Here is a 144,179-nt window from a genome sequence, read left to right as displayed (position 1 = left end):
ATGTATTTGGGGGACGGGGTTCATTTGTCCCGGGTGGGGAATGAGTTACTCATAGGAGACTTCGTAGCCTGGTTAAGGAATTTACAGCATGACCTTTAGGTAGGAGTTTTTTGTGGGGGGTCCGGATAGCCGGTCAACTATCCGGCCTGTGGCGGTAAGGTCATGATCGGTGAGCAGTAATTTGAAGATCCCTATGAGGGGGCGTCACCCATTACGGATGGGAGCGCTCGGGGGAGGTGGCCAATTGGCCCCTCAACGGGGAGGCGGTCCCGTCTAAGGAGAGGCCGCCGGAAGGAAAGGAAAGGTGGTCAAGGCCCCTTCCTGGATAGGAGGGGCTACGGCCCCTCCTGGGGAATTTCCCGGGGCCAGGACATCTGCGACGGCAGATGGGTAAGTTGTGTGGGGTGCGGGAGGGGGTTTACGCTACCTTTTAGACACCTCACACGAGTCCTCGAACGACCGTTAAATGGCGTCGAGTTTATTGGGGCCCCCGTCAAGTACAAAGGGAAATTGGTAGATGCACTTGAGGTACGCCACTGTGCGGTCGCTCCTCTCACAAGTGAGGGGGGTATTTCTGGTTTAGGGATCTGACACCGGTTACGACCTTGCCGTTGGCCCTTAACGTTAGGATGTACAATTTCAAGTCAAATGTTTTGTAGGATGTTAGTTCGGCTAGGAGAACCTTTGTATTAGAGATCTGTTAAGGTTAGCCAAACATCGTAATGTGGAAATGAAATTGTACATAATATGAAACTGTTATTTTAATGTTTTTATTTTGTTTCATATTTTAATAAATACGGCCGGGAAGGGTAACTCCCTTCCCGCCTTCCAAAAGTTCAAGAACTGTTTCCGGTTTCCCAATTCTTGGGGATTGTGTTGAGAGGGGGTGGCGGGTATCTCAGCCATATGGAAAGGGGCGACCATTCGGTCCCCCCGAACGTATGGTTGAGTACCACGATCCCCCCGGGAAGCCATCTTGGGCGGGAGGCGAGTCTCGGCTGGTATGCCCGAAGCGGCGTAGCCGGGGCGCGCCTTTTTCCCGCCCTAGAGTGGGCTGTCCTAGACACTGACGCGGCCGGCCACGCCCTCGGGGGCAGGCGGGGGCGGGTTTACGCCCGCCCTGAAGACGGATAAAAGGAGCGGAAGCCAAGAAGGCATCCTCTCGTTCCTGTGCTCTGAAGCTGCACCTCCCCGCTGCACGTGAGCTCGAGACGGAACGAAGAGCCAATTTTGACCCACCCACCAGCCCCTGAGGACAGCAAGTCATTGTGAATACAGTTTTGATATGGTATCTCTGTTGTTTTTTCTGTTTTCTTACAGGTTGTGATGATGGTCGTAAAATTTAAGATGCAATAAAGAATGGTTATTTTCAGTATGTTTTGCAAATAAAGTAATTTTGAACGAGGATTGATCAGTATTTACGCTTGGTAATAAGTTATGTTTGCTTTGTAATCTTAGTAAGTTAGGTAGAATTGTCGTATTTATTTTGGTCGGGCGGTAAGGTCATGATCGGTGAGCAGTAATTTGAAGATCCCTATGAGGGGGCGTCACCCATTACGGATGGGAGCGCTCGGGGGAGGTGGCCAATTGGCCCCTCAACGGGGAGGCGGTCCCGTCTAAGGAGAGGCCGCCGGAAGGAAAGGAAAGGTGGTCAAGGCCCCTTCCTGGATAGGAGGGGCTACGGCCCCTCCTGGGGAATTTCCCGGGGCCAGGACATCTGCGACGGCAGATGGGTAAGTTGTGTGGGGTGCGGGAGGGGGTTTACGCTACCTTTTAGACACCTCACACGAGTCCTCGAACGACCGTTAAATGGCGTCGAGTTTATTGGGGCCCCCGTCAAGTACAAAGGGAAATTGGTAGATGCACTTGAGGTACGCCTCTGTGCGGTCGCTCCTCTCACAAGTGAGGGGGGTATTTCTGGTTTAGGGATCTGACACCGGTTACGACCTTGCCGTTGGCCCTTAACGTTAGGATGTACAATTTCAAGTCAAATGTTTTGTAGGATGTTAGTTCGGCTAGGAGAACCTTTGTATTAGAGATCTGTTAAGGTTAGCCAAACATCGTAATGTGGAAATGAAATTGTACATAATATGAAACTGTTATTTTAATGTTTTTATTTTGTTTCATATTTTAATAAATACAGCCGGGAAGGGTAACTCCCTTCCCGCCTTCCAAAAGTTCAAGAACTGTTTCCGGTTTCCCAATTCTTGGGGATTGTGTTGAGAGGGGGTGGCGGGTATCTCAGCCATATGGATTTCGGCTGGAATTTCTTTCTACAGGATATTTATGAAGATATGGCTTTATCATCAGAACTACAGGCCAGATTAATGTTACCCAATACCAAAGCGATTAAATATGAACTTCTTTGTAACACACTGCTTAACACCTTTCCAAATATCCTTCCACAAATTAAGGGCATCATTAGGATGGCGGTCCTACTTTGTCTGCCCGCCATCCTGACGTAAAAAGACACTGCCTGCCATAAGTGCGGCTGTCCCGTGGGGGTGATAAGGATACGCCCGCTTTACTGGCTGGCGCATCCTGCATTTTCAACATTGCGGTGGGCGGTGCTTTTAGCACTGCCCTTCGTAATGCCAAAAATGCTTCTTGTACAGTTGCATGCACATCGGGGCATGTTGTGTATGCAAATGCAGGGGGTACCATAGGTACCCCCCATGTGCACCCCCACACCCCAAAATTCCTGGAGGCCCGCAACGGGCCCCCAACTTCAAAATCTGCATGCCTTTTGTGGCGGCAATGCCTGCATCCTGATATGGATGGCAGTGTATAGTGGACACCACCACCATATTAAACCCTTTTCCGCCCGGTTGACCAGGCGGAAAAGTGGCGGACGGTCTTCCCGTCCACTGGGGTACCCCACCATACTAATATGGTGGGGGGAAATGGGTGGTGGGTGGAGAAGAATGTAGGGCGGATCGCCACCCCCATGCCGGCAGTGGCGATCCGCCCTGCATCCTGATGGGCCCCTAAGACTCCAGATTCAGTAAGTTGTATTAAAGCTTTTTCTGCTTCCAAACATACTGTCTCTAAATTTAATAAGCAATTTCATTTTGCAAATGCTACTAACTTTATCTTTTTATCCTCTTTTTGGTATGCAGAACTTTCCCTGAATCTTTTGTTATAAGATTGGAGACAAATATGGGTCATCAATATTTCAGGATGGTTTCCTGTATCATTATCCCAAACCAACGCTTTTATTATGTTCAATTGTCTATGGACTCCCTATACATTATTTAAGTCTAAACTTATAGACTCACCACTTTGTTGGAATTGCAAATGTTATGATGGTACTATGAAACATTTGCTGTTTGAATGTAATATAATAGCTCGATCGTGGAAAAATATTTGGGATATTGTTGTTAAAATACTTCCTATTTCTGAGTCTCTCACTTACAACATACTTATTGGTAAACCTTACGTACTATCATCTACCCTATTGGAACCTCAGTCTAAACTTTTTTATCTCCTTATCTCTATTACTCTTAAATCCATTACTTCCAATTGGACATCATCGGAAACAATATCAATCCATACATGGTGGTCATATGTCATTTTTATTAGATCTGGTGCTCAATTATCTTCCAGGGGACTATTAAAAAATACATCGTCTTTTCAACCGTTATGGAAACCAATTCAGGTTTATATTAAAACGTGTTTACAAAATATTTAATAACACTATTTGCTTCTGTTAACAATTTTGTATAATTTCTGTTTTGAGGAGTAGCCTTGTTTGTTCCTTTATCTAACATTTATAATGTTACTGTTTATATGACAATAGAAAACATTTGGTATATGGATACTGTTAAGATAATATTTTAATGTTAGTACTATTTTATTATACATATATACACTGTATCTTTTTTTGTTCGTCATGTTTACAAAAAATCCTATTAAAATATTTTGAACACAAAAAAAATGTTGTAACACGCACCCTTAAAAAGGGAAAAAGTGTGCAAAAGAAGCATTGTTCCCAGATTAACTGATGAGTAGCCCTTAAGTGCTTCTCTCTAATGTGCATTATTTCCATTGTGAAAAGCATTTGTCAGATAATGAATGCGATGATTTAGAGGGTTATTTACTTAGACCACTGTCAATGAAGTTGCCACCCCATTCGGTTGAAAAATCTATGTGAAAAGGATGACTTTTTTACCCAAACACCAGACTCTGACTTTTTGTGTTTTCCAAAAACACATCTCTGAAGGGTGGGGTGGCTTTGGGGGATGTGAGAGGGTCACTGGAAGGGGGTAGGGGCCGAAGAGTGGTAGAATAGAAAAAAGGAAACACCCTAGATATGCTAAGAACCGTATTCAAGGGGTTGGGGTGAATTAGAACAATTTCCCTACCTAGGACAGCTCTGGTGCACATAGCATTCTCCATTGTAAGGCATGAAAAAAGTTGGAAGCGATAACTTTGGAGGGATAGCCCTAAATTGGTGGCCTCATCTGATCTGTCATTCAAGTTGGTGGTTACTCAGACAAATGACTTGTCTGACAGCAGGACTGGCAGCCGCTGTCTTGTCGACAAAGCTAAAAGCATCTGCATGTTAAATGACCCAAAGGACAAGCGAGGTTGGATGGAGAATCATCCAATTTTTAGCCATATCTCCAATAGAACTACCTCTAAAATCAGCCGCACACACATTCTCTGTTATTTCAGAAGGAAAGTGATCAACATCTTGAGTTAGCAGGTCAGTGTTTTCCTGTTACAGTCTTTGCCAGCCCATCTGATTGCCTGAAGGGTTTCACTTTCTTGAGAAGCTTTAGGTTGTATGGTTTCACTAATCATGTCATGGTTAAAGTTGAAGGGTTTTGCCACTGCTGCAAAACTGCAAAATGTTAGGAGATGCCAAGATCTGAGGTAAGGGAATCATTGATTATTGTGGTCACTATCAGAAAAACAATGTATATCCTAAAAATGCCTTCTAGAAATCTAAAGTCAAGTTTACTTTCCCAAGGGCTTCACATCTCTAATTTGTTTACTGCCTTACTTCTGACTTTTTGCTATAATGTCCAAGAAAAGAGAGTTACCCAGGTTAAGCCAAAAGGGACCTGGTTACATACCACAGCTACAAATTGAAAATTCCCTTTTGTGTTATTCACAACTACTATAATATTTAGACTATAATCAGTCTGCACTGAACCAAAAAATAAAATACTTAATTTCACCAATATAGCACAGCGTAAAAGAACCTTATATTCTCGTCATTTTATTATTTGCAGACTGATTATAGTCTAAATATTCTAGTAGTAGTGAATAACACAAAAGGGAATTTTTATTTTAATTTTCAACTGTTTTGCTAAAATGGCCTGTACAAAGAAGAGAGTACTTTCATAGGCAGAATGAGAACTCCACCAGAAGGTGACATTCAGTGCATAAGTTCCATATGCATATCAATTAATTTGTAATTATTTATAATTATAAGTATACAGTATAAGTAAAATGCATTGTCCATCCATCACTTTCTCATGGATTATCATTGATTAAAAAAGACAGCAACTGAACCACTGTTCCTTTTAAAGTGCGCACGCACCTCTTCTAACGTGAGAGCGCAATGCCGTGTGTGGAGTGCGCACACATCCAGGACATCCAGGGAGAGAGTCGTGCCGCTGCTTTAAAAAAGCGAGCAGCTCAAAAAACAGGCACTTCCTGAATGCGGTGTGCCGGAGGAAGAGTCGGAGTGCGGGTAAGGCTGCCTTTGGGGCTTTGGGGCTTGGGGGCTTGCGGGCTTGCAGGCTTGTGGGCTTGTGGCTGTTGGCTGTTTGTGAGCTTTTTTTTAAGTATTCATGTTGTCTGCAGCCTGCAAATGTCAATGGCAGCGCAGCTGCTCGCATGACTGATGTAAAATATCCCATGACTGGATCAGACCTCACCGACGCTGATGGCAGACTGAATCTGACCTTGGAGACCACCGGAATGTTCCTCAGCAGCCCAGAACACATGCAGCTGAGCCAGAATGTTTTAAACTTACTGTGCTCTTTAGTTAGTAAAGCGCGGCTGCAATAGAGTGTGGGCTTTTGTTTAATGATTCATTTTAATCACGGCTGCAGGCAACATGGATACTTAAAAAAAAGCTCACAATCTGCCCAGCACCGCGCTTTACTAACAAAAGAGTACAGCAAGTTTAAAAACACAGCTTGCATTTTCAATGAGTTCTGGAAGCAAATGCCCTGTTTTTAAACTTGTTGTACTCTTTTCTTAGTAAAGCGAGCGTAGCTGCCAAGGTTTCAGATTGCTTATGTGTGACATTTTCATAATTTCAATGTACTTATGATGCCTAGCATTCGATGGCTAAGAGTGACACTTTCTTGTGAACAAAATCAAAGCAATGAAGATGAGGGTAATATATAAAAATCAGAAATATCACTGGCTAAACATCATTGGGCAGGTATTGCATCACACTATCTGATGCACTGAAGTGGGTAATTGACTTCCCGCCATTCGAGATTCACCTCTGCAATATTTCCGTGTGAGTAATCGAATGTTCTCGCAGTACAGCAGTCTCTGCCTTTTTGACTACGTGTTAGTTCAGATTCATCTATCGTTTTCCAGTATTTTGACCTTATTTCTATAAACAGCACTTCAGTTCCATCTGGAGAAGATAGGCAGCATGAATTTGTATCTGAATTACATGAAAAAGAAGAAATAGTAAAGGTCTGCGGTCTGCCAATATGGAGCTACTTGGGCAAAGGCACGCATTTCTTGAACTATTTTCTAAGGCAAAACAAGATCAAAGCATCTATTTTAGTATTTGAGGAACTCCCTTGAATAGGCCGCCTTACTGTGCCTTGTTCTGTGTTTTGTTTAAACATATCTGCAAGTAAAACATTATTGAAGGTTATTCCTCTTGATGACAATTTTTTAATTGAAGGCTGAATTTTTAGATTTGTATTTACTGTTCAAAAACACCCTTAAGTTCTTACAATCAAAAGCTATTTTACTCTTCCGCTCGGGTGGTCTGTCGCAGGTTTTCTGCCATTGCAATGAATGGAAATGCAGCTCTTTAATAGTTAATAGCTCACTGTTTTATATTAGGATTCAAACTTATAAACTGCAAGTAACAACAGTGGATGTCTGACAGGAGTAGTAATGCACTGACCTATTTACATTGCATGTAATTTGTGATCTGCATGGTTCACCAGCTTCTTTTCATCAAGCATTTTAACCTCCTCGGCTACTTAATGATGAATCAACTTCCACTAGACAAAACTCAGATTTCTCTGCATCAGCTCCATCAATCTTCAGAGTTATATTGACATTTGAAAATTGCTAGAAAGTCTTTATCATATTTTTTGCACACTACTGCATCATCTTCAGGTGTGATCTTTTGAGGGCTTGTGTGCTGCTAATTCCTCCTTTTGAATTTCCTTGTTCACCCACCTCAACCATTTGCACAGTTTGAATGCCAGGAAAAAGCTGCATCACAGAAAGTGTAACACAAAATACAGATTTATAAACCACTTTAAGACAATGGGTGCTAATAATGAAGCACATGGGCACACGCCTGCTTGTCCTAAACCAGAATCCCAGGAAATTATTTGATCCCTTTTCCTATTAGGGTCTCTAGACCGGCCCTATTCATAGTTTGTAATTCTTCGAACTTTTTCTGACGATCTTGTCTTCAATTGCAGGTTTCCAGTCTGTAAGGTATTTGGGTTTGAGTAATCAGGTGCGAGTACCCACAAAGACAAGGTAATTCTGTTGACGTTCCTCGTAAGATTGGGGGTTTCTGGGTAAATAGATTCACAACCTGCACCCCTTTTCTTTTTCAGGTTTGTGAGACCGTACTACAAATACAATTGCTGAGGGAGATGTGAGTATTTGGAGAGTAGCTAGCTTCATTTCAGACACTGGTAAGTGTTGTGTTTAAATCGAGAGATTAGAAGTAATATGTTAAAGTAGTCTTACAGTTCTTGGGAGGATAATTGTTGTATTTGCCTTACAGAGAGCTTCCAATCCCAGTCCAGAGGCGGGCCAGTGTCCAGAAGCCAGTCTCTCTTGTTTTGTCTTCCACTTCACTTTTCCCCCAGGGCTAACTCCAGCGGATTCTCGATTGTCACTGGTTTTGGTCTGTGGGATCTGGGGTAAGATCTTCTGTTCCTGAGGGGGCCGCTCCAGTGTATCCTTTTCTGACACCATTAAACATTGCGGCGATCGCAGCTGCCAGCAGCACCACTGCGATGTTAAAAAGAGCATGTCCTGCATCTCACTGCACTGCGTGGCAGGCACTGCACAGTGGCTGCCACTTGGCACAGGGAAATGCACCCACAACCCCATAACACATTTGGGGCCCGCAATGGGCCCCCGGAACATGTCTCTGCATGCCTTTCCATGGCGGTTCCACCACCGCGGAAAGGCTGGCTACTGCTGGCATCATAATCATGCCTGCGGTGTTTGGCCCTGATCTGCAACAATAGTAGCGGTCTAGCTCTGCATGCCAGGCAAACGGGCGGACTGCAACCGGTGGAAAAGTGGCAGGCGGAAAATCACACCACTGCGATAACGAATGCGATGCTAATCGGACCAGCGGTTTTCCAGGGTTCGATCGTGGGCCGGCGGTGGCCACTGCCGGCCCAGCGTCGGCTATCCACCTGCCATCCTAATAGACCCCATAGTCTAACACCAGCCTGGCCTGAGATTCTTTTCAGAGACCTCCGGGTATTGGTGTTTGAGGGTGTTGGAGCAGCACTCACATTTCCCTCCTCTTGTGAATATCTGGAAGCCTGGGGGAGGTGGATGTCATCACTTAGAACATGGTTCTCCAAAGTCAGTGCCTGGAGGGTCGAATCCATGCCAGATGTTTAGCATATCCACATTTCGATAAATGTAGTTTACTTTAAAAATCTGGCATGGATCTGTCATTCCAGAACCAACTTTGGAGAACCCTGACTAAGATCACATGGTACAGGACAAAGGGGCATATTTACTAGAAACTGGCAGAGCGAGGTGTTATGCTACAATTGCTAACGCCGCTCTCCATCAGTTTCAAAATGCAGGGATGCGCTGTATTTGCAAAAATACGGTGCACCCCTGCATTTCCCCAAGTGCTGGCACTAAAAAAGCTGCTTAGCGCCAGCACAGGGACCCTTGCGTCATGTTGCAAGGGTGCCTGCACTGCAGGGGAGATTTTCTACGTGCAGGAAGGCCACCTTCCTGCACATAAACAATCTTTAAAGGCGATTTTCTGTTCCTATGTGTGCTGCAGAATGCAGCACACATGGAAAGAGTAAAATACAGGGCGAAAATAAACATTTCTTCTCATATCGCCTGGTTAAGTCCAGGTATTACCTGCCAATATTTTTTGTGCTGCTCCATACCTTGTAAATATGGGGCAATGTAAAAAAAGCAATAGGTGTTGCAGCGGCACACCCACTGCAACACCCATTCACCCCTTTCACGCTAAGTGCTTTGTGATTCGGGGCATTATTTACAAGGCGGCAATAAGCCACGTTAAGTGTCTTAACACACCTTGTAAATAAGGCAAAAGACTTAATGCCACCAGAACATCGCAAAAAGTGAGGTTCTGGTGACGTTAGCTTCCTGTAAATATGCCCCCAAAATGTTTTACTGCGTCATTTTGTCACAGCAGTTAAAAAGCAAAATTAATTGTTATCACTGATTCAACGTCAGAGCAGTGAACCATTCCTATGGAACCCATATGTAACAGTATAATATTCAATAAGAATTGAAAATTGTGTCCATATGCTCTTTATCTGTCCTGATATTACCAACATTATGAGAAAAGCCCCTTTGTTCACTTTTCTTACAACAACATGCAAGTTCTATCCCAAGCATGAGATATGGTTTACCGTTTTTACTGCACAATTTAGATTTTTCACAGCCTGCTGGGCAGAAAATCTGGATTTTATTAAGGACACGGAGGCTAATATTATGCAAATCTCCTTTATTACCACAGCTCAGCAGCAATAATGGAATAGAACTTTGTGAACATTCTAAAGAGAAGACTAGTGCCTCTCTGACCAGGCATCTTCCTTCTTGTCAGGCTGCGAAGAAAGATGATCAACGTGAGGAAAAGATTAAGGAAACAGGATTCCAACGAATAAACTTTCAGCATCAGAATTCCAACAAATAAAATTTCAGCTTCTGAACCAGTAGATTTTAATCTGAAAAAAGGAGAATACATTACCGAGATATTGTTCAAACAAAAAGGGTGGGTTACAAATCATATTAAAAATAGAGGCGGGATAATATTAGCCTCCGTGTCCTTAATAAAATCCAGATTTTCTGCCCAGCAGGCTGTGAAAAATCTAAATTTTATGGCACGACATGGAGGCCATATTATGCAAGTTCAAAGTGCATTAAGAACATTATCAATCACATTAGAGATTGGTCTAAAGTAGCAAGATCTAAACATAGTATCATTAGACCAGTCTGCCGCCTTAAGAATTTCTTGTAAACCACCACCAAGAAAATAGGCTTTAGAAGCAGAAGCGCCCCTAAGGGAATGCGCTCCAAAAATAGAGGTGTTCACACCACTTTCGCACATAACTCCTTTCACCCATCTGGCTAGAGTTGGAGAAGAAACTCCTTTATGGGGAGATCTAAAGGAAATCAATAATTGAGTTTCATTTGATCTTAGATTAGCAGTCTTCCTCTCATACTCTTTCAGACATTTAACCACGCAGAGTCTTTCATTCTGAGGAAAGAAGGGGTAGAAAATAGAGGAAGATAAAGTTTTAGTTCTTCTCTTAAGATAGAAACATACACCCTCTGGTTGAAAGGATCTGCTAGAAATATCTAGAGCTTTGACATCGGAGGTTCTTCTGAAAGATACCAGACATAATAAAACAGTAAGTTTGAAAGAGATACGTTTTAAAGAAAGGGAAGAGTTCTCCCCCCAGGATGATAAGGTCCGGAGTACCAGTGTTACGTCCCAAAGGGCGGTATATTTAGCGGTTGGAGGGTTAATGACGCTCATGCTTCTCATGATTTTTTTAGTGAGTAAATTCTGTCCAACGGAGAGACCATCAATGAGAGAATGGCCTGCAGAAATTGCAGATCTATAGACATTAACGGTTCTATAAGAGAGTCCTGAAGTAAAAAGTTCAGAAAGGTAGTTGATAACATAAACTAGATCAACTGAAACGGGATCGTGACTTCGTTGAAGACACCAGCGAACCCATTTGCTCCATGCCAGTCGATATGCCTTTCTTGTACCTTGAGCCCACGACTCAGAAATGAGTCTGAAAGCATTTGGCGAAAGCCCAGGGATTTGCCATTGTCTCCTGAAATCCTCCAGGCCGTCAGAGTTAGAAGACCCTGATCCACGAGGGGATGGACGTCTCCCTCTGGACCCAAGAGCATTTCCCTGAAAGGGGGTATTAGAATTGGAAAGTCTATGCACATTTCCAGAATGACTGGAAACCAGGCTTGGGACCTCCAAAGAGGAGCTATTACAGTTATGATGTCGTGGTAGCGTCGAGCATGAAGGAGAAGCCGAGGGAGTAAAGCAAACGGCGGGAAGGCATAAGGTCTCAGACCTCTCCAATCTTGTAGGAAGGCATCTACATTCTGAGCTTGAGGGTCCGGTCTCCAACTGAAGAATTCCTTCAGTTGTGTGTTTAGACGATCTGCAAAAAGGTCTGTCTTGTATGGACCTCATATTGATTGAATGGCCAAAAAGATCTGTCTGTCTAATCTCCAGTTGCTCGAATCTCTGAAATTCCTGGAGTACCAGTCTGCGACACTGTTGTTCAGGCCCGGGATATGTTCCGCTATAACCGAAATACCTTTGTTCAAGCAATATTCCCAAAAGCTCTTGGCAAGGTCTGTTAGGCCCTTGGAATGTGGACCGCCCAGTTTGTTGACATAGCGGACTGCCGAAACATTGTCCATGTGTAATGTTACACAGCATTTCGCTGTTTTGGGTGTAAAACAACGAATTGCAAATGAACCTGCCAGTAATTCTAAGCAGTTGATATGCAATCTCTTCTCTTGAGTGGTCCAACGACCGCCTGTGGAGTATTTCCCACATCTCGCTCCCCATCCTTCTAAGCTCGCATCTGATTCTATTATCAGATCCGGTTTTTCCCCGAAGATGGCTCTGCCATTCCATGCTTCCGCATTCCTGAGCCACCAAAGCAGTTCCGTCTTTGATTCCTGATTCAAAGAAATCATGTGGGAATATGAATGGTTCGATCTTAGGGCGCTCGCTTTTAGTCTTTGGAGTGCCCGATAATGGTGGGGTCCCGGGAAGATAGCTTGGATTGTCGAAGAAAGGAGGCCAACGATTCTCGCTAGTACTCTCAGAGGGAAGGTCTTCTTCGCGAGAGCCTTCCTCAACTCTTTCCTTACTTTCCTGACTTTTTCGGAGGGTAATTTCAGTTCCGCTTTGAGAGTGTCTACCGTAAAGCCTAGGAATTTTGTTTGTTGTTCGGGAATAGTACAAGATTTCTTGGTATTTATGATGAAACCCAGATGTTCCAGGACCTGAATTGCAAGGTTTGTGTGGAGAGATGCAGTCTCTTTCGATTGGGCCATTATAAGGATGTCGTCTAGGTATATGATCAGTCTCACCCCTCTCTGCCTGAGCCAGGCGGTTACAGGGCGTAACACCTTGGTGAAACACCAAGGGGCGGACGACAGACCGAATGGGAGACTGCAGAATTGGTTAAGTTTTCCCAGCCAAGTGAATTGAAGGAATTTTTGGTGGGGTTCCCAGATGGGAATTGTTAAGTAGGCGTCTTTCAGGTCTAACCTCGTGAGCCAGTCCCCTTTTCTCAAAATATCCCTTAGGAGGTGAATGCCCTCCATTTTGAAATGTTGGTAAACTACCCAACGATTTAAATCTTTTAGGTTTATTACTGGCCTCTGTTCCTTGTTTTTCTTCTCCACTAGAAAAACATTTCTGAGGAAACCTTGTGTTTGCTTCTCGACCATTGCCCCTTTTTGTAGTAGGTCTTGTACTTCTTTGGAGACTAGGTCTTGGTCTTTGAGGGAGAAGGTAATCTTGCGAGGGAGGCGAGATTGAAAGGGAACGCCTAAAAGGTCTATTTTGTAACCCTATACTGTATCTAAAACCCAATTGTCTTGTGTTACTAAGTTCCAATTCCCAGCGAATTGGCGTAGTCTCCCTCCCACCTTTGGAGGGATATCTGAATGGTCTTTGAAGGTTCTTACCTGAGGAAAAGGAACGTTGTCTCCGTTCGCCTCTGAAGGTGCGTCCTCGGTTCCTCTGTCTCTGCGGGAAGAATTGGGATCCATAGTTGTTGGAGCCATAGTTGCTGGAGAATCTCCCTCCACGGGTGTTAAAGGGTCTAGAAGATTGAATTCCCGGGCCCGGGCGAAACGACCCCGTATTCTCCCGGCCCTGGCAAAAACTCTATTGTTGAATACTTTTTTAATTTCCTTCTGGGATCTTTGGATCGAACTGAAGGCGCTCACATACTTAGCCATTTCTTTAATGAAATCCTCACCAAAGAGGAGACCTTGTGAGTCGGGACCTCCGTCTTTTTTGGCTAATTCAATGAGTTTAGGATCTATTTTAAGTAAGACTCCTTTTCTCCTTTCGGTGGAGATGGCAGTATTAGCATTGCCAACAAGGCATATTGCTCTTTGCACCCATTCTCGTAGTTCTTTGACGTCGATTTGGTTATTCCCTACGTACGCAGATTCTGTCATCTCAAATATTTTAGCAAGAGGTCCTATTACATCCAGAAGGCGATCTTGACAAGATTTAAGTCCTTTATCCAGACCTTTCCTAGGATCTCTGTTATTTTTGGATATAAAAGCCACGACCTTAGGGTCTAACTCTGGGGTCATTGCGACCTTATTTGGTAGGGATGGGCGTGGGCATTCAGATCTGAGTCTAGACCTCACTTCTTGGGGTATTTCTCTTCTGAGCCAGAATGAAAAGTAGTCAACGATATGTTGCGAGGGGGTCCATTCTGGGGAGAGTGGGTGCTTAATTAGGAGGGGATCAAACATTTCTTCCCCGAAGGGGTCTAGAGGCATACTGTTAGAGGCTGAGGCCTTAGAAGCCCCTTCTAAGCTTCCGCTTCGTTTAGCATTGTCATCCTCCACATCTGTATTAAATCCTGATGAGCACGATAGCTCAATCTCTTCCCCACAGCTTTCGTCGCTGTCGATGTGGGTAGGAAGTTCTGGGCCTATACCATGCCCATCTGGGGTGCCCGAGGCACCAATCTGGTCAGCGCCCCTAGGGCCTGTAGGAGTAGAGCTCTTCAGCTTTTTTGCGCCTTTTTTGGACTGAGTTGGGATAATGGCCCTTTTTTGTTACTTTTAGATATCCCATTAGCTTTACTGGTAGAGGGTAGATTGGGAAGGGAGTCCAATTTTTTGTTAATAGCGTCGTCAATTGAGCTTAGGGCTTTTTCTAGAGCCTTATTGACGAGTTCCTCTAGTTTTTGGTCGAGAGATGGTGATGTAGACATTGTTATGCCTCTGATAATAGGTCGCCTCTCTGTTTAGTAAGTATACTTTTCCCCTCTTTTTTTTTTTTATGGCTTTAAATGATAGGGAAAGGTGAGCTAGTTAATCGGTAAAATTACCGATTAAAAAACGCGAAGTCGAGGAGTGAAAACAGCTGATTTCGAGGAAATGACCGTTCGTGTGCCTGACGCCGATAGAAATGGTTGTCAGGTATACAAAATGGTTGCTACGCACGCAGCGACGTGCGTGGTGCCCGTTGGGGTGCTTTGCTCTAAGGCACCGCGTCAGTCATGTGCGCGGAGAAGGGTGAACGGAGGAGATGGAGCGGGGGAAGCCGCGAGCAAAGGTGAGAGCAGCGCGAGCAGCGCTAACCGGCGTGGGAAGTAATTGTTTAAAGAAAGAAACTGAACGGCAGCGCGAGGGTGTCCGCGCAAGGTGATATCGATAGCTTGCATAGCGCAAGGGCATATCGGTAGCTCAGATAGTGAAAGAAAATAATCCACGAAGTAAATACATCGTAAGGGCGATTTAAAACAGGGGATAATTTAGACAGGGAAGAGAGAAGCCTCGAGATCGAGGCCATAAACAAGTTGAAAAAACAGAGTCACTGCTGATAGAAAAGGAAACAAATTATGCCCACAAAAAGATAAACAGCCTTATCAATATCATACATGGCAATATTATATCAGTCTTCAGACATACAAGCATTCAGTATATATTCTAAATAAGGTTAAATCAGGTTATAGTACTAAGCTTGGAGAGATAGTACTTATCTTTCTGAGCAGCAGCAACAAAGAAGGAAGATGCCTGGTCAGAGAGGGACTAGTCTTCTCTTTAGAATGTTCACAAAGTTCTATTCCATTATTGCTGCTGAGCTGTGGTAATAAAGGAGATTTGCATAATATGGCCTCCGTGTCGTGCCATAAAATTTGCTACCGGGGGCACCTATCATCTTCCAGACTCAGAGTTATTGTTTGCACATATTTTTTTCCTTTCAAATGACCCCCGTGTTGCCCCTCAATGTCTCAAAATGAATTTTGGGTAGCAAAAGGAAAATCAATTACAGTATATAAAGATCATTGTTAAAGCCTTATGAGATTGGTTATTGTAAGAACTCCTTTGATTGTTTTGAAGCAAGTATGTAGGAGTGCACGGTTGCAATTTAGAAAGTAACATTGTCTGTATATATTCAATGTTAGCCTTTCAAATCTTCTATAGGTACTTGTGGAATGCATTAATGCTGTTATCAAAGAAAGTGCTAATTGCTTTTCCGTAAGTTAGATGATGTGACATCAAGGTCCCTCGCAGGCCAGATCACCTGATCAGTGAGATGCAAGTCACCCAACAGTGCTTCACAACATTTTCATGTGCGAAGGGCATAATGAAATGCTGCAGTTAATCATGAAATGTAAGTGAACATATCTGTTAATTGGGAGAGGGGGTATTTGTTGGAGCATGTCAAGGCCTCTACCGATCATCAAAAAACATGCTTCAGAGATGCACACAACTCAAAATAGGTACATAAATGCACTACTAGTAGCCGTACAGGGATATTTTAGACAAACATCCATTAAATGTAAATAACTACCCATCCTGTCAGAAGTCTCAGACCACCGTATGTAGATTAGAACTCCTAATTGAAAAGAATAGGGACCCAGCCATTACCTTGGGAATAGAGCAATACACATCTGACGGTCATGACAAGTAAAGTCATATGAATAAACCCACACCTTATGCTCTTCCCCTTATGCAACATGACCTTTTAGAGTAAGACATCAGCATCAGGTGGTTTAGATGTGAGATTCGTTTTTTTTTAAAGTCATTAACAGTTTATATATTTTGGATTTGGGAAGCATGTTCTTTTGTTATCATTACATTTTTACAATGTGATTTGCAGGGATGCTGCAATCTATATATTTAATGAACATTTTCACTTTATTTTTTATTTTTCAATATTTTGAATATTTTTACATTGTTATTTATATGAGTGTATGGAATCTGTAATGAAATGTGGCTGTTTTTCTATTATTTCTATTAACATGTTTTTGGTGATTAGCTTTGTGCTGCTGGTGCTATTCTACCTGATTCACTTGCAGTATTGTGAGTGGTCATGTGTAGTGAGTGGTTTACACCAAGGCTTTCTGAACCTTTTTGAGCAGATATGAGTGTAATCTTCTGTAGGAGTTTTTATGTATTTACATATCCCTTTCTTTGTCCTGCCTAAATTTCAACTTTCATTCTCCCACTTTTTAGTAGATATATTTCCCAATTTGGTGGCACCCCCCTTGTCACTTCCACATTTGCACGTAAAATACATTATGTCTGCATACTTTTGTGCACACTCGGAACTTTGCACATTAGAGAAAGGACAACAACTAGGCTTAAATCCATGCCTGTACCTTTCTGAAATGCATGTTTGAATATGTGAAGTAGTAATAGGTCCAACCTAATGCCTTTTTGTTTTGCCCCTTTCTCTTTCAGGCCACCAAAAACAAGGTGGTGCATGGAATGCTTGAATTAACCTCAGCCACTCGCAACCACTCAGTCTGCATCCCAATCCATTGTTTTTTCTGCACTATGCATCCTCAGTTTTGACCCACCCATATGCAAAAGTGTCTTGACACTGCTCCTATGGGAACAGTACCACCCAAACCTCCAGGCCAGGTCCTCCTTGAAGTGGAACACAAGCAACCCAGGACCAGTCAGCTCATTAGGGCTCATCAGCCAGGTATAGCTTAGGTCCAGGGGCACAGTGAGCACAGGCTCCACATCTGGGCATAAATTCACTCTTAGGGAATCAAAATCAAGGGGATCGATGGAGTGCTTGAATTAATCTTAGCCACAAGAAATCGCTTGGGCTGCAACACAATCCATTGTTTTTTGCCCACCATTCAAAACTGGTAAAAGTGGCTGGGTAACATGGGCAAGGAGCTGCTTTTGCCTCTCATGAAACATATACTATTGTGAGGGAAAGGATAGTTGAAACTGCATATTTTTTCACAAAAATTACGTAAAGTAGTACACAATGTGGTTTCTCTTACCTCACATAACTTACATACGTGTTGGTATAACAATTGTTCAATTGTCATGCAACTCACCAGAGTGCAGTGAGCAGAGAACATTTATCAGCTTTGGTTCTAACATTTCCACAAAATACTTTCTGCACAAAAGAGTATTCAGTAGGTGAAAAGTACATGAAATTGAAGATGTAAACTTTCACATTTGTTGCATGTTTCATAAGGTTAGCAAGCCTAAGAAAAGTCTTATTTAATTTTAGAGTGACCCCCGGAAACCAGATATAATGTTAATTCTTTATACATTTTTGACTGTTTATTAAGCAAAGGTTTTTAAAAAAGAACAATTTATCTCGCACAAAAGCAGTAAACTGACCAAAGATGACCAAAAGAAAATATGCTAAAGTTGAGATGGGATGTATTTTTTTTCTCTTCCTAATATGTAACAAGGGGAAAAAGTCAAACATTGACGTGAGACAATTGTCATCTGGTTGTCAAAGCATATCAGTGTTCTGAGTGAGATGGTGTTTTTTCTGATACAATATTAGCTCATCTCCATAGACCATCTCATAGGCCACCTTACTTTACTTTACTCCTCCTATTTCAAAATGCTTGTGCCCAGATTAATTTAGAAGCCGACTGGACAACAGCAGAGTACCACGATTCTGCCTAGACAGCAACAATCACTATTTTTTCCAGATATTTGACGTTGCTTCTTTCCCTGCTGAGTGCCGTGCTGCCAGCCCCAGGATGGTAGTTAAAACGTGGTAATGTCCCTTTCGTGTCAGAAAACGCTGTTAGCTTTGAAATACCGACAGAGCCACAATAAATGTCAATCATCCACCATACATCAGTTTATATTTTCTTTACTGGTATGGGTCTATAGATTCCAGCAAACTTGCCAGTTCATGCCAAAGTAAATGGATCTAGAAGCAGCAAGTATGTGCTGTAGAGAGCAGTTCACTAGCGTCTCCAATGTGTGCAGTGTTGCAGAGTCAAGATATGCACAAAGTCTGCACTCTAATGATGGCTGAGTATATGGGACAAGCTTTATTCTCTGCTGACAATTACAGTACCCCTACGCTCGTAATGTCTGTGTAAACTCATATGTATATTCCTTTTCCAAGTTATTCTTATTTGGCATGATATTTTTATTATCTAGAGTTTTCTCTAAACGACCATGAAAGCACTTATTCATTCGATGAAAACTTGGGACTATAAGTATATTGCCCTGCTAAGCTGCAGTGTGTGGGCGTTTACATTTATCAGGTATCAAAATACAGATCAACCACTGTACAAAGATTTACTATAAAAATGTAATGAGAGACGCACAAGCGCGCAATGGAAATAAGCTCCGGCTCACCCGTCCATACGACGAGGTTAATTAATCTGAAATTACAGGATTTAGGCATCTCCGGCTATTAGCACCTCCAGGCCCGGCTCCAGGAATTTTTATTAGGATGGGCCAATGGTGCATTCGGGTGGGCCACTGACTTATTCGCGGCTGGCAGACTCACGGGGGGAGGGAGACGGGGGAGAGGGAGCAGGGGGGGGTCACGCGGGGGAGTTTAATTTAATAATATATATTTTTTTTAAATGTAGCTTACCGGTCCCACGTCTTCTCGGCTCCTGCCCAGGATGCAAGCAGCCAGGCTCCCTCCCCAATGGTGCATAATTCCAGTGGCACTGGTTATATCAATACACCCCAGTAGGCAGCAGTTAATGACTGTGCTGTCTGAACAAATAAACTATGGCGTAAACATTTTCAATTTCGCTGGTTTTGATTGAAAGGGCTTTATTTTTTTTCCAAGGAAGGAGTACATGATCAAACATTTGGTCTCTCAGAAAAACCATAACAGTTTCTGGGGTGGCCCTCCTTTGACTGGGGTAACTTAAAAGTTGTACTGTGGTGGCACTAGGGCCCAGGAAACTCGCTGGCAAGGGCATCTGCTGACAAAGCCTATACATTAAATGCCACATCTCAAAGAGACAGGTAAGGTGGAGGTTGGTTTCTGGTTAAATTCTGAGTTTGAGATGGGAGGTTGGTAGAGCAGTGAGGAAGCCTTGCCTGGCCAGAATGAGTTGGAGTCGGGCCAGCCATCCACTGCGAGGAGGGAGGGAGCAAAACCCTGTTTATTGCCCCATCACGTCCTGTTTCAAGGGGAGTGAAAATTCTGGCCCTCAGTAGCAGCATCTCCCATGGTGAGGCCTCACTGTCATACCCTAAGGCAGTGGTCTTCAAGCTTTTTTGCACGGAGCCCCCCAAAGCAAAATGTTTTGAAGTCGGAGACCCCTGCAAAACTTTATTCCAAGGATCGGGAAACAGGAGAGACAGGGCTGAGCGCAAAGGCAGAGCTTTTAATATCATATCATGGATACCTTTTTGTAGCTCATAATCCACAGTAAATGTGAAATATATGATAGGGAAAATCATGAAACAATAACAGAAATTGACAAAAAATCTGTTCTCTCCATAATTTGGTTCTTTTGATCCCCTCGCACTCCTGGGCCCCAATGGATTTGCACTTTCAGCCCTCTACCTCCTCTGCCTCTTTCACAACTTACCGACCATGGCTATCACTCCAATCTTAAAACAGGTTATCTATCCCTTTTTTGGTTTTACGTAGAGAGGACCCGGCCCAAGGGCATTGGGAAACTTTAAATACGTTTTTATTTTAGGCACTGGACTATTAAGTGATTTGAGTTTAGCTGACAGGAGGACCTGAATTAGGTTCCCAAGTAGGAAGCTCTTGCCATTAGGACACAACTCCTCCCTTTTAGAAATAATGAGCTCCAACGTGCTGCCCCACCTTTTCGCAGTAAAGGTGCTCTCATCTCTCTGTGAAACGCCATTCGCAAAGCTTAACTGGTCACCTTTCTTTTGCTTTTTGCTATATTAGGGTATTAAACCAGCATTAATGAGGTGAAATCAATGCCCAGATAGTTTTTACCAAATGTAAAAATGACAAAGTAACAAAGTAGATGCATGACAAAATGTTCTGTATAACCCCACAACATTTTCCTTTTCTTGCCACATAATTTAGTCAACTCTGCCACATGATTTGGTCCTCCCCCACTGCATAATTCCAGTGACCCTGGCTTTAATAGGCCTCTCATGATACTGGACCCTATGCAACTGGTTATGCAACACACATAAAAGCAGCCGAGGAGCTGATATATGCTTTATGTGATGCCAGAGTGCTTTTTACCACAGGCATGGAACGTGTAGCTCTATAAATACACTAGTTACAATTGCCCACTGTGAAAACCAGGATTTAAATCGGCGACTTTCTGGTCAGACACAGAAATCTGCAGTGAATGCTTTAGATAATGTAGGTTTATAACGTAAGAGAGTATATTTCCTAAAATTCGTTTAATTTGTTTTGTTTTTTCATTTACTGTGTGTGTGCGTTTTTTATATATGCAATTATATGAAGATAAAAAAATTACATAGTTATTAGCATACTTTGTTTAACCTTCAGCCCCGTCGACCTACTCACTGACAGTGCCCCAGGAAACACTCAGGATTACAGGTGCAAACTTTTTATGCTGTTTAACTTCTGCATATAAAAGAAGACAGCCTGTGAACTCACTAGATAAATGTCAACCCTTCCAGGCCATCTTCATTTTCAATTCCTTCCTTGCAGACACAGTTGTGCCCCTTTGGGAATGCAGCCACGGGCCCCTAGGGAGGTGCGCACCACCGTTTGAAGACATGTGCCCTAAGGCCAGGGCCGGAGCTCCCACCACGTGCTGTGACTGCTGGCTTTGGCCCATTGTCATTCTATATGAGGCAATGGGCCGCGATAATCTGTGCTGGGCTGTGCAGAGGCTGCAGCAGCCTCTTGACTTCGGATCAGGAGAGCCAGTCTGAGCACTGGTGGGGGGAAAGAACGGCTCACATCAATCCTCGGGCCAAGGCTCATGTTTGGGTGGGCCAGGCTCATGTTTGAGTGGGCCTGGCCCACCCGGCCCACCCTCTAGAACTGGGCCTGAGCACCTGTTACCTTCTCTAAGGAGAGCATTTCTCCAGCTTTTCCGGCGACCTTGGCGATTTCTGGATCACCTCCAGCTGCAGTATCTTCTCCAGTAAGGCTCTCTTCAGCTTGCTCCGAGGTTCCTGTCAGGAAGGCGGAGTTCTATACCAAGAGAGGGTGCGGCTTTGGTCTTGGTTTTGTCCCACAGTTAGTTTTAGCTGCTTGGTTTCCTCCACACCTAGGGTCATATTATCAAGGGTGGCAATAGGGAATTTTCCGCTAAGCGGCAATAATTCTATTGCCCTATTAGCAAGCTGTCGCTAACAGCAGTTAGCGACAGCTTTTAGGTGATGGCGAGCGGTTTGGGGCCCGCTTTGCATGTTAGCGATATTTATCGCTAATGACATGTAAAGTGGGCATACAGTCGCTAAAATAGTTATCGCCTATTAGCAAGGCAGGCGTAGCGATGGAAATGTTCGCGCTAAGCGCGAATATCTCCAAATACTAACACCTGTCCAGACCAGTTCTTAGCCATGTTATCCAATGGGTGGTGGATAACATGGCTAAGAGCATTTCGTCGCTAATGTGTGAATATCGCTGTATTCTCAATGATATTCACGCATTTTGCCGGAAAATTTATCGCTTTGGAGATAAATGTTGCTAATAGCACGTTATCTCAGCGATAAATTCCAGCCTAAAAATGCCTATTTAGCGTTAAATATCACTACTTGTTGGTAATATGCCCCCTAGTTTTAGCTGCTGCACTGGTTTGAATTGCTTATCTTTCATTCTATTGTAATTTTGACAACTTTTGCCTGGGTTTCTTTAGTTTTTTGAGAATCGAAAATAAGTTTACCGCAAATAAGCGTAAACAAACAGTTTCTCTTCCACCTTTGATGTCAAAAATGGTTGATTCATCTGAACCTTCTCTTAATACTATGCTGGAGGAATTAAAGGCAGTTAGATCAAACACTGACAATATTACCATGGAAATTAAAAATTTACGGAAAGACATGGCCAGTCTTTCAATAAAGGTTGCAGATAAGGAGATCAAGCTCCATGACGTTATAACCAAAACAAATCAGATTCTGCCAATGATTACAAAAATCCCCTTCATAAGTACCAGACTGCTTGAGTTAGAGAACAGGAATAGGAAATATAACTTATGTATTTTTAATTTGCCTGAAGACATTGAAGGGAATGATTGCAAGTGATATTTAGAGAATCTGCTACCTAATTTTGTGAATATGAAGTTTTCAGAAAAGTTTGAGATAGATTAAGCACATCATATTCCATCTAACCGTAAATCAGAACAAACTAAACCCAGGCAAGTCATCATCAAATTTTTACGCCATCATCACCTCGTCCTTATCAGGAAGGCAGCTTGTGAGATTACTTCTCTTCCAGTTAATGGCTTAAAGATTTTCATCCATCACGACTTCGCCAAGGAAATGGTTGCAATGCGAAGAGATTTTGCAGTGTTATGACCACGACTGAGAGACTCTGGCTTCAAATATGGACTCTTCAATCCATCCACAATGCATATTTGGAAAGGCAACATCTCCAAATCCTTTCATTGACCGGAAGAGCTTCAAGCTTTCCTAGACAACCACTCTTCTCTGTCAAAGGATTCACATGACTCTCCAACCTCTAGTTACTCTATTAGTGCTACTACTTATGCTTTATTACTACTGTGATAACTCATAGGTATGTTAGATATCCAACTAGTAATACTCCTGCTATTATTATGATAGTCCTTTTAGTACGGATCTACCACCTTCCTCCTTTATCTCTTCTTAGATGCACGTGCGTGTCTCTTCTTTGTATATGTATATTTCACTAATTGGTTTATATATTTGTCTTTTTATTTTTATGTCCTCCATGTCCATTGACTACTTCTCTGATCTCTCATACTACTCCTGTTGTGAATTGTCATTGTTAGACCTGGCATCATTGGCGTAGGTCTCCCTTTCCCTCTACCCTTCCTTTCTTGTATGTTGGCTGAATGTAGACATTTTGGGCACCGTGCCACTGCTAATCAGTGCCACTGCGCGAATGCTCCCTGTATATAAAATGACTGTGTGAATAAGGATAACCCTAATGCCTACATCTGTGTAACCTGTTCGCTAAGGATTACTTTCTATCACCCTAAGCGGACCTAGAAACCTCTAGTTTGATATGCTTATGCTCAGGATATTGCGGTCCACCCTTTAATAAGGACCATTAAGAGAATATAAAAAGGTTTGAAATGCTTTTTCCTGAAAATGCGGTAGTTTCTTGCCTAAAGCTTTACTGCTGGCTTTTGCGAGTGTGTGTATTGGTCGTCTGGTTTTGGAGCAACAGGGTCAGCTGGGTCAGACCTGGCTGGAGAGAGAGATCGGTATTTAGAGCGTGCAGAGGGGTGACTCTTTGATCCGAGCAGGGTCTTGCCTGGCAAGGTGAATGATGGCTCCACCTCCCACTGGGTGTCTGATAGCAGATGCCCTCATTCTGAAAGGGCAGGATGTCACCTCGTAAACCAAGTGCTTAACGACCCCACCAAACTGGTTCTGACTGGAGTCAGTGATATGCGACCTTAGAGAACAAAGACTTTTTAGGTATAAAATGCTGTGCTGGAACTGTGGCCAGGGGTGTTCCTTCGGGATGTCAAGAGGAAACTCTGTCCGAGTGAACAGTGGAAAGGACTTTGAAACTTTCACCAAGCTTGCCGAAGAAACTACCCAAGGGCCTAAATCGAGAGTGCCTCCTGCAGAAGTCTCAGGGACATTAGACTTCACCCCGTCAGCTGTCTGATTTCCTGTGCGAGGAATTCTCCTTGCAGGTGAGGCCTCCATCGAGTAATCCGGAGCATCTAGTCCTACTGTGAGGACTGCGGACTATGACCCCTTTTGAATCCTTTGCTAACCCTGTGCTGGTTGCTGCAGCCAAGAGAGAGTTGCCACTGCTGAGAGACCGCCTAACTCTGAACTTTTGAATTCTTTGCTAAACCTGTGCGGGCCGCTGCAGCCAAGAGAGAGTTGCCGCCGCTGAGAGCCCGCCTAACTCTGAACCTTTTGCTAAACCTGTGTGGGCCGCTGCAGCTAAGAGAGAGCTGCTCCCGCTGAGAGCCTGCCAGAATCTGCACCTTCGAGTCCTCCACTGAACCTGGGTGGACCGTTGCAACTAAGAGAGAGCTTTAGCCACTGAGCGTCCACCATTGTGCCAGCCGGGCCGAGACCATCCCCTGTCGCTTGGGCCGCCACCGCCAAGAGGGAGCTGTAGCCACTGGGTGCCCACACCCCTTGGCTACTTAGCATCATAGTGATTTGCTCTGCAGGCCGCTGCAGCCAAGAGAGAGCTGTAGAAGCTGAGTTCCTGCACCCTTTGCTACTTTGCATCACTGTGATTTGCCCCGTGGGCTGCCCCAGCCAAGAGAGAGGTGTAGCAACTGAGTTCCCGCACCCCTGCTACTTTGCATCATTGTGATTTGCCCCATGGGCCGCTGCAGCCAAGAGAGAGCTGTAGCCGTTGAGCGTTCGCACCCTTTGCTACTTTGCCTCATTGTGATTTGTCTCGGGGGTTGCTGCAGTTAAGAGAGGGCTGTGGTTGCTGAGCACCCGCACCTGTGGCAACTTTGCATCCTTGGATTTGTCCTGTGGTCCGCCACATCTGAAGGAGAGCTGCTGCAGTAGTGCACCCGCTCCTTGTCACCCTTGTTGGGGATTGTCCCTACCGTTCTGTGGGCAGCCGCAGCTAATAGAGTGCTGCTGCTGCTGTGAGCCCACCACGGAGCTGCATGATGATAGTCATCACCACCACCTGCCCGGGCAGCCGCCTGCTTGTTCCGCTAAGCACCCGCCTGTCCCAAGTGCCCGAATCATTGTGGGTGCACGCTACAGACCTCAGCCCCTAAGACTTGTGGCCGCTGGGAGTCCACCTGTCACAGTCTTCGCTTCTTCAAGAAGCTGCGTGCTGGGTCCCCTCTCCACAACAGGTATCTGGTGTGCACCGGGTCACGTAGGCTGCGGCCTTGAACTCAGTCAGTGTCACACTTTAGTGAATACGCTAATGTCTACGGGTTGACGTGAATTGTAACTGTTGAAACATTTTGAGAATTTTGAGTTGAACTGTTAGATAAAGATATTATTTTTCTATACCCACCTGAGTTGTGTCCTTTTGTGGCATCATTACTGCCTTATTGTTGGTGGTCATAAACGCTTCACACAGTGCCTCTGAGATCGGCCTAACTGCTCGTGCTACATTGCCACAGGGTTGAGCAGTTGTTGTCAAAGGGGGTGGCCCACTTGCCCTGAGTTAGGAAGGAGAGTCCCTATTTGGATAATGCCACCAGCCATGGCCTACTAGAGACCCCCATTTCTAACATTGGTGGCAGTGGTGGGATCAGGAGTTGCCTTAATGATCCACGTACAATAACTGGTAAACACCACTGGTGAGTGTAGACCAAGCGCAGCCACAAAACATTTTTCATTGGTTGGTTGGTTGTCTTAGTGGTGACTTGTTGATAGCAGCCTTGAGTACTGCTAGTAGAGGAAAGCAAACGTCCACTGCTTCAGAGGATCTCACCTTTGAGGAGGAAAGATTAGATACCTATACTGCCAGACAGCTGAAGTTATTTTGCCAGCAATTTTCAGTCCCCGTGAAAGGTCTCTCCAGGAAGGAGGAGTACCAGAAGGCACTGAAGGCCTGGTGGGAAGCGAGAGAGTCCGCTGGGGATAAGGAAGAGAATACTGGAGGGCAGCCAGATTATGTAGTACAGGGGGGGAGATAGAACCCTCCAATCCAGGTACTAGTGTATCCCAAAGGATCCTGACCCCAGAAGACCTGGAGGACAGGGAGAGAGATAGGAGGCATAGTTTGGAGATTGCTAAATTGGAAGGTCAGAAGGACCTTGAGAGTAAGAAGTTAGACATTGAGAAGAATCGATTGTCAATTGAACTTGAGAAAATGAAAATGGAGCATGAGAGAATGTTGAGGCAGATAGAGATCAGGGTGGGAATTATCCCGGTCTGCCCCTCTGGTGGCAGCATACCTTTAGTAACTCCTGAGAGTAGAGTTTATATTCCTAAAGATGTCATTAAGGATTTTCACAAGAGTGAGGATATTGGGCAATGGTTTACCGCATATGAGATAGCAATAATGTCCCACCGGGTCGCTGAGAAGGATTGGGGAGCGGGGTTGTGGGGATGCTTTGTGAGTGATGGTAGGGATACCCAGTTGGACCTGCCTGAGGAAAGCAGGATGGTGTATGCCCATATGAACATAGCTTTGATGACCCGTTATGGTTTGACCCCAAAAATGCACAGGCAGAGGTTTAGAACCTGTAAGAAGTTAGAGGGAACGACATGGGTTAAACATGTGTCTTATTTCTGCATAGCAATGGATCGCTGGGTGAAAGGGAGCAAGGTGGAAACTTTTGAACAGTTGTACGATTTGTTTGCATGGGAGCATTTTTCTAGTAACTGTTTCCTAGAGCTACGCCAGCACCTGATTGATAGCAAGCTGACTAACCCTAGAATTCTTGCTGAGGAGGCGGACTGCTGGGGGGCACCTGGGTCCACAAAGGTTTTGTGAGAGACTTCGACAGAGGTGGGCGGGGTCCCGAGCAGAGAAATGGGGGGACAAGGGTAAGCTGAGGGAGTTTCAGAAAGGGCCCTAAAGTAATTCCCCAGGGAACCAAGCAGTGGTGTCCTAGCCTCGCCTTGAGGAGAAGCCAGTGTCGCCAACAGGTAGGCCTGTTCAGAGGGGGTTACTTACTTGTTTCAAGTGTGGTCAAATGGGCCACCCGTATTATGATCCCCAGAGGGGCCCCAATGCCGCCCTTTTGCACCACCCATGTGCACCATTCCGCCAGATTGCCAGTGTAGCTCGGGGAAAGCAGATGAAGGTCCAAGGTGGGTGGGATCCCATAGAGTTGACCCTTGTCTCGCTAGGAGACTTAGAGAAGGTCCCTAACCCTACACTGCCTAATAACACTAAGAAGTGCCAGCAGTGGGTGACCATCAATGGCCATAGGTTGGGGGCTCTAAGGGACACAGGAGCTAGTGTGACTGCTGTCAGCTCCCGGTTGGTGTCCAAAGAGCAGATTTTCCCCCATGCGATATGTCCCGTAGTGTCAGCATACAACTCAAAGAGTCAGTGTGAGGTGGCTCAGGTTCCCTTCGAGTGGGGGGTTCTAAGGAACTCTTCATGTGGCTGTAAGGCCCTCCATGCCTGTAGACGGTCTGTTGGGCAATGATCTAGAGAACTCCCTATGGGCTACGGTGGAGAGAAAGTCTCATTTAGAAATGTTGGGCCTTCCTGAGTGGGCGTGTGCAACCACTAGGTCCATGGCAGCTCAGAAGGGTGTCCAGGAGGGCCTGGAGACTGAAATTATGGCCCAGGCCCTGGCCTTGAAGAAAAAGGATAGGGGGCATGGGAAACTGGCCCCTTTGGTTTCCATGTTCCCAGAAGGAGCAGACCTTGAGGGGGATGTCCTGGAACCTACAGGGGAACAGGTAGCTGAACAGAGGGACCTACCAGAGCTGACCCATTGGCAGCAGGAAGGGGGGCCCTTCAGGGAGGAACCTGCCCTTCTCTTGAGGGAGTGCGGTGACAGGCCGCCGCCCAGGCAGCAGGTGATCAGGGATCTATTGGGAGAATGACCTCCTTTACAGCGAGCCTAAGGTTGCTGAGCCTGGGTGAGCCCGAGTGCTGGTGGTACTCCAGCGCTTCAGGTCTTTCCTAATGGGGTTGGCTCATGATGTGCCATTGGCCGGACATCTGGGGCAGACCAAGACCTTTGAGCGTCTCGTCACCCACTTCTATTGGCCCCAGATGAGCCGGAATTCAGATGCCCGCTGCAGAACGTGTGAGACTTGCCAGGCAAGTGGGAAGATTGGGGGGAAAATTAAAGCCCCCCTACAGCCCTTCACGTTTGTGAGTACCCCATTCGAGAGAGTAGGCATTGATATTGTGGGGCCTCTGGATCCCAAGACAGCCGTAGGAAACAGGTTCATCCTGGTCTTGGTGGACCATGCCATCCGGTACCCAGAGGCCATCTCGCTCAAGACAGTGATGGCCCCAGTGGTGGGACGGGCACTGATGGGGATTTTCTACCGCATGGGATTCCCAAAAGAGGTGGTGTCCGATAGGGGAACTAATTTGCTGAAGTTGCTGTGGGAGGATTGTGGGATAATGTATAAGTTCACCACTCCCTGCCACCCCCAGGGGAATGGGCTGGTTGAGTAATTCAACCTGACCCTTAAGGGCATGATTATAGGCCTGGGTGAGCCCATGAGGCGTAAGTGGGATGTCCTCTTGCCATGCCTGTTGTATGCCTACCGTGAGGTAACACAGAAGTCCTTAGGGTTCAGTCAGTTCCTTTGAGCTGCTCTATGGGTACCCAGTCAAAGGGCCTCTGAGTCTTGTCAAGGAAGGCTGGGAGCAATCACCCAGGAAACCTCACCAGGATGTGTTTAGTTACATGTGGCCTTCTGAAACCAGACTCTGTGTTTCAGGAAACTTGCCAAGGCAAACCCTGGAAGCCAGCCAGGAAGAGCTGAAACGCTGGCACAATCAGAATGACAATGATCGAGTTTCAGCCTGGACAAAAGGTTTGGGTCATGGCCTCAGTGGAGCCTTGTGCGCTCCAGGATAAATGGACTGGCCCCTTTGAGGTGGTGGAGCGCAAAAGTCCTGTTACCTACATGGTGAACATGCAGTCTCCCAGGAACCCCTTCGGGTCCTACATGTTAATCGCCTGAAGCCCCTCTTTGAGAAGTCTGAAGTGGGCATGCTCATGGGAACAGATGCTGGGATGGAGGAGGAGAATGAGCCCCGTCCTGACCTCCTGTGTGAATGCGAGGGACATGGGTCAGTAGAGGGTGTGGTCCTCTCCCCCAAACTGACTCCTGAGCAGCAGGGTGATTGTCATCAACTATTGGGCCAATTCAGTGATCTGTTCTCCCTGGTGCCTAGTGTCACTGATTGGTGTGTCCATGATATGGACACCGGGGACAGTCCTCCCGTTAGGCATAAGGCTAACAGACTGACTGACCAGGTAAGGGCCTACATTAAGTCCTTTTGTGATGTTATTACTACCTTATTGTATGTGGTCGTAAACGCTTCACACACTGCCTCTGAGATAGGCCTAACTGCTCGTGCTACGTTACCACAGGGTTGAGCAGGGGTGGTCAAAGGGGGTGGCCCACTTGCCCTGACTTAGGGAGAAGGGTCCTTATTTGGTTAATGGCACCAGCCATGGCCAACAAGAGACCCCTATTTCTAACAGTCATTCTTCCACTCTTTCTCTATTCTCCTTCTTTTTCACCTCATAATCTGTGAGTTCTTCTCCTAAAGTTAAAGTTGTTTCACTGATTGTCGAAGGTTTACGTCATCCAGTTAAAAGATTATAGATTTTGGACTATTTACATAGGCAAAAAGCTAATATTTGTTTTCTACAAGAAACACACATTGATGACACCATTTAACATACAGGCAAAAGAAGTGGGTTGGCCAGATTGTTTCCTCCCCTGCGCAAGGTAAAAAGAATGGCGTGGCTATTCTTTTTTCAAAAACTCTTCAGCTGCAAGTTCTTGACAAAAAATCTGATTCAGATGGCAGATTTCTTTTGGTCAAAGTTAAAATTGGAGATTCGATTTTACACCTAATTAATATCTATGGACCAACAGCAGATTACCCTCATTTTTGGTCTCGTATTACTTCTGAGATTCTTCTACTTGGGAAAGTTTCCTTAATTTTGGAGGTCAATTTTTATTTGATTAATGACCCCATTTTAGATAGACTATCTCCCACCAAATATACTCCTAAATCGTTTAATTCCCTCAGAACGTTACTTAAAAGCACTAAATTGGTTGACATCTGAAGATTACATTTCCCCACCCAGAAAGAATTCACATTTTCTCCAATCCCTCACGTTTAGATTATTTGTTGGTCTCTAGAGACTTAGTGAAAACTATAACTCAACCTACTATTGACCATGCCATCATTTTGCTTCACTTACAAACAGCGAATTTGTCAGTCTCTCATTCTCGTTGGTGTTGATGTTGTTCTTCATGAGGCTCATAAAGATACCACTTTAAAAGCTATTCATGAATAGTTTTTATATAACCTCAATGATGTTACCTCTCCTATTGTGATAATGGGATGCTTTTAAAGCTAATTTAAGAGGAATTGTTATTTCTATAATGGCACATCAAAATAAATTGCTTAATACCAAATTGTTACACCTAGAAATACTGATTGCAAAATGTGAACAACTGTTTATATCTTCACAGAATATTGATTTTAAAACCAAATTGCAAAAAATTAGATATGAGTATAATTCCATGTTGAGTAAAAGAGCTGGCATACCGATTGCCAACCAGAAAGCTAAATTTGCTTTTAATGCCAACAAGTCAGGAAAACTCTTAGATAATTATCTCCGTATCAAGCTAGTTAGAAATAAAATTAATGCTATCCATAGACACAATGGTACTGTTGTTGTATCTATGCGAGAGATTATAGATGAATTTCTTAAATTTTACTCCACAATGTATAGTTACCCGAACCTTCTTGATCCTCAATTTATTGACAATTTTGTAATCTATTCTAATTTACCTCAACTTTCCCAGTCTGAGAAAAACAAATTAGACAATCCTATCATGTCAGATTAACTTTTATTTGCTATTTAATCACTTAAACCCCAAAAATCTCCTGGCCCTGATGGTATTCTTGCAGAATTTTATAAAACCTTTGCTGACACTCTCATGCCTCACCTACATCATCTGTTCACTACATTTGCTCAATCTGGTTTGCTTGGTGACTCTTTTATGGAGGTGTTATTTAAAGTTTTATCTAAACCAGATAAATACCATACCAAAGTTTCAAATTATCGTCTTATTTCTCTGATCAACCAGGATTGTAAAATGTTTGCAAAAATTCTTGCCACCAGATTAGCTCGAGTTTTGCCATCCCTTATTCATATAGATTAATCTGTATTTATGTCAAAACGTTAATCCGTCAATAACACAAGACTGATTTTTCATATTATTGGTAAGGCCTCTAACCTCACCTCTCCTGCTGGCTTACTAGCTTTAGACGCGGAGAAAGCGTTCCATAAGATTCACTGTCAATTTCTCTTTTGAACAATTTTTTCTTTTAATTTTAGTAATAACTTTACAAAAATGATATCAACTTTATATGGCTTCCCTTCTGCCCGCCTCTTTATTAAAGGTCAATTTTCAAATCCCTTTTCTCTTTATAGAGGAACCCGGCAAGGTTACCCATTGTCACCTCTTCTTTTTTGTTTGGTAATCAAACCTTTTCTTTCCCTCATTCAAAATTCTGTTGATATTAAAGGAAATATGTTAGTGGATGTTAACCTCAAAACATCAGCCTATGCAGATGATGTCCTATTATATATTAGCAATCTGGCCATATCTCTACCGGCAGTTTTAGATGTCATAGGCAAATATTCTACTATTTCTGGTTATACCTTGAATACTCATAAAACATAATTTTTTGCCTGAACGTGCACTGTACACCCTCAGTATTGGAGAATGCTAATATTATTTGGCAAAAAGAGAAAATTAAATATTTAGGTATATTCTTTTCACTTCCTTTAAAGCACTCTGTTACTCTTAACTGTGACTCTTTATTTCCCAAAATTACAGAAAAAATTGTCAATGGTCCACCTTACACTTATAATGGTGGGGGAAACTTGAAACCGTTAAAATGGTATTAGCCCCAATTATTTTCTATACCTTGTCTATGATCCCTATACAATTGCCCCTCTCTGTCTACCAAAAAATTTGATAAGCTTATTTCGACATTTATATGTAATCTTATTGATTTCTCTAAACTTAAACTGTCTCAACTGAGTGGAGGATTTGGTATGCCTGATATTTTCAAATATCATAAAGCATTATTTTAAAACACGGTTCACTTTGGTTGTTGTGCCTGGCCCATAACTATTCCCTAAAATGGTTAATGATCAAGCGCAATTTAGTATCACCATTTCCTCTCCTAAAGCACTTTTGTCCATATCTAATTTAAATAAACTTTTTAAATTCTCCCCATTAATGCATCCACTAAACTGATTATTAATGCTTTTGATGCATCCTTTTCATCACGTATTTCAGATTCTACTATGATCTCCCTTTGGCATAATCCTGCATTAAAATTTAATCATACAAACACATTCTGGAAATTATGGATTTCGGCTGGAATTTCTTTCTCCAGGATATTTATGAAGATATGGCTTTATCATCCTTCTCAGAACTACAGGCCAGATTAATGTTACCCAATACCAAAGCGATTAAATATGAACTTCTTTGTAACACACTGCTTAACACCTTTCCAAATATCCTTCCACAAATTAAGGGCATCTTTAGGATGGCGGTCGTACTTTGTCTGTCTGCCATCCTGACGTAAAAAGACACTGCCTGCCATAAGTGCGGCCGTCCCGTGGGGGTGATTAGGATACGCCCGCTTTACTGGCGGGCGCATCCTGCATTTTCAACATTGCGGTGGGCGGTGCTTTTAGCACTGTCCTTCGTAATGCCAAAAATGCTTCTTGTACAGTTGCATGCACATCGGGGCAGGCACTGTGTAGTGCCTGCCATGTTGTGTATGCAAATGCAGGGGGTACCATAGGCACCCCCCATGTGCACCCCCACACCCCAAAATTCCCGGAGGCCTGCAACGGGCCCCCAACTTCAAAATCTGCATGCCTTTTGGGGTGGCAATGCCTGCATCCTGATATGGATGGCAGTGTCTAGTGGACACTGCCACCATATTAAACCCTTTTCCGCCCGGTCGACCAGGCGGAAAAGCAGCGGACGGTCTTCCCGTCCACTGGGGTACCCCCGCCATAATAATATGGTGGGGGGAAATGGGTGGTGGGTGGGGAAGAATGTAGGGCGGATTGCCACCGCCATGCCGGCAGTGGCGATCCGCCCTACATCCTGATGGGCCCCTAAGACTCCAGATTCAGTAAGTTGTATTAAAACTTTTTCTGCTTCCAAACATACTGTCTCTAAATTTAATAAGCAATTTCATTTTGCAAATGCTACTAACTTTATCTTTTTATTCTCTTTTTGGTATGCAGAACTTTCCCTGAATCTTTTGTTATAAGAGTGGAGACAAATATGGGCCATCAATATTTCAGGATGGTTTCCTGTATCATTATCCCAAACCAATGCTTTTATTATGTTCAATTTTCTATGGACTCCCTATACATTATTTAAGTCTAAACTTATAGACTCACCACTTTGTTGGAACTGCAAATGTTATGATGGTACTATGAAACATTTGCTGTTTGAATGTAATATAATAGCTCGATCGTGGAAAAATGTTTGGGATATTGGTGTTAAAATACTTCCTATTTCTGAGTCTCTCACTTACAACATGCTTATTGGTAAACCTTACGTACTATCATCTACCCTATTGGAACCTCAGTCTAAACTTTTTTTATCTCCTTATCTCTATTACTATTAAATCCATTACTTCCAATTGGACATCATCGGAAACAATATCAATCCATACATGGTGGTCATATGTCATTTTTATTGGATCTGGTGCTCAATTATCTTCCACGGGACTATTAAAAAATACATCGTCTTTTCAACAGTTATGGAAACCAATTGAGGTTTATATTAAAACGTGTTTACAAAATATTTAATAACACTATTTGCTTCTGTTAACAATTTTGTATAATTTCTGTTTTGAGGAGTAGCCTTGTTTGTTCCTTTATCTAACATTTATAATGTTACTGTTTATATGACAATAGTAAACATTTGGTATATGGATATTGTTAAGGTAATATTTTAATGTTAGTACTATTTTATTATACATTTCTACACTGTATCTTTTTTTGTTCGTCATGTTTACAAAAAATCCTAATAAAATATTTTGAACACAAAAAAAATGTTGTAACACGCACCCATCAGAAGGCAAAAAGTGTGCAAAAGAAGCATTGTTCCCAGATTAACTGATGAGTAGCCCTTAAGTGCTTCTCTCTAATGTGCATTATTTCCATTGTGAAAAGCATTTGTCAGATAATGAATGCGATGTTCTAGAGGGTTATTTACTTAGACCGCTGTCAATGAAGTTGCCATCCCATTCGGTTGAAAAATCAATGTGAAAAGGATGACTTTTTGACCAAAAAACCAGACTCTGACTTTTTGTGTTTTCCAAAAACACAACTCCGAAGGGTGGGGTGGCTTTGGGGGATGTGAGAGGGTCACTGGAAGGGGGTAGGGGCCGAAGAGTGGTAGAATAGAAAAAAGGAAACACCCTAGATATGCTAAGAACCTTATTCAAGGGGTTGGGGTGAATTAGAACATTTTCCCTACCTGGGACAGCTCTGGTGCACATAGCATTCCCCATTCTAAGGCATGAAAAAAGTTGGAAGCGATAACTTTGGAGGGATAGCCCTAAATTGGTGACCTCATCTGATCTGTCATTCAAGTTGGTGGTTACTCAGACAAATGACTTGTCTGATAGCAGGACTGGCAGCCGCTGTCTTGTCGACAAAGCTAAAAGCATGTGCATGTTAAATGACCCAAAGGACAAGCGAGGTTGGATGGAGAATCATCCAATTTTTAGCCATATCTCCAATAGAACTACCTCTAATATCAGCCACACACACATTCCCTGTTATTTCAGAAGGAAAGTGATGAACATCTTGAGTTAGCAGGTCAGTGTTTTCCTGTTACAGTCTTTGCCAGCCCATCTGATTGCCTGAAGGGTTTCACTTTCTTGAGAAGCTTTAGGTTGTATGGTTTCACTAATCATGTCATGGTTAAAGTTGAAGGGTTTTGCCACTGCTGCAAAACTGCAAAATGTTAGAACATGCCAAGATCTGAGGTAAGGGAATCATTGGTTATCGTGGTCACTATCAGAAAAACAATTTATATCCTAAAAATGCCTTCTAGAAATCTAAACTCAAGTTTACTTTCCCAAGGGCCTTACATTTCTAATTTGTTCACTGCCTTACTTCTGACTTTTTGCTACAATGTCCAAGAAAAGAGAGTTACCCAGGTTAAGCCAAAAGGGACCTGGTTACATACCACAGCTAAAAATTGAAAATTCCCTTTTGTGTTATTCACAACTACTATAATATTTAGACTATAATCAGTCTGCACTGAACCAAAAAATAAAATACTTAATTTCACCAATATAGCACAACGTAAAAGAACCTTACATACTCGTAATTTTATTATTTGTAGACTGATTATAGTCTAAATATTCTAGTAGTAGTGAAAAACACAAAAGGGAATGTTTTATTTTAATTTTCAACTGTTTTCCTATAATGGCCTGTACAAAGAAGAGAGTACTTTCATAGGCAGAATGAGAACTCCACCAGAAGGTGACATTCAGTGCATAAGTTCCATATGCATATCAATTAATTTGTAATTAATTATAATTATAAGTATACAGTATAAGTAAAATGTATTGTCCATCCATCACTTTCTCATGGATTATCATTGATTAAAAAAGACAGCATCTGAACCACTGTTCCTTTTAAAGTGCGCACGCACCTCTCCTAACGTGAGAGCGCAATGAATCATTAAACAAAATCCCACATTCTATTGCAGCCGCGCTTTACTAACAAAAGAGCACAGTAAGTTTAAAAACATTCTGGCTCAGCTGCATGTGTTCTTGGCTGCTGAGGAACACTCCGGTGGTCTCCAAGGTCATCCACAGATTCACTCTGCCATCAGCGCCGGTGAGGTCTGATCCAGTCATGGGATATTTTACATCAGCCATGCGAGCAGCTGCGCTGCCATTGACATTTATTTTGCTACTATTGTTGCTCTGGATTGCTTGATCAGCAATCTGTGTTATAATTAAACGTGGCATTTACTATTTTTGGTTTCACCTTTTTCTTCTCACTTTTTCACATATGCCCCATTTGGTTTACTGTGACCTCTCCTTGTCGCTTTTTCCCTTCTCTTTGATCCATTAGGCACACAGGGGAAACTGGGCCGGAGATGAGTGAGTCCTCAACTCGGGACTCTGAGGCCCTGTGGCCTCTTCTCAAGGGAGAGGGGGGATGGAAAACCCCAATACACCCTTGCGGGCTTGAGCAAGCCTTAAAAACATGGCTCTTTAACATCTAGTTTTCTGTAACCACATTGCTATTGGGATCTGCCGCGCCGGGAAACCCTTTGTTGGGTAGCTGTGCGCATTACAAATGTAAACAAATAAATAAATAAAATACTAGCAGTATAGGGTTTAAAGTGCCTGCAAGGGAATTTATTCTTCAAAATAATTTTCAGATTCAGATTGTGACCGTTTTTTTTAAAGAAAGATAGATGTCACTTACTGTTTTTATCCTGGATTGGAAATTTTTTCAGATGAATCATAGGAAGAAATGTTAAACTCCTTGTTCATTTGTAAGCATCACAATCAACTTCAATTGTTGAAATGTACCCTATGAATGTATGATCAATATAAATAAGAAAAATGTTCTCAAAAAGATTATCCTGTGTTGATTTTTGTTCTTTATTCGCACGAAATCTCTGGAATAGTCTTGTTGCATTGATTGTTAGAACATTTCAACTTGACTACAGTCACAGCAGAATTCAATAAGATTGATTCAAAGTTTGTAAAAATTGAAACTCAAATCTGAATCTGAAAATTATTTTGATGAATACATTCCCTTGCAGGCACTTTAAACCCTATACCCTTCTTAAGGGGGCACAAGAGGTGGGAGGGGTAAGCCCCAGTCAGTCAGCGAGAGACAAAGGTATATGTAAGGCAGGCCAGGGAGGTATATGTAAGGGCAGGCCAAGGAGGCACGTGACTGCCAGCCACCCCCTCAGCATCATTTTGGCAGCTGAGAAGAGAAGCTGGACTAGTGTGAGTTCCAATTAAAAAGCTCCTACAGAATGTTTTTGTTTGTGAAAACCCCTATAATTATCCCTTTGAACAAGAAGGGCAGCCGAGGCAACCCTATCAATTACTAACAAAAGAGTAGAGCCAGTTTAAAAACACAGCGCGTACTTTCTGAAAGCACACACTGTGTTTTTAAACTTACTGTGCTCTTTAGTTAGTAAAGCGCGGCTGCAATAGAGTGTGGGCTTTTGTTTAATGATTAATTTTAATCACGGCTGCAGGCAGCATGAATACTTAAAAAAAAGCTCACATTCTGCCCAGCACCGTGCTTTACTAACAAAAGAGTACAGCAAGTTTAAAAACACAGCTTGCATTTTCAGTGAGTTCTGAAAGCAAATGCCCTGTTTTTAAACTTGTTGTACTCTTTTCTTAGTAAAGCGAGCGTAGCTGCCAAGGTTTCAGATTGCTTATGTGTGACATTTTCATAATTTCAATGTACTTATGATGCCTAGCATTCGATGGCTAAGAGTGACACTTTCTTGTGAACAAAATCAAAGCAATGAAGATGAGGGTAATATATAAAAATCAGAAATATCACTGGCTAAACATCATCGGGCAATTAGTGCTTCACACTATCTGATGCACTGAGTGGGTAATTGACTTCCCGCCATTCGAGATTCACCTCTGCAATATTTCCATGTGAGTAATCGAATGTTCTTGCAGTAAAGCAGTCTCTGCCTTTTTGACTACGTGTTAGTTCAGATTCATCTATCGTTTTGCAGTATTTTTCTATAAACAGCACTTCAGTTCCATCTGGAGAAGATAGGCAGCATGAATTTGTATCTGATTCACATGAAAAAGAAGAAATAGTAAAGGTCTGCGGTCTGCCAATATGGAGCTACTTGGGCAAAGGCACGCATTTCTTGAACTTTTTTCTAAGGCAAAACAAGATCAAAGCATCTATTTTAGTATTTGAGGAACTCCCTTGAATAGGCCGCCCTACTGTGCCTTGTTCTGTGTTTTGTTTAAACATTTCTGCAAGTAAAACTTTATTGAAGGTTATTCCTCTTGATGAAACTTTTTAAATTGAAGGCTGAATTTTTAGATTTGTATTTACCGTTCAAAAATACCCTTAAGTTCTTACAATCAAAAGCTATGTTACTCTTCCGCTCGGGTGGTCTGTCGCAGGTTTTCTGCCATTGCAATGAATAGAAATGCAGCTCTTTGATAGTTAATAGCTCACTGTTCTATATTAGGATTCAAACTTATAAACTGCAAGTAACAACAGTGGATGTCTGACAGAAGTAGTAATTCACTGACCTATTGACATTGCATGTAATTTGTGATCTGCTTGGTTCACCAGCTTCTTTTCATGAACCATTTTAACCTCCTCGGCAACTTAATGACGAATCAACTTCCACTAGACAAAACTCAGATTTCCCTGCATCAGCTCCATCAATCTTCAGAGTTATATTGACATTTGAAAATTGCTAGAAAGTCTTTATCATATTTTTTGCACGCTACTGCATCATCTTCAGGTGTGATCTTTTGAGGGCTTGTGTGCTGCTCATTCCTCCTTTTGAATTTCCTTGTTCACCCACCTCAACCATTTGCATAGTTTGAATGCCAGGAAAAAGCTGCATCACAGAAAGTGTAACACAAAATACAGATTTATAAACCACTTTAAGACAATCAATGCTAATAATGAAGCACATGGGCACATGCCTGCTTGTCCTAAACCGGAATCCCAGGAAATTATTTGATCCTTTTTCCTATTAGGGTCTCTAGACCGGCCCCATTCATAGTTTGTAATTCTTCGAACTTTTTCTGACAATCTTGTCTTCAATTGCAGGTTTCCAGTCTGTAAGGTATTTGGGTTTGAGTAATCAGGTGCGAGTACCCACAAAGACAAGGTAATTCTGTTGACGTTCCTCGTAAGGTTGGGGGTTTCTGGGTAAATAGATTCGCAACCTACACCCCTTTTCTTTTGCAGGTTTGTGAGACCGTACTACGAATACAATTGCAGAGGCAGATGTGAGTAAAGGCAGAGTTAAACTGGTGCATCTTCTGTTGCAGGTTTCGCAGACAGTACCCCACAAATTTAAACAGGCGTGCGTGAGTACAAGCAGAACAGGTAATTGTTTGGTAGAGTTAAACTGTGTTGCATCTTGGACATTGTAGTATAATATACTTACCCGTGTTTTCTTCTGTTTCAGGTTTCGCAGCCAGAACCCCATACAATTAAACAGGCATACGTGAGTACAAGCGGAAAAGGTAATTGTTTGGTAGAGTTAAACAGTGGTGCATCTAGTACATTGTAGTATGACATACTTACCCATGTTTTCTTCTGTTGCAGGTTTTGCAGATAGTACCCCCAAACATTTAAACGGGTGTACATGAGTTCAAGCAGAACAGGTAATTGTTTGGTAGAGTTAAACTGTGGTGCATCTTGTACATTGTAGTAAAACCGATTGCATTCTTGAGCAGAGGCATCACCGTAAGTCATGTTCCCTTATTTTGCAGGCTTTGTGGCACAGCAGGTTCAAACCGGTGGGCACGGAAATGTTCAAGCACAAAGCTGTAACTTTGGGAGTGTAGGTGCTTCACCACAAAAGAAGAAATGTTGCCTTGTATTCAAGGAAGAGTGGATTAAAGAAATTGTAGAAGCTGAGTCACAGAAATCAAGAAGTAAGGTTCACGTGTAACTCGGGGAACTATTTCAATACAGTCCAGATGTGCGCTTGATTTGCAAAGCATGTACTGAAGCTAAGATTGTTGGAGACTTTTCTACAGGGAAGAAATGGAGTGATGGCTGGAAACTGGATTACATGAAACACCATCTTCTGAGCAAAGCACACGAGTCTGCCATGGTGATATTGAGAAACAGAAGTGCTGCTGCCAGGTTTGGTTATGGAGTGCGGGCAATGCTGACAGAAACTGCCATAGACAAAGCAAATAGAATGGAAGTAGTTGAACGCTAAAGATCTATGTCTGTGGAAATAAAGATTCTCATCAACAACATGTTGCTGGCAGTCAAGATGAATATTTCAATGTTATCTGTACAAGACATCCAGGGCCACCTAGCTTTGTATGTGAAGATACCAGACAGCTGGAGGAGCAAGTACCATGCCTTTGTGTTCCTTGAGGCCATCAATAGTGTGATACACTGTGAAGCTATGGAAGAACCTTGTCACGCGTTGTATCACACATTGATAATTGATGAGAACACAGATATTTCTGTTACAAAAATGTTCATCCTGTACTTCAAGTTCCGACCTTTAACATCAACAGAGCACAAAACACTATTTGAGGGCATGGTGAAGCTGACTAGGTGTAATGCTGAGGCTATCACTACTTCTGTGAAAGAATTCTACACTACCAATGAACTGGATCTTATGAAAATGGTCAGGTTCACATCCGGTGGTGCATCTGTGATGCTGGGTAAGAATAATGGTTTGCTACTCGCCTTAAACAATCCATTCCTCATCAAGTTGAGCAGCATTGTGTCACCCATCAAAAAGATATGGGAGTTCATAATGCCTGGAAGAGTGATTCACTGATTAAAGAGACAGAGACATTATTGAGTACTGTCTACACTGTGTTCTCCAGATCTCCTGCAACGAAGTCCAAGCTGGATGAAATTGCATCGGTCACTGTGGTCTTTTTTCGACCACTGAATAAAGTCCGGGGGCTTTCAAGGCATTTTGCTGTTGGTGCACTAATTCTTCATTACGAGGCTATTCTGAAGTGCTTTGAGCATGAAAAGCTGAGGAGAATGATCCAGTTGCTAAATATTGTTACAAAAAGCTATCAGACTCCAACTACCATATTTCCCTTGCAGTACTTAATGACATTCTGGGCAAATTTGCATCTTTGTGCAAACTATTCCAAAAAAGTACTTTGACTACTGTTGTAGTTGTCAACTATGCAAGAGCAAAGATTGGCCAAATTAAGGAACAGTATTTGGGGGACACTATCCTTTGGAAAAGCAATGTAAGAGATCTGATGGTATTGTACAAGGAAAGGCAAGAGGTTGACAGTGGGACTATTTTGTCTTTTGTTTCCCTTCTTTGTGAGCACATGCAAAAATGTCTTGGTCCTGGGTAATTGTGAAACATCAGAAGATGTTTTACGACAATACAGAAACTATGAATATATGGTGGCAGAACATGTAAAGGGTGGGTTATTTACCACCTTCCAAGACATGGTGAATTTCACTGTATGCAATGCTGCTCAGTTTAGTGTGGTGTCTCAGCTTGTTGATGTCTGCACAATGTTTCAAGCATCTAGTGCATGTTGTGGATAAGGATTCAGCGTCATGGATACTATCACAAGTAAATTGAGGAATAGACTGGATACTATCACAAGTAAATTGAGGAATAGACTAGAGCAGAATCATTTGGATATGCTGATGAGGACAAAGGCCTACCTCTTGAATGGGAACGTTGATCTCAATACAGTTTATCAGCTTTATCTAAACCAGAATTCACTTCACTACCCACCAACGCTTATGTCACAAGTTTACAGAGTCCATCAGGAATCAAAAGAGTTCTGTCATTCATTATTTACATGATTCAAAAAGGGGGTGGTGATGAACAGCGTGTCTGAATTAAGCAGACCACTCTTACCCAGTCAAGAGATCAGGGCTTGATCCATCACTGTTATTTAGCTCACTGCATCACCCCAGTTCAGAACCTGGCTATATGCAAAATAGTCTGACCCAGTGCCTCATGGGAACAGGGCAGACCAAACTACCAAGCCAATTCTTCACCGGAAAGGAGACAAGCTTCCGGGGACCGGTTTCTGGCATTTCAGCCGTCATCGGCCCGGCTTGCTTGAATCCTGGTGGTGCAGTGAGCAAGGGACTCATGTCTGAGTATACCCTGCCACACTTATGGTGGCCAAAAACGATTCAAAAAGGGGGTGGTGATGAACAGAGTGTCTGAATTAAGCAGACCACTCTTACCCAGTCAAGAGATCAGGGCATGATCCATCACCGTTATTTAGCTCACTGCATCACCCCAGTTCAGAACCTGGCTATATGCAAATTAGTCTGACCCAGTGCCTCATGGGAACAGGGCAGACCAAACTACCAAGCCAATTCTTCACCGGAAAGGAGACAAGCTTCCGGGGACCGGTTTCTGGCATTTCAGCTGTCGTCGGCCCGGCTTGCTTGAATCCTGGTGGTGCAGTGAGCAAGGGACTCATGTCTGAGTGTACCCTGCCACACTTATGGTGGCCAAAAACGATTCAAAAAGGGGGTGGTGATGAACAGAGTGTCTGAATTAAGCAGACCACTCTTACCCAGTCAAGAGATCAGGGCTTGATCCATCACCGTTATTTAGCTCACTGCATCACCCCAGTTCAGAACCTGGCTATATGCAAATTAGTCTGACCCAGTGCCTCATGGGAACAGGGCAGACCAAACTACCAAGCCAATTCTTCACCAGAAAGGAGACAAGCTTCCAGGGACCGGTTTCTGGCATTTCAGCCATCGTCGGCCTGGCTTGCTTGAATCCTGAATTCTTCATTACGAGGCTATTCTGAAGTGCTTTGAGCATGAAAAGCTGAGGAGAATGATCCAGTTGCTAAATATTGTTACAAAAAGCTATCAGACTCCAACTACCATATTTCCCTTGCAGTACTTAATGACATTCTGGGCAAATTTGCATCTTTGTGCAAACTATTCCAAAAAAGTACTTTGACTACTGTTGTAGTTGTCAACTATGCAAGAGCAAAGATTGGCCAAATTAAGGAACAGTATTTGGGGGACACTATCCTTTGGAAAAGCAATGTAAGAGATCTGATGGTATTGTACAAGGAAAGGCAAGAGGTTGACAGTGGGACTATTTTGTCTTTTGTTTCCCTTCTTTGTGAGCACATGCAAAAAAGGTTCCCTGAAGATGAACTGCAAGAATGGGCAAGTTTTGAAATCCAGGCAATAGCAACACAATCACATTTTGATTTTGGGACTGAGAATATACAAAGACTTGTTGAAAAGTATAAAAATGTCTTGGTCCTGGGTAATTGTGAAACATCAGAAGATGTTTTACGACAATACAGAAACTATGAATATATGGTGGCAGAACATGTAAAGGGTGGGTTATTTACCACCTTCCAAGACATGGTGAATTTCACTGTATGCAATGCTGCTCAGTTTAGTGTGGTGTCTCAGCTTGTTGATGTCTGCACAATGTTTCAAGCATCTAGTGCATGTTGTGGATAAGGATTCAGCGTCATGGATACTATCACAAGTAAATTGAGGAATAGACTGGATACTATCACAAGTAAATTGAGGAATAGACTAGAGCAGAATCATTTGGATATGCTGATGAGGACAAAGGCCTACCTCTTGAATGGGAACGTTGATCTCAATACAGTTTATCAGCACTGAAAAAATGGCCAGGATCGCCATGAGAAGCAGACCTGTCACCCATCTAGTGAGGCCACTTGACGTGTCTAAACAGCCCTCTTCCACAGTCCATGTTTGCCTGGATCTCAGACTTTTACAAACTATCTCTAACGGAATAGCCCAACATTACTCAGTAGCTTTCATATCAAATTGTAAATATGTAATGTAATTTTGTAACTTATTGTGTAAATGTAATTTTGTATAGGCTCTCAACATTTCCCCACCCAATGAACAGTGCTCCATAATATTTAGTAAAATCTTATGATGGTACCACCGTTGGAGTCTTGTGCTTTTCTAAACCTGAAGTGTACTTGCATGTTATGGCGTGTTTATCCAATTTGCAAACTGGCCTTAAGACCCTTAACATGGTGCTGTATGTGTGAAAATGCACCATCTTTTCACTTTTTTAGGTAAACGTTTGGAGTGATATTTGGTGTTGAATACACGTGCGGTTCGGTTCCTGGTGCACATAGTCATGGTTGCAGCACACAGAGACCCCCCACTTCCACACACAGAGGAAAAATATTAGAGAGCACATTGGTCTGAACATAATTTAAAATAACCTTACATAACATTTATATATTGGCCAATATGAAAACCACTGGTCCAGAGTTTGAGTTAGTGGTACAGGAATGCCCTCAAATATGTGACACTAATCTCATCTCGTTATTACAGGGGACATAGGATCTAAGGCTCTTGTAATAATGGCAATAGTATGTGCATCATATTAATTAATGATGGAGTACCTGATTGATAAACTCAAAATCAGACAAATACACAATTTCTACAAATAAAACAGCGTTGCTATTTATTTTAATTGAATTCTTTTATGCATTTATAATTTTCAAATGGCATCATAAAATCCAACAAATATTGAAAATACAGTGTTGTATATTCTAGAATAAAATACGCTGGATGGTATTACTGCAACTGTAGTTAGTTGCCAACCCATCTAAAAGAACATCATTCACAACAATTGGAAGAGATAAATGAATGAACAGATACTAACATACTTCTGTTTCTCTATTTGTGAAGTCACAAACAACATAAATTTGCAATTTGCTTTGGTGTTTCTTGTCTTACTTTCTGTAGTGCAGCTTCCATCGGAAGAAGAAAATCTAATGATCCTTTGCCAGGCATACAGGAGGACACAATCAACATCACAGCATGCACTGTTGGAAAAGATGGGAGGATCTTCTGCAGTGCCCAAGATTATTAATTTTAACAAAACTTGGAAAGCCTGTCGAACAAAAGAAGCTTGTGCAGGTAAGTGAATTATATGCTAACAATACACAATTTAACTAGAGGTACTTTGTTTAAAAAATCAAGGTTAGAAAGTGGATTGGTATTTGGGGTAGGAGGTCACTCACCTCAAGGAATAATAAAAATACCATGACAGTATGAAACCAAAAGTGACTAAAGTAACCTGAGCTCGACCAAGTGGAAGCCATGGCACAGAGGAGTTAGCTTAAATGAGGGCAATGTGTAAAGTATTTATGCGGTAACTAAATTGTGATAAAGTAAAACATCTAACTATATTAGTTTAATAAATTGGGAACATTTAAAAAAACTGAATAATACCAAAATGAAAAAAATCCAATTAAGGGAACCAAAGATAAGATTTTTAAAAATTCTAAGTGAAAACAGCACTAAAAAGACTAACCGCTAATGATAGTATATGGAAGAGGTAGACCATGATGAAGGTTCAAATTCAGACATGCTGACATGAAGCACAGGTTTGATACACCAAGCAAGCTAGTCCCAGTCGAAGATTTTACCTTCAGACTTAGACTTTATTATGGCGCTCAAAAATCCTCCAGCTGGGGAAGCTGTATCCTAGAAAATTGCATCAAAATTGGACACCTTTGCCTCAAGCTTGTGGTGATGGCTCCAAAAGTTTTAAAAGTTTGAATGTGTTAAAAGTACCCGCTTTTTCGGGTTTCTAAAACACCACCTCTGGATCACTTCTAATGCTCCATTGCTTCAGGGACAGCATTCACTCTACTAGAGAAACCCAGCAGGTTCAGTTACTATAGGTCAATTGGTCACTGTAGCTTCCTACCCAGCCCGGGAACTCAGCAATATGACTACACCACACATAGCTTGTAGTTTTAAACATCTATATCTTCAGCGTGTAAAAAATAACTCAATGTTCTAAACCAGAATTCACTTCACTACCCACCAACGCTTATGTCACAAGTTTACAGAGTCCATCAGGAATCAAAAGAGTTCTGTCATTCATTATTTACATGATTCAAAAAGGGGGTGGTGATGAACAGCGTGTCTGAATTAAGCAGACCACTCTTACCCAGTCAAGAGATCAGGGCTTGATCCATCACTGTTATTTAGCTCACTGCATCACCCCAGTTCAGAACCTGGCTATATGCAAAATAGTCTGACCCAGTGCCTCATGGGAACAGGGCAGACCAAACTACCAAGCCAATTCTTCACCGGAAAGGAGACAAGCTTCCGGGGACCGGTTTCTGGCATTTCAGCCGTCATCGGCCCGGCTTGCTTGAATCCTGGTGGTGCAGTGAGCAAGGGACTCATGTCTGAGTATACCCTGCCACACTTATGGTGGCCAAAAACGATTCAAAAAGGGGGTGGTGATGAACAGAGTGTCTGAATTAAGCAGACCACTCTTACCCAGTCAAGAGATCAGGGCATGATCCATCACCGTTATTTAGCTCACTGCATCACCCCAGTTCAGAACCTGGCTATATGCAAATTAGTCTGACCCAGTGCCTCATGGGAACAGGGCAGACCAAACTACCAAGCCAATTCTTCACCGGAAAGGAGACAAGCTTCCGGGGACCGGTTTCTGGCATTTCAGCTGTCGTCGGCCCGGCTTGCTTGAATCCTGGTGGTGCAGTGAGCAAGGGACTCATGTCTGAGTGTACCCTGCCACACTTATGGTGGCCAAAAACGATTCAAAAAGGGGGTGGTGATGAACAGAGTGTCTGAATTAAGCAGACCACTCTTACCCAGTCAAGAGATCAGGGCTTGATCCATCACCGTTATTTAGCTCACTGCATCACCCCAGTTCAGAACCTGGCTATATGCAAATTAGTCTGACCCAGTGCCTCATGGGAACAGGGCAGACCAAACTACCAAGCCAATTCTTCACCAGAAAGGAGACAAGCTTCCAGGGACCGGTTTCTGGCATTTCAGCCATCGTCGGCCTGGCTTGCTTGAATCCTGCTGGTGCAGTGAGCAAGGGACTCATGTCTGAGTATACCCTGCCACACTTATGGTGGCCAAAAACGATTCAAAAAGGGGGTGGTGATGAACAGAGTGTCTGAATTAAGCAGACCACTCTTACCCAGTCAAGAGATCAGGGCTTGATCCATCACCGTTATTTAGCTCACTGCATCACCCCAGTTCAGAACCTGGCTATATGCAACATAGTCTGACCCAGTGCTTCATGGGAACAGGGCAGACTAAACTACCAAGCCAATTCTTCACCGGAAAGGAGACAAGCTTCCGGGGACCGGTTTCTGGCATTTCAGCCGTCGTCGGCCCGGCTTGCTTGAATCCTGGTGGTGCAGTGAGCAAGGGACTCATGTCTGAGTATACCCTGCCACACTTATGGTGTCCAAAAACGATTCAAAAAGGGGGTGGTGATGAACAGAGTGTCTGAATTAGGCAGACCATTCTTACCCAGTCAAGAGATCAGGGCTTGATCCATCACCGTTATTTAGCTCACTGCATCACCCCAGTTCAGAACCTGGCTATATGCAAATTAGTCTGACCCAGTGCCTCATGGGAACAGGGCAGACCAAACTACCAAGTCAATTCTTCACCGGAAAGGAGACAAGCTTCCGGGGACCGGTTTCTGGCATTTCAGCCGTCGTCGGCCCGGCTTGCTTGAATCCTGGTGGTGCAGTGAGCAGAGGACTCATGTCTGAGTATACCCTGCCACACTTATGGTGGCCAAAAACGATTCAAAAAGGGGGTGGTGATGAACAGAGTGTCTGAATTAAGCAGACCACTCTTACCCAGTCAAGAGATCAGGGCATGATCCATCACCGTTATTTAGCTCACTGCATCACCCCAGTTCAGAACCTGCTATATGCAAATTAGTCTGACCCAGTTCCTCATGGGAACAGGGCAGACCAAACTACCAAGCCAATTCTTCACCGGAAAGGAGACAAGCTTCCGGGGACCAGTTTCTGGCATTTCAGCCGCCGTCGGCCCGGCGTGCTTGAATCCTGGTGGTGCAGTGAGCAAGGGACTCATGTCTGAGTATACCCTGCCACACTTATGGTGGCCAAAAACGATTCAAAAAGGGGGTGGTGATGAACAGAGTGTCTGAATTAAGCAGACCACTCTTACCCAGTCAAGAGATCAGGGCTTGATCCATCACCGTTATTTAGCTCACTGCATCACCCCAGTTCAGAACCTGGCTATATGCAACATAGTCTGACCCAGTGCTTCATGGGAACAGGGCAGACTAAACTACCAAGCCAATTCTTCACCGGAAAGGAGACAAGCTTCCGGGGACCGGTTTCTGGCATTTCAGCCGTCGTCGGCCCGGCTTGCTTGAATCCTGGTGGTGCAGTGAGCAAGGGACTCATGTCTGAGTATACCCTGCCACACTTATGGTGTCCAAAAACGATTCAAAAAGGGGGTGGTGATGAACAGAGTGTCTGAATTAGGCAGACCATTCTTACCCAGTCAAGAGATCAGGGCTTGATCCATCACCGTTATTTAGCTCACTGCATCACCCCAGTTCAGAACCTGGCTATATGCAAATTAGTCTGACCCAGTGCCTCATGGGAACAGGGCAGACCAAACTACCAAGTCAATTCTTCACCGGAAAGGAGACAAGCTTCCGGGGACCGGTTTCTGGCATTTCAGCCGTCGTCGGCCCGGCTTGCTTGAATCCTGGTGGTGCAGTGAGCAGAGGACTCATGTCTGAGTATACCCTGCCACACTTATGGTGGCCAAAAACGATTCAAAAAGGGGGTGGTGATGAACAGAGTGTCTGAATTAAGCAGACCACTCTTACCCAGTCAAGAGATCAGGGCATGATCCATCACCGTTATTTAGCTCACTGCATCACCCCAGTTCAGAACCTGCTATATGCAAATTAGTCTGACCCAGTTCCTCATGGGAACAGGGCAGACCAAACTACCAAGCCAATTCTTCACCGGAAAGGAGACAAGCTTCCGGGGACCAGTTTCTGGCATTTCAGCCGCCGTCGGCCCGGCGTGCTTGAATCCTGGTGGTGCAGTAAGCAAGGGACTCATGTCTGAGTATACCCTGCCACACTTATGGTGGCCAAAAACGATTCAAAAAGGGGGTGGTGATGAACAGAGTTCTGAATTAAGCAGACCACTCTTACCCAGTCAAGAGATCAGGGCTTGATCCATCACCGTTATTTAGCTCACTGCATCACCCCAGTTTAGAACCTGGCTATATGCGAATTAGTCTGACCCAGTGCCTCATGGGAACGGGGGAGATTAAACTACCAAGCCAATTCTTCACCGGAAAGGAGACAAGCTTCCGGGGACCGGTTTCTGGCAATTCAGCCGTCGTCGGCCCGGCTTGCTTGAATCCTGGTGGTGCAGTGAGCAAGGGACTCATGTCTGAGTGTACCCTGCCACACTTATGGTGGCCAAAAACGATTCAAAAAGGGGGTGGTCATGAACAGAGTGTCTGAAATAAGCAGACCACTCTTACCCAGTCAAGAGATCAGGGCTTGATCCATCACCGTTATTTAGCTCACTGCATCACCCCAGTTCAGAACCTGGCTATATGCAAATTCATCTGACCCAGTGCCTCATGGGAACAGGGCAGACCAAACTACCAAGCCAATTCTTCACCGGAAAGGAGACAAGCTTCCGGGGACCGGTTTCTGGCATTTCAGCCGTCGTCGGCCCGGCTTGCTTGAATCCTGGTGGTGCAGTGAGCAAGGGACTCATGTCTGAGTATACCCTGCCACACTTATGGTGGCCAAAAACGATTAAAAAAGGGGGGTGGTGATGAACAGAGTGTCTGAATTAAGCAGACCACTCTTACCCAGTCAGGAGATCAGGGCTTGCTCCATCACCGTTATTTAGCTCACTGCATCACCCCAGTTCAGAACCTGGCTATATGCAAATTAGTCTGACCCAGTGCCTCATGGGAACAGGGCAGACCAAACTACCAAGCCAATTCTTCACCGGAAAGGAGACAAGCTTCCGGGGACCGGTTTCTGGCATTTCAGCCGTCGTCGGCCCGGCTTGCTTGAATCCTGGTGGTGAGGTGAGCAAGGGACTCATGTCTGAGTATACCCTGCCACACTTATGGTGGCCAAAAACGATTCAAAAAGAGGGTGGTGATGAACAGAGAGTCTGAATTAAGCAGACCACTCTTACCCAGTCAAGAGATCAGGGCTTGATCCATCACCGTTATTTAGCTCACTGCATCACCTCAGTTCAGAACCTGGCTGAAACGGTGATGGATCAAGCCCTGATCTTTGGACTGGGTAAGAGTGGTCTGCTTAATTCAGACACTCTGTTCATCACCACCCACTTTTCTGAATCATTTTTGTCCACCATAAGCGTGGAAGGGTATACTCAGATGTGAGTCACTTGCTCATTGCACCATCAGGATTCAAGCAAGCCGGGCCGAAGACGGCTGAAATGCCAGAAACTGGTCCCTGGAAGCTTGTTTCCTTCCCAGTATAAGAATTGGCTTGGTAGTTTGGTCTGCCCTGTTCCCATGATGCACTGGGCCAGGGTCAGACTAATTTGCATGTAGCCAGGTTCTGAGCTGGGATGGTGCAATGAGCTAAAAAACGATGATGGATCAAGCCCTGATCTTTGGACTGGGTAAGAGTGGTCTGCTTAATTCAGACACTCTGTTCATCACCACCCCCTTTTCTGAATCATTTTTGTCCACCATAAGCGTGGAAGGGTATACTCAGATGTGAGTCCCTTGCTCATTGCACCATCAGGATTCAAGCAAGCCGGGCCGAAGACGGCTGAAATGCCAGAAACCGGTCCCCGGAAGCTTGTTTCCTTCCCAGTATAAGAATTGGCTTGGTAGTTTGGTCTGCCCTGTTCCCATGATGCACAGGGCCAGGGTCAGACTAATTTTTATGTAGCCAGGTTCTGAGCTGGGATGGTGCAATGAGCTAAAAAACGGTGATTTATCAAGCCCTGATCTTTGGACTGGGTAAGAGTGGTCTGCTTAATTCAGACACTCTGTTCATCACCACCCCCTTTACTGAATCATTTTTGTCCACCATAAGCGTGGAAGGGTATACTCAGATGTGAGTCCCTTGCTCATTGCACCATCAGGATTCCAGCAAGCCGGGCCGAAGACGGCTGAAATGCCAGAAACCAGTCCCCGGAAGCTTGTCTCCTTCCCAGTATAAGAATTGGCTTGGTAGTTTGGTCTGCCCTGTTCCCATATTGCACTGGGCCAGGGTCAGACTAATTTGCATGTAGCCAGGTTCAGAGCTGGGATGGTAAAATGAGCTAAAAAACGGTAATGGATCAAGCCCTGATCTTTGGACTGGGTAAGAGTGGTCTGCTTAATTCAGACACTCTGTTCATCACCACCCCCTTTTCTGAATCATTTTTGTCCACCATAAGCGTGGAAGGGTATACTCCGATGTGAGTCCCTTGCTCATTGCACCATCAGGATTCAAGCAAGCCGGGCCGAAGACGGCTGAAATGCAAGAAAACGGTCCCCGGAAGCTTGTTTCCTTCCCAGTATAAGAATTGGCTTGGTAGTTTGGTCTGCCCTGTTCCCATGATGCACTGGGCCAGGGTCAGACTAATTTGCATGTAGCCAGGTTCTGAGCTGGGATGGTGGAATGAGCTAAAAAACGGTGATGGATCAAGCCCTGATCTTTGGACTGGGTAAGAGTGGTCTGCTTAATTCAGACACTCTGCTCTTCACCACCCCCTTTTCTGAATCATTTTTGTCCACCATAAGCGTGGAAGGGTGAACTCAGATGTGAGTCCCTTGCTCATTGCACCATCAGGATTCAAGCAAGCCGGGCCGAAGACGGCTTAAATGCCAGAAACCGGTCCCCGGTAGCTTGTTTCCTTCCCAGTATAAGAATTGGCTTGGTAGTTTGGTCTGCCCTGTTCCCATGATGCACTGGGCCAGGGTCAGACTAATTTGCATGTAGCTAAATTCTGAGCTGGGATGGTGCAATGAGCTAAAAAACGGTGATGGATCAAGCCCTCATCTTTGGACTGGGTAAGAGTGGTCTGCTTAATTCAGACACTCTGTTCATCACCACCCCCTTTTCTGAATCATTTTTGTCCACCATAAGCGTGGAAGGGTATACTCAGATGTGAGTCCCTTGCTCATTGCACCATCAGGATTCAAGCAAGCAGGGCCGAAGACGGCTGAAATGCCAGAAACCGGTCCCCGGAAGCTTGTTTCCTTCCCAGTATAAGAATTGGCTTGGTAGTTTGGTCTGCCCTGTTCGCATGATGCACTGGGCCAGGGTCAGACTAATTTGCATGTAGCCAGGTTCTGAGCTGGGATGGTGCAATGAGCTAAAAAACAGTGATGGATCAAGCCCTGATCTTTGGACTGGGTAAGAGTGGTCTGCTTAATTCAGACACTCTGTTCATCACCACCCCCTTTTCTGAATCATTCATTATTTACATGACACTACATCTCCACCTCTGTTAAATAAAAATGTACAACTTTGTAAAATACATAAATAATTACAAATACATATGAAGTTAAAAATCTCCAATGAGTCTTGGTGGCAGTCACAGTGTCAGTGATCTGTATATGTGAGGTTGCAACAACAGCAGTCACAAGATCATAAACTGTCTGTCAGGACCCAGTCTCTATGTTGGCATTAATGTTTGGTGAGTGATGAGCCACATGTCTAAAGTGAGAAGAATCTCCAGTAAGGGACTTCCCACGACTTTGGGTGCTCACCATGTGTTCTATTCTATTCTATTCTATTCTTCTTGTAAATTACATAGCTACCAGAAGGCCTGCCAGTGCTAGAATAGTCACCATTGTCGACAGCTCACCGGCAAAAACAAAATTATTATAAAGCCACATTTTCAAGGCCTGACGAAAGGAGAGCTTGTTGGGCAGCTGGCGAAGTTCAAGGGTGAGAGTGTTCCAAAGTTTGGGAGCCTGATGGGAAAATGAACGGCCTCCTCAATGAGATCTACAAAACCTTGGAACCTGATATAGGTGAGCTGAGGAATATCTGAGTGACCTTCTGGGAATATAAGGAGTAGCTAGCGATCTGAACAGAGTGGAACCTCTCTTGTGGAGTGATCTATGCAATATGCATGAGGCCTTGAATTAAATCCGCTGCTTGACTGAGAGCCAGTGAAGATCCTTCAGAAACATTTGTATTGATTTATGTCTACAGAGATTGATAAGAAGCCAGGGGCAGGATTATGTGTGATCTGCAGCCTCTTTGTCACATAACAAGGTGAGGCAAGGTATAGAGCATTGCCATATTCAAGGTGGGAAAGGGTGAGAGCTTGGACAATTAGTTTCCTGGCTAAGGGAGAAGGTTCTGGTCCAGCGTCTCCCTTTCTGTTGCTCTTATTGTACCACCCTTCTTACTCCTCAGAAGATATCAATTCATGAGACAAATGCAACAATTATGATTCAGAAGGAGGTGGAAGGTCTCATGCAAATAGATAAAGGCATTTTTGAGACTTCCCTCCTCCTTACCGTTTCCTTCACTGATGCTGAGGATATGGGGTGCTCTTAAGAAGTTCCTTACTGATTTTCTGATTAGCACGTATTTTATTCTTGTACAAAATGTTTAAGCTCTTGCTAAAAGGAAGGTCTGTTAGACTAGAAATAATTATATTTGTGCATTGCTCTATGTAAGTTAGCACTTGCAGCACCATTTTGTATTTTGACTGCAATTTTGTATTGTAATCTAAACCAATCCTTTGCCCTTTCCAAGAAACAACCTTCTCTAGGTTTTCTTTCTCCAGATTGTAGCCAAGGTATATCCTGCACGTTCCGGATTGCGTACTGCTGGGCATCAAGGGCGTACATGAGTTGTTGGCGACTGCAAAATTTCACAGGAGCATGCATTGGGCTAGCAAATCTCATAGCGCCCACAAATGGCCCTAAAAATCATAAGCTCACACGTCACTCCTGCAAGTACAAAATGACATTTCGAGCACACAGACCCAACATAAAACACTGCTCTATTTAACTGTAGCACCACGTTCTCCACGGAGCACGGAGCTGCAGAATTCTGCAAACTCCATGAACAGACCAGAGTTTTACACCCAGGCTTAATTTGAATGACATGTGTAGCCATTTCCTTTCCAAAATTGCAAATCCCAGTTTGAAATCTGAATTTCGAGGTTTTCAAGGTGTCAGCTACAACACTGCCAGTGAAAATTGATTTTGGCTCTAGCTTCCGAAGAATTTTCAGGCACCCTAACTTATGGACAATAAGGTGTACTTAGAGTTGATTTATTATTAATTAAATCAGAGTTTCCATCCAGACAAAAATTATTATTTTGAGAGGCCTGGGAGGAACTTGCAGTTACAAAAAAAAACAATGAGATTCTGCAGAATTTCGTGAAGGTGCGGAAATAGGCACGTTGCACTGAGATTTAGCACTGGGAGCTTGTTCCATGCTGAAAAATCAGAACGAATGGCAATATGCATCATGGCAGAGGTTGCAGCTTATTGAGTTGATTATGCTGCCGCTCAAGAAGATTTTCTACTAAGGCGTCAGCTTTCTGACTACAAACGGTCATGTCCTCCCTTGATTACCCGCTTTTGAGAAATCTCCCCAGGTACCCTCCTACTGACCAAAAAGCGCGCAAGGGGATGCCACATTTCACACACCTACTTTTCGTTAGCTAGCCGCGCATGAGAAAAAAACACCACCATGTGTCAGTTGACAGTATTTGGTCAGAACTCTGTGCTACAAGCATAACGTGGAGTGGCAAAAACTCAGCTAACTTCGCCTGTAAAGCAGAAAATATTGCTCACCCCTATGTATTTTGACTGTTTTGCAATCAACATTTTAGGCTGTCTCAGTCAGTCTGCACATGCTAGACTTGGAGCCATGTTTTCCAAGCTCACTCTGTGGATGGTACAATAGGTGCAGAACTCAACAGGTGTCCTTTAACTGCCAGGTCCTGGGTGCATTTACTGTACAATATACTAGGAACTTGTGGACACAGCAAAATGTAATTCCAGGTTAAGCCAATGTTATCATGTTTAATGGCTAGAGCACAAACACTTTCATCTTCTTTAGCATAGGCAAAGCACTTGGACCACCACCCTCAAAACCTTGAATCCTACCCTGTCAGAAAACCCTTTCCATACCCTAAAACCCCACCATTACCATCACCCTACTTTCCCACAACCACCTGTACATGCCACACTTATAAACAAATGCTTAAAAACTGATGATTCCAAGACCTAGGTGCAAGCAGGAAGGAAATCACCCTGAGATGGGCATTGCTCATCATGATGAGGGACTTTTAATTTTAGTCTTATATTTGTCATTTTAGTGCCCAGTGGAGGGAGATTTGTGATGTCACTTTATTATTTAATATACTTATTTTTTAACTTTGTGTGCCTATTGTATATTTGAATCTATAGTGTGTGAAGGGACTTCCCATATGTGATTGCATAGTACAATATGCTGCATATGTTCAGCATGCAAATCCACTGACGTTTTTGGCATTTGTCATGTACTGCAATGTGGGAAATGTAGTTCATTACATCTCCCATATATGGTAAAGGGAGTTGTAGTGCTATTGTGAGTGCCTTGTCTTGTCTTGCAATGAAATTATGATAGAAATGTATCCATATTGTAAATAAACAGGCTACCCGTTCCTTTGTACACATGTTTTAAATGCACATTTTCTTGCGTGTAAATTCTACAAAGTGTTTTTACGTTAACAACTAGTCAATGTTCAGTTCTATCACTATATTTATGTAAGCTAAATTGTCCTACTCTATCAATTCAGATCAATAAAGAGTCACTGGGAACTAGTAGCTGAGGTCTAAGACTGCCACTCAGAGGTTTAAGTGTTAAGTTCTTAGTGTTTCAATGATTGGGCGTGCTCAATTACAGGGAATATATAATGGAAGTTTATTTGATAAAGGTTGACATTTTTTTTCTCTTTTCACCCTGTTTGAATATATCTCTTGTTAAGTTTGTCTTACCCCAGAGAATACAAATCTTCTCTCTCTCTCTCTCTCTCTCTCTCTCTCTCTCTCCCTCTCTCTCTCTCCATCCTTTCATACCACTCTGTAAATTATGTTACTGTAGGTGTACACTAACCTACTACACAACATAGACCTTGGGTTTGCGATTCACATGCCATATATATCTTTTGATGAGAATACAAATCTTCTCTCTCTCTCTCTCAAGCCTTCCATTCCACTCTGTAAATAAAGTAACAATGTTACTGTAGGTGTACCATAACCTACTGAACAACACAGTTTGGGGTTTTGATTAAATTGACATATATAAGTTTTGATTCAGACCAGTAAGGAACCACTGTGGCCTAGGGGTTATGCATGTTCTTAGACCCTTAGGGCCTCAATTACAAGCCCCTGTGTGCTGTTTGAATGTTACTTTCATTAATGTTCTGGCGGCACAAGAGACAGTGCCATATCTACAAGGCCAAGTGTGCCAGCACGGGGTAAGAGGACAGGTGTGCTCCGTATTTGATAGATACAGCACATTCTTGCCTTTTTCTTTTGTTGTAGGGCAGCACAGCAGGAAGCAGGAAGACTTGCTGCACTGCTCTACGGCAAACATTTGTAAATGAGGTCCTTAGTCTGAAGGTTACGTGTCCAATTCTTGATCATTCAATGTTTCTGTGTGATCACAGGATGTGCCTCATGATGGCCAATGTTGGTTCTCCGACGACCTGAAATTAAAGAAACTAGCCTTAAGACAAGCTGAACGTAGACAAGACTATTCTCTAGAAAAAAAAGCAATCTACATACCTCAGCTTAAAGAATATAAAAATGCTCTCCTCCAGATTAAAGCAGCTTACTTCTCCTTAAAGATCATGAACTCGGCTAATAAGTCCAAGGACCTTTTCTCCATAGTTGATGAGATTGCACAACTGGATAGAGTCTTGGCGAAACCTGTTCCCTCACAATCCTTATGTGATTCTCGCAACTCCTACATTGCCATCATTAAGGCTAGCATCCCTACCCTCATCTCTTCTGTGACCTCCCCATATATTTGTAAAAACCCATTCCTAATTGTTAAAATCACCCCAATCTCTAGGGAAGAATTTTTTGTCTTACTCAAAAATGTTGGATCTGGCTCCCCCACGGGTTGCTGTCCTCCTTACATTCTACGGGAAGCTTTCCTCACTTGTCCAGACCCGCCCCTCTTATTTCTGAATAACTCTTAAACAAGGCATTGTCCCCTACATTTTCAAAAGCACACAATTGTCCGGATCTTGAAGAAACCCAATCCTGACCCTTTTCCTTAGTAACCATCGCCAAACTGTCTTAGCTCATCCATTGAACATTCCAACTTCCTTGACCCCCACCAGGCAGGATTTAGACCTGCACACTCTATGGAGTCAGTCATCCTGGCAGTCATGGAAGAGTTTAGGAGGGGTGCCGATAAAGGCCTTACCCAGACCCTGGTTCTCCTAGTCCTGTCAGCTGCTTTTGACACAGTCGATTATGGTCTCCTGATCGACCTTGTCAGCAATGCCGGGATCCAGGGTCTGGCGTTGCAGTGGATCGCTTCTTTTCTCAGCAATAGATCTCAAGCAGTCCGTTTTGCCAATTTCTCCTCTAAAAAATGAAATTGACTTGTGGAGTTCCTCAGGGCTCTTTCCTTTTGCCCCTTCTTTTTAACTTGTATTTGCTACCCTTGATTTGGTCTCTGTGTGCAAGAATGGTCGAAACCTTTAACTACGCTGATGACCTCCTCCTCAGTGCTCAATTTCCAATCTACTATGGGCTTTATCAGTGAATGGATGTATGCAAATCATCTGAAACTGAATCCTGATAAAACTGAGTTGATACTCACAGGAGGAACTGCTAACCTGTGAAACTCCAATTTTTGGCCACCATCCTTGGGCAGACCTACATGCCCAGCAGGCTCCGTCAAGAGTTTAGGAATCATAATTAGTAACGATCTGTCCATGAAAGCCCAGATCGGCTCAGCGGTCTCTGCTTGCTTTTTCCATCCTAGTAGAATTTGGAGATCTGTAGATTCTTGACCAATGGGGCCCTGACCCTGGTTTACTTTGGCCTTGGTAATTTCCCGAATTGATTGCGCCAACTCACTATACGTTGGCATCCCAGCATATCAACTACACCGTCTGCAGTTGGTACAAAACCAAGCGGCCAGGTCAATCTATCGTCAACCCAGACACCACCATGTAAGTCCCTTGATGAAGAGTCTCCATTGTCTTCCAGTGGCTAAACACTGTGCCTTCAAGCTGGGCTGTACCATCTTTAAAGCCCTTACCGGGAATGGCCAAGCATTTATCTATTCACTGATTCAGCGCTACCTCCCTTCACGGGAACTGTGTTCGTCCTATCTGAACTTACTGACTACTCCAGCATTCAAAAGTAAAAAACACGGGGTATCAGATTCGTGGACTTGGCTCCACAATTTTGGAACTTGCTTCCTGTGGAACTGAGGTCTTCAACTTCTTATGTTCAGTTTAGAAAACAACTCAAGACCAGGCTGTTTTCTCAAGCATATGAGTAAGTCAACTGCCTAGTGGATGCCGCCTCCTCTATTAATCTCAGTGCCATGAAACCGCTTGGTGTACACGCGCTTAATAAGTACTTTTAACATAACACCTTGTTTGAATACATCTCTTTTTGAGAGCGTCTTACCCCAGAGACTAATAATCTTCTCTCTGTCTGTCTGTCTCTATCTCTCTCCATCCGTTCATTGTACTCTGTAAACGATGTTACTGTTGGTGTACACTAACCTACTGCACTACATGGGCTTGGGTGTTCAATTTGAATATCATATATAAGTTTTTATTCAGAACAGTGAGAGTTGACCGTGGCCTCGTAGTTAATGTGTTAGACTCTTACTCTGAAGGTTAAGTGTACAATTTGTGGTGTTTTAATGGCTGTTTGTATGCTCAGTTCAAAGTATAGGCAGTGGAAATTTCTTCGATAAAGGAAAATATTTTTTCTCTTCACCTGGTTTGAATATGTCTCTTTTTAGGTACATCTTACCCCAGTAAATGAAAATCTTCTCTCTGTCTCGCTATCTCTCTTGCTCTCTGTCTTTCCATTCCATTCTGTAAACTATGTTACTTTAGATGAACACTAACCTACTGCACCACATATGCTTGGTTTTTTATTCGAATGTCATATAGACGTTTTGAGGGAGGTGAGCAAAGGATCACTGTGGCCTAGTGATTAAGGTCTTAGGCTTTTGGTCTGAAAGTAAAGTGTTCAATTCTTATTGAGTGAACAGCTCAGTGTGCTTGATTGCAAGGATGGACAACTGCAATTTTTTTGATAAAGTTTGGAAAATATTTTTCCTTGTCACCTTGTTTGAATATATATCCTTTTAATTATATCTTACCAGGAGTATCAATATCTTGACTCTCTCTCTCTGCCTCCTTCCATTCCACTCTGTAAACAATGTTACTGTTCCTGTACACTAACCTACTGCACACCATAGGCCTGGTTTTTCTAAACATTTTGACTCAAACCAGTAAAGAGCTGTTTTGGCTTAGTGGTTAAGTTCTTAGACTTTTGCTCTGAAGGTTAAGTATTCAATTCCTGGTGTTTTATTCATTGTCTGTGCTCAATTACAGGGATAGGCAATGTTAAACTTTGATAAAGGTTGGATTTTTTTTAAATCTTGTTTGTATATATCTCTTTTTGAGAGCGCCTTACGCCAGAGAATGAAAATCTTCTCCCCACTCTCTTTCCTTCACTCTCTTTCTCTCTCTGTTTTTCCTTTGTACTCTGAACACAATGTTACTGTAGGTGTACACTAACCTGCTGCACTATATTGGCCTGGGTTTTCAATTCGAATATCGCATATGTGTTTTGATTTGTGGAAGAGTTCCCATTTTCATTAAAGTCACCCAGGTGGGCTTGTCCCCATTAAGTGGAGAGGGGCATGAGTGCTCTCCTCATCAAGCCATGTATATAGTCCCAGGGACCCTATCCTCCGGGACCCAAGACTAGTATGGTGCCAATGGACCCCATACACTAAGACACAAAAGATGCTTCTGTATTTTTCCCAGATTTCTGGAAGAAAGAAAGTGTGCACCTAGAAGGGTGGCAAGCTCTTGCCAGCACCTGAGGATGAATGCTGACTTTGAAGTCAACAGGCAGCATAGGCTCGTAGTTACGACCCCTAACTGGCCACAGTGTTATGTTTTCCCTGGGACACGGCAAAACAAATTAGAAAAAAAAGTGCACCCACTCCTCACTTTTTTGTCTATGTGTATATGTGAATGTTGAAGGCAGTATTTTGGCAAATTGGGAGTAGCAGCAGTCTGGACTTCCTAGAAGTGAATGATATTTGTAAGTTGATCTGACAGAACCATATTTAGTACATTGACATGGTCATCCCTTGACAAAGTCAATAAGCTTGGGTTCATATAATGATGTCATAATTCCTCTGACAATGCCAATAGGTCCGCCTTTTATATATTGGTATGGTGCATCCTTGGCAATTCTTATCTAAAATGATACCTCTTTATATTGTGATGAGCATTCTCATTGGCTGACCATGCACTGGGTTTGGCTGCCACAAGTGTGTTGGGTGAAGTACTTGCCCACCACAAGCCAGTGATGTTTTAGTTAGATATGGGAGTAAGCTCATACTTTCTGTTAAAAAAAACGACAAACACCTAAAAACAAAGGTTAAATTGATATTATTCTTAGGTAGTGTAATATGATCCTACTTTATATATAAGATCCACCAGAAATTCACTGAAAAAAATGAAGGTTATAGTGAGTTTTTCGTTAGATCTGGTAATCATATCTTACTTTATGTTTAAAAAAACAACCTAGAAATTCACTTGGAAAAAATCCAAAAGTTAGGGTGATGTTATAGTCACTGATGTCATCAAGGATGTAATTTGACTCGTCATCAGTAATGTCATCAATGACCCCATTGAATATGTCATGAGTGATATAATCAGATATCATAAACAGTGCATGCTGGGGGTGCATGCTATAATTAGCTCAGTAAATTACAACTGGGGAATTTCAGGGTTTTTATGCTTACATTCCTCCATGCCTCTTCTGTCACAAGTATAGTCTCCTTCCTTGTGAGGTGCAGTGAATGAAGAACGACTGTCAGTCAGTCAGTCAATACATGTCTATTTGGCTAAAAATAGCCATAAAAGAGCAAAGTTTATCAGCTGCACAAATACATTACATCATCAACTTTACCACATGTTTCATATAATCAATAAAAAACAATTTTGTTAAAATAATTCAGATTTAATAATATGTCTAAATGAGATTGTGCTCCACCTACTGGAATCGGGTTCAACGTCGTGAGTGAAGCAGACGCGAGCAGAAGCAGTCTGCGGGGGCAGCGGTTGCGGAGGAGAACAGCAGTAGTAGGAGAACCGCAGTAGTAGGAGCCGCGAGAGCCAAAAGAGCATGTGCCTTCACATTTCAAACACCAGCAAGATACCAGTACACCTGGAGCTGAACCTACAGAAGCCGCGTGAGCCTGATTTCAAGGTACCTGCGAGTGGTGGCCAGGTGCGGTCAAGTGTAGCGGTGAACCTCGGGCAGTCCTTATGCGGCGAGGAGCGGCGGATGGGCGATTTTATCCCACAGGCCAAGTTGTTGCAAAAGCTGAACTCTTACAGAGTCCCTTGTTGCCGCATTCTGTATGGTCCTGGTCCTGTTGTGAGCCATGAGATTTTGGTCTGCTGAGACCTAGAGTCCTGTGAAGAAGGCACATTGTTGCAATGCTGAAATTTTTCACAGTGTCCCTTGTTGCTCTATTGTGGTCCTGTTGATGATATTTACCATTTAAAAGTTATAGTGAGCTGACCCATTGCCTAAATGCTTTATGCTATATGCTATAGTGGGTGAAAGAAAAACCGTGGACTGTCCTCCTGTGTGGAGGGAGCGGGTCGAGTGATCTCCCGCGAGCTGTGGTCTCTTGCAGGAGCCACAAGTATTTCCTGTGCATCTACAAAGTGCTGCAAGGTGCCTTTCTTCGTGGCAGCACAGCGGAGAACCTCGAGTTGTCCTCCTGTGCGGTGGGAGCCGTGAGTGGCTCTTTTGAATGGCAGGAGCAGTGAGTAGCTTTCCTGTGTATCTCTGTGCTTCCCTGTACCTCCCTGTGTCTCCCTATGCCTCCCCGTGCCTCCTAGTGAGCTGTGGCTGTGGTTAAGAAGGACTGGTTGGAGCCCCGGATCCCAGGAGGTGTCGGAAGGGGCGGGTAGGGAGCTGCTTATGGGTGTGAGCTTGGAGACGCCTAGAAATTCAGCTTCTGGGATTCCTGGGTGCCTCGTTTGACCAGCTTGTGTCTGATCAGGACTCCCTGGACTACCAGGATTATTGGGTTGCCAGTTTCATTACCTTAGTAGTGTTCTTAGTGGATGTCCGGTGTTGCATGAACGGCGCATCGGCTCATTTGCAAATCGGAGCTACATATTTCTGGTTGTACCTGTACCCTGGCCAAGGGTCAGTGGCTGTGAGGTTCAAGTAATGACTGCAAAGAAACTGCGCTCTGGAAGAGTGCTATATACAAAAGCATGTAAAAAACTAAATCTAATCCTTTAAGAAACAATTCATTACAAATAAATATTTTAAAAAAGTTTTAATTCTATTACTTCCTTTTACCCTAAAAAGGATATAAGGTTACATTTAGCAGGTATGGGAGAGTTTACTCTGGAAGCACTTGGTGAGACTAAAGCAGCTCCTGGAAACCTACCTCCAGAAGTATCCACTAATCCTTTACCCAAAATTGGTGGATCTCGATCTAGAGACAACTAATATTTGGATTTTAGGGAAACCGACTCTTTTCTGGCAAATTTAACTACCCATTCTCTGGCAAATGAAGTCTCCCATTCTGAAGGGGTACCTTAATTAGCCCCAAATGTTAAAGTTCCTATATTGGAAGAGTTTACGCTCCCTGATATTCCTGATTTCAATACTAGTTTGAATCAGCTTTCAAAGCTGCTTTGTGCTTTTAATTTAGAGTCGTCCAGACACCTTAACCCAGTTAATTCTCTGTCTTTCAATACCTGTGCTCATTCTCAGGGTCATCTGGTACAAATGCAACTGTTCAGCAGTACACCTAGTAGAACAAGCATTTTTGATACACAGGCCTCAATCACACCTGATTTATACCTGCATTTCCATCCCTTAATTCAGAATCCAGAGTCAAAAATGTTGATGTCGGACTCCTTACTCTGTTTGGAAAGAGTGTCGTCTTCTATTTTAGCATTAATTGAGAAATCAGTAAATAATTCTGACTCCATTTTAGATTCTCTGTTGGGCCTGACCAAGACATTAGTCTCTGAGCAAAGCCGGACGCAGAGTAAATCTGACCATCTTCCCCCTTGTATGCTTAATATTATGAAAAGGCCTTCTCCCCCTTTAAATATAGAGGATCATTTCAACCAGCCACATCCTTCTTATTTATCCTCTCCTTACCTTGCTAAAGGGCAGGACATTGGTGTGCAGGCTGGTAAGCCTTTATTTAGGAGGAAAAACAAATTGAAATTCATTGAAAGCAATGATAAATTTGATAATTTACACTCCTCCATTCTCCAAGAACTTTTTGATCCAGAGAGTTTAGTTTCAGAGGAAGTATGAGAAAGAGAAAGAGAAAGAGAAAGAGGGTAATCTACCCCATGGAGTTTTTCCTATTATTCTAAAAACAGGCATAAATCCAGCTACGTGTTCTTCCGAGGAGGGTCTAAATGCTGGTGGCCCCTCTCTCAAAGACAAAGATACTAAGAACAAAACTAATATCATCAGGAAGAAGAAGAAGGAAAAAAAGGGAAAAAGACAAAGGATTCATGAAAAAAGGGCAAAAAGGCTTCGCTTCAATCCTATCCGTCAGCGTCCCGGAGGCGGCGGAGCGGCAGCCGGGTCTGGTGCCTTAGGGCTCTCGGTAGCTGTCTGGAGAATGATACACTACTCGTCGCAGGAACTTCGTTCCTTGTCAAAGGTTTCCAGTGCCTGCCGCATAGTCTTTCCTGGTCGCTATAGAGGTAAGAGGCTATGCCCGGGATGTGGTTGGACACCGGCTATGCTCTGGCTGCGACAATACAGAGGGAAGAGGCCAAAATTAAACAACTCTGCCTACTTCTTAATTCTAGATCTGTGTGTAGACACGCCTTGGAGATCTTTGATCTCCTTGCTACTGAAGAACCATTATGTTTGATGTTAACTGAAACGTGGCTGAGTGAATCATCCAATCCAGATATCTTGACGGTCATTCCACCAGAGTATAATATCTCCTGCCAAGATAGAGTGAAGGGGAGGGGAGGGGGGGTGGCTCTGGTTGTAAATAAGCGGGCTGTTTGTTCTATCATCCGACGGAAACTATCACTGGTTCTGAGTCTTTGGCTTTCTCCATCACTCTGGCTCCCCATCAAGCTTTCACAGGGTTGCTGGTCTATAGACCCCCTGGTCCTACGGGATCTTTCTTTGATGATCTTCAGGCAGCGGTGGCAGGGTTAGCTTTGAGGGCGGAGCACTGTGTGCTGGTGGGGGATTTTAACTTCCATATGGATGAGGGTGAGGATCCAGATGTGAATAAGCTACTTGACATCACGGCCCCCCTTGGTCTGGTGCCTTTTCTTTCTGGCCCCACACATGACAAGGGTCACACTCTGGATCAGGTCTTCTCCACGGCCCCAGTAGAGGACATAGAGCTGGTCCCGGTGCTTTGGTCCGACCACAAGTTGGCTAGGTTCTGCATACTGGGCAGGGGGAAACTGTCGAGCACTGAGCACAGATTGCAGGGACCCGTCTTCAGAGCGCTCCATCGTGTGACTCCTGAAATGCTGGCTCAGGCTTCTTTGGACCATCCGTGTCCCCTTTCAGGTGACCTTGAGCAAGATGTGGACTCCTTGCAGCGGTGGCTGACTGATAGGATGAACGATCTAGCCCCTGAGTCGGCGTCCCGGGCTATCTCGAAGCGCGTTTCTGCTCCCTGGTTCACGGAGGCATTGTTCGCCTCCCGCCGCCAGTGCAAGGTGGCGGAGAGGGCTTGGCGTTCTCAGTATGACCCGATGGCCAGACTTGCGTATAGAACTGCAATTAAAGCTTATCACCGTGACACACTTCGCGAGAAAAAGGACTACCTATCGAGGAGGATTGAGGCAGCCTCCAATTCCTGTAAGGAGATCTTTACTGTGGTGAGGGAGTTTATCACTCCGAGATCTAACCTTTCTCAAACCGCTCCCTCTGAGTCTTGGGCCTGTGACCTGGCAAAGTTCTTCACAGACAAGATCAAATTGATCCAGGACTCTTTCCCTGGGAGGTCGGTTGAAGTTCAGCCCAGTAGTGGGGTTAGGTTAGTTCCATCTCCCACCCCGGATTCGGCCTTGCTTGTTTTTCCGCCTATCGCTCCGGCCACATCTTTGGCACTTTTGGCAAATCCTAAATCAGGGTCGCCGTTAGACCCCTGCCCGGCCAAATTTTTGGCGAGGATGGCGGAGGTGTTAAAGCCAATTGTCAATCCACTTTTGAATTGCTCTCTGAGTGAGGGGATGGTCCTGCAGGCCTGGAAGCGGGCAATGGTGATCCCCCTCCTCAAAAAGCCGGGCTTAGACCCCGAGATGCTGGCCAATTACAGGCCTATTTCGCTTCTTCCAGCGTTGTCAAAAATTACGGAAAAACACGTACAAAGCGTGCTATCTGCCTTTTTGGAGACCAATAATCTGCTGCACCCCTCCCAATCTGGCTTCCGGCCTAATTTGAGCACCAAGACGGCGCTTTTAGAAGTGTCTGGGGCCATTAAGGAGGTTCTGGACTCCGGAGGTAAAGCCATGCTTGTTCTGCTTGACCTGTCGGCGGCTTTTGACACCGTCCCCCATGAGGGGCTCCTCGCCAGACTTTATAACATCGTTCTGAGGGGGACGGTGTTCAGCTGGTTTACATCTTTCCTAGCCGGCCGTCTACAAACGGTCTGGGTCCCTCCCAGCTCCACTGAGATGCGCCACTGGGAGTCGGAGTTCCGCAGGGTTCTGTGTTGAGCCCGACTCTTTTTAACATCTTTATGACCCATTTGGCGACACTGGCGGAGTCTTTTGGGGCCCAGATCGTTTCCTACGCCGAAAACACCCAGCTTCTCTTCACGTGCAGAAAAGGTGAGGACTTTGATGGAGAGAGCATTCGGGATTGTCTCGGGGCGGTCTTTAACTGGTTTCAGCAGAACAGCCTTAAATGTAACTCTGACAAGTCGGAGGTGCTGTTCTTTGGCTGCTCATCAGATCCGGATTGTCAGGCATGGTGGCCGAATTATATGTTTCCTCCAGCTCAGGCATCCCAGGTGGCAAAAAACCTGGGAGTTAAGATTGACAACAGTCTGGCGATGAGATCCCAGATCCTCGGCCTCATGGGCACTTGTTTTGGCATTTTGAGGATGCTGCGGAAGTTCCTTCCTCTGCTCACTGAAGAGCATAGAAAGATTATGGTGCAAGCTTTGATTGGCTCCAGATTGGATTATGCCAATGTTCTTTATCTGGGTCTCCCAGATTATCTTGTGCAGCGACTTCAGGTTGTGCAGAACTCTGCAGCATGGGCCATTTTTGGCCTCCGCAGGCGAGCCAGAGTGTCCGGCCTTTTACAGTCACTCCACTGGCTGCCTATCCGGCAGCGGATAGTTTTTAAGGCGCTGACTCTGGCCCATAAAGCGCTCTTTGGCCTGGGAGCCAAATATCTCCGACGCAGACTTGCTTTCTATCGTCCGACCAGAGCTCTGCGTTCTGATTCCTTGTCTCTGGCGGTGGTCCCTCAAGTTAGGAAGGCCCGTATTGGAGGGCGCTCCTTTAGTGTGAGGGCGCCTCAGCTTTGGAACACTCTGCCACTGGCCCTACGTAGGACCTCCAATCTGCTGTCTTTTCGGAAAGGCTTAAAAACTTGGCTTTTTACCCTTTAGTTATGTTATTCTGCTCTTCTGAAAGTTTTCATCTGTTATGTTTCTTCTTATGAGCTGCCAAAATAAAGCGCCGGGACACTCAGTTGGAGTAGCTGTGCGCTATAGAAATAAAATATAATATAACATAACATAACATAACATAACAATAACTTACCAATAGCCCAGGCTCAAAATGTTTTGAAGAAGGAAGATGGACTAGTTGAATCCAACGTTTTGGGACCTTGTACACCTCTTATGAACCTAAGTACCCCAACTCATCTCTTTCACGAGCCATCTGTATCTGTTATAAGTGTGCCTCCTATTACTCAGAGTATCCTGAACCCTAATGCCTCTTTATTTGCTTCTTCTATCGGTACCAATGTCATTTACAGTGCTACTGAGAATAACACTGAGGTATCTTGTCAGATCCACTAGCCACCTACTGTACCTTACTCCCTGGATTTTTAATGTATTTTTGAGCATGAACCATTTATGAATAGATCTCTTTTGTTTCCCGGCCTTCAAATGATCCGAAGCAATGGCCTTGCTTTGGTTCAAGTTCAAATGTATAAAAATCCTAGGGGAGCTAGAGTAACATTTACATCTAAAGCTATCTCCCATTTGATAATGTTGCATAGTGATAAATCATGTTGTTGTGGCATTGATGTTCTTATTCCTGAAGTAGAGTTAGCTTTAAAATAAGTGGTTCAAAATCAGCAGTCTGATTCATATTCTGAAGTCACTAACAGGGGCCTTTCCCACACAAAGAGAGGAAGCTTTTTGCATGTTACCTTAGGAATAGAAGGCCGGAGGGTCTACCTTCTCGCAGAGGAAAAGACTCCTATAAGTGAGGAAGATAAGAAATTAAGTTGGGTGGCAGGCACTCTGAATTAAAACAAATCCCTAGATTTAAAATGTGGGAATTCCTCCTAGCAGGGATATCTCTGTAATATCTTGGAACGCAGCCGGCCTAAACTCCAATAAAAATGTATTCTTATTATTGATGGATCAGAGCGCGGATATAATTTGCCTACAAGAGACCTGGATCACAATGGATTGGTCCACTGAAGATTATATAGTGCTGAGCCAACCTGTGATCCAAGTGAATAGAGGATATGCTAAAGGAGGAATCGCTATTATGCTCAGCACAAATGTTAGTTGATCTTATAAAGAATTTTTCCATGATTCCAACTTGATTCAGGCAATTAAATTACATCTTAAGGATTCCTAGGATCACTTAAATACTCTGTTATTTGTAAACGCATATCTTACTCCAGATGCATCCCATGCTCACCTATTAAAAGATCTATTTGTTTTCATCTCCTCTATTCTGTAAAGGGAAGATTGTAAGTTTCTAATGCTAGTAGGTGATATGAATGCCAAACTCTCTTCACATAGTATCAGGGTATTTCCTAACACCGAAAGAAATTAAGCCCCAAAAATCCCCACGGCCCGAATTCCGAATAAAAGCAGGACAGACAAAAGAGGTACCTTATTACTTGAAGATCTGAGAAGCTTAGATCTTATAATAGCTAAAGGATGGTTAGAAAATGATATTCCTGCAAGCTATGCTCATAAGGCCCCAACAGGGAATTCTATTATAAATGATCTAATTGTTTCCTCTGAGTTTTTTTGTAATCTCATAAGTATGGACATTTTGGGATCTGTTTTTAGTGATCATATGTTGATCTGTTTTAAATTTAATTATACTTGTGCTAAGGTAGGTCCATTGAATTTTAAAGGCAGTAATGTAGAGTTTAATGTAAATAATGGTAGAATTCACTGGAACACTCAAGCAACAGTCATAGTAAAAGCAAACTTTTTATGTAAATCATCGCGTATTCCAACTAAACAGAAATCTTATTTTAATCCAATGCTTATTTTAAATAAGGAAATTAATAAATTGGTGAGGGCCTAGGGGCAGATGTATCAAGATACCTTTTTGCACTTCTCAAATAGCGATTGTTAAGGAATCGCTATTTGAGAAGTGCAAAATGGTATGTATGTAGAATTTCGCTATTTATTAGCGATTCCTTAGAATTCCTTAATTGCGATTAGCAAATTGCTAATCGCAATTAAGGAATAATTTCCCATTCATTTCTATGGGCCAGGAGGCCCATAGGAATGAATGTAAAATTATACTCAATTTGCGATTAGCAATTAGCTAATCGCAAATTGAGAATAATTTCAAGGGTGTCTAAAGGACACCCTGCTGCACCCCTGAATTTGATATGTGTACGCATATGGCGCACATACATGCCCTAAGGGCATGTATGAGCGTCATATGGCACCTTTAGAATTAAAAAAAAGTGCTTTTTGAAAAGAATTCGCAAGTTACCACCAACTACAAGTTGATGGTAATTTGCGAATTCTTAGTCAAAAATCGCAACACTGAAATGCTTAATACATTTCAAATGAGTTATCGCAATTTGCGATTCCTTAACAGCCTCGCAATATTAAGGAATCGCTAAATTTGCGATTCCTTAATATTGCGAGGCTTTTTGCTTGATACATTCCAAAACCCGTTTTTTTTGTCGCAAACGCTGCTATTTTCCGAATCGCAGCGTTTGAGACAAAAAAACGGATGATACATCTGCCCCCTAGTTCCTGAAATTTTCTAATGAACGTAGTAATTTAATCAATTTATTGAAGAGGAAAAGGCAGAGGAAAAAACGCTCCCTGAAGCAATTAAAGGAAGATGGTGCATGAGTGCAGTTAAAAGAGGCAGCCTCCAAAAACAACTCCAAAGAATTTTGGGAAGTAATTGCAGACTGCTGTAGTACAAGAGTAAAATCTCTTCCCATTCCTGTTAAAGAAGTGGATTGGAAAATCTACTTGGTAGCACTATCCGCAGCAAACATTAACTCCCCTAGTTTTTTCCCAGCTGCCCTTGACTCTTTGGAAACACATTTATCCAACTATGTACACTCAGTAAGTGACATAGTTAGATTTATTTAAAGAATTAGATCCTCAGGAGCAATGGGTCCTGATTAAATACTGATGACAGTTATTAAAAAAGGAACCACTTCTGTGGGCCATGTTTTTAGTCCCTCTGTTTAACTTTTGCAATTCTCAGGGGAAGATATTGCAGTCGTGGTCTGGTAGTATTTTAATCACCTTACACAAAAAGGGCCCTAGATCTTATCTGGCCAATTATAGCAAATAGCTTTACTAGATGCAGTGGGAAAAATATTTGCACAAAGCATCCTTGATCCTCTCACGGAATGGGTCATGGAGAATAAGGTCCTCCCTGTAGAACAAGCAGGTTTTAGAAAAAAATAATTCGACATTGGATAATATCACCATGTTGAAATTATTAAAGGAGAAATATACGCTATCTCACAGATCAAATGTTTACATGGCCTTCATTGATTTTTCTACGGCCTTTGATAAGGTAGATCAGCCACTCCTTTGGAGGAAACTACAAAATATGGGATTTCCTGCTCCCCTGTTGTCCTTAATCATTGTGTTACATTCTCAAACCTAGTGTCGGGTATTAATGGGAGAAAACCAAGGATTAACATCTGTAATTCTAATAGGAAATGGCTTGAAACAAGGTTGTCTATTAGCCCCACTACTATTTTCATTATATTTAGAAGATTTATCCGACTGTCTTTCTCAGTGAGAGGGTGATGCTCCAAAGATAGGTAGCCGTCCTTTCGCATGTCTCCTTTATGCAGACGATATAGCCATGATGGATATTACTCCTATAGGTCTAACCAAAAAGTTGTCATCATTATAGAATAATATGGTGGTTCATTTTTTTGAAGATCAATGTTTCCAAAAGTAAAATTCTAATCATGAAAAGTGACAGAAGCAGAAAATTATGTAAATGTAATTGGCACATTGGTCTTGAAAAGCTGGAGGTGGTTGATTCATATGTATATCTAGGGAAAATAATCACGAGCAATACAAAGAATAAACTCCATATCGAACACAGCACCAGTAAAGCTATGTCTCACACTACTGGTCTGCGCATGTTTTATAGCACAATAAGTAGAACGCATTTTATACATCTACTGATGGTGTTGAAAGCAAACATTTCATCAACCTTACTTTATGCTATTGAATCAATCCCTGTAAAGGATTGGAGTTTTTTTAGAGAAGATAGAAGGCCAGATTTTACGTAAATTGGGTAATTTTAATACGTTAAATCCTTCAGCTGCTATTAGATTGCAATGTGGACGAATAAGCACCTATATTCAAGGCATTTCTAGAGTTGTACGTTGGGGATACCAGTTAAAAAATAGTGCATTTTTTTCCCTTAGAGGCTTCATGTGTAAGGAAATTTTCGGTGGTATGGGGGGTGGGAATACTCTTTATATCGAGATTTCTCTTTGGCTTTAAACATTTGTTGTGTTCAGGAAGAATCTGTGATTTCCCTCCCGCTATTAGAATTTAAATCCTTCGTAAAAAATTTAAGTGGTAAGATCAGCTTTAATAGAGATATTGATCTATGCAATACTAAAGATAGATTAAAGATAATAGCAAGGGCTACTTCCCTGAAAACTTCCCCAGAAATATTTAACTTGGAACTTAGATCATAGAACAAGACGTTTGTTCTCCTTATTTAGATTAAATCTCCTACCTCTAAATAATTCAAAAAATGGAAAAAATTTCAATTTTTTGGAACTGAGCATCCAGAACTTGGATCATGTTTTGTTATTTTGTCCGGCACTGGCCTTTCATCGTCGTCACTGGCTTTTTAAAAGGAATTCTTGTACATATTTTAATTGTATATTTTCGAACGGGATTTAATTTCTGAATACTTGATCCTGTTTGTAGTTATTTTATCCTCTCTTAATTACGAATTTTTTTTCGTACTGTTCGGTCTTCATTTTAAAGGCTTTTATTTATCTAATTTTTATCCTTAAATTGTAAACTTGCACATGATCCGGCTGCTTGTTATTTGTTATTTGTACAATTCAAGAAATGCCCTGTTCTCTTGTTGTTGGCTGCTAATTCCAAACTTTGCTTCATGAAAGTGCTCTAAGTTGTCTCGGTTGCTTTCTAATCGTTATTTGCACAACTCTGGATGTGCCCCAAATGTTACCCCTTGAAACTGCTATATGTTGAAATTAATTTATTTTGGACTGCCTTGTTAATACTGCATTATCACATGGTTTTATTGCACTTTATTTATTAATTGGTGTGTAATTTTTAAGTGGACCTCATTGGAGTTCCAAAACTTTAATAAACTGAATTGAATGTCTAAATGAGCGTAAAATACAAGCGAAAAATAATTATTGATCATAATACTCAATCTCAGCTACAATAAATTCTGGTAATTTAATCATTAAAGAAAAATAAAGTTGATTCAGCCTGCTATCTCAATTTAATTGCACTTCTAAAGTAATTTAAAATTGCATAACAAACATCTGACATTTCTAATTTCTTCATAAAAGATACTGCTAACTTTTAATTTCTAATATTTACCTGGCGAAGAGTGGATCTCAGATATATGTTATGTGGAACTGAATATAATGTGCAAAAAAGCATAAAGTGGCATGAGCTTTGACTTGAAACATTATCACAGGGACAACGCAGTAATGTGCTAAACAAGTGCCTTGCAAAGAAGAAGCAACAAGAAAGTGCACAGTGCACAGTCCTAACCAAGTTAAATAAACTTGATTGGTGGAATTCGTTATCAGCAACAGGTAAGATGCCATCCCTGGGGACATACAGATAGCAGAATACCTGATAATACTAGACAGAGTGGCAGCATAGAGCCTCCTTTTCACCATATGATATTTCTGTGAACACTGTTATAATTTTTTGTTTACACATCAAATTTAAATCCTCTGGATTACTAAAAAGTTCTGGAGCTCCCATTTGGTAAAACATTTTCTTAACATATGCAAACCAAGGTATATGATGTAAATTATCAAGTTACTCACAGTCCCCAAGAAATTCCCCCACAAGTCCTGTTTCTTTTTTGGCCCAACAATTAATCTGTAAAGCTAGAGAGGCAATACCAATCATGTCTTCTAAGTAGGATAAGCCTACTTCTTCTTGGCAAATAGTAGAGACAGTACTTCTTGGTGCACATAAAAATATGCAGAAAAACTGATTTTCGGTATGATGTAAGATACTCTTGTACCATATGCTCTTGCTCTGGTAAATATGGACTAGCTCTTTAACTGGCCTCGGTTGTAACTTGTCTGGAAAATTAAACACTGCCTTGTTGGTTTTATTTAGTTGTTGATTTAGCAAGGTTAGCCAAGTGTTCCATGTAAGTGTTGTATTAAATAAAATCCCCAGAAAATCAAAGTCCTAGTTCTACCTAACTTTTAATTGCTCCCAACCTATGGGGCTTAAGTTTTGTCTTTGGAGGGCCGTAGGTTGTAACAAAAGATTCAGTAGAAGTGACCTTGAAGACCGTTTGCCGTTCTAAAGATGAGAACCCCATCATCTGCATACAGTAGGATAGGGATTGACCACATCTTTACCATTCATTATCAGAAATCTTTAACATTATTTATATATAACAGAACAAATGGCACCATGATACAGCTTTGTTGTACCCCTCTGTGAGTTCTAATGGGGGAGGTTAATTCTCTTGTCATAGTGTTTCAAATAGAGACCACATTTTCAGAATGTAACTGTTTTAACATAATTAACAATTATTTTTCTACCCCATTTGTTCCATCATGATTTACATAATTTTACAAAGTCAAACACACTTGATAAGTTCATGAATGCTAAGTGGAGTGCCAGCTCTTTTTCAAAAACATACTTTCCAGCTGAATGGAACACATCTAGAAAATGTTCTACAATGCCAATCCCTGACTGGAAGCAGAGCTGAAGTTCTAAAGGGATATTATTTTTGTCTGCTCAGGCTTCCACACTGGACAAACTAAATATTTCTAGGTTCTTTGTACTAGAATCTTATAATGAGATTGGATGATAACAACTGGGCTGTCCTCTTTCCCCTTTCTTAAAGACTGGGACAACAATCACTTCGCCCCAAGACCCTGGAAGAGGGCCTAATATAGCAGCTCTGACTGTGTTAGTCAAAGAAGGGGCCCATAGAGAAATGTTAGTGTTAAAAATTTGAACAGGAACAAAATCATTCCCTGGAGCCTTAACCTGCAATGCTCCCAGATATTGCCACAGCCACTTTATTTACACTAACTATATTCTTATACTCTTGCAATTCAGTTTCAAATAAAAGCCATTCTTCTGTTAGTAAAGTATAGTCAGACATCTCTACATACAAAATATCTGTTTCATGTTTCACCCATGTCTCAGCTGGTATTAAAGACTCCACCTTGGGTGTCAAGTGATCAGTTAAAATGGGCAATTTACAATCTCCCAAAATGTCATAGGTCCCTAGCCCTACCTGCTATTATCAGGTCTTCCCAGGCTTTACATCTGAACTCTTTCATACTTGCTTTCAAGGACTGTTTAGATATATGATGTGCTTGATTTTTCTTCTATGGACTTCTGGCATTCTAGGATCCATAAGCAGATGTAAATGTAGCTGTTTATGGACTGTTGAGCATGAGATATCAGGCTAACTAAAAGGTTTAATCTTAGTGGAGGTTAACTTAGATAATAACTTTTCTGAAATGAACAAGCACATGTTTTTAAAACTTTCTTGAATACCACATGGGTCAGAATCAACTGACAAACAACTGGAAAAGGCGTCCTCATTGTCATTAATGAGTTAAGCTGTGAAAATGTTAGGGGCCACCTTGTTCAACCTTTAGATTTAGAATATTCACAATTAGCTTTCCATTTGAGTCAGCCTTATTCACAATTATATTCCAGGAATCCATGAGAGTTGTGGTCATTGTTGCAGTTACTACTAATCTCAAACCCCTTAAAATGCACAAAAGTCTGATGTAACCATTATAAAATTGATTGCACTCCCATAGTCACTTCTATTAAAAGGAGGGATTTGTGAAGTGACAATCTAATTTACAAAGATGCACACATTCAAATCTTTCATTGTTACTCCAATCATATAAACCACATACATACACATTGTGCGCTGAACTCACAAATAGGGAAGTTGAAATCCCCAGCCCAGATTTTAAAGGTAGTTCAGGAACTTGTATTACAAAAATGTTCTAAATGCTCGTTAAACGGATCTAATGGCTCTCCCGTATTATGATTAAAATCATTATAATAAAAATGTATAAGTAAAATATCAAAGGGAATCCAAAGTGAAAGGAGCATGAGCAAAAAGAACGGTGAAGACCACACTTTGCCTGCTTGATTCAACTTGGCGTTGACTGACTTACTTTGCCCATAGCTTTCCAAGTGATAACAAAACAACAATGTTTGAACAAAGTAGAGGAGCAATATCATTTATAAGAAGCAATGTGTAGGTCAAGGAACTATTTTTAGGGATGATATTAAAAGGAAGGAAGAGGATTGGTTAGTCAGGCAAAAGATTTGTTTAACTATAAAATTACCTTTTGTACAGAGTACAACTAATCAAATTCAAATTTCAAAGCTTTATTCGACAGCATGTCATAAAAGCGGTTATACATCCTAACACTACACAATAAATACTTCAATGTTAAATTCATTATTTTTAAAAAAACTCATTAAAACCATAATGCTGTCATGTTCCAGATAAAAAGACAATTTGTACATTATAATTAAAAGTAGTTCAATAAAACATGAAATTTTATAATTGATCTACATTAAGCGGTGTCAGTTAATTCATTGGGCAGTATCTAACTGTTGTAAAGTGCGGGTGCGTATAGTCCATGCCCACCCTAAAAATTTAGCAACGGCAATCGCCACGCAGGGTGTACAATCTGATTCCAGCACTCTTATCGCCTCTATGTACCTACGTGTACCTAAGTTTAAGCACACTGGTCTTATCCATTTCCGACGGGGGCTTACATAAAGGGGACAAACAAACAGCACATGAGCAATGTTCTCGATCAAGTCTTTACAGTGGTGGCATTTGTCATCCTGATTAGCTGCCCATTTGTGGGTAAATGCCTTTAAAGGAAGGGTCCCGGTTCTGAATTGAAAATACAATTTTCGATCAAACGGCCTTTAATAATGTCCCAGTAAGGCTCACAAGATGGTAAAGGTTTGATATCCAGAAAATGTCCTGTTAAATTAGTGTTGGTTCCAGTACTATAAGCAGTTGACCATACCATTTCCCAATACATTTTTTTCAGTGTTGCCTTTGATGGAAAGCATAAGGCATTGGGAGTGTTCCAAAAGTGGTCTAGTTCCAACCTAATTAGCATACCCCTAATTTCCTTTAACCACGGGATCGAATGAAAACGATCTGCCCTGATGATGTCCTTCAGGGCAGTGGCATAATGAGCTAGTTCAGGGGTAGTCATAATGCGTCTCCAGTATAATAAGGGTCGCAGCCATGCCAGATCCTCAATGTTCTTCCTGCCAAGGTCATATACCAGTGGGACGGTAGGGGTAATTTGGGGAACCCCAACAAGACGGCATAGAAACCTGTTCTCCGCCAGTTTTAGTTATTTCAAGTTGGAGAATCCCCAAAGTTCCGAGCCATACAAAGAGGCACTAATCACCTTCATATTATAGATTTCTGAAGCTGGGGTGATTGGCTTAGTCAATGAAGCTTTATGTTTGAGTGCCACTGCACCCGCCAGCTGGTGGAATTTTAAAACAGCCATATCAATGTGATTTTTCCAACTCATGTTACACTGAAGGGATATTCCTAGATACGTGAAGGCCTCAACCTGTTCTAAGGGAGTACCATTAAAATTAATCGAACCTTTAAATGTGTTCCGCTGGTTCAAACACATGAACTTGGTTTTGGAGGTGTTTATTTCAAGTCCACGTGTTTGACAGAACTCACCGAAAGCGTTAACTGCCTTCTGAAGCCCACTCGGAGTTCAAGAAACTATCAGCGTGTCATCCGCAAACATGAGGACTGGCACGCGTGCCCCGGCTAGAACAGGAGCATCGGTGGTAGAAAGGCTTAGATGGTCTAAAATGCCATTGGTGTAAATAGAAAACAGTGTGGGTGCCAGAACACACCGGTGCCAGACCCCACGTTCGACAGGGAAAGTGTCCGTCACCTCACCCTGAGCCCCCCACCTGATTCTAGCATAATTGTTCTCATGCAAGCGGACAAGAAGCGTCAGCAATTCCGGGGCCAACCCAGCTTTGGCAAGTACCCTCCAAAGTTTACAACGAGGAACTAAATTAAAAGCTGATTTTAAATCTACGAAAACAGCGTAAATAGTCCCATTAATTAGCATCACGTTCCTCCAGTAAAGAGCTATGAAAAAAAAGACCTGATCAACTGAACTTGTACAGGGACGGAAACCAGCTTGATAAGGGGATAAAATATATTTTTCTACTATCCAAGTTTGCAGTTTGTTTCGCACTAGTCGACCTATTAATTTTTGGGCAGAGTCTATAAGACTGATAGGTCTATAATTGCTAGGTAGTGATTTGTCTCCCTTTTTAAAAACTGGAATTATTTCTGCACCCTTCCATGAGGTCGGTATTGGTGCACCCCTGGCCACAGAATTAGCTAACCACTCAAAATACTGACACCAAGATAATCGATCACTTAAAAACACATCAGCAAGTATGCCATCCATTCCTGGGGCTCTGACCCCTATCACGCAGTCTAGCGCTATGCTAACATCTTTTGTTGTAAATAACTGACATTGATAGAAAACTGTAGGGGGTGGTATACACTCTCCTTCTGCTAGATCACGAGCGTATTGTGGTTTGAAGAAGTCTACCCATTGTTTTTTTGCGATGTTATTTTGCGGGGGTTGTGCTATCCCCCTCGATCCCACTTAACCAGGGCCCAAAATTGTTTTTGATTCTTTGCTGCACAGGCGGATTTAAGATCACGCCAGTTATCTTCATCCCACTGTTTCCTGGCTTCTTTTTGGACCTTCCTATATATATCCCTCGCCTTTCTCACACCTAGGATGTTCTTGTTTCTAAGTTTGGTGCTAAGATTCTGGCGGGGGACTCTACAGGACTTGTTGTACCACCCCATTTTGGGTAATTTTTTACGATCATTATCTAATTTTGTGGGCTACATGAAAAACTCTTGGAGCTTGGCAAAAAAGTTTGTGTGAGCCTCAAGCATAATTTCAGGAAAGTTTTGTTTTTTACTATGTGAGTTTATCTTGCCCACTTCTTCGACCACCACTTTTTTGAGATCCTCCATCCTCTCTGTGTTTTCAATTAGTCTACCCCATTTTATGTGGCGTAGGTTATTCGAGGCTACGATGTCTAAGGTGACTTTGCCACCCCCATGATTTGGTTCTCTTAACCCCATGTATGCTTGAAAGACCATACAGAGGGGGTTGTCACTCTCCACCCTGTTTATTACAACCATGTCAATCAGCCTGTGCCATTCTCTAATATCCACCAAGAACTAATCTATTCGACTGGAAAACCTATCATTATCGAATGATTTGTTCCCCTGGCGATCTGACGGGGTACGACCATTAGCTGCTCTGAGTCCTCTTGCTAGACATAGAGCCTTGAGTTGGATGGCCACCGCTGTACATCTTCTGACTACGGGAAATTCAAGCTGGGGGACACCCCACTTGCTATCCTCCTCTACTGCTAGGATTTGATCCTCTTGGCCAAGTGGTTCAAATGTCGTGTTAACATCACCCCCCACAATAATAGACAGCTGTGTTGGGAGTGCCTCGAGCTCGAGGTCAAGAGCGGTGATTACTTCTGATGTTTGACCTGCCGCTACTCCCCTGGCATAGATGTTAAAAATAACCATCCCCTGTCCGTTAACCCATGTGAGGTTAACTGACAAAATATCATTTGATGGAGAACTCCTTTGCTGGATTCTACAGCATAATGTTTGGCGGATCCAGATTATCAGGCCCCCTGATGGGCGACCCTTAGGATTTTTTGTGGCTGGAACTTGGAAATTAAGATACCCTAAATGATGTACTAGGGTCACTGACCATGTTTCCTGAAACAGTAGGATGTCAAATTGGTCTATAAAGTTACACCATTCTGGTGATGTTAACTTGGTAGTAATTCCGGCAATATTCCAAGAAAGGAAAGACAACCCTGCTTTATCTGCTGCTAAGCATAAGGGGGCCTGAGTTGTTAATATACCTTGGGTTTCAACCTCCAGCCCTGAATCTAGATCTATATTAATAAGGTGATGACCTAGTGGTTCTGATGAAAGTGCCTCTGGACCAGGACCAAAACATGTCTCTAACAAATTGGGGCATGGCTGTTGCTCGGAATATTTATTCTCCTTTCTATTCACTAGAGAAATTGGGTCGCCCACCCTTTTCTCTTGGGTCATACAAGTAACATTTATAAGACCAATCCCCTCGTCTATGGGAATATATGTTCTATTTAGCTCGACTGGTTCATTGAGCACTACACTGTCAGCCCTCCCAAGCCAATCACATTCATTCAAGTCTGAAAGTGCCGCAACTCTGTTATCAAGACTGATTCCCCATTCGCTGAATTGGGTACTCCTACTCCACTTATTTGGCACTAGGTTCCACTTTGTCCTTAATATACTGGGAGTCATTGTACTACCTCTACGATAGAAAAAGTCTAGAGTTAACGGAATTATGTCAGTGCTCCTGCGTTGTGGAGGAAATATATTTGTCAAGACATTAGGGAGTACTTCTGGACTTGAAAAATTCAAAACTGCGCAATCTCCTCTACATTTTTTCGCGCTGTTCCCTATCCAGTCTACCCTTCTTGCCATATTGATTTCCCCAGCTAGCTGCTGTTTACCCCATGGAGATATCATCATATTATTAGATAACCAGTGGAATGCTTTGCTGATCAAGGAAGATGTAGATTCCACTTGATCGGGCTTTAAAGGAGGTACATTGGCCAGGACCAGAACAAGGGGGGAAGCCTCTACAATAAGTTGGACCGGGCCTTTCTCTAAACCCGTCGCAGTGGGTTTTGATGAGAGGTCTTCATTGGCTGTTTCCCGAACATCTTTAACTACTGGGTGCTGAATAGGGGGAGGATTTGATACCACTTTATCCCTACCCCCTAGGCCATTCCTAAGAACATCCACATTTGGTTCAACTCTGTTTGAAACTAGATTTGGTATGTTACCCACCTCCTCCACTGTCTTGTTTATGAGTCCTCCTAGTCTATTTACCTCTGCTGTCAATTTGTCAATCTTGGCTATCAATGGTTTAATAATGCATTCAATCTTTGAATCAATCATACTCACTAGCTTTTTAATTTGATCATCCTCCAATATCTCCTTCCCACCACACTCCCCATCCACCTCTTTTATTGCCATGTTTTTGGGTGGAGAGGCTGTCCTTTTCCTACTTGAGCGTAACCCACCACGTTTACTCTGGCCTTTTCTGCATGCTCTGGCTGCTCTAGTTACAGGCACAGACACAGGGGAGGGGGAATTATCTTCTATCATAGTTGACTGATCTGCGGAATCATTGTCTAAATCAACAACAGTAGTTATATTTTGGTCAAAATTGTCATCTAGTGGAAACTCAATATCTGGGGAATCACTACTATGCACCTGTATCGGGACTTCTACCAGGGTGGGTTCTGGAAGAGAGCTCTGTGTGGGGGTAATGGGAGGAGAACTCAAGCCCAGTGACATCCTTCTTGTGCTATTGATTTTACTCACAACCTGCACTAGGTAATTAATTGTCCATGGTGTTAGATATAGAAGAAGTCTTTTGCTTGGACATGTTGCACACCGTTAAATGATAGCACGCTTGCACTCAGTAACCCTAGGGCAAACAATGAATAGCGGTTACGAGTAAAAGGAAAGCACAGAGATTCCACAAAAAAATATTGACAATTTTAGTCAGTCTCGGACTGTCTCAAACTGTCCGCCCTTAGTCCGGGCTTCGTCCGGCGCGTCCCGTGCGCGTCCTCGCGGGACGAGGTAGCACGCCGACCTTTAAGCGCCTTCTGGCGCCGGTTGACCCCAGTGGCGGCGTCTTCCTGAATGGGGCTGCTGGGATTTGTAGTTCGAGGCAGCACAGACCCCCCGTCACCCCACGAAACAATGAAGGAAATCAAGGTGGGTAAGAAACGCCTCAGCGGGGCAGCTCAGCAGAAGCCTGGCCGGCGTTATTCCCCAAAAAAGCAACACCTCAGTATGCTTGTTAACCTTTGCTCTTTCATGACAACCAAAGAAAACCAAGAGGACCAAGACCACCACCATGTCAATGGTGAAGTCGCAGTCTTGGCACAAGCCATTCCTGCTGGTGCTCATAAGCCATGTTTATTATTGTTTTTAGCAATTCTCAAGGTGTGCATAATAACATTCTGTATTCTCCATTGTTCCCACCTTCCCCTTATCTACTTCAGTGTCCTCCTTTAATTGTTGTTTTTCTGAGAGTCTTGCATTACTCCATGACCTAGAAAAGTATGCCAGCGGGAGCTTAGAGCCTGATTAAAAGTTTGGCAGTCCTACAGCAGCGGTGGTTCTCCACCGCCTACTGTAGGACTGCCAAACCCGCTGTGCGACCGCCTGCCAGATCAGGAGTTAAATCCCTGTCTGGCGGGTGATATTGTGGCAGTCTGACTGTGGTGGTCTCAAAGGCTAATAGAAGATCCTATAATGCAGACTACTGGAGTCAGACCCCCAACTGCACCTTCCTGCACAGTGTGGCATACATGCCACACTATGCAGGAAGAGGGAGGTACAAAAACAGAGGGGCCCCACATGTACCCCCCGCATGCACCACCGGCCCAAATCCAACAGGGGGCTCTGTTAGTCCCTCTTCAGTTGCTGTACCATCACCCTTTTCAAGGCGGGCTCACCGCCATGGACAGGGTGGTGGTGAAGCAACTCAAAATATGCTTGGCAGAGTCTCTGCGGCACAGTCCGCATATATCTGTGGCTGACTGCTGCACAAATGCCACAGGATCCTGCATCCCTTGTGGTCAAGGCGGTGCTGCAGTGGTACGATCATGGCAGTTGGAATACTGTGTGACATCCCGCAGTGCAGCAGTGGTCGGACCGCCACCACGAGTTCGGCAGTCCACTTATAATCAGGCATTTAGTCTCCTGGCAGGGTCGCACAAGCCAGACAGGTCAAATGGTAGAGACCAGATGAAGTATAGTCCGTTGGCCTTCCAGAATAAGTTTTGGGCATAACGCTAACAACCTTGACTCACAAAAATCATTTTGTTTATGGCAACAGTAGGACTTCTGGGCACAATGTACTTCAAGAGTCTCTGCATGAGACAGGCATGATTGACAGCAGTGAAAGCCATTAGAAAACTACTGACTCTGGCTGTCTACAGATTCTGGATGCTACAAGATATGTGTGACACTAGAAAGCGGTGAAGAGAAAATATTGATTGAAAAATATTGGGGGAAAGAAATATCAGAAATAAAATATTGTGATATGCAAATATCCTGATGTAGAAATATCATTGTCAAGAATATGTTTTTTAAAGTAAGTAATATCATTGTAATTAATACTAATGTTTTTAGTATCATTTTCACTAACATTTTTTTCCAATTATTTAAATGTGTTTTAGTTGATATATTTATTTTATGTTAGCATTGTTTATTTAAATCTTATTAAATGTTTTTAAAATATGATTTCTGATTCAGAGTTCTTTATTACTTTTTAATTGTAATTTAAAGTGCCTTCGTGGGTTGGTGGAATGTAGGGGAGTAGGGTGGGAAGGTAATTATGTGATAAATATTTAATCATGTAAATTGATCAAAAACATTTTCATATATTTATGCTAATTCGTATATTTATTATCAAGAGTTTAATTTGTGTTCTGCGTTAATGGAATTACTTATATATGCAATATGTTTGAAGTGAAGTATTATCTGTATGTTTGCTGAAATTGTGGTAGGAATAGTAATATTAACATCTTTGTAGGTCAACACTTTCCCTACTGTGGCGCTGTTTGGAGCGGAAATAGTACATTTCAGCCCTCCAAAATCCAACGCTTTCCCTACTATTGCAGAGACATGGGTGGGAAAAGTACCTTTTACCTCTCCAATGTCAGACACTTTTTTTACTGCTGTGCTGTCTGTAGTGGGATTAATAAAGGCTACCCCTATAAATGCAATGTTTCCCTACTGTTGGTTAGTCTGGAGTGGGAATAGTACATTTCACTCCTCCGATGCCCAAAGCTTTCCCACAATAAAGTTGTGCAAGCGCTGGATGTGCAGAACAACAAATCAAAAACACAAACAAGTTGTAAAAAACAAGAAAAAAGAAAAATAGGATTACATAAAAGAGGAATAAGGCACAGGTTATGAAGGTGTTCATAGAGACTGTATTTGTTCCAAGAAGAGACATGGGCTTTGGGATGTCAATAGGGAAAGCAATGGGGTCTACATATAGGGTGTCACATATCGGTAAGTCATTTTAGTGCGCAGGTGCACAGTTCTCCCCTGTAATTTGAACCATCATGTTCTGCGGGAATCTAAATCAGTTAGTTGAAAAGCCCTGCATTGGAGCAGGATGAAAAAGAAATGTTCCAGCTGAAAAAAAGCATTCTAGCAGGGTTTGCCAGATGTGAGCAAACTTGTTGTATGTGGCCATTGGAGGAGAAGAGGGTTTCTTGCAATGGAGAGAAATAAGTTGTTTGACTGCACCTAGCATTGGGCTTTTAGATGCCAGTCCGCATGTGTCTTTTCTGGCAGGGTTAGGGGCAAATGTCTAGTATGATAGTATTATTGAAGTTCGGGAGAGGGAAGCCCACAGTCCGTTTAATATGGCTCAGAATATCCATCAGATATATGGTAAGGAAAGGGCAGGACAACCAGAAATAGAAGAAGTCACCTGGTGCCTAATTTGCAGCACCAGCAGTGACTCAAGGACGTAGGATGACAATTTTGAAGGCATGTCGTGGAGGGAGGAAAGCAAGAAGTAGAGGACTGGTAAGTGGAGAAAATATTTTTTCAAATATCATATGCCTCTGACTTCAATGATCCTCTCTCCTTCCAGACTTCCAATTTAGCCCAAAACTGAGCAATGGTCTGGTTGCATTCCTCTCTGGAAATTGTGGTGTAGCAGTATTTCTCACTGAGTTGCATAAGTGCCTCTTTTACATACATCTCACTTGGAATTTATCAGCGTGGCAAAGAAAAATATCCTGATCATTGGCTAAGTTTTCAATTGGTTCTTTCTTTCCTTGCAATGTTGTGTGTCCTATATTGGTGCCTATATCTTAGTGTTTTGTTAATATGTTTGAAGAAGGTATTTATGGTGTCATGGGGCATTTCTGGAGTGAATGTAGACATAGGTGTTAAATCTGTGGGAGTGGCTTTATCGTACACTATTCCTAAATCATCTAAAAGAAGAGTAGGGTCATTCACATAGTCTTTCACAGCTTCACCATGTTCTAATTCCTGAACCATTCCACCATATGAATGCCACTCATAGTGAGATAAAAAAAACAATTTGAAGAGTCCTTATTCGCATTACTCTTATGTGTTTTAAGCACATGCCATTTTTTTACTTTCAGTTCCCTGATCAGTCTCAACATATAAATGTGAGATTGTACATAGCTGAAGCTGGTTAAGGGGCAAAGTGAGAATCCTAGTGCTAAAAAGGACAGTTTGTCATTAATTTGGTGCCACTCGGAAAGATTAACTACAGTGTCATTTACCAAAAGAACATCCATCATTGGTTCTGTGTTATTGCCCTCATGCTTGTTCCCACAAGGTCCTCAGTGTTGTTGTTGCACTTTATTCTTCCTCTGCTTATTCTTCTTTTTCCTCTGGCTCTGCAACATCTTTTTCCTCTGCCTCTGCCTTCTCCCCTCTGCCCCTGTATCCTCCTTGACTGACATTGTTTCATTGCAGTATTATACGCCTCTTTTTCAAAATGTGATATGCTTTAAAAAAGTTATAGGTTTCTTTTTTCCTTTTCCCTCCGATGCACTAGTCTCAAGGATATCAGACGACATGTCAGTCCCCTCAGTCTTTGATCTCTATTCTGAGACCGGGGTCTCATATATTTCTGGAAAATCTTGTGTTGATATGTTGGTATCATAACAATGCTGACTAGCTCAAGTTATGAACATTTCTTTCTGGTGAATATGTCCTTCTGATATGTCTAATATTTATCTATCAGTGATTGCTCCCCCTTCATCCCCTCTTCCCTTTACCAGATTCACTTTCTCAGATTCTCTTTTTTACAATCACCTTTTTAAACGCACCTTTGCACTTTTTGTAGATGGTGCAGCTTGGGAGTTTTATGTAATATATCTTGGATGAGTGGGGGCTCGACACATGAAGGAGTTCTTGTTATAGAACCCACTTGGGTGTTACTTTCTATATTGCTCTTTTTCCTGAGAACATCCTATCCAGTTGGTACAGAGGTGGCTTAAATATGATGGATCTATATTTAGTTCCAGAATGCCTTATCTGTTTGGATTTAAACTCATATACAACTAATCCGACAATGTCATATATTTCATTCTGCCCATGTGCTAGTCCAATATCTTCCCCACTTGGGCCTGATTGTGTTCTTGACTAAGGAATACACTGGGACACTACACAGGTTACATTCAGCTGATTTATTTATGAGTTTATATGCAACAAGGCTATGTTTCATTATTTATTGTTACCCTTCCAAAATGGTGCCACGTCTGGAGTGTAATCGTACAATGCATTATATTTCATGTGGCTCACAGTCTTATTTTTAATTAATTTTGACTGAGGAATTCACCAGGATAACATGTTGTATTCAGCTGAGTTATTTATATATGATATGACATTTCTTTATCCTTTTTTTACCTTTCAAGATGGCGCCAACATAAGCACAAGTATCCTTTGTCCATTGGGAATATCTAGTGACTATAGCTAGAGTCTTGTGTATCATCGGATTATGTGATCTAGGTCCAGTGGGGCTTTAAACACGTCATTTTACTTTTCCTCATGTGAGAGTTGTATTTTGGTTTACACATCATTGGATCTTGTCTGGTCTGCTACCCCAGCCCTTGCGCTCCTCCCCTGAGTAGTACGGGCAATGTGGGAGCTCATACGACAAAAAATTCAAATTACCTAGTAGTATGTACTAGGACGACATAATTAATCGCAATATTTATATGATTCAACTACCTACTGGCGGTCGCCAGTAGGTAGTTATAGTTAGTACCTTGTATCTATTCAAAAATCTTTATTAGTTTGCTAATATATTTGGCTCCATTTGACAAATCTTCACGAAATTTTCAAAACAAATGGCACACTCACTTCAGGTGGTGTGTTGAAAAGTTTGGGATGATTCCTCAAGCGAGGGCAGAGGAAAAGGGTGGGTCCCGAACTGCAGAACGCAATTACAATACATTTGGCAAAAAGGTAGCTCTTGGTTCGGAAAACACTCTATTTGTTTAATGGTGTATAATAATTCAGTAGTTACTGAAGAATGTAAATATTTCTCAGATATCCAAGTGGGTAGTTTAAGGATCAGAAAACCTTCCTGATCTCATGCCTGCAATCTGATTGGCTGCCAGCAAGTCAAACAAGGAAGTGTTGGCAGCCACCTTCTTGAATCTGTTGAACCGAGTCACAAGAAAAAAGGTCTCAAGACAGGATTCAGTAGAGAATGGTGTAAGAACAGGGCCATTGGAAATTATGACATGTCAGGTTCGCTTAATTAATGTTGCACTATACACATATAGTTTAATACATTTCACAGCATACATTTATTGTGCCATATTTTACAATGGCAATATTTATTTATTTTTAGCAGTGCAGTCATGTTTTTAATTACACAGTAAGGGGTATATGTACAAGGAAGTCCATGTCATGCCTTTTTTTCCTGTCTGAGTACATTACGAAAAAACCCAGGAAGGGACAGTAAAAACAATAAGGACCCGGTTAGATATTGGGTTTCTGGTTGGCAATGGTATGTACCCTCTCCAAGCAGGAACCACCACTGTAGTCAAAGTAAGACAGATGCACACTAAAAGACAACCTATGCTCACCCTTGGGACAGAGCAGTAATGCTTATCTAAAGAGGCAACACGTAAAGTATTTATGCAACACACTTACACAGTAACACAATGAATGCACTAAAAAAAGATGCCAGACAGGGTTAGAAAAATAGATAATACTTTTATGGATAAATCAAGACCAAAATGACAACTTTCAAAAAAGTAGAAGTGGAGATATTATTTTTTAAAGAATAAATCAAAAGATAATACTCAAAGTCAAATAGCTCTTGGGGGTTACTTGAGGTCATGCTGGACTGGACAAATCCAAAGTTCAGGTTGACCACGATGGAGGGCGGCTGGCTGCAGGACTCATGCAGGTTCCACAGAAAAGTATCTTGGATGGATGAAGCGGTGACTTTGAAAACTCAATGCATCAGTTCCCATCCTCGCATTCAATAAGGGTTCGTCGACTAACCCCTTTATGATGTAGGCGATGAATAGTCATTGAGCCACGCAGTCCATCGTCGTCGAGCCGCGCAGTATGTCGAAGCAATGGTATTGATCAGCTCTGCGTTGGCATGGGAGGGTGATGCGCTGGTTCCGATCAGTGCAAACTCATTGATGCATCTGTTTTGTTGGATCAGCATAGCAGAAGCTTTCTTTCAGGGGCTTAGGACTTGCTTAGCAGCACTTGGCAGTGCAGATTTCAGAGTTCAGGTACTGTTGCAGGGTTGTAGGAAATATTTGATGTCCATGAGACTTCAGAGCCAGCAAGCCCTTGGAGTCCCTCTGGGTTTAAGTGAGATGGCTCAAGTCCTTTTCCTCAGCAGGGCAGAGGGAAGCAAGTAGCAGGAAACAGGCAGCACATCAGAGTAGAATGCAGCACTTTCAGATAAGCAGTCCCACAATGTGGCAATCCTTGTTGAAGCCCAACAGTCCTTCTTCTTAGCAGAGTTCTTCACAGTTCCAGAAGTGTTTTGCCTTGGTAGTGTCAGAGGCCCAGTACGTATACCCAAATGTGCCTGTGAATTGGTGGTGACTTCAAAGAACAATATCGGCGCTCGCGACCTGTGCTGTCGCTGCCATTTCACTCGCGCTGACGCCTCTTAGTCTAGTAGTCATACAGCACTGCACCAATTGAATTCAATACGCATGCGCTGAGAAGGAGCATCCCGCTATTGATAATGCTCTGCGGGATGCGCATTGCGCTGAGTCTCCATAACGCGCATGCGCGCGTGATCGCGTCTGTAGTACGCGCATGCGCCGTACACCCGTTTCTACGATTAGGGCGGAAGGAACAACAGATGTTCCTCATTTATCAATCAATTAACAAATTAGAGCGACTATATCAGCATCCCTCCCTCCCACTGCCGTCACCTCCCAGATTGCTCGCAGTCTGGCCTGGAGCACCGACGGACAGGTAGGGAGGAGAGGGGTCCTCTGTCAGCACTAACTCTTGGGTCAATTCAACACAGTTTCTCCAACTTGACCTCTGTCTTGTTCAGGGATACTGGTGGGGAACTGTTTAACTATAATACACCCTTATGTGAGTGCCTGTGTTATAAAATGGTGTAGATTTACCTTTAACTTTTGTTGAACCACAATACACCATGAGGGGAGATTAACAATCACTTCCCTCCACTACGCACCAACTTGGCAGTTGCTTTGTAACTGAGTATTCCTCAAAATCTGTATCATTTCTCCTGCAACTTTATGCTATTAGGAGTTGAGTGTTTTTTAGTCATGATCACAGTTCTTAAGGTTAATTTTGATGTAAAGGATATAGACAGGGCAGCATCTACATGTAACTTCCCTCTCTTACTTTGCATATTACCAGAGCGGGGCTTCCTCCTCCGAGCAATCAGCCGGGTGAGGTGAGGTCTTTCTCCCACACAAAGCTGGGTAAGTGTAAACCAGATATAAGATTATCAAGTTCTATCTAATATTGAACCACGATTTGGGTGCTACAGAGGGAGGGCATAATAGTATGTCACGACCAATTGATGATTGCTTATGCTGCAAGGTGTAGAAATCCCTTTCTAAGTTTGACCCTTGTGTTTGTATTTTTTAGGAAAGAAGAGGTAGCCCTTACCTACACACACGTACACTACGTGTCCGGTAGGGTGGCAACTGCCACGGACTTACCTTCCTTTATTTATTCTTTAATCACACGTTTGTGCATTAATAGTGTTTTTTCCTGCAGTAGCCGTTGTTTACATCGAGGTCCTGAAGAAAGCCGGGTCACTTGACCAGTACAGCTGAAACATGTCGCCCACATTAGCTTTAGCCAGGAGATAGTCAGTATAGTTTTTGCACTATCAGGCTATTTTAATTATGACACTTGGTCAATCTTGAATAAACATATTTTTTGCCAAGTAGCCATTTTTTATTTTTCTCACACACTTTAGCACTGCACTTCACTTGAGTCCACTTGGTTTGAACATCCACCTTGGTGAGATGGCACAGGAGCATGGGGACAGGTACCCAGCAGGGCCTAGTAGCTCAGGGCTGTGGGCCTAGACCTAGTTCTCCTTGAGCTCCATATGACGATTCTCCGCCAGTAAGGGTGGGCCGATGGACTCTTTCCTCTAGCCAGGTGATGGGCAAACTTTCTTTCCTTTAGCGGGTCCCTACTCTGCAGCAGCATTTAGCATTTCTTGTTCCCTCACAATTGACTGAACATCTCCAATTAGTTGTTTATACTGTGATTGGGGAGTGGAGGTGTCTTCAGTCATTAAACAATTCCCCAAAGACCCTTCCATACGTCGTTATTCTTTGACTTCAAAGAGTAGCCTTTGAAGTGAGCAAGTATCCTTTCAACCCTGTCCTGTCTTGTAGGCTATCTGTGAAGTGTAATCAGTCCTTTGTGGGTGGTCAGGCGACTTACTGTTGAAATATAAGTCATCCCCTTCCTCCCTTCCTGCCCAGGTAGGGCCATCAGAATACAGATGTATGCAGATAGGTACTGAGCCACACCTAGCTGTCTCCCAACCCAGACATGTTTTGGAGACAGGCTGCAAGGTACACAGAGCAGTAAGAGATGAAAAAAGTGCCCACTTTTTAAAAGCAAAAAGAACAATTGATGGATAGAATGCAGAACAATGTCATACATTCACCCCAGTACAGAGATCTTTGCCTAAATCCATCATTTTTTTGCTCATCATGCATTCCAGTTTGGACCCAGACATATGCAAATCAGTCTTGACCCTGCGCCCAATGGAAACAGTCCAACCCGAACTGCCAGGCCAGGTCCTCCCTGGACTGGAAACAAGCATCCTACGACCAGTTTTGGGCTTTCAGCCCTCATCAGCCAGGATAGCTTGACTCCATTCGCATGGAGAGCACAGGACCCACATCTAGGCATTTCAGATTAGCAGTGGGGTGACAAACGCAAAAAGAACAATTGATGGACAGAATTCAGAACAATGTCATACATTCAACCCAGTACAGAGATGTGGGGTGGCGTAGTGAGCAGATGAATGATGAATTTAACCCAGATCTTTTGCCTTGGGGTGAATGTACGATTTATTCAGCATTCTGTCCATCATTTGCTTGCATATCACTTTTCGCCCTAAGTGGGATGGATATGCCCAGACGTCGGTCCCTTGCTCAATTTGCCACTTGATTCAAGCTAGACTGGCTGGGGAAGAGTAATACCCAGAAACCGGCCCCAGGATGCTTGTTTCCGGTGCAGGGAGGACCTGGCTTGGCAGGTCAGGCTCGACTGTTTCCATGAGGCCCAGGCTCAAGACTGATTTGCATGTAGCTGGGTCGAAACTGGGGTGGCATAGTGAGTAGACGAACAATGGATAAAAAGTGTAACAAAGAACAATGGCATGGTCGGGTAACAATAAGCTGATTATAAAAAAAAATTGGTGCACTGCCCCTATTTATGAAAGTCATGATTATGGTCTTTAGATAGCTTTTGACAAAGCTTGCTCTCTGAGGAGAATGAGATCATGCGTCTCTCCAAGCATGGTCACAGCAGAGAGAGGAAGTTATGGAATGCAGAAATGTTCTGAACAAGGCTTGCTTTTATGTCCTATTACAAGGTTTCACAGATGGAATGTTTAATTAAGTGAAGTATTACAGAGTGGTAAAACCATTAAAGGCGGTTATCCTTGTGAAAATTCTTTCAGATAATATCGGAAGGTATTTGCTGTGGAAATAACCCGGGGACTAAGTAAAATTTGCATTCAGCACAGAATATGAAATTGAAGTCAACCCCACTTACATCGATTTCAGAATTAGTGAGCAGCCTCCATCCCTTCTTTTTTTGGGACCATTTTTCCACATGGTCTAGTGGGCTTTCTACCCATGGAGGGGCAGAGTAAGGGCAAATCCCTACTTGGGCAAAACATTCTATCTGCCATTGGTGGAGCAGAAAGGCACTATTGCACCTTCTGAGGTTGGGGTATAGCCTAATGCTATGGTAGCCAACCCTCGTCTTTTTTTTGTCACCTTTTCAAAATCCCTGATGTCTAGTTTTCGCTCTCTGCCCCCCGTCCCCCAAGAGGCTACATTTGGGGCAAACCCCAACTGGGCTGAGGGCATTGCCCTATTCTAGGATTGGCTGCCACCATCTCCTTCTTTTTTTAATGAAAACTATTTCCCTGAGGTCTAGAGGGCTTTCTATCCCAACCGTCCAATGAGTGATTGAGGCATGCACCACCGCACATCCTCAGAGGGGCACAAAGACTCATAGTGCCAGGGAGGGGTGGAGGGAGCATAGCCCTGTACCCCAGGATCTGTTCCCCTCTCCAAAAGACATCCCTTATGTCTAGGGGAGTGGCTTCCTGTTTTGAGGATCCTCCTCTCAAGGCATTATGGCCCACAGCCATTGCAGTTAGTAGGGGGTTAAAGCAGAACCAATTCCGCTTCAACCCTCACCTTAAAGAAAGGAAAGGAAGCATCCAGTGTGTGCACCAGAGGTTTCTTCCCAAGCCTCTCCAACGTTGCCCACTGGCAGAGAGCAGCACAGGTGAGGTAGTGTAAGCATGTAGAAAATCTACAACCAGCAGAGCAATATTTTTCTAAGAATTTTTTTAGCCATGATATTTATGTCAGATTATTATTTTATTATCAATATTCAGACCTACAAATAATATTCAAATTAGTCTTGTTTTGTTTCTTTTCTTTTCTTTTGTTTCTTTTTCTTGTTTACTTCACTGTGTGAGCCATGCTCAGATGTGTAAGAAACACTCCATTTGTTTTTAACCAACTCTTGGTCCCAACAAGGACTAAAAGGCCCACCCATCAAGTCTTTTAGTTTGCCTACGTCCATCCATCATAGCTGCATGTCCTTCAATCTACTTTGTCGGAGAGCGCTTCAGCTGACTCTGAAGCATCTAGAATGTTGGAGGGTTTTAACTTTGCCCTAGTGACCGCGTTTGACTCCATAATCCCTCCAAAAAAGTATTGTCCTGCACAACAGCAGCAATCAGCCCCTTGGTACACCCTGAAGCTTAAAATTGAAAAATCCAAGTGCAAGACTTTGGAGAGACGATGGAGAATCAGCAAAAATCCTGTAGACAGACAGACCTATAAATCATCCCTGTCCAAATACCATCAGAACATAAAATCTGCCAGGCAAACTTTTATTATGAATCAAATTGACCAGGCCTGCAACTCCTCCAAAGCCCTGTTTACCATAGTTAAGGACTTTGTATCCCCCTAAGCCTGCAGACAATCCCCGATGGAAACGCAAGAACCATGTGACTCTCTAGCAGCATACTTCCATGACAAAATTGAGCAGATATATGCCAACTTTACTAACTCTAGGTCCCAGAACTCTGAATCCCTCAGTAGCCTAGGAGATCCGGACATATCGACTGCAAGCACCCTCGAGCAGTTCGAGCAGATTACGCTTTAAGAGGTTACTAATGTACTATCTTCTGCTAAATCTGGTTCTCCCAGCGACCTTTGCCCTGCCAGAGTAATAGCTCTGCTAGCCCCCAGTTGTGCTGCTGATATTTAAAAATTGTTCAACTGCTCAATTCAATCAGGCACAATCCCCATCCCATGGAAAGAAGCTTATGTCCGTCCTATATTGAAAAAAACAACCGCAGACCCCTTGATACCCGGTAACTACCGCCCTTATCGTTACTCCCCCTGTTGGGCAAGAAATTGGAAACAGCCATCAACAGGCAGCTAAGCTCATATCTTGAGACTAATAATCTCCTGGATTCTTCGCAATCAGGGTTTCATCCAGGCTTTAGAACAGAGACCCCTATCCCGACAGTGACTGAATCCCTGAGGCAGGTAGTGGATGCCGGAGCATCTGTCGTCCTGATCTCCCTGGACCTCTCCGCGGCTTTCGATACTATTTCGCATCCAAAGCTTGTGGAGAGACTCCATACCTGTGGCATCTGGGGCTTGCCCCCTAAAATGGCTGCAGAATTTTTTGACTGATAGACATCAAACAATAATGTTAGGACCTTACTTCTCGAAGAAAACTTGCTTGGACAGGGGTGTACCCCAGGGCTCCTGTCTGAGCCCAACATTATTCAATGTCTATATGGCCTCCTTGGCTAAAATTGTGGAACAATTTGGGTTTGAAATAATTTCATAGGCTGACGACACCCAGCTTATGTTCACATTTGGCTCTAATATAGAATCCGAAAAAATTCACTTCTCAGCAGGCATGCTCCCTATCTCAAACTGGATGTCTGTGAATTGTCTCCAGTTGAACCCAAGTAAGACTGAGGTAATGTTGATGGGGAAAGCATCAATGATCTGGATGGATGACTGGTGGCCATCCCAGCTTGGATTGGCCCCCTCCCCAAAACAGTCAGTGAAGAGCCTGGGAATAATTCTGATCACTCTCTAACTATGAAAGATCACATTGCTGCCGTTACCAGCTCCTTCTATTACAGCCTACGTCTTCTGCATAAGATTCTGCCGTATCTGCCAATCAAACATTGTAGAACCCTGGTCCAGATTCTAACAGGAGGGGGGAGAGAGAGAGTCAGTGGATTCAGTCTCCCAGGTTATATGAATAAACAAAGTGGAATCCACTCAAAGTGATAGTGATCCCTAGAGTGATGGGGAACACACAGTGTTGTTTAAATGCCCCTCACACACCAACAGGCCCCTTGGTGTCATGCTTCATCATCGGGGCCTTCGCACCCCTCTACGGAATGCGGCGTGCTACGACTCGCGAATACGCAGGAGCACTTAGAAGTGAACTATGTGTGGTGGTGTGTGTTGTTACAAAGTGTGAGTGAGGTGAGGTGAAAAAAGGGTGAATAGTTAAAAAATACCTGGCACGTGGGAGGAAAAAATACTTTATTTAAATCCCCGGCTGGTATTATTAAAACAAAAGTGCAGGGCGTGGTTAGATAGATACGTGTTAGGGTATCCAGACCACTGTTTTAAGGTGTCAACATGTATCGGAGGTCACAGCCCCCTTCTTCAGGACAAGGGTTATGCACTTACCCTCCCCTTACTCACATGTAAAATGTAAAAGTGTAATTAAAATGTATTACCACAATGTGTAATATTCCTAACAATGTTTTTATGTTAGTGAATGTCGTTGCGCCCAATTGGCGATAGAACCTGTGGAAAGAAAATCATAGATAAACATACAGATCTATAATGCACAGGCCAATGGAGAAGAAAAAGGCTTCTCTGAATACATCAAGGTTAAACCAAAAATAATGGGGCCCTGGAGAAAAATTATAAAAGGACACTACACAGTACTCACAGACATACATACAGAACACCAAAATTGCTCTCTGCTCTGATGGAAGGAGAGCAAACATAAAGAAAGATAAGTCTTACTTAAAGTTCCCAACTACAAGACCTCATGAGCCTATGCGTATATTGGGGGATCCTTCCTTTCCGATCAGAAATGACCTATAAAACATTAATGTCAGGGGTTCAGTTGGAAAACAGGGTACTGAATGCACCAAAAGCGAAGAAACGACTGCTCCTCTCTGTGATCAAAAACTCACGGTTACTGCAATGGCTAATCGCCTGCCTTCCCTCAACGCGGCTCCGATGAAGTGAGCATAGATTGCATCAAGGCCCTTATATATACTATCCCTGTAGGTAATTAATGGTAGTAAATTGGTTAATGCGGTCCGGGGGATGCCCAAATACGGAGATAGTAATCTCCGAGCGTCCGGTGTTGCGCTAGCGGCTCACACTGCTTAACGCGCATGCGCATAGTAGCTTGACCAGTGCGCATGCGCGGCACACGGAGCGACCGCGCATGCGTTTAAGGAGAGATGCTGTACTGTTTCCCGGAGATGGAAAGCAGCGGAATCCATGCCTATGCAAAGTGCTTTGAAGAATAAAAAATTAGCTGCCTGTGCTAAAGTCAAGCACATTGGTGATTAATTAATCGCATGTGGAGGCTAAAAAAACACATGTCTTTAAGTACAGGCTCAAAAATAGTAATATAATATAGGAAGCCAGAGAACATGGGAGCTTATTCATCAAGGGGGACCTCAGGAGACATGGTCCCTACTGATAGGTAAAAAAAAATCCTATCTAGAGCTGATGAGCATCGCTTTTTGGTGGCGATATGACCTATTAAGACCCCAAATTCATGTTTTTAGATGTAGCCCCAAGTATACATCAGCTGTCAAATACAAATGACCAGATAGAGTTTATCTTAGGAGGTTCCAAGGAATGGAATCGTTGAGCCCAGTGGTGTCGGTTCCCAACCGGAACACCCACTGTTGCTCTTTTTCCAGGAGGCCCACCTCTGAGGGTAGTTGTTCTATTACCGTCCACTGTAACTCATTTACACAGTGTTGGTGTTCGATGAAGTGGGCTGACATTTTTGTTGTGAGTTTTTTACACCTGATGTTACTTTTGTGTTCATTTAGTCTCACTTTCACAGGTCTGGTGGTCATTCCCACATATTCTTTTCCACATGGGCACGTGATCAGGTATACAACATTTTTGCTGTTGCAATTCGTAAATGCACGTTGTTCCCATTGTGTCCCATTTGCGAAGATTAAATTCAGGCTCTTTCTAGTAAGGTGGCAGTTGTTACAGTTGCCACACGGATGGTGACCATGTATGCCCTGCAGTCTTGTTTGGTCCCTTTTTGGAGGGGGTGGTCTTGTATGAACGAGCATATCTCTCAAGTTCTTCCCCCTTCTGTGTGCAAACAGTGGTTTCTCCAAAGTCAGGCCGCCACTCGTTAAAGTGCGCCAATGTTTATTAACCAATTTTGTAACTTGGTTGGTGACTGGGCTATACGTGGTGACGCAAACTGTCCTTTTTTCGGCATCATCACTTCGTGGATTATCCTCCAAGAGGGCCTCACGGTTGTTATTTGTGGCCCTTTTGAATGCTTTTCTGATCACAGTCTCCGGATATTTTCTCTGTCTCAGTTTAGTGCTGAGATCCTTGGCCTGAGTTTTGTATCTGGCAATGTCACTGCAGTTCCTACGAAGACGTAGGAACTGTCCATAGGGAAGGTTCTCCCTTAGATGACGTGGATGAAAGCTGTCGAATCTGAGGAGACAGTTCCTAGCCGTCGGTTTAAAGTGAGTTTCTGTTTTGAGAATACCTGCTTCGTGGTAAATATTTAAATCCAAGAAGACCATACTGGTATCCGATGCCTGATGAGTAAATTTCAAAAATGCATTCTGGTTGTTCAGCCAGTTGGTGAACTCAGTTACCGTGGTCTCATCTCCTTCCCAGATAACCAGGATATCGTCAATGTACCTCCGCCAGGTGCGAATCCTCGCCCTGTATGGGTTGTCTGGATGAAGGATTTTCATAGATTCCAAGTGATGGACATACAGTCCGGCCAGACTTGGGGCAAATGTGCTGCCCATACTGGTCCCATGTTTCTGCCAGAAGAGAGTGCCCTCATACTCGAAAAAGTTTTTCATGAGGGCCAACGAGATGCATTCCAATTCTACATTCCGTGGGGTGTGGTATTCCCAACTAGTAGAGTGCAGTACCTCCTCAATAATTTGTAGGGTCTCATCGTGAGGGAGGCTCGTATAGAGGCTCTCCACATCTAGGCTGAGCAGCATCTGAGAAGTGGGATCAAAAGTCTGGTTATTCAACAGTTGGAGTACTGCTTTGGTATCACGCAGATACGTATCAGTGGCTTGTACAATCGGTCTCAGAAAGGCATCCGCAAACTTGGACAAAGGTTCCAAAATAGATGAGATGCCGGAGACAATGGGGCGGCCTGGAGGGTTTTCCAGGTTCTTGTGCACCTTGGGTATGGTGTAAAAATACGGGATGCGTGGATTCCTCTGTATCAAGAACTCGGACTCCTTCCTGGTAATCCAATCATGTGCAAGTGCCTCCTCCACCATGCCTCCTATCTGGACTCTTAATGATTCAGTTGGATCTTCAGTAAGTATCTGATAGTTCCTGTTATCGGACAGTAGCCTTCTGCATTCCTTGTCATAGGCTGTGGTTGTTTGGATAACCACTGCCCCACCCTTGTCCGCGGGTTTTATAACGAGGTTCTTATTCATCCTCAATTCCTTGATGGCCTCACTCTCCATTCTGGTCATATTCTGAAAGACCCTTTGTTTGTTTTCCAAATGCTGCAATTCCTGCATCATGGCTTTTTCAAAGGCCAATACCTCGACCGGGAGTTGGTTATCCAACGGTGTGAATGTTGACTTTGGTTTCAAACCAGTATCCGAAGTCTCTGTGGATGGTTCCTTGTCCTTAAGGAATGCCCGCAGTTTTATAGTTCTGATAAATTCCTGCATTTCTTTGTGTAGTAAGAAAATGTCAGGTTTATTCGTGGGGACATATCCCAAGCCTTTATTCAATACCTCTCTCTGCAGACCAGTGAGGGGCCACGGGGTTATATTGATAACTAGGTCCCCCTGTTGCTCGTTGACGCCTGATTCGCTGTCATGCTCCTCGTTACTACACGTGGGTCTGACTCCTCTGTGGGATGCCAATTCACGTTGTTGCCCTTCTTGTTCCGCCCCCTGCGGGATCCTTGGCCCCAGGATAAAAAAGGTTGTTGATTCTGGGGTGCATTAGTTTGGTCTGGAACCCATTGAGGGTACATTTGTCCCATTTGAGGTGGGACAAACTGGTATTGTGGGAATTGAAAAGGGGGCTGATAAGGATTAAATTGAGGTCCATGAAAACCACGCCAGCCTCTCTGGCGTGGGAATTGGGCTCTTTGTTGTCGAAAACCTCCTCTTTGCTTTTTTTGCTGAAAACCTCCTGACTTGTTACTTGAGTTGCTGCCATCAGAATTGACACTGTCCGCATCACTTATGTTATCCTTCATGACATAGTCAGCTCGGGTGTAGGGGTAGGCTCTTTCAGGGGTAAATCGATCTTTGTCTTTTTTCAATTTATTGAATTTGCTTTGTTTCAAGCTAGCCTCAAACTCTTTCATTTGTTGGTTCAGCTCTTCCAAGCCCTTTTTAAGATCCGCTGGTGAAATGAAAGCTTTTAGCTGCACTTCCAGTCTTTGGATCTCAACTTTTAATTCTACTGACTTCCTTGCGGCCGTTTGGACTATAAGTACCAGCCAATCTCTTGTGCAGTGCCATGAGATGAGTGACCATGCTTTTTTAAAAACAAGGTCATCTTGGAAGATGAAAGGTTCAGTTTTAACCAATAAACCCTGCGGGGCCATCTTGTTTCTTAAATACTCCCTCATCAGTAAGCCATGAAGGGCTGTCCTGATTTGGATTTTACGGGTATTCATTAGCTCATCCCAGTTTGCTACAGCAGGGCCCGGGTCACTGTTACTAAGGCCTTAAAAGGGTTTGTCATCTGCTAGGATACGATCAATATCATCCTCGCTAAAGGTCAGTCCATGTTCATCCTCCATGATGATAATTACACTTTTACATTTTACATGTGAGTAAGGGGAGGGTAAGTGCATAACCCTTGTCCTGAAGAAGGGGGCTGTGACCTCCGAAACATGTTGACACCTTAAAACAGTGGACTGGATACCCTAACACGTATCTATCTAACCACGCCCTGCACTTTTGTTTTAATAATACCAGCCGGGGATTTAAATAAAGTATTTTTTCCTCCCACGTGGCAGGTATTTTTTAACTATTCACCCTTTTTTCACCTCACCTCACTCACACTTTGTAACAACACACACCCCCGCACATAGTTCACTTCTAAGTGCTCCTGCGTATTCGCGAGTCGTAGCACGCCGCATTCCGTAGAGGGGTGCGAAGGCCCCGATGATGAAGCATGACACCAAGGGGCCTGTTGGTGTGTGAGGGGCATTTAAACAACACTGTGTGTTCCCCATCACTCTAGGGATCACTATCACTTTGAGTGGAACCCTGGTCCAGGCCATGGTGATCAGTCGCCTGGACTACGGTAATGCCCTTTTGGCTGAAGCCGGATAGAGGCAGCTCGCCAAAATGCAGGTGATCCAAAATACGGCAGCCAGAATGATTTTGAATTGCCTGGCTGGCTCTCCATCAGGTCCTCTGCTGAGAGAGCTCCACTGGCTTCCAATCAGGAAGCGATCAAATTTTAAGATCTGCTGCCTCATCTACAACTCTCTTAGAAGAAAAGGCCCCGATTACCTGCGCAAACAGCTCATTAAACATGTTTCTGGTCGGACCCTCAGATCTAACTCCTTAGCCCGAAGTTCCCCGGATACGTCTTAGTCGTACCGATGGAATGGCTTTTTCATTCCTTGCCCCGCGTTATTGGAACTCTCTGCCCCTTACCTTGTGAGAATGTCCCTCCTACTATATCTTCAGGAAAGAATTAAAAGCATTTCTGTTTTAACTAGTCCCTTTGTTCTGACTTCCGCTACCACCCTAATACTAAGTAAGTGCTGAGATGCCTCCGGGTGAGTCGAGAGCTATAAAGTGTTCCTAACATAACATAGGTGTTCCTAACATTGTGTAGAAAATGAAAGTCACCTGGGTGTTCCGTTCAATGATCCTACTTAGGCTAAGTATCTGATCCTTAAATTTCAAGGGGCATAGTCTAAAGGATCTATCGCAGCGTTATCAGCACTTTTGGAAGCCAAAATTGCGATAAAACTATTGCCCCATTCACAAGCAGGTGCTAACATACCATATCACCAGTTTACCTGTGATAGCAGCTGCAGAAAACATTGGTACAGATGACCCCAGCAACTATCGCTAATGAGATGTGAGTAGGCATTCCCGTGCCAAAAGCCGCAACAGCACCACTCTGCAACATTCTCAACGACCAGGGAGATAGGTGATAAGATCCCAAAAAAGACGATAAGGTGCATTAGCATTAGGAATTTAACGCCTGCTCTGACTTGGTGTAAAGTCTGATGACAGCCTGCACCAGAAAAGGGAGCCTGGTCCACAGCCACAGCTGAAGGGCAACAGATGCCATGGAGCCACTGATCATGCAGCCGGACACGCGAAGAGGGCCACAACACCCACCACCACCACACCCAGGACCCCCTAACACCCCGCGCCCCCATGCCCCCCCCGGACCAACACTGAGGCAGTGCAGACAAAGACAGCTCCCTTCAGAAAACGCACCAGCCTCACAGACTTAACACCAGAGAATTTCATTGCCCACTACAGGCTCAAAGGGACAACCATCCTCTGCATTCTGACCACCATTGCCCAAAGGCTGACGGGACCAACACAGCGGACAACCAACATCCCATCTCAGACAAAGCTGCTGGCCGTGCTGCATGTGTTGGCCTCTGGTACCTTTCAACCAACAACTGCCAGAGTCGGAGGAATCTCACAGCCAGCCCAATCCAACTTCCTCGCAACGGTCGTGGATGACATCGTCAGCTTGGTACCCCACTATCTATACTTCCCCACACACTGCACAGCAACAGCTGGAGACCAAGCAAGGCGTCTACGCCATAGCTGGCTTCCAGCACCGGTTGGGGGCACTTGACTGCACACATGTCCTACTTGTGCCCCCTGGCACACAATAACCGCAACAGAAAGCACACATATTCCATCAATATGCAGCCAACAGTGGACCACCGGGGAATCTCCACCAACGTCGATGCCAATCACCCAGACAGTGTTCATGATTCCTACGTCTTCCAACAGTCCATCATTAACCAACGCTACCTGGATGTCACCTATGGAAATGCACTGCTCGTTGGCAAGTACCAAATGAACACACCACGAGTAATTGCAGGTCGAAACCCTGCCTTTCATGGTGGGCATGGAAATGGTCTCAATGATCTAGAGACGTACCATCCCAACCTTTGGATGACCATATGATAATATTGATCATTAACAAGACTTTGATGGTAATCCATCTCTGGACAATGGGTCTCACCTACTATTGCTGGTGGTTATGTGTGTTGGGTTATGAGCACTTCTCGCAAGACTTTAACCCCTTCCATGCAGCCCGATTCCCCTCGTGTGCTGTAAACAACACGAACAGGGGCGGGCCATGACGAACCCAAGCCGTCATCAGCACACGAGCACCGTAGTGCATGAAGGCTGGGGTTCGTCATCAGCATGGAAGGGGTTAAGGTAGTTTACCTTGCACCAACTAATTAGGTGTAAGTCTTATTGTTTCAGAGTATATTTTGCTCTATAGGTTTATTTGGTTTTTCACTATGAATGTGGTGCCACCAAGTCTGTGTGTAGCATTCCAACCGCACGTCTGTGAGCCCACGTGCACTACTGCCCTCGAGCCACACTAAGCTCGAGTAGGTCACACATTTAGAACTGAGTATTAATTTTTCAATGGCAGAGTACATATCATTGCACACATGTAGAGGTGTAAGAGGATGACCCGTTTCAGTCAGGAGGAAAAAAAATGATTGTTACGGAGGTGATCGAACACTACCAACAACTGCCCTGGTATCACTAACTCTGTGCATCTCGAGCCAACAACACATGGCTGTGGGCCACTGCTGACTGCTTCTTCCGGCCTACACGGCGGTCGAGTAGGTCACACATTTGGAACTGAGTGTTGATAATGCAATGGCCGAGTAAACATGTCAATGCAGAGTTCACTATACTCCCTTCGATGTGGTGCCACGGACTCTGTGCATAGCATTACAACCACACATGTCTGTGGCACCTTGCTGGAAACGACTTTGTCACAGTTGGAACTGAGTCTTGATTTAGGTTTTGCAGAGTCCATATCATTGTACCGGTCTCATCGCAGACTGCGTCCCCTCTCAGCCCCGGTCCCACTAAGTCTGTTTCCTGACATTCATGGACACTCTCTGGTTGAAATTTGGTGGTGTCTGAGTCTATGGACTGGTCTTCATCCTCATGTAGCTGATACCAACTTAGTGGTAATAATGAGGCAGTAGCATTCCACTCCTCAATTTGCCACTTACTGATGGCTTCTGCCCACTGCATAATGCCCTGGAGGGCACCTGCCACTGTTCCCTGCAACCCTCCCCCACATTCCCCTTGGACATCGAAGAGGACCCGCTCAGTCCGTGTGGCCTTACCTCAGCGCATGGCATGTCACAGTACTGTGGCGGTGTGCCTGTGCCGGCAGCAGTGCGTCCGGGGCCACTAACTCTGTGCAGCCAAAGTCAGGGACCCTGTCTGCTGAGATATTGGATGGCCTCTAACACAATGGCCTTGGGTCATCAATGCCATTTTTATGTGGCCCTGCGCTGTCCGCTGCCTCCGGCATACACTGCAGTCCACCAGGGCTCAGACATCAAATTGAGTCCCGACTGGCCCGGACATTGCATCACTGCAGGAGGTATACGCCACCACAGCCAGGACCACCTCCAAATGCCAACTGTCAGAGTCAAAAGAGTCTTACAGCCAGACTATCATAGTTGCTCACACCTGTCATGGATCCCATCATCTGCCAGATACCTTACTCAGCACTCCAGGTGCCACTAACTCAGTGCACCACGACTTATTGTACATTTCTGTTTTAGTTATATACTGTGGAGAGCTTACACAGCAATTTCACCTCACGCAGTTTGGGAGACCTGGGATGATGATGAGGAAGATGATGCAGGTGCGACACACCCCACTGCAGCTGAAGCTGCATCAGGAATATCCTGAAGGGACACAATCCTAGACATTTTCTTCACATGAGTGCGCTCAGCTCTAGTGCCCCAACCTCAGTGCACTGCAACTCACGAACACTTCTGTTTGCTCATTGGGTGACCTCTGTACTTGCTCCGGCTACCACCATGATACCCGCAGTTATCTCTATAATGCTGGTTTTTCTGTCTCTGTTCTAATAGTGTTCACTGTTGTAGTTGTTGCCAGCACCAACAACTCAGTGAGGGCTGGCTTACACTCACCCCAATTAATCAAAAATTGGGGAGTAGGGTAGACGGTCCATTCATCACCCCAGTAGCAATAGCTTTGTAATCAGAAGAAGAATGGACACTTGTTACCACTTTAACCATTGGTTAAGATGGGACACTCTCATAAACGCGGTGTTAATCGTGCGGTGTATGTCTTTCTTCCGCCCCTCACACGCGTTATGGCATTTATCATCGAGTGTTCCAACAACGTGCTATATGCCAAGCCTCAACCCGAGGCAACCTCTGGCGCTAGTAGCAGTGTCCAGAGATAAGGGAAGGGGAAGGTAGGGCACCCAGAGAGAAGGATAAAAAGCATATACTACACCGATGGAGGTTTTATTGAAGAGGTGAAGTATTGCTATTAAAATTGGTTGCGGTATAATGGGAGGTCGAGTTAATGGATCTCTTTATACCTTTTTAACTATAGAGTCAACATGTTTCTGCTCCATGTCGCCCAGCCGGATCTACGGAGCATTCGTCAGGACAAGTACATAACACAAAAACAGATAATGAAAATTACTTGCACCATTTGTGTAGTAATGATATATGCTGAATTTTCGCCTTTTCGGAATTTGTCTGAAAGAAGGAAATAATTCTATGTTAGGAATTAAGTCTTGTGGGTGCATATATAGCATTCATGTGATCTCTCAACGTTTGTGGAGGATCGCTCTATGTAAGTAAAAGTGAAAAAGTAAAGAAGAACTGGTATAGTGCTCTGAGGAAAAACGTGGTACTAATGGCTTCTTTGGAGGGTTTGTAGTTAGTTGCTGCAAGTGTTCTTACGTTTATTAATAGACTGACACGGAAGTTAAGCTCACTGTGGAGTTTTAGAATATGTCGGTCAATACGTGCAAGACAGCGTGGTTAGTGCAGCGTTTAGTTTTAAAGTGACACAAGAAGGGTAATAATCTTAAGAAGGGAAGTGCGCACACAGTCAAATAGCGGTAATCTTACCTATTATGCTAGCTGAATTCAGCTTCAGTCAGGTGGCAACGGGACTCTCTGGTCCCAGACTGAAACGAAAAAGTAGTAAAGGGGGGGCCTTCAGGAAGAGTTCTTACCCTGTAAAGTTCAGCGCTTACCCGAAGCTGGCCGATACAAGCATGCGAAGAAGAACTGAAGAAAGCTATTAACCCGGCGATATATCAAAAGAGGTTGGAGGAAATAACGAAAGAAATGAATGACACCCATGAATACCTCATGCAAAATAAACTCCCAAAACTCGCAAAAGACCTCAAGAAGTTCAGCCAGGAACGCATGCACCCGTATACAAAAGAAGAATATACAGGCCCAAATGCAGGATCAGATAACGAATCTTCAGACAGAAATACCTCAGAAGGTTCAGAATCAGGGTCCGAAGATTCCATACCCAGAAGAGGCCGCTACAACTACCGGAATCAACGCCCCAGGAGAAGCAATAGATGGCAGAGACCATATTTCCAGGGGAACCAAATGCCATACTTTCAACCCTTCATTCCCCCATATGCAGGCTGGATGAACTCCTATAACCACAGCATGCAACCACTGCCTCCACAAATGGGAAATCAACATACTGCCGGTAATGAGAATACTCATCCTCAACAGCCTTTTTTAGGGAGAGGCCAGAATCAATCCCGCGGAAGAAAAAAGAACATCAACTGGCAAGACCAGCAACGCAACATACAAACGAGGAGCATGGCAACGGCCAAACCGAGCACGAGCAAGAACAACTGATCGTTAACTTCACCAATGTAGTCCTAACAGATGACCAAACAAAAGTCTTGAACAAAGGCCTGGGATTTGTCCCTACCCCCCCACTAGACACTTTCAAACTTAAGTGCGAACTTTCTGAGTTTTGTAGAACCTTAAAACTGAAATCGTTCTTTGGGGGCACAGAATATCGTAATGAGGGAGACACGTCCTTACGTAACAAATCCAAATTTAACCCACCAAACAGTGCCATTCCTGTAGAAATACAGACCTTTGAACAAGCATTGTTGAAAGGAATAGACGATTTGGACAAAACTAAAAAACACACCTTCCAAAATCTGTCCAAAAAGGAACGTCTAGCCTTGGAAGAACTGCAGAAAAATGCAGAAATTATCATAAAACCCGCGGACAAAGGGGGAGGAATCGTTATCCTAAGCAAACAAGGATATGACGAACAATGTCTCAAACTTTTGGCAGATACGAAATTCTACAAAAGGATATTAACGGATCCTACCCCCAGACTTCAGAACACCATTGCAATAATGGTCTATGAGGCTGAAATCAACTCTTGGATCTCCAAAAAAGAAGCCGAATACTTAATAACCAAAGAACCAAAAATACCGTTCTTCTACTCTCTTCCCAAGACTCATAAAAACAGAGTCCCCCCTCCTGGACGCCCCATATTTTCGGGGATTGGCTCTTTATTAGAACCATTATCCAAATTCGCTGACGAGTACCTGAAACCTATGGTGCAAAAAACACCCACCTACCTCAAAGACACCCGGGATCTACTCATCCAACTATCAGATAAAACATTCGACCCTGACACTATGGTACTGGTAGGACTGGATGTAGAACAACTGTACACCAGCCTCCCACAGAAAGAAACTCTCCAAATGTTAGAAGACCAACTATTCATCGAAGAGTGGACCTATAGAACACCCAGACACTTTGTCTTGGAGTGCTGTCGCTTAGCACTTACTGAAATTTTTTTTGAATATAATGGTGACTTATACCTCCAATCCCATGGAACATCTATGGGCAGTTCCTTTGCCCCTTCGGTGGCGGGTCTTTATGTGAGCCAATTTGAGAACAACTTTGTCCTTAATGAGACTAACCCGTACGTTTCCAGTATTTTATACTGGAAACGCTATATAGATGACATTCTATTGATTTGGCACACCAACCAAGACCTAAAACTTTTCATGAATTGGCTAAATGAGAGGGACAAGTGGTTGAATTTCACCTACACCGAAAGCAAAACCCAGTTGGATTTCCTAGACCTTACGATCTTTGTAGAAAACGGAAAGCTGGAAACAAAAACATACACGAAACCCACAGCAAAGAACAGTCTTTTATCCTATAAAAGCTATCACCCAAAAGCCCTCAGGGACAATTTACCATATAGCCAGTTTTTAAGACTCAAAAGAAATTGCAGCAAAAAAACTGACTATGAAATACAATCAAAGGAACTGTGCAAAAAATTGAAATCAAGAGACTATACTCCTGCAACTATTAAAAAATGTTGTAAAAGAGCTAAAAATCAGCCAAGAGATTGCCTCTTACAAATCAATAATAAAGAACCCAACCAGGATCTTGTTACATGCGTGACAACCTTCTGTCCCGCGACATATGATGTACAAAAACTCATCAATAAAAACTGGCCCATTCTATGTACTGGAAAACATACCTGGCCTAAGCCTCGCTTTGCAAACAAGCGGACAAAGAACTTAAAAGACCTACTTGTCCATACTCGCCCCACTGTACCTAAGACCAAACCCACTGATTTGAGAAGTCTAGAAATGTCACCTGTCACAGGTCACTATCCCTGTGGCTCCTGTCAAGTTTGCAAATTAACAACCATCACACAATCACTACAACTCACAGACTCCCTCACCTGGACACAAAAACAACACACGAATTGTAATTCGACTCATGTGATCTATATGATCCAGTGCCCATGTGAAAAGAAATATATCGGTATGACTTGTAGAAAAGTCAAGACCCGTATAGGGGAACACAAAAGTAACATCCGACTAAAAAAGAACAACACAAAGCTCTGTTCCCACTTTGTTGATCTAAATCATGATTGTAAAGAAATGAGATGGACAGTCCTTGAGAAACTAACAGATAGACCTTGGAATGCCACACGAATCTTATTCGAAAAAGAGCAACGGTGGGTGGATCGATTGAAAACCCATCTATTTGGGCTCAATGACAATATCCCCTGGTGCCAGTTCTCATAAAATAAGGAATACCTTTGCCTGATGACGCATTGATCTGTGATGCCTTTTTTAGTACCCCATGACAAAAGATGAGTCTAACTTTCCAATTTTCTAGTAGGAGATCATTTATATCAAACGACAAAAAATTGTAACTTCTACTAAATTCTACAAATCCATTACATGTTAAAAACCCTAATTGTTCTACATTTTAATGAACTGTAGCTCAATATTTTGACCTTACATTAATTTTAAAACCTGAACCTGCCGAGAGCGCCAGTAGATGTAGAGTCTGTTCTCTAGCTCCATAACTTTTCCAACCTACAATAGTAGCAGGAAACCGGCATCTAACATCCGGGGGCAGAGACAGCACAAGTCCTGGGAACTTCCCACGCGCTGGTAAGAATGGCGGCCAGCTTCGGGTAAGCGCTGAACTTTACGGGGTAAGAACTCTTCCTGAAGGCCCCCCCTTTACTACTTTTTCGTTTCAGTCTGGGACCAGAGAGTCCCGTTGCCACCTGACTGAAGCTGAATTCAGCTAGCATAATAGGTAAGATTACCGCTATTTGACTGTGTGCGCACTTCCCTTCTTAAGATTATTACCCTTCTTGTGTCACTTTAAAACTAAACGCTGCACTAACCACGCTGTCTTGCACGTATTGACCGACATATTCTAAAACTCCACAGTGAGCTTAACTTCCGTGTCAGTCTATTAATAAACATAAGAACACTTGCAGCAACTAACTACAAACCCTCCAAAGAAGCCATTAGCACCACGTTTTTCCTCAGAGCACTATACCAGTTCTTCTTTACTTTTTCACTTTTACTTACATAGAGCGATCCTCCACAAACGTTGAGAGATCACATGAATGCTATATATGCACCCACAAGACTTAATTCCTAACATAGAATTATTTCCTTCTTTCAGACAAATTCCGAAAAGGCGAAAATTCAGCATATATCATTACTACACAAATGGTGCAAGTAATTTTCATTATCTGTTTTTGTGTTATGTACTTGTCCTGACGAATGCTCCGTAGACCCGGCTGGGCGACATGGAGCAGAAACATGTTGACTCTATAGTTAAAAAGGTATAAAGAGATCCATTAACTCGACCTCCCATTATACCGCAACCAATTTTAATAGCAATACTTCACCTCTTCAATAAAACCTCCATCGGTGTAGTATATGCTTTTTATCCTTCTCTCTGGGTGCCCTACCTTCCCCTTCCCTTATCTCTGGACACTGCTACTAGCGCCAGAGGTTGCCTCGGGTTGAGGCTTGGCATATAGCACGTTGTTGGAACACTCGATGATAAATGCCATAACGCGTGTGAGGGGCGGAAGAAAGACATACACCGCACGATTAACACCGCGTTTATGAGAGTGTCCCATCTTAACCAATGGTTAAAGTGGTAACAAGTGTCCATTCTTCTTCTGATTACAAAATTACACTCACCCCACACACATCCAGCACAGGCGTCACTGTACATGTGACCCTGCCAATAAAGGGGCCGGGTGCACATGCCCGTAGCCAGTCCCACCAACTATCTAAGTGTATCCATGTGGCCATAATGTATACATGAGTGCCCCACGCCATACAACATTAGATAGTGCTCAGTACAGCGGACGCAACAATGCTCCCGCTGGCAGCGGGTACGACTTTGGACATGTAGCTTTGTCGTCAGACACTCAATACATAATAGGAGTGGACTGGGCCATCATACAGAGGTCTAGAGAGGGTGTGTGAATGGCAATTCCGGGGCTTTGGGCATGGTTCAGTACAGGAAATGTGCAAATGCATGTGACTCTGTCGCAGTGTGGGTCTCCTTTGTGGGGTGTAGGTGGTCCCTGATGGGACTTAGACACCCATGTATGTGATGTAGTTCGGCTTCCATGAGCTTTGACCCCACCCACACCTGTTTAGCCACCTCCTTTTGGCATTCTGACACATTGCTTTTGAATGCGATGTGTGCCTCGGTGGAGTGTTGGGAGCCAGCTGTAGTGGTGGGTGCTTCCTGCTTTGTGGTCTGTGCAGGTGCTGGGGTCTCCTCTATGTAGCTTGGCTGCCCCACTAGTGGGGGTGGGTTGCCTAAGATGCCTATAAGCTGTTGTAGTACATCGGTGTCATCGGTATGGCGGACGTCTGCAGCATCACTGATGAGTTGTCTGGTCTGCCCCTGCTGGAGCTGTTGTTTGTCCCTCTGCAATGTGAAGGGGAGATGCATGTTGACATTGTGTTGACATGTATGTTGGGGCATTGTTCTTGTTTACATGCAACTGAATGACAATGTACATTGTGACTGTTTGGGAGGTGCTGAAAATTTGATGCTGGACAGTGGACATTTGAACGATATGACGGATGTGAGGTTGTACACATACATTTCAATCTCACAGTTACCTACTATGTTAGATGTCATTGGCCTGTTTCTGCACAGAAGCGGACCCAGTTGTGTCCTCTGTTCTGCAGTGTCGGTGTTGCATTTTGTACCACATTATCGTGGGATGTGCTGTGATTGCTATGTGTGTGTGCTGCAGTATGCCACGGGGATCAGGAATATGGTCCTGGGTCATTGTGGGTGTGCAGTGTGCTACACATCATTGTGCATATGTGTCATTGTGCCTATATCCCCACGTCCTCCCAGTCCCTGGTTGTTACTCACTCTGTTGATGGTTGTGTCAGGTCCTATTGAGCTGTAACCGTACCCCGAAATCCCTGCACCATCTCCACACTGATGACTGTGATGACTTTCCTCTAGCTCCTCTTGTGGTGCAGGTCTCCCACCTCCTGTCGCTGTTGCTGCCTTCCTGTTGGCAGCGGGTTTGTGCTTGGTTTCACTTTTCACATCATGCCAGCGCCTCTTGGCCTCCTCCATTGACCTCCTCGACACTCCGACTGCATTCCTGTTAGTCTGATTTTGGGTGAGTTGATGGTAGTATTCTGTCACCTCTGTGACGCCGATCAGGTTTTGCTACTGATTGCACCCCGTCTTCCTCTTCCTCGTCTCCTTGCCCTTCACCGACCGCGAGGTTCCTTGTTGGTGGTCTATGGGGTTTGTGGGGTTTGTGTTGGCCTCCGCACTAGGTCTGGGTGCATCCATGGTGCTACGCACTTTGAATTGTTTTTGGTGTGTTCTTTTTGTTGCTTTTATAGTGCATTTTCCCGCCTGACACGTGGGATTTTCAGGCCTGTCGCTGGTTTTCGCTGCTTTTTGTATCATCGCAACATTTTTTGTGTTCGTGTTTAGCATTTTTGCGGCATCACGTTGACTTTATCGCAGATATTTGACGCGTTATCGTGAACCTATTGCATGGTACCGCCGTGTTGTGAATGCTACATTAACACGGCCTAATTTTCCCACGATAACAAGAGTTGCGTTAAGCTAATTTTGTGGTAATTATCACACGTTCTTGGGAATATCCCTTAGAGTTGACAGTTATTTTCCAATGATAAGTTTTGTACCTAGAAAGAAGATGCCGCTAAAACCTCCACGTGCCTTTCTGCCTTCAATGTGCCCCTCCCGAGGTAATCCTGGAATTAAAATGATAATTTAGCAGTGCCATGTCTACTCTTTTTAGTTTATTTCCCTCTTAAAGATTTCCACTCTTTTCAAAATTGTATTATGTTTCTTCATGTAGAGAATACATACCCTTATAATTTGGACTACTGTTCTCTGTCTGTAATTATCTTTAAAAATCAATAAAAACGAAAAACTGGGAGCTTTACATATATTTTCCTTGACCAGTAACAAATTGCTGCTGCTTCCAAAAGTAATATACACTGCCAACTTGGTGGAGTAACCTAACTCTGCAGGTGGCTCTGTCATTATGTTTGCTTTTTCCAAGTGATAAGTAAAGCGTGCTATAGACCAGGTCAAATAAATCCCTTCATCTACCTAATGTCTGCTGCTTTATCACCGAAGTTTCAGGAAAACCTAAACATCTCCCTCTTTTAATTATTATATGTTATGATGTCTTGACAAGCTGAATACTTATTTCTCTCGCAGTACTACTGCAAGGAACTTCACTTTTTGTCAGTTGGGTGTGTACATGAAGGGCTCGATTTGCTACCCCCACTAACACCTGTTTCGCCTTTTATGTCATTTTCATTATATCTTTTGGTTAATGATCTTTAACTAGAGGTGAGTGAGCCACTGTGAAAGCTCGAGCCAGGCTCGAGCCTGAAGCCTGGCACTTGCTCAGACCGAGGTCCGAGCCCTGGACGAGTCGAGTTTTCATGAACCTCCCTTACTCCACGTGTCTGGTGCTGCTCTAGGATCAGAACTGCTGGGATTCGGGAATGAAAACCTAGGTTCACGTCAAAACCTTTCGTTCTGGGCAAATCACTTAACCTTCCCATCCTCATAAAGAAAGGATCGTGACCTTTTTAAATTGAAAAGTACTCCAATACCGGCGGTTCGAGTTCTCCCTTAATAGAAGCTGCAGAAAAATGCACAGAGGTGAAAACAAAGCTTTTAGCACAAGGGAAGGAAAATAGATAACCGTTTACTGGCTGTTTGGAACAAAGTGAAACCACAAACCGTGGATAAATCACGGTTTAACCTCTGAAATTGTGTCTTTTTAGGTATTTTACTAAAAGTTTTTTTCCTTCATTATTGTGTGAACGCACTTTCAAATACGTGTTCAGAATGCCATTTGTACAAAAACATTTTGTAATATAATGTTGCTTTATGAACACATGGGCCACGTTCAGGGTTTATAAGACAAGTGTCTTGGCTCTTAGTTCACTAATGGTTCCTATTTAAAAACCATTGCTTAAAGTAGTTCTCAGAGCAGTGTTATAATGTTAGGTATTCATGTAAAGCTTATACATGTTAAAGAGATACTTTTTTTTCATTTTGGAGAGACTTTATCATATTTTACAAGTGTTTTTTTTTTTCTTTATTTTTTTTAAATTTTTTTTTTTATATCCTCATTTGCGTGCATGGCTCCAATCTACCAAAACTAAAAAAAACGCCACAGAGCAATAAAAAAAGAGTTAGGTTGTGTTTTGTGCTATCTCAGCGTATAGCTGGCGGGAGATTTTATTGAGGAGGGGGGAAGACCAATTCCCAACAGCACAATTGACACAGGCCACACAAGATCTTGCTTAGGGCTGTAATTTAGTAGATAGTGCCCGAATTACCGAAACCCCCATAACGCCATGACACTTGGTCAAGGAAACAAGGGTAGGCAATGCACGCATTAATTATAGGACCTGGGGAAAAAAAAAAACCCCAGGCTTAACGCAACTACCCTAGCATAGTCCAGAAAGCTCTCCTACTGGGATTTCCTGCCCTGGCGAGGTCGAGTTTGAAAATCTGAAGAAGTGATGCTCGCCATTCGTGCACTGTAGGTGGTTGGGCATCTTTCCAATGTCTGCATATTTCCCTACGTGCCGCCAGGATGGCATAAAATAGCAGATTAGTTGCGGCATTGCGGGCTTTGCTTCTAAGGCCAAAGATGACAAGAGTGAGGTCTATGGAGATGTGTTCACCCAAGGACTGGGATAACTTATTGCCAATAGCTTCCCAAAAAGCGGATAGATTTGGACATTCGCAAAACATGTGAATGTCTGATGCTGCGATGGAACCACATCTTGGGCATAAGACCGGGCCCGTTAAAGAAAACTTTGTCAGCCTCTGTGGGGAATAATATGCTCTATGTATTGTAAAAAGGTGGTTCCTGCGAAGCCACGCAGGTTTAACTAGGTCCCAGAGTGCTGCGCAAGAGGCAGTCCGAAGCTCATCCACGTTGATGCCTGGCATTGAGTCAGCCCATAATGAAGTCGGTAAATGAAAGTTGGTATCCATTTCATCGATAATATTATTATACCAGAGCGATATTTCTTTCTTTGCCACAGGGCTATCTAATAGGCAAGTCACCAAATCACTATTACCGCCTATAAGTAGATTACTAATCCGTGCTGGCTGCTCTTTATATGATTGTGTCCAGCTAGAGATTTGAATGTATTTAAATCTCGACAGACTTGGTCCAACTTTGTTGATTAAGTAGTCCCATGGAAGCAAAGACCCATCCATAAACAGATCTTCCCAAATGTTGATACCGGCTTCTCTTAGTGGATTAGTAAGTGCATCCATTGTCCATGGAGGGGGAACGGGTACGTTCCATATAGGAGCCTTCCCTGAATAGTAGCCCACTTTGGTCGCTTGCCTCACTTTGTACCAAGTAGATGCAATCCCCTGTAAAACTTTCAATTTTATTTTTTTAAAGAATTTGGGGTCTCCAAATTTAAACAAAAAAACAGTTTGGCCTACTCTTTCACAGTCTAATAGTGTGGAGAACAAACGGCCCATCCCTGTCACTGTAGGAGTTTTGAGCAACATACGTGTATGCGAGAGCTGGAACGCCCATGCGTAGACCTGAAGATCTGGTCCAGCCAGCCCTCCCTTCTCCCTACGGCGTCTGATTTTTTTCCAAGAGATTCTAGGGCTCTTGCTATTCCAAATAAAACTAGTAATCACGCTCTGTAGCTTTGAAATTAACTTTGAGTCAAAAAAAAGTGGAATTGAATTAAACAAAAAAGAAATCTTCGGCAAAATACTCATCTTCACCAAATTAACCTTGCCCAAAACAGTGAGCGGGAGATGTTACCAGTCTCTCATAAGTTTTCGGCACTCTACTGCTATTTTGGCAAAGTTTAATGAAGCAATTAAGTTGATATCTTTAACTATGTTTATCCCCAGGTAACGTAATTGAGTTTTGGATGTTCCGTTGTTATCTGTTGTATTAATATTCCAGGACATTGACTCTGTCTTTGAGGCATTAATCTCATACCCTGAGACTTTACCGAATTTGAGAGCCAGATCGATTATCTCTGGATGTGCTTCATCAAAGTTTGTAGTGAAAATCATAATATCATCCGCATAGAGTGCCACCTTTTTATCCCAGCCACCGAAAGTAAAAGGTTTAATGAGTATATTGTCTCTCAAGGTTTGGGCGAAGGGTTCGATATATACATCGAAAAGAAGGGGAGATAGGGGACACCCCTGTCTGGTTCCTCTCATAACCCTGAATGACTCAGTTAGGCCCCCATTTATCAGAAGTGTAGCAGATGGGCTACGATATAGCAGATTTATCGCTCTTCGGAATCTATCTCCAACATTAAACTTTCTCAAGGCCTCTGACAGGTATAACCAATTCACCCTGTCGAAGGCCTTGGTAGCATCCAACGCGAGGATAGACAGAGGGGTAGCCTCTTTTATAGCTATATCTATGGAGCCTAGTAGTTCATAAGTGAGCTCACATAACTGTCTCCCTTTTATAAATCCTTTTTGATTAGGATAAATAATATCAGGCGCTACCCGGCCCAGCCGATTGGCCAGTATTGTGGCAAAGATTTTGTAATCGGCATTTAAGATGGAAATAGGCCGATATGAACCACAATCTGAGGGGGATTTGCCAGGCTTCAAGATAAGGGTTATAGAGACATTATCCCAGGATTCAGGTGGCAATGCGCCATCTCTCAGGATTTGATTAAATAAGGTTACTAGGACTGGAGAGACCTCTGAAATCAATTTTTTATATATTTCAGATGGTAGGCCATCAGTGCCTGCAGCCTTTCCACCCTTTGCTCCCCTTATAGCCTCCTCTACCTCAGCAATGCTTATTTCCTCTTCCAAGGAGCGGCTCTGTTCTGATGTTAAGGATGGTAGGGAGATACCTTCCAACCAACTCATGATGTCATTCTGGGTAACATTAAGGTCATCTTGGTATATAGATTGAAAGAAGGTTCTAAAAATTTCTCTAATTTCTTCGTCACTGGATGAGGTACCCATCGCTGATGTGACGGAGGGAATGTTGTTTCGGGCCCGATCTGATTTTGTTTTCCAGGCCAGTGATTTCCCTTCCCCTTCCCCGTATTGGAAATGAGAGAGCTTGCTTGCCTCCCATTTCTGCAAGATACGTTTCTCTAGAGTTGCCGATAAGACGTTCTTTAATCTATCCAACTCTGCATGTTTTGAAGATAGGTCCTGGTTATCTATTAACCCAATTCTGTCGATGTCAGTCTGAACTGCCAAAATGCTATCCTCGATATAGGTTACTTCCTCTATATACTGTCTTCTTCTATAGGCTGCCTTATTCTTTACGAGGCCTCTTAATGTACATTTGAATGCGTCCCATACAGTACCTGCTGAGGCTTTACCAGTATTAGTGGTGAAGAAGTAACGTGCTTCTGATTGTAAAAATTCTATATCCTCTATTGATGAGAGTAGTGACCTGTCAAAAGACCACATTCTTGTGGGAGGTGCCACGCCCAGTTTTAATTCAAGCTTCATTGCTGAATGATCAGAGAGATGTATTGGGATATAGTGTATTGAGGTGATGTCATCAACCAAAGCTCTACTGGTGAGGATAAAATCTATTCTAGATTTATGTCTGTACTTAAAGTTCCTGAATGATAAGTCTTGCCTCTGGCCCTCTCTAAACCTCCAGATATCTATATATCCATACTGGTTCATTAAGCCTATAAGACAGTTTCTAGATTTAGAGGTACTTTTCTGTCTACTGTTAGGGAATTTGTCCAGAAGTGGGTTCAAAGTTATGTTGAAATCCCCAGCTATAATCACCGGGTCTGGGAATCTCAACAGGTGATTGAATAGGGATTCCAATGCTAAAGGATCATCAATATTTGGACCATAATAGCCCACAAGTGTTAACTTCATTCCTCTTAACTCTATTGCTACAATGGCCCATCTTCCTCCAGAGTCTACTTTCTGCTGTATTATTTTAAACCTAATGGATTTCTTGAAGAGAATAGAACCCCCCCGCGTATTGGATCCTTGTGATGTTGAGATCGAGGATTCTATCCATCTGTTCTTTTTAACTAACTCAAGCATTTCGCTTTCGATTAAATGTGTCTCCTGGAGGATAATAATCCCCGCATCGGCATCTCGAAGATATTGCATGATTTTATTAGCTCGAGGCCTGGTGCGGAGACCATTAACATTCCAGGATAATACTTTGAGTCTACTCATTATACTGAGAATATGTGTCACTTAGTGAGACTGACAATTTATATGACAATTTATATGAGTACATGTTGTTTTGCTTTCGATGAGTATAAAACCTTATGTTCAAGAATTTACTAAAATAGAAAGATTGGAGCTCATTCATTAGTGCGTATTTTTTTCCTAATTACCTTGTGCCCCGCCTCCCCCCCGTGCCCTCCCAACCCCCTCCTCCTCCCCTGGGAAAACCCTGTACTCACCAACCAGAAGTTTCCGGAAGTAAGTGCCCCTAGCTCTTCCCCATCTCCACCTCATGTGCCTCTTGTATTTATACGATAACTCGCCTTATATATTGTGTGTTATATATATTTTTATATATATATATATATATTTTTTCCCCTTCCCCTCTTCTTTTTTTCTTTTTTTCCCCCTCTTTATCCCATTTCTCTTCCATTTTTTTTTCCCATAGCATTTTTTTCCCCTTTTGTTTTCTTTCCCGATTTCCTTGTCCTTTATTATCTTCCCTCATTAGTTGATAGAGGCATTGGTAAGTTGAAGAGCTAGAAAAGTTGAGCGTAATTTACTGTTGTATTTCAACACTACTCAGCGCTATTCCCTCTGTTTCCTGCTTCCAAAAGACAATAAAAGTTCATCTGCAGCCTGCACTGATCTAATGTTGTACATTTTATTATCTAGCATTATCTTGAGGGATGCGGGGAAACCCATCTGTACTGTAGCACCCAATTTGCGAAAGGCATACATTCTTCTGCCCAGCTCCCACTGTTTATCTAGGGTGAACCGGGATAGATCTGAGCGAATCTGAAAGTTAAAGCCTTTAAATGATAGTGACTTTTGCTTAAGTGCTAAGTTTAAGATATGCTCCTTCAAGGAGTAGGTATGGAAGTTTACAAGGATTTTCCTGGGTTTAGTCCGCTGTGGGTTACGTCTAAAAGGATCCCTGTGTATGCGTTGAATATCTGTAGCTAGCTCTTCATTAGGGTGCGGGAGATTTAGAGATTCCTTTAGTAGAGTGATTATATAACTCTTAATGTCCGTGCCTTCGCTACCTTCAGGAACATTTAAGATGCGTATATTGCTACGCCTTGCATTGTTTTCTAAGAGCTCCATTCTCTCCGATAGGGCTTGGTCTTCTTTTTTTAATCTCGAGATGCCATCCTCGGTGCCCTCGGCCCTCATCGATATTTGCCCCACCGTTTCCTCCAACACTTGGGTTCTCACCGACAGGGTGCCTATTCTCTCATCAAGGGACTCGCAGAAGCTCCTTATTTCCCTCTGGTTAGAGGCTGACTCAGCAAAACCTTGCTTTATCTCCGCAGATAGTGCTGCAAACATCTGTTGTAGCGAGGCTACTGAGATAGTTTCTGGACTTGACCCTGCAGCGCCATTTATTTCTTGGCAAGGGGTATGATCACCCCCGGGGTTAGAATCGAGATTAATAACCAAAGAGGGGTTCAGAAAATATTCCAGCTTCGAAGTTGTCTTCCATGTTAACTGTTTTATCCGAAATGGTTACACTGATTGAATCACTGCGGCTGTCTAATTGTACTGAGGGTAACACTGTTTCCTCAACTGTCAAAACAGAGTCTTTTATAACTGAGTCTGCTGGATTTTTGGACAGTAATCCTCCTCCCTCTGTAGAAGGTTTTCCTGCTAGCTGTAGTATGTGAGTGGAGCCAATATCCGCCATTTGGAGCTGGTTATCTAAAGAGTTAGCTGGTGCAATCTCTGTCGCTAAAGTCAAAACCTGCCCATTAGTAGTCATGTTCTCGGACACTGGGTTAAGCTTCGTGATGGAGCTACTCTTCTGCTGATGTCCTTTCCCAATTTTCAGGACTTGGGGAACTACCTTAAAGTATGAGCGCAGAGATGGGGTAATTTTAGGTATGGAAGCGGGGAGGGGTTTCGCCTTGCCACGTTTTCTGCCCCTTTTTGCTTTTACTTCAATGGAAAGGTAAGATGAAGATTCCTGATCTAAGTGCGATTTTGCTCCGTTTTGAGGGCTCTTTTCAGACTCAGAAACCCCCCTTTCAGCCTCCTCCTCAGTAACCTGCAGCGTGCCTTTAGCTCTCCTTTTACGAGATATACTAGTTCCCACCGAGTCCTTAGCAGCGCTCTTACCTTTTGGTTTCCTAACCGTCTTTGCAGTGCTCATGTGTGCCAGGGGTAAGTCTTGGATTGTTGGTTCTCGACAGCTTCTGGTGTTTTTTTTACCTCTTTAACGCGGAATTCATTACCGGCGGTTTTCTCGTCTTCACGTGAGGTTCCTGGACAAGCGTCTGAAACTATAGGCGGTAATACACTGGCTCCAAACGCTGGCTTACTGTCGTGGCTGGAACTGCTTAAACGGGAGTCCCTGCGGAGACTCCGAATCCGCCTGGTTCTGCGGAGCTCCAGGGCGGCTCGCTCCCAACGCAGCAGCTCAGGTGTGGGCTTCCTTCGGCAAGGGCGATCACCTCCGTAGTTGCAGCTGGTTGCATTCACGCTGCTCGCCTCCGTGAAACCACGGTGTCCGCCCTCCTGAGCTCCGCGGCTCGCAACTTCCTCAAAGCACATTGAGCTACAGACAAAAATCTCGGTTTTCAGTTTTGTCTCGGGTTCCAATTTGCGCGTATATTAATTGCGCTTAATGTCATGCACGAACACTCGCTTATCCTAGCGAGTCAGTCGCGGTGATTAGGCACTTGAGGCAGAGATGGAGCGGAGCACTGCAGCAGTCAGCCGACTGCCGCCTTGTTTTCCCCCGAGCTGCCTACAAGTGGTTTGTTGTATGACTTACATAGTAACATTTTCAGGGCTCAGCTGGTGCATAGGATTGAACAACCAAACCAGATCCTTGGCTCGGCTCTCCCTGATAATTTGTTGGCTGGCTCACCTCTAATCTTAATTACATCGCTGCATATAAATCGGCGTTAATCTGAATGGACAATAATTAGTACCACAACAGTCATTGACATAAAATCCTCTTTGTCTTATCTTTCATCCGCAATAATTAAAGGAAAAGGTGACGATTTAAAGTTTCGGATTTTAATATCCTCGAGTACAGTACCAAGGGCGAAAGAAAGAGGATCCTGGCTATATTTAAAGGTCAATATTTAATTGCATTATTAAATATGTCTTGTCTTTCATTTTTTGCAAACAATTCTTTATGATGTCCGGTTGCAGATTCAATCCTTCTTTGCTTCCTATCTATTTTAACTGTGTTACTTTCGATGCTTCAGAGGTCGGCTGGAAACCCTGCTGATAATGAGGTAATGCATGCTAGGAAAGCATTCGAACTCAAAACTTTTCTTTTTTTTCAATTATGTCGACAGGGACAGTAGGACGGAAAATAACTTTCTATCATGTGCACAAAGGTACAGTCGCGTATCAAAGAGATGAAGTTTGAGTGGATATATTCGGCGAAAAGGATGGAAAAAAACTCCTTAAATAAGATTATGGAAAATATAAGACCATCATTTAAAAAAAAAAAAAAACTCTGTTACCCCAATTTGGTTCCTTGGTCTGGCAATATAAAAACCCTCTAGTTGGTTTCAATGGTTACGGGTTGAGGAAAGTGTGTACGCATTAAGGGCTGTCTTGGCTATTCCCTAGTTGCTCATCAGTTGAAAAGTTATTTAACTGTTATTCATGTGTAGATCCCTTTGCTTTATTTTAATTTTATTGTTGACTTTAGTTTGTTAGAGCTCTGTAGGTTTTGGAGTGTTGTGCAGTCCAGGATTTAAAAAATATTCAACCATAGTTATCACTGCCATCAGCCAAACCTAGGGGGCATAAAAATGTTGGAGCACTGAGCAGCACCAAATTGACAGCGCCCGCTCTCATTTTTTCAAAACACAAGGTTGCGCCCGTTTTACTACAATATGGTGCACACCTGTGTTTTCCCAAGCACTGGCGCTAAAATGAGCTGCCTACCACCATCGCAGGCATCCTTGCACCATAGCCTACTGGTTTGCAAGGAATGATTGTTCATATGCAGGAATGTCTCCCTTCCTGCACATAAACAATCCATAATGGCTATTTGTTAATTCTATGGGTGGTGCATTCTGCAAATCATTAAGATGCCGCTAGGCCCCCTTAAAATCTCTCGAACTCTAATATTGACTGAACTTCAAAGTTTGCCTTAGGCAGTGCAGCTCCACAAGCCTTCTCATTGATCTGGCAGCAATAAACTATCCTCCCCATCAATACACAAACTTAGCAGAATAAAATCATAATTAGTAACTTGCGCCACTCAAAAAATGAGCTCTAGATTGAAATGAAGTGCAAAAGAATTGATAAAGCATCATCAAAATTAGTATTACAAAGATATTTGCATATTCTGCCATGAAGGCTCAGCAAATACAAATTCATGGATTTTAACAGAAACCCTAGTTAGTCAACCTAAATCGTGTCAAACTCATATGGAGTACTGACAGCATCCTATGTACGGAAATCTAAAAATAATGAGCCAGTGTTTTAGTAGGAAAATGGAAAGTGGCCCTGACCCTTCAAAAGAGTGGGTTTAATTCACAATTTAAGCATATTAATTCCTAAAACTGCGGGCATGTATTCTGCAACGTGCAAGATGAGATGGTGGTGGACCTCTGAGCTCTGGCGATATGTGGGGTCTATTGCGTTAAAAAAAAGCAGCTTTCAGCCTTTGAGGATTTCCTGTCTGCTATACCTTCGGGAGACATTTAATTCCCAGAACTGGGGAGTCCACTGCTGCCTTCCTCTGAGCCTGTTACCTGCCTGGGTACTATGGTTTTCCCTACATTTTGGAAAATGTAAGTCTCCCCTGCATGTATTTGGTTTCAATGCCTAACAAGACAACCCTCCTGTATGACCAGGAGCTTTGAAGATTTGATTTTGATGCTGATATGGGGTTTCCTGCTCTTTGAAGTTGTAAACTTCTTCTGCATATAGTTACTATGTCTAGGAAGGAATTATGAATTTATTATAACTGATGTGCAAGCCCTGATGAAGTCAGTGGTATAATCCCAACAGAAAAAACACGTGTTGGCTGCATTTTCGTTAGGGTGTTGGATGCTTTAAGTTATAAACTAAACTTGAAATAAAGTGGAGACTGCATTTCATATTAGATGTTGGATGATTTGGAATTACAAACGAAGCTGAGAATAAAGTGGGCATTTTCTCTGCATCAATGATTTTTGTACACTTCTATTAAAACTTTTTTGCTCAGGATTTCTTTATAACTGTTTAGGGAGTCTTTGTCTCCTGTATAGAAGCGTAAGGTGTCCCCTCTTAATCCTTTTGGCAACGTTTTGACTTATGTTTTGTAAAACATAACACAGTTATGTGCAGGACTTACCCATCTGTGTTCTTATTGCAATTATCTAATGCACTTGTCTTCTCTCTTTTTATTCATAATGGCTTTTTTTCTTTTTGTCCATACTTCTTTATCTGCTCTTTGCTGTTGTTCTTGTTATGGTGTCGACACATCTAGTATCACGTCTGGGTAGCTTTTCTTTCAGATTGAATGCTCATCCTTGATCTGCTCCTTTCTCTTCATTTGTATGTATCCTCTTTCGGTTGCTTTTCTTCTCCTTTCCTATTTATTTTCTGTGACAGCTTATATGATACTCAGTTTTTTTGGCTCCCTGTTCCTATCCAGTGTTGTTTGCCATTGGTCTCCTTTCCTCTTTTTGCAGCTTGTCACTCAGATTCCTGTACTCTTACCATCTTTTATCCAATATGTTTAATATTGTCTTGTGGCATGTTGGAGGACTTTGGCACCCAGTCAAACAACAAAAAGTTAATTTCCATTTATCTAAGCTTGATTCTCAAGTTGCATTTTTACAAGAAACTCATTGTAATACTATTGAATCTATTAAACTGAAAAGACAATGGATAATATTCAGAGCTTTTATGGCAGCCTCCTAATCTGCTATCCATTCCAAAGGCATTCGCTGAGTTAAACACTGACATTACACTTCAAGACGTTTTGGAAGTAATTCATTATATGAAAAATGCAAAGGCACCTGGCCCAGATGGGTTCTCAATTGGATTTATTTCGTCCATGTCTTCATTTTTTGATCCCAAATGTTAGAACTTTTAGATCTTTTGTCTCTGATTTCAAGGCTAGTGGCTCCTTTTTGGAAGCCCTGATAATCATTATTCCCAAACAAGACAACGGCACAAAACTCTGTAAAAATGATAAGCCTATTTTCCTTATCAAATAAGACTGTAAGATCTTTGCTAACATGTTAGAATCTCATCTAGAATCCATTGTCCACCTTATTGCTAATCCTGATCAATCCAATTTCATTAAGGGCGGACTTGCTGCGGATAATGCTAGAGTGTTCTCAAATATCATTACCCTACCTGAGAAGTGAACTCCCCTTTTGCGGTTTTCTCCTTGGATGCTGAAAAGACTTTTCATCATATTAATTGGCAAGTTTTGTTCACTACTCTTCACTGGTTTGGTTTCTCCCCACGGTGTATTTTCTTTATAAGATTCTTATATTCCAACTCCAGAGCTAGGGTTTTGTTAATGGATGTTTTTCTCCTTATTTTAATTTGCACTGAGGTACCCGACAGGGTTGCCCTCTTTCCCCTTTGTTATTTGTCCCATGCTTAGAACCATTTCTGGAACACATTTGATGCAATACACTTTCCTATCTTTAAACCGGGCTCTCTCAAAGTCAAACTGTCTGCTTATGCTGACGACATTCTAATCAATATGTCCCACCCTTTGACTTCCCTAGATTCTTTCTGATAAGAGATCTCAATATCTTCTACTATTTTAGGTTTTAAACTAAATTTTAGTAGAACTGAGATTTTACTATTGAATTTTCTTTGTTGCCAGTACATGTTTGACAGCAACAATTTTACATGGTGTTCTTCAAAGATTAAATACCTTAGGGACACTCTAAGTCATGGGTACTCACAAACATATTCAGGGGGCTGCAAAATGTGGTCTATGGTGTGACCAAGGGCCGCACTCAGGCCAGCGGGGGTGTAAAATGGGTGTAGGGGATGCAAAGCATGTATATCTAGTGGCTGTCTTTACAAATGACGGTGTTCCTAAAGTTAATGGCCTAGTTATTTCCTTTCCCAAACTGCAATTAACCTTTAAATAAGCGTTTGCTGTATATTTAACTTTTTTTTTTCATGTCAGTGCTGAGTCAAGTAAACGGTAGCCCAGTGCTGCTGCTCCTCAGGGGGCCGCATGTAAAGGTCGGAAGGGTCGCCCCCCGGGCAGTACTTTGAGTATCACTGCTCTAAGTCATAACTTCACTATGTTGAAATCTAAAATACAAACATTACTTCTGACTTGGCCTCCACTGTTTCTATCTTGGTGGGGACGTTTTGACATCATTAAAATGATGATTGCCCCACACACTCTTCATACCCACTCTATGTTACATTTTAAATACCTAACAATCATTTTAGGAACTTAACATTATTTTTATGAAATTCCTATGGAATAATAAACACCCTTGTATTAATCTTTTTTAACTTAAATGCCTACAACTTGAAGTGGTGTCTGATTCCCAGGCGTTAAACTTGATCAATCTTTTTTGATTTGTCAATTTTTTGCTTTTATACATAATTTTCAAGCCCAACCTTTTTTAGTGTGGATTAATTTTGAATTTCTTGAACGATTTTTCCTTTAAGGATGTCGTTTATATATCAAATTGTACCCTTATTTCTAAAATCCCCATTTTAAAATATTCACAGTATTTACTTCATCAAATATTTTTTAATACCCTTACTTTCCATGAGTGTTTTTTGTACTACTCCATTTGGTATATTGCATTTCCTAAAATATGTAATAGATCTTCCTAATTTAAGCAATGGAGGGAGAAAAGCATTTTTTTGTTCACCAATCTGTGAAAGATAATTCTATTGTATTTTCTGAATATCTACAACTCCCTTATCATTTATCAGACTCCTTCTTGAAGGAATATGAGATAATCTCCTCTTCAGGCAGCGTTTTTTTTAAGCATCAATTAATTTGTGACTCAGCAACTAAGACACCCGTTACTCCTTTGAATGTTTTTGTGTCACACTATTCCCAAGGATGCTCTCTTATTCAAGACACTGCAGTCCTCTAATTCTACTAGAACAAAAAATATTTATCTCCCTCAATTTCTCCACAATTCTGGGACACCATTTGTCCACAAATGTTCCCTATTTTAAAAGCTGCACACATCACACAGTCACTCATCTTTATTTACAACAGAGCTTTTGTCACATCTCTATGTATTGCTAAATTTGACTCATCTGCTTCACCTTTATGTTAGTCCTGTTCTAAATACAATGGCTTTTAATACACATGTTTACACTTGTTGCAATGTTCAACATTTTTGGACTATAGTGTGGTCTAAATGTTTAAAGATGTTTCATTGTAATGTACTGCTTACATTGCAGAATGTTTTCCTAGGCTTGTTATCCCCAATTGTTGATAAATTTTCCCCTAAACCTTTATTGTTGGATTTTTTTATTGCACTTGCTTTTAAATGTATACTCTAGAAGGACTTCTCTAAATGATCTGTATTTACATTTACATGGTAGGATTGTATATTTGATGAACATAGAATACATACTGTCTCTTTTTTAACTTTAAATCAAAAGATTAAATCTGATCTTCATTGGTTACCTTTAACTTACTTTACTTTCCTTGCACTCACCATTTCCTCATTACTTCTCCCTTCTCCTCTTCTCACTCTCTTTCTCCCTTATTCCTCACTACCTTCTTTTCCTATTCCTACTTTCTTTCTATTTCTTTATTATATGAAATGGGAACAGTTATTTTACTGACTCTATTTCTTTTCTCTGTTTGCAATTCTTTTACTACATACTTATGTGTCCGAATGTTCCTTCCATAGTTTTTGAGTAATGAAATTGCAATAAAAGTATATTTTTTAGGGCAGGCAAAAGCAAAATATGAGTGACACTTAAACATACCAATAAATGAAGAGCGCTGACCTAAAGGCCTTGCATGATAAAAAAAAGTATATTTTTTAAAACTAATAAAACTGCAAACTCAGCATGTCATAATCAGGGTTAGGTCACAATGACAATTCCAAAACATTTTTTTTTTAAATTGTAAAGGCTAATAACTTTATTAAGGTAAGTGAAATCATCCACTTGCTTCCACAGCAGCGGTACTCTGGAGATCTGTAACTCAATATGAAACATTTTCTTAACAATAGCAAATAGATTTATATTTGTATACACTTCTACATCGGAACAAGCACCAAAACTCCTTCAAAATTATCCATTAGGTGCACAATGATTGTTTCATTCTCAATACATGCTTTAAATCACTACACCACATTGACATCATTGCTCCCTATTTTCCGCAGACACTGTAGTGATATCAGACTTGCAGCGGGTAACTGATTGTGAGAGGGAATGAACAGGAGTAGGATAAGCAAGACACTACAAACTGTATGCATTTTAAAAATAATGGTGTTTCATATGAAAATATGGCACAACTATATTAAGTTATTAATCACACTTCTATATGAAATAATCATATTGCTTTCAGCACAAAATCAATAATTGAATATTTATGGTCATATACATCATTAAAAATACTATTTTGTGCAAATAATTTGTCCCACAAAATTGCACAGCAGTAACAACTTTGACAAACTCTCACTCTGATTATTTTTGAATAATCATGAAAAACTCATTCATAAACTTTACTAATCAGCCTTAAGTTTTACATCGAGACCTTCATCTACTTTCTATCGGACACTCACCTCCAATTGCATCAATTATTGATAGATTTGGTCTTTATAATTATCCAGTTCCACATCTTTTGATATTTTCTGTTTTATCTGATTATTACAAACTTTAGTCTTATTAATTTGTCTAATAATTATATATCCTAAACGTTTAACATAAGCAATAGAGCACTTGCATAAACAACATAATTATAAGAGGGGGTAGAGCTGATTTAAGAACACCATAACCAATATTGCCTGACCATTAACCTACTTTACCAAAGTTTTTTCCTGACTCCTGCACCAAGGATCCTACACTCTCTCATAATCCTGGCTCTGTCAATGATCTAATCTCATGAGACAGATTAGTTACGTAAGTAATGAAAGAATTCATTGATCCACTATAATCAGGAATGTACATCTCTTTGCTTTAATTACTTGACAAACGCCACATACTTTTGTCAAAAGAGCATCCAAGTCAAGACGGTTCTGAAAAGCCATTGCTCTAATTGCTAGCATTTTTACACTTACTGGTTTAAAAAAAACCTGCTATATCTACCGCAAATCTATCTGCCACTGTAGACAAACCCTTTTTTGCATCATTAATGGTTACAACCATTGGAGGAATCATTATTCCTAAAATATGTAACATAGCTTATCAAAAACCTTTCGGCACACTGCCCTTCCGGTCCTTTACAAGCGCCTGGTCATCGGCTCCCACCACAAAGCAGTGTCCGGTATGTGATGCAACGGAGGAAACCGACTTGCATGTGGCTTTTTTCTGCCCAGCCTACAAGGTAGCAAGAAAATACTGGCTTCTCCCGTTGATAAGGAATATGGGCTGCAGGGAATACGCACCCATGTCCAGGATTTTAAAATCTGATATTTCTGGCCCAACTGTTTTTGCTTTAACAAAATTTCTAACCAATGTTTGGCATATGCGTAACCGTATTTTAAAGGTGTTGGGTCCCTCTTAAAATTTTTTTTTTTTTTTTCAGATGCATAGTTTGTATAGCATTTTTTAGCACATGTATTCCAATGGTTTTTATCCTTTTACGAAATGATTATCTGTGATTGTATATGTGTATTGTGTATCTTTTATGGCCAAATGGCCGAAATAAAGATTGGAAAATGAAAAATGAAAAACCTTTCATTACTCTTTTCATGCCAGATTCTTTATCTAGCTCATCTACATGATAATGTCTAAAACAAAACTAAAGTCAAATAACATGAACCTAGCAAATTTCTTGGCAGGTTACAATAAGCATTTTTATCACACACATAATGGATTAATCTCATAATAGTATCCACTTCAAATGATCAATCTCCACTGACCTTATAATATTTGTCACACACACTTTCATGTACAAATTATACTTTCTCCTTCTCCATAGGACAAGGCTTTACCATGTACATCTCTTCTTTTCTTTCCTGTTTCACTTTTAACCTAGGATTTAAGCCTGAAAATCTAAATTCTTCTTCTTGTATTTCTTCCAAATAAATGTACTGCTCCTCTAAACTTCTCTACTTTGACTCCATTCTTATTAGATTCTCTTATAAAATCAAATTCTTCATTACACACTAAACTTAAATAGTCTCTATTCAGGTTAGTATCATATCTGTTCCCTTGCAATCACCCTTACATACATATCATATTTTAAATCGTTATAATATTAATAAATGAACAATTTCTCCAAGGACACATTGAAATCAGTTAGGTAAGGAGAAACTACTCATGATTAAAAATAGCAACAAAATGTTACAAGATAAGTAATACAACTCAAAAAATAAGTTTTTTGAGTCCTCCTCCGCTGATGTGAGAACATGGGTACAACTATAACCCCTGCTAATCTTCATTATGTTAATGCATTCCCTAATTATTTTAGTATGCACATTATCACCATTAGCTAAGTGTTGTTCATTAATTGGTATCATGTGTTCAAATTCTTTGAGGTTAGTTTCAACTCATCATTATTATTTATATACCTTGACACAATTTACACAAGATAAAGTAAGCATACTAATAGGCCAACTGATACTTATGGAGATAGAATTTGCAGCATTATTCCTACAATTTTACTGCATCTGCTGTTCCCGATCTTCTGGTTTTAAACCAGAAAAAAACAACATTTTCTGTATCAAACAATCAACAATTAAAACCAAACTTTTCATTAGCAAATGTTTTTCTTCGTATTTATTTAAAACAATAATAGAGAAAAGAAATATTAATACAGCCTTATAGCCCGCCGTAGAGGGCTATACCGGCTATTAAAGGCCCTCTCCAGCGTTAAAGGCCCGGAGCCGAAGGCGAGGGCCTTTAACAAGGGAGAGGGACTTTAATAGCGGTATAGCCCATCTACGAAGGGCTATAAGGCTATTAGAACATTCTGTCACTAGAGGACAGAATGTTCTAACAAAAAAAACAAAGCCTTTTGGGAGCGTGAGGGGATTGGAATCCCCTCAGGCTCCTTGAAGCCTTTGTTTACAGCCAGAGCTGTGAACAAAGAAACATTGGAATGTTGGAGCTCAAGGCTTATACCAGCCATTATAAGCCCAGAGCACTCCATTGTTTTCAATGAGGCTCCCAACATTCCAATGTTCTAATCTGCTTTGCAGTCTGTTAGACCTGATACACTTGCGGTAGTGTTTCCCTAAACTTTTTGCTCTTTCCTCATTGGTTTTTCTGATTCTCTGTTAGTGGCCTTAGCGTTCTGGTCACTTTACCACTTTAAATGCAATGTGAAAGTAAGGATGCCCTTCTTACACATATTAGGAACTGCTGATGACCTGATGTTTTTAAATATGTATCAAACCTGCCATTGCAGGACTGTGTGTGTGCACTTGCACCTGTGATGTTTTTAAACACGTGTCAAGCCTGCCATTGCAGGACTGTGTTTGCGCAATTGCACTTATGCTCAGGTTGGCCTTTTTAAACTACTGGCCACACCTGAGGGGACCTTTCACTACCCTTAGAGCAAGTAGCAGGTGAAAGGCAGGGCAGGTACACATGTGTGCTCCCTGCCCAGGTAGTAAAGCATATCAATGTGTGTTTTCAGTAACTGTGAGGTCTGGCATTCCCATAAGTTGATATGAGGGAATGGTTGAAATTATTTCAAGCTGCAATACTGGTCTGCAGTGGAGCAGCATAATGTTTTGTATCATTGGATTCACAATGACAAACCCTATCCTGTGCTAAAGGGGGGTTTTCATTAATAGCTTAGAAATTCCATTTCTTGAAAGTGGGCATTTCTCTGCTCTAAAACCTTGTGTGTGCCTTTTAGCTTGACTCCAGTCCACGCTGGAGGCTGGGGGATCACTTCTTTGCAGTCCCCAGCGACAGCTATAAACATTAACCATGCTACTGAAATGACAGACCACTACCATTTGAGGAGCTGTCTGGAAAGATTTGAAGGATAGGTTTTGATTCTTGGCCTCTGGGAAGCCAGATCATGGCCCCAGTAAAGTTTAAGATCTGGATTACACTGCCTCATGGTAGACAGGACTGAAATTTGGGGGGATCTGTGTTTCAACGGGAAAACCCTCTGAACCACTCAGCACACTACAGTATAACTATTGGTGTCATTTATCAGCAAGGTAGAGTTACACAAGGGAATAGACCTTCGGGAACAGCGTGGTGCCCAATGGCAGAGGAATCTGCTGTGCACAAGGAGCACCTTACAGAATAGTGGTTGGCCTGGACTGACTACCTGCTGCTGTGTGGTATCCTGAAGTGTGGTCTCCAATGGCTTTGTTGGCCAGCCCCCGGTTCTCATGTGGAGATCTCATTGACATTGAACACCTCCCATAAGAAACCAACACCCTCTTTGTGCAACACCTGGAGTGTGGTGCCCTCTTAAGTGCCTGTATCGTCTGCTGGTTCCCAACTGGTAGCGTGACATGAAAATTGAACTAAGCATTGTGCCTGTAGTCCGTATTGCTTAATGCGGAGACCCAAAAGTATTGCCCACATCTAAGGAGTGAGGTTTATGCATTGTGGGGCCTCAACACGCATAAGGGTCTTGTTATTGGTGAGCGGATTCACCGGTAGCAGGACCCCTCGTGGTTCACTTCATCGATAGTGCTGCATCTCTCTCATGCAACATGCCAACTGCATGCTAACTGTGCGCAGTGTCTGATCACATGTTGCTGTCCTCAGAAGAGGACATACCCATAGTAGTGCCTCATTCTACCTCTTGCGGTACTGCCGAACTCGCACCTGTGTGTGTGACTGGTGTTGCCTGGTGTGACCTGTATCAATGCGCACGGATATTGTGCCTCATTTCCAGGGAGGTACAGAATTTGCGACTCTTCATTGTGTATGACTGGAACTGTTAGGTACAACTCATATCAATGCACACCTGATGTTCTGCCTCATTTCCATGGAAGTGTAGAGGAGCAGAGGTGTGTGACATTGTGCCAGGATTGCCAGAGTGCTGCTTTGATTGACATGTGTCTGACAGGGTGCCTCCTCTTCCTGAGAGGCTGCCCTGCTTCACCCTCATTAATTGACTGTTCCTTTTGAGTCCTCAGTGCTGCATATCAACTGGCCTGTCCTCCCCCTGCCCCTACAGCTTTGTGTTGCCAAGTAGTATTGCCCGGATTGGGTCTGGGTGGTGAGAGTAATGGACTGGGTAGAGGAACACTTCAAAAAGCGACTCGAAGTGGGTCAAGAGACTGCGTGACCCCCATGCTTCACAGAACTGGGCTGGTGCTGGAAGGCAATTTGTGGAATCCTTATACTGAATGACTATCGCCCTTAGCCCACTTCTGCTCTGCATACCATGGGTAAAATTCCAGATTCGTGGACAAACCCCAGATTTTCGACTGCCGCCTAATTAGCTCTGCTACCTACCCCCACCTTCTTCCTGGGACACTGACTTGGGGATCAATTGCAATCCTGTTTGGAAGGGCTCTGAATCGAATTGAGGTTTGCCAAATCCGATCCGGAGCCCTAGTTGCAGACCGGATCGTACACAGTTCCTAACTAATTGGTTTGAAAAGCATTCGGATAGGTTGAGTCTTTCAGAGCCGATTCGTACAGCTCTATGGACTCTTTTTCCGAGCAAGCGATTACGATGACCAATTTGGACAGCCGTCCCGAATCAGTTTCTCCAGAATAAATTGCCTGCTGGAATCTGCCTTTGGGGGCCTGTAGCAGTCCCCCTTCACCCGGGGCCCTCCAAATTGAGTCTGTGGGGTTACCCAAGGGACCCCCGTTTCTAACCATGCAGAGTGTGGTAGGCACCATAGGATCCCTGTCACAGGATGCCTCCGGAAACTGGCTCCCATTGAAGTAAATGGGAATCTGTCTGAATCATATCTAGAAGCATCCGTATACATCCAAATCGCTCATCAGGACTCACCCAATCTTAGTCGTCCGGAACGCATTCAGGGACCTATTCGGTAGGAATGCTTTCCAGACGAGATCGTAATCGGCCCCTAAGTGTGACTCTAACCGCAATTGGCCTTGTATCAGGGTGGGGCTTTTTTCTGTTATATCCAATCCGTGGGCGTAGGGTAGCTGGGATTAGCCGAAAAGTGGAGGAGGACTTCTGCCACGGGGTCTCCATGTGTTTTATCAACTGACCTTCTGGATATCGCTTCCCCCGCATTTCAGTGCTGTGTATGTGTGCCAGTGCGCTCCATATGGACCTGCCTGATATCTGTGCACCGTGTAGCAGTGCTAAGTGAGTGTGTGGGAGTGACTGCATGAGGGCTGCTTGTTATTAATTACACTGCACCGCTATGTTGCTTTGTACATTGATTCCTTGCCAAAAGTATACTCAGTTTGACATTGATTTTTACCTGTGCGGCCTTGGCCCACGGTGCTATTTAAAAGTGTTGCAATTATCTGTGTGTAAACATTTCTGATATCGTTGTGACCTGGGTGCACCCTATAACCATGTGGTAGTGAATTCAAATAATTGCCATGGTGGGCCTAGTTCTGACAACGTTTTTCACCACACAAGGGTGCTGGGGATGTAAAGTAGGAACTTTCCCAAGTGTGCATATTACTGATGTCATTTTAATACTGTTGGGCCTAGTACTGCTAGTTATATTCCCAAATGTGATTTATGTCCAGAAATAAATGATGCTTATGTTATGTTAATTAATGTGTGTGTTGAATGCAAATTTGATTTACATACACCATGTGTGATGGTTCTTTCCTGATGCTCAGGGTATTTATTGTGTGAGAGTGATGTGCCAATGTCTTACATATTGTCTCTGTGATAAGCCTAACTGCTCAGTGTCAAGCTACCCAAGGATGAGCGCAGGTTATACAGTAAGTGTAATCAATCACCCCTGAAGGGAGTGTTAGGTTTTGCTTGGCTAGGGCACCACCTCATCCATCCAGAAAGTGCCACTTCCAACACAATTTTGTACGTATTGCAAAACAAATACAAACAGTTTATCGAATAATTTCTGAACTAGTTTCTTGATCAGAGATTACTTTATTTATTTTCTGAACTTCTTCTTCAATGCTGGATAATTTTGTTCTTCATTTCACCTTTGAGGATGGTTATTCAGTTTCAGTCGCAGTATCTGAACTACTCTCAAAATGAATATTGACTTTTTCTCATTCAAAAAGACCTCCACGGTTTCATGTGCTTCTTCTTCATCAGTTCCTGTAGCTAGACCCACTCAGATAAGGCATATTTCCAGTTTGTAACTTTCCTTTTTGTTAATAGCAACTGGTGATTCTCTCTCTTAAGCTTCTGGATTCAACTATGTCTCAAAGTCTCTTAAATCATGTTCCTGCTCACAATCCTTGCATTTATAGATGCTCTTTCTTGGAACGTTTTCAGCTTTCTCTTTTTTCACTGTAGTTTTTCAATTAAGTCTTTTTCCTGGATTTGACTTGAGCCCAATCCTGATATCTGACTCAAACTTGAGATTGTTCTTTGATCAAATCTGTTTTTGCCTGCCTTTTCTACTGTGTACTCTTTCCTTAAGAAAGGGGTCTTTTTCACTTGTATTTTCAACCACATCTTTTCATTGCTTTGATCAGAGACTATTTCTTTTAGCTGTAACTCATGCTTTGCTTTTTTGCATGGCAGTAGGTCTTCACTCTAATTAATCTGTAACAGGGCTTCAGGAATTTCAGGTTCCTCATCTGAACTTTCACTTACCTAAAATCTTTGTTTATTCTTGCTTTTCACTTTGACTTAGCCAGTTTCAGAGAAATCTTCACCCCCCTCTGGATTCACGTTCAAACTTTGACTTTGCTTTCTTTTTTGTTGAGCAGACTGTACACCTTGACCATTCACCACTTCCACTGTTTCATCCACTCTCACTCTCTTTTTGTGGGCTGTGTGAACCACTGAGGCCTGCCTGCACATTTGACAGCACTTCCGGTCTTCATAACGATCAGGAAAGGGTCTTTTAATCTTTATTCCAAGCATTCCTTTCAACCATGTTTCCAGATAAACACCCAGTCACCTGCATTCAGATTGTGACCAGGTGTGTCCTAGTAAAGCCTCTCTTCCTGTTTGGAGTACTTCTCATATTCATCAAAACAAGAGGAAGAGCATCAGGCCTCTTCACATAAGTTGAGGCACAGAGTTTTGCTAGTTTGTTCTTGAATGTTCCAATGGTATGTTCCACAAAACCTGAGGATTGTGGTCATGAAGTGTGCGCCACACTTGGTGCCCGATGTAGGTAATTATAATTTACCACTTCTAAAATACCGAATCATACCGATTTGGTATTTAAGAAGTGGTAAATTAGAAGGGGGGAAATGTAGGTATTTCAGATTCGGTAAATATCGAATCGTTAAGATTCGGTATTTACCGATTCTGTAAATACCGAATCGGTAAAACCCATTGATTCCTATGGGCATTGCAGCCCATAGGAATCAATGGTCATTACCGAATCGGTATTTACCGATTCGGTAAAGACCGATTTTTGCAAGGGTGCAGGGGGTGTCACTTTGACACCCTCTAGCACCCTGAATTCAGGCACGTGTGCCATGTGGCACACAGACATGCCCTAAGGGCATGTCTGTGTTTCACATGGCCCTAAGGGCATGTCTGTGTGTCACATGGCACTGGGTGCATGCACACATGTGCATGCACACCTGTATTTGGTATTTTACCACCCAATAGCATTGGGTGGTAAAATACCGATTCTTAAAGCCCTGTGGCACTCTGACTTGTGCCAGCTACATCTGCATTTACAGAATCGGTATTTTACCGAGTCTGTATTTACCGATTTGGTAATTTTACCGAATCGGTACATACAGAATCGGTAAAATAACGATTCTGTAAATGCATGCCCTACATCTGGAAACCGTAATACCGGTAGGAAACGGACGAATTCGGCCGTTTCTGACCGGTATTAGGGCACCTACATCGGGCCCTTGGTCTCAATATAAATTGGGAGTCCGAATCTAGAAGTCAACTTCCTTAACAACTATTTGGCAACTTTAAGGCTACCTGCTCTTCGCGTTGGAAATGCTTCCACCCATTTAAAGAACAGGCAGACTATTACCCAAACCGACTTCAAACTATTACACTGGGGCATCTCAATAAAATCTGGCTTTAGTCTTGCATATTGCCCTTCTGATTTGCCAATGTAATTCATAATCATAACATTTTTATGACCCTGATTATTTAAGTGGAATGTTAGGCAGCGACTACAAACATCCTCAGTAACATGTCGAAATCCTGTATTACCACAGTATTTTCAAAAGATTCTAACCAGGCTATCGATTCCTACATGAGTCAGACTATACAGATATTTACACATAGGAAATAACATTGAATCTGGAAAAACATATTTTTGTTTTGAATTTACATACAAATCCTGGAAGTTCTTGTTATAGCCTAATTTTTCCCATACTACTTGGACATCTGGTCTACATAGCTATGTCACAAAGTGACTATACCCTTGTCAGCCTTATGGGCAATGCATTTAACTACAGCCACTTCTTCTGGTTTTTTAATTTAACACATCGCAGATATACATTCCATTTTTAATTAAAGATCCTGAAGATGGCATAAAACCCTTCTGTGACCATAGTTGCCCATAATTATGAGCAGCACCAAAATGATGCTAGCTATCTGTATACATTGTCCCTTTCAAATTTGCTGACAAGTAGCAAACTGGTATTAGGGCAAATAATTCTGCTACTTGCACTGATGTAACATTTGATAAGGAAAATGCCTCAAGTGTCTCTGAAATAGAGCATACTGCATAAGGAACTCCCAATCCTCCATACTGGTCCCGTAAACAAGAACTATCAACAATTAACGTCTGATCTGCTAATTCCAGTGACATTTCCTTTATATCTGGTCTTGGGTTTGTTCCAATTTGGCCACTTCTATACAGTCATGATCCAGCTCACAATCATTTTCATCTTCCCTTTACTCACAAACCTTGTCTGAAATTTGAAGCAGTGTTGCTGTATTCAAAACATTACATCTTCAAATTGAAATTTTTCTGCTACAAGAATCATTTGCTCATAACGTGTCAATCTACTATTGGTTTGTGCTGTCTCCTTGTCCTTGTCAAAAGAATCTCAACTGAATAAGCGATATTAACGTATGGTCCATCACAATAACTTCGCTTTGCCCACTTGTCAGACAAACTGCTATGACCTATACTAAACAACCTGGATGACTAAAGCTACTGGATCACATAAACGTTGGGTGCATAAGCCCGCAATGTTTCTCAGTGAGAATTGAAGGTGCACATCTATCTTTTTCATGACAAAACAAGAAAAACATCATATTGTAATCAGGCATCCTAAGTGCAGGTGGATGACACACATTTTCTTTCAATTTCTTAAATGCAACTAGCCGCTCATCATCATTTGTTACCGGATCTTGTACAACAGTACTTGACAACCTTAGTAAAGGTTTTCAGTCAATGAAAAGTTTGGAATGCACTGATGGCAGTAGGCACAAATCCAAATAAACACCCCAACCTCCCTCATGATGGTCTGTGAGCTTAACTTCAGAATTACAGAAACACATTCTTTAGATATTATCCTCACACCCTTTTCAATATGGTGTCCAAGATACATGACTTCTTTCTCACAATGTAACATTTTAGCAGGGGAGATGTTATAACCATTTTCAGCTAAAGGATTCAACTGGACGATGTTATCCAGTTTACAGTCCTCCTTTGTTTTAGATGCTATTAATGAGTTATCTATGTACTGAACTAGAACATGAATTACACAGCAATTATAGACTGTATAAATCTTTCTTCAATATTTTGGAGCAAATTGAAGAACTCTTAGTATATCATTGTGGGATTTTACACTACATGAGACCTTTATTTAAAAAACTGAAATGCAAAGAGGAACTGTGTCTCCTCATGTAATGGAATTGAGAGCACTTGGAATAAATCAACAAATGTATACAATTTTTTGGACATCATGTGCAATCCTCCATTTGCCATTGTGCTTTTTGAATCCCACCACTGGAGATTTGCATGGACTACCAAGCACGTCTCAAAGATTTCCATGCTCACATTTCTTTTCCGATTTTTGGTTTCTTTATTTCCTCAGCCTCTCTTGTAAATATGTACTGCCCAGTACTTTGAAATATTGCATCTGTTCTGATTTTTATTTTAACAGATTCTGCTTTTTACAATCAGTCCAATTTCTTTGCCAGTGTAAATCCCATACCTTTTCATTGCCCACATGTCTTACATCCAGAGGCAGGTGATATTTTGTCAAAACTGGGCACACTCAAATCTTGTGTCTTCTGAATCACATGATATAAGTTGATGTTTATTCTTTACCTGTCCTATTTTCACTAGAATATCTGTTGTAACTTGATTCACAAATTGTTTAATACTAATCCCTAAAACCTGGACTTTTCTTCCTACGACAGGTCAGTTTGGAACTTCCAGAGAACGAACTATAGAGTGGGTATCCCCTGTATCAAGCAAAAATGAAACTGGTTGGTTATTGACCTCTCTGTCAATATATGGGCCACTCTGGTCTACCTCCAAGACTGAACCAAGCATGCATATTTCTTCCCACTCAGGCACCTCACTGTTATCTCATCATTTAGACTCATAGGGGCATTTTTACAAGCCCCTATCACCACAGGAATGTAACTTTTTTCTTTGTTCCTGTAGCGAGGCAGGCTTCACCCTATTTACAAGGTGTGTTAGACACTTAACGTAGATTAATGATGCCTTGTAAATAAGGAGCACTTTGATGCTATAATTTGTGTGAAAGGGGTGGGCAATGGGTGTTGCGGTGGGTGTCCTGCCGCAACACTAATCGATATTGACACTGCTCTGTATTTACAAGGGTGGCGTAAATATGAAGCAGTGCCAAAATTAAGACCAAAACACCTGGTCTTAACATGGCGCGACAAGGAGAAATGCTTTATTTCTTCTTGTTTTTGCTGTTTCTATGTATGCTGCATTGTGCAGCACAAATAAAAACAACAAAATGCCATGCATGATTGTTTGTGTGCAGGAAGGTGTCTCTTCCATGCACATAAACAATCCTTTCAAAAATGATGAGTTGAAACTTCTATGTGTGCAGCACAAAGCATCACATGCATTAGTGATCTCTGAAGCTGCTGCCAGTAATCTGGCAGGGCAGGGGTCTGAGGTGAGCCAAACTTTAAACCCATAAGAATTCTAAGAGAATCAGGCAGGTCCACAGGCCTAAATGCATGCAAGGAATGGTCAAGATCAACATATCAAAGCACAGAAGTTGTCCCAGGACCGTTGTCACAGGAGGAAAAAGCTGCCTGTATAGTGTGAATCTTTTCCATAAAGAAGCTAGAAAGAGTATTGCAACATGAGACCCTAGATGGAGACACACTAGCATGGGCCAAAGGGGACATACAACTCTGAACAATAGCAAAGATTTCTTTGGCATTGTTTCTGGGCGAATCAATACGGGCAGAGTAGAATTGCCTTTTGGCCAATGTTATTATTATTTATTACTATTAGAGCTTGTAGAGCGCATGGCTTCCTCCAATATTAGAGTTGTAGAGCAGTCTCTGCCTCAAATACATCCGGGCCAGTGTCATTCATTGCTCTATAGGCCAAGGTCAGTGTTTTATATTCTATTCTTCTTTTCACAGGCAACCAATGTAGACTACGCAAATGAGGAGTAATGTGGTGACACAATGGCACATTTCTAACAAGCCTTGCCACCACATTTTGAATAATATGTAGCCTTTTGAGCAGATACTCAGGAAGACCCAGATAAAGGCTGTTTGCATAGTCAAGCTGGGAGGTGACTAATGCATGCACCACTGTCTTCCTGTAATCCATTGTCAGAAAGTCAAGGAAGCTCCGTAGAACCTTCAACTTCCAAAAGCATTGAGCGGAAACATGGGAGATTTTTGCTTTGCCAGGCAATTGCCCATCAAACTTGCTCATCAAACTTGAAACCCAAATCCCGAGCAGACGCAACTGGAAGAGGAGGTGAATTTAACTCAGCTGGCCACCAAAGTTCTGGAGGTGGAGTGGCGAACTGGTTGAAAAACAAAACCTCAGTTTTATCGGTGTTCAATTTTAAGCAGCTCTTCTTCATCCATGATGAGATATTGAAAAGACACTGCCTAAAACTGACAAAGCTGTCTCGCTGTGATCTCTGAAAGAGAACACCAGTTGCGTATCATCGGCGTATGAGATGACCTTCACCCAACATTGCTCAATGTTATGGCTTCATAATAGATTTTTTGCTTAGCCCTGAGCTTCCGCTTGGCTACCGTGCAATAGTTGCTGCGGCACCACGCACGCTTGAGAATCTTGCTTTAATGTTTCAGTGTTTTTAGGTCTATATTGAACCAAGGTTTGGAGGGAGACTTCCTGGACAGCCTAGAAGAACATTGTGGGACTAGCATTTTCACTGCATTAGAAACCCAGCCAGTAAATCCATCCAGACAATCCTCAAAATCCCCCGAGAGAGTAAGCCTAGAAACTTTCAAGGCCCGATTGAACTCAAGTGAGTCAATTTTACCAAAGGCTGGTTTAAAATATCATAGCATTAAAGGCTCAGCATTGGACACTTCCCACGAGAAATAAGTTAAAAAGTGATCCTTCCATGGAACCGGGCATGGATCCCTTAACAAGATGAAAGCTGGTACAAATGGGGTCCAGTATATGGCCAGCCTGGGAAGGCTAACCTGCTGACTAAATTGAGCCAAATGTAAGATGTCCAAGAAGTCACGCAAGTCCTTAGTATCAGCCTGATCGAGATGGATATTAACACCATGCGCGCTACGCATTTTCCCGCTGTGCGCTGAGTTTTTAAAAAACCTGCGGGTCATGACGAGCTCAGCTCGTCATGAGCGTACGACAGGCGTAACTCATGACGAGCTGAGCTCGTCATGAGCGTCGAAGGGGTTAAGATCATCCAGGATTATATATTGAGAAAATCTCACGGCCCTAGAAATTACAGCGTCTCCACAGGCCTGGAGAAAAGGACCCACCGGACCAGGGGGCCTATAAATTAGAGAGCCTCCCAAAGTAAAGTGAGATGAGAAGCGGATACTAAAGTCAAGTGGCTCACAGCCTCCCCACGAGGTGGTATCCCCCCTGCGAAGGTCCCACTACTTTTTATAAATGATGGGCACTCCGCCCCCTCTCCCCTCTAAACGGTCGGCACTAGTAATCCTGTAGCACTCAGGCGTGGCAAGGGTAACTGTAGAGTTTAATGCATCAGCATGTCATCATTAGAATGTTAGCTATGTTGCTAGGATAGAATGTTAGCTTTTGATTATAGGAGTTGATTTTTGAGCTGTGAAGCTGTGCTGGAGGTATCTGTCTTGATTCTCAAATAAAGCTATTTGATCTTCATCAAATTGACTGGAAATTGGATCTTTACATTGGCGACGAGGTGGTCTACTCTCCGCAAGGGGCAGAGACATTGATACCTTCGTCCCCTGGATTTATGGACTTATTGGAGATTTATCTACCTGTTGAGATTTAGTTGGAACCTACAATTGCTGAAATCGTGTCCTACCTCCTTTGGATATACTGTGAGTAAAATTTTTTGGATAAAAGAATATTTACCACACTTTCCAAGATTTCATTCGAAATTGGGAAATCTGCATTCTCCAATAAGGAAAGGAAACGTTTATTTTCCTCTTCAGGTGTGCAGGTCTTTTAGTCAGTTGGGCCCGAACCTCTTGCAGCATTCCGCCCCTTGGGGTTTCCTTACTATAGTTCTCCAGCCATTGCCATGCCTCTTGGGGAGAGTCCACATAGTGCGTGGTGCCATCCAGAATAATGCACAACCGGGCAGGAAACATCAGGGAGTATTGTAGTCCCTCCTCCTGCAGCGCTTTCTTGACTGCTAGCTAAGAGGCGTGCCTTCTCTGCACCTCCATCTTATACTCTGGGAAGATCGTGACCTTGGCATTGCCCACCGTGAAGGGGCCATCCGCTATCGCCTTCTCTAACAACAAGTACCTAACTCGGAAATTAAGCATTCGGGCCACCACCAGCCTTGGGGGCCTCCCTGGAGCCAGCATTCGGGTGGGGACTCTATGGGCCCTCTCGAGCTTATAAAAGGTTGTAAGTCCTTCGGGCGCCACCACATCTCTGAATCACGCTTCCAGATAGGCCACCATGTCTCCTCCTTCTGCTCCCTCCCTCCATGACTCTTACGTTGTTCCTTTGGTTTTGGCCCTCCGCATGTTTGGCCCTACTTCCAACGTCGTCACCCTATCAGTTAGAGCCTGCACCTGCTGTGCCACATCTTTATGCGCTGGTGCCATTTCTGCAATGTCAAGCTCTGTATTCTTGACCCTCTCAGTTAGCTTCTTGTGTTCATCCGACAGGAGGCCAAGCCCCACCGCGATCGTGCTAATGTCCTGGTGAAGGGTCACTTTCGTGTCAGCTATGCCGACCGATATTTGCTGCAGCTGCCGCTGCCCTGGGTCATCTGATGCACTGCTCAGCGGGTCCTGCGAGCCTTTTTCCTGGTCCTGGGGGATTCGCGCTTGGCATCCTCCAGGTTTACCCATGCATGCCAGAAGTCCTCTTGTTCCTGCCGGTGCGCTCTCCGCACGTGGCCGAAGGCCCTACGGGGCTGGCCTCAATTCCCCCACTGCACAATATCACTCTGTTGAGCACAGAAGGTGCCCGTGGGTGTTAGATATAACTCTGTGATAGGGGCCACAGATCCGGTCACAGGTCGTACCCCTCTCCGACCTCTCCTCGATCACTGTCCCCTTGCCAGGAGAATCAATTCCCTCCGCGTCTCACCTTCAAGCTGCGCAACCACCTCCAAGGCCACCTCGCCCCGAGGTGTAATGCCAGGGCCAAGACTCAATCCGGCAGTGATCACTGGGGCCTATTATAGCCGGATCCTTCAAGTGGGCACCATAGTTTTGTCCTCTTAGGGGGTCCGCCAATTCACGGCCTCCTCTCCAGCTCAGGCTCCCAAATACCCTCCAGAGAGCTGGGCTCCCCAACAAGATCAGCACCCAGACTCCACCCCCCTCCAAGGCCCATTGTCAAGAGGCTCCCAGCAAAGTCCCTCAAAGTGCCAAAATCCCAAAATCCTCCAGGCACCGTCCATTTGCCCTCCTCTACCAAGGTGCCTGTGTGGCCACCCAAGCGCAAACAACAAACCCAGGTCTTTAACTGTGGGCCCATGCAGCTCCCCACCAGGCTCTGTCTAACTAGCCTCAGTGCAGGTCTCTTCCCTCACTTCACCAGCAATCCACCTCTATCCTAGTGGCAGACATTCTTTCACACCAGGCGGGGGCGAAACGAGCCCAAACCCCTCTCTGCTCTCCCAGGTTCTCTTTGCATCCGCTCCCATTGCCTCCTCTCGTGCTTATTTGCTCTAATGGGAGTGCAGCTACAGGGCCATCAGCTCCACAAGCCCAGCGCTACAATCGTCTCTGCCACTCCAGCTCCCGGTGATCCTGTCTCCTCCATCCTCGAGCACACGCACACCTCCATAGAGCCTCGTCACAGCTCTCTCTGAGTCCCGGCCGGGGAGTCTGCTCCCGCAATCAGCCAAGCGCCAGGAAACCGCAGAAGGCACGCCCCCCTCCCCACTGTCAGCCATCTGCAGGGCCCTGGGGAGAAGTAAGGCCTCCCTCATGCAGCGGGTGAAAAGGGGGGGCAGATCCATGCTGCCTTCCAGCCCCCAATGCCACCTACACCCGTCTGGTCATCTGACGGTGCTCAGACCGCAGCGCCTCTGCTCGCGCTCCTCAGCAAAGCTCTTCACATGTACAAGGCAGTGCTCAGCTCCCGCGACGTTCTCCACACTTTATCGCTTCTTTGGGGCTGCCATTTTCGTGATGGTCGGACCCTCTACTCCACGGCACTGCTCTCTAGGGAAACCTCGGTCGGGCAGCGCCCCTCGCCCCGTCCAGTCCTCACCACCGGTGCCAGCTCCTTTAGAGGGCTCGTCGGCTCAAAAACACTGGTCTGGTTCTTCTTGTGATCAGGGTAACAAAGGGGCTGCAGCGGAGGACTTTGCCCACGCGTCTGCCATCACCGCTTGTCAAGCCATGCTCCCCCTCAAACACCCCACTTGTATAATCCCAAAGGTGCATGAAATAGGTCATTTGGGGTATTAAACTTGTGCACAATAATGTGCATAACATTTAGAGCAGCTACCAAAGGGTGAGCACAGGTTAATTTAAAGTGTGTTACTAATTAACCCTGACTAGAATTGTGATTCCAACTTCCTGCTGGAACAGAGTGCATACTTCTGCCAACCAGAAACCCAGTTTCTAACATTCGTAATCAGCGGTGATGATAGGACTTGTCTTTTTGCAGTACTTACAGTGATTGGTGTACATTACTAGGCATATCTCAGGCCAATTTGAATTTAAATTCTCCCTGATTTTTAATGTTTTAATGTATTCCAAACTCATCTCTCTGTCCAGAGAAGCAGCAGCTGCACATGCAAAAATGGATTTTGAGCTGGCCAAGCTGGAGACCTACACTGTGGCCCAGCTCAAGTACTTTTGCAAGGGGTTTAAGCTTTCTTCTAAAGGGTTCACCACAAAAGTGGAGCTACAAAAATTGCTGAGCGCCTGGATAGACGTTTGTGATGCAGTACTTGTAATCCCAGCAGAGGAAGATGAGGAACTGGATGGTGATGAGGGGCTGGGTCAGGATTCACTGGAGGATCTGAGTCTACCTGTGGGGCAGGAGGCCAATAGCCATCAAGGATAGATTTTTCCCCCCAAGGCAGGCAGCAGCGTATTATCCAGAGGCATGTCCTCAGATGAGCTGTAGTACAGGCAAGAGGAGACAAACTTTAAATCAGAGTTTGCTAAGCTCAAGTTGGAAGAAAGGAGATTGGCTCAAGAGGTGAGCTCGAAACAGCTGGACATAAAGGCCAGGAGGGGTGAGTTCAGCCAAGATGGTGACAGCATTTCTTCAGTGTCCTCAGCCAAGAGAGTACACATTCCCAAGGGTCTGGTGCCTGACTATGGAGGGGGAGATGACATTAATAGATCTGAGGCTTATGAGATTGCTTTACAGATGCACAAGATCCCTGTGGCAATGTGGAGGCCTCGTCTGTGGAAGCATATCCCTACTAAGGGGAGGGACACCCTTTGGTCCTAGATAGGAGTTAAACTGTCTATATCAATAGGTTACATGTAGGTATTTTATGAGGTATGTTGGAAATCGACCTTTCTGTAGGGTTGCCCCCAAACCTTTTTGCCTTCCTCCTCCCCTTTTTGCTGATTTGTTTTTGTTGGCCCTATGACTATGTGCACTTTATCACTGCTAACCAGTTTTAAAGTTCATGCTGTCTGTACTAGAAACATGGTAGCATTGGCTTATCCACAACTAGCATATGTAATTGACTTCCTAGGAAAGGACACCACATGTGCCCAGGGCCTGTAGATTAAATTCTACCAGTGGGACTGCAGCATTGATTGTGCCACCCACTTTTGTAGCCCTTCAAACATATCTCTAGCCTGCCATTGCAGAGCCTGTGTGTGCAGTTTTAAACAGCTCTGACAACCTGGCAAGTTAACCATCTTGCCAGGCCCAAACCTCCTTTTTTGAAACACATATGTCATCACTACGGAAGGCCCTGGATAGCCCCAAAGGCAGTGTGCAGTATATTTAAAAAGTTGAACATGTACTTTTCAGTTTTACATGTTCAAGTAGTAATAAGCGCTCAAATTCGTTTTTCCCTATGGCAAGGCCTGTCACTCCCAAAGATTAACATTGGAATTACCCTATTCATTTTTAATAAATTTAATTTCTAATTGGGAAAAGATAGACATTTCAAGTTTGGTGTCTCTGGGCTCCCAATTTAAATACACTTCTTGTGGTAAAATTGGATTTGAAGTTGCAAGTCTGAAAATGCCACTTTTAGAAAGTTATCAAATGCAAGAAAGGGACCTGGCTACTTCACAGCTTATGCTCTTTTTACTTTAGAGCAACAATCAAAGAATTGCCTTTACTGGTTGAATGTTTTTTTTATTTAACCATTCCTTTTTAAATGGTTTTCATATATTTTAAGGGGATTTCAAATGCAACAAAAAGGAAACACTCATTTTCAAATCACATCAACAGATAATACATCTAAACAATCCACGAAAGACATTCATAGACAAACAATGAAGTGCAACATCATTATGTCCAATAATTCAAAAGCACCATTTTATATACACCAAATCAATTAACAAAAATTGCAAATCTTAGAACTATATAATGTTTCACACCCAAAAAATACCTAACACAGGGAACAAATGTATACGTGCAAGCTGGGGATAATTTTTCAGTCCATTTCCCTCAAACAATGACGTTTATTAATTCACAGTTTCGCCATGCTTAAAGATGCCAACGCATCTCGAGGCCCAGGCATAAGGTGCTGGGACTCTCATCAGGGCTTCATCTTATTTGGTTTTAAGGTGTTCTGATGGGGTATTTAGATGTAACCATCAGTCATAGTTACAACT

Source organism: Lissotriton vulgaris, chromosome 2_1 (assembly GCF_964263255.1).
Source record: "Lissotriton vulgaris chromosome 2_1, aLisVul1.2, whole genome shotgun sequence".
Taxonomy (NCBI): domain Eukaryota; kingdom Metazoa; phylum Chordata; class Amphibia; order Caudata; family Salamandridae; genus Lissotriton; species Lissotriton vulgaris.
This window is presented reverse-complemented; position numbering follows the sequence as displayed.